We start from the raw sequence: 144,179 nt of genomic DNA on the forward strand, positions 1-144,179 counted from the left end.
GAAGGGCACTTTGCAGTCTTGCTGTGTTGTCCAAGGCTAGCCTCAGACTTCTAAGCTCAAGTGAGCCGCAAGCCTCAACCTCTCAAGTACATAGTATTGGCCCATGCCACCATGCTTAGCCTGACAGTGTATCAAGTACTTATGTCTATTGGCCCATGCCTCCATGCCTAGGCTGACAGTGTAAGACCCTTGCCCTGCTTTGTTGAAGGCCTGTGCAACTACCCAACATTCTCTCCGTCCATCTGTCCCTGCCTTTCCACCTTCCCTTCCTTTTTTTTTGGCAGGAGGGTAGGTAGACAGACAAGACCTCATTATGTTGCCAAAGCCACCCTTCAATTTGCGGGGTTGGCCGGGCAGTGGTGGCGCACGCCTTTAATCCCAGCACTCGGGAGTAGGAGGCAGGCGGATCTCTGTGAATTCGAGGCCAGGCTGGACCGGTAGCCTCCAAAACAATACAGAGAAACCCTGTCTCGTAAAAACCAAAAAAAAAAAAAAAAAAAAAAAAAAGATGCCCAATTTGCGGGGTCTCCGCCTCCCTAGTTACTGGGATTATATGTTGTGCCACCACCCCAAGGCTCCCTATGCTTTTTGAATTATCAGATTTTTTCCCTCAAGAAGGAAATAATTACAGGAAAAAAAGACCAGAATGAGAGCATTTTAGGACCATAGAAAACCATCCATTGTTTCTCCTGTCTTTGAATTTGTTAGGATAAAGGGGGCTCTTGAAATAATAATCTGAGGGGCTGGAAAGGTGTTTAGCACTTAAGAGCACCTGGGTACAGTTTCTAGCACCCACAGACATAGGTTCAGCTCCCAGAACCCACATGACAACATACAACTATCAATAGCTCCCATTACAGGAGACCTAATGCTATCTTCTGGCCTCCTTGGGCACCAGCACGAAACGAACACACACACACACACACACAAAACAATAAAATCTAAACAAACAAACAAAAAACCCAAATGCCAAAAACAGAAGAGGCTTTTCCCCCAAACACTCTTAACTATTTTTCATCTCTCTAAACAATGATGCAAGGGAGAAATTTCCATTCAGTACAACAAGCTAATCTTTACCGTCACCTAGCAACCAGGTTAACAGTGGAGGAGGTCAAAGCTGGACTGGGCAGCATTCCTTCTTAATGGGATGGTGGGGTATTAACAAGTCAGAACCAACAACTCTGAGGTTTGCAGGGACCACAAAAGTCGGGGCGACAGTGCTGTTGGCTTGGTGGGTTTCTTTTTATTTTCTTTTGATGCAAACCAAGTTTTCTTTGTTCATTCAGTTTATGGAACTCCTATGATCATTGAAGGGGCACTGTGTAGTCTGTAGGAGGCCCCACTTGCCCAGTCCTTGAATCGAATTCAGCTTCTACACGTGCTTGTTCTTCAACGATGCAGAAAGCTACACCAGCCCTAGATAAAGAAATGTCTGTGAAATGCTTTGTAGTCTAAGAAAAGAATATTGTCAAGGTTCCAAAGAGCTGAAGCAAGCTGAGAAGGTACCCCAGTCAGAAAGTACCATCAACATGCACTGCTGTAGGAGGAAGACCCCTACTGCCCTTGACAATCCACTCTTCAAGTTCTTAGCTTCTGAGAAGGCAATTCTCCTTGAAGTCTCACTGGAATCCCACTTGCTTCTGTTCAGACTAATTCCTTCTTGAACTCTCCATGAAGGAGTCGCAGCTTGACATGTCACTTGTCTTTTCCATACTTGGCATGTGTAATCAATTCACCTTGGCTTCTAGCCTCTGGATGCAAGGTTTAAATCACCTCTTAGAAATATATCTGTTAAGCCTGGCATTAAGAACCTGTGTTCTCAGGGCGTGAGTGAGTATTTAAAGAGATAGTGGCACCATGAGGGTCTATGGGCTCCCACATTTCTTGACTTCCACTAGTGTGGTAGGATTGGGTACAGCAATGGGTAAATGATCACGCCAACTAGAGGGATGGCAAGACCAGAATAAACACCAAGTGGTGCTGTACCTTCACACCCACCCAGGGACGGATGGGGCACTTCCTATGTCAGTTCTGAGGACAAAGGGGCCAAGACTGGGGGCCCAAACAATAATGTATGCACCACATAGATTAGAGACCCAAGTAAACGGGTCATCTTTGGTCTATGCTGGGATTGAGTTTCAACCGCTTCTCTTACTGGCACCTGGTAACTAATGCTATCTGGCAAGTGCAGTTAATGATGATAATCACGGTGCACCAGATCCCTGTTCCTGACTGATGCCATTTATACCCACTGCCAGGGAAAAGTAAGGCTCAGGAAAGGATTTACCGTTGGCATCAGACCCAGAGTTTGAGCTCATGAGGTTCACTCACAAGGTTCACAGTTGTTCTGCTCTCTTGAGCTTCCTCCAGGTTTGCCCCAAGCTCCGGGGGTTCCCCCTGTAGACTCTCTTTAAGTACCCCAGCCACACTGACATGATGTACTGGTGCCTATATCCAGCGTGTTCATGCACCCTATTTTCCTTCTCCACTCTGGGGAACACTGGGAGCCTCTCCACTCCTGAAATCATTCTCCCTCAGACGTATCGGTTTTAAATCCCCATTCCCCCATGGCATGGCTCCATTCCCATCACTCTAGATGGCAATGCTCTGGTAGATCTAAAAACCCTTTCCTCCATGTCCGTTGATTCCTGGTTCCCAGGTGGCCCTGGTGCAGAATTCAAAAAGCTACAAGTGTCCCCACAGTATGGTGTAGAGATTCAAACAGGACAAGGCAGCCATCAGAAATGGAGTCAAGAAACAAGGTGAAGAGAGCATGACCACCTCCCCTAAACAGAAAAATCTCAGAAGTCTTGGGAGTCAGCATCAGGTCCCAGCTCACTGACCCAGAGTTAGAAACCTCTCTAGCCAGGGAGTGAAGGTCACAGAGGATGGATGGAGTAGGAGAGGCCTGCCTCACCAGCAGTTGGGGTGGATATGTTCACCCTGCACTCACAGGCATCTTAGGAATATCAGAGGGATGTGTACAAGAGATGGCGAGCCGGAGATGGTGAGCCAGAAATGACTACTTAGAGCATGAGATCATGTCTTTGCAAGTTTTCTGTGTAAATTTAATAGTCTCTCATTTCATCTCTGCTCTTGGTTGAAAGAAAACAAGTAAACGCCTATTTTCCCTACATGGGAGCAGCAGTAGTGATTGTTTGGGTTTCATTCAGTGTAAACACAAATTCCCAGAAAAACATAAGGCCACGCCTGTGTTGAAGGCTCTACAATGCTGAATGATTGGTTAGGAATTCCTGACTGTGGACAATTAGAAATGCTGAATGTTAGAACCACAGTATATTGTCCTATTTTTAGTACCTTAAGAGTCATTCGTTGCCTAACCCTGTGTCTGACACAGCATCCTTGTGACTATCAGGTAAAAAAAGTTTAAAAATATATTCCTTTGTAGAGATTTATTTTATTTTCAGAATTATGTGCATGTGTGTGTATTTGTGTGGGAATATGTGGAAATGAGTGTAGATAACCACAGAGGCTTTGGATCTCCTGGGACTGGAGTTACAGGCCATGGTGAGCTATCTGATGAGGGTTCTGGAAGCTGAATCTAGGTCCTCTGGAAGAGCAGTAAGCTCTCTTAACTACCGAGCCACTAAATGTATTCTCTCCATTAAAATGTATTCCTAGGGGGCTGGAGAGATTGCTCAGTGGAAAGAGCACTAACGGCTCTTCCAGAGTAGGATTTGTTTCCCAGAACCCTAAGAAAGCTCCCATCATCCATAACTCCAGTTCCAGAGCATTCAATGCCCTCTTCTGGGCTCTTCAGGTACCAGACATGCTTGCGGTCCACATACATATATGAAAGCAAAACACCTATACACAAAATAAATCTTTAAGAAACATTTAAAATGTATTCTTAGCAAACCACTTGCTCCCATCAACCCAAAAGCTAAGAATGTCATGGGGCAGATAGCCCCTGAGGCCTATTGTTACGAGAGGTTCTTTGTCCTGGCTGCTCCCCGCCACACCCTTCAGCCCCAAATGAACACACAGAGATTTATATTAATTATCAAACTGTTGACCAGTGGCTTGGGCTTCTTATTGGCTAACTCTGTCTTAATTATTAACCCATTTCTATCAATCTATGTATTTCCACATGGTCGTGGCTTACCAGAGAATACCTGGACTTGTTACTCCTTTGGTGGTCTACATGGCAACTTTTCTGGCAGGCCCTCTCTGACTACCTTTCCCAGAATTCTCCTTGTCTCCTAGTCCCGCCTATCTTCCTGTCTCATTAACCATTAAGAAAAGCATATATACAGAAGGACAGCCCCCATCAACCTATAGTAGAATTTCCCCCTTAATTGTAACCCATGTACCTGTGTTCTCCAGCAATATGTTTGGAAAGTGAGAGGATGACTTTCTTTGTTCTACAAGTAATAAAATCTCATGTAATAGCTTCCATAATGGAATATATCTATTGAGGCAACCTGCTTTTATGTCATAGACACTCTTATTTATCTCAGAACAATCTTACTCCCTTTAAGGTGAGAAATGTTTCCTCAACATTGTGAAAGTAGAGTTCTACTCTGGGAAGTATGGTAAGAAATTAGAGCTGACCCAGTAGAGGGAGAAGTTGAGGAAATAGAAATCTGGACGGGATGCCTGAGGAAACTCACTGTCCTGGGTCCTCCTAAAGCACAAGCCAGGTCTGAGCAGAGCTTGCCAGGATATAGCAGAATCATACATACATCATCAACCACGGGAGGACAACAAGGTGCTGGTGACTTTCCCCATCACTGTGACAAAATACCTGACAGAGCAACCTAAGGAAAAAATGGATTTATTTTGGCTCACATTTCAGAGGACACAGTGCTCCACAGTGGGGAAGGAATGGCTCGGGGCAGTTTTGAGTACAGCCATGGGAGTGTGCGGAAGGAGTGTCCATTGGACAATGAAGCAGAGAACTGCGTCTGGAAATGAGGCTGAATTTAACCTTCAAGACGATGGCCAACAGCAGCTGCCTATGTCCTGACATCACAAAGGTTCCACGACATCCCCCAAACCACTAATTGTGTCCACGTGCATGAGACATTTCAACAGAAACAGACAGCGATAGGGAAACGTGTGTTTGTGGACGGGAAACGGCAGGCACTTCGCATGCACAGCCAGGCGCTGGCCCGCATTCTGAACTGGCAGTCAGAAAGAGGAGCTGTTCAGTGGAAAGACGGCAGCAAGGACAGCCCGGGACACCCAGAGGCACCCCTGACTATCCCCCACCGAGTGAACCTGCAAAGCACTCCAGGGGAAAACAGCTGTCACCTCCCTTCGGCGCCTCTCATTTCTTGCACATCTAACAAGCGTAGTTTCTGGTGTGGCCACAGCTGGAGTGTGGGACATCCCTGCACAGTGCTCATACACTTCAGGCCAGCTGCAGAACAGTCATGGAGCCAAAATCAAAAAATATTGGCTGGACTCAGAGAAAGCCATCAAAAGGTGGACTTTGAGAATGGACTCAGCACACTTTCTGTCTAAAGATCATTGCATAGCCAGAACATTCACCACACGGTAGCTGTGACACATGTGCCACATCACATGGCATGTGACAGATTGTCCACTGAGCAGGCATGGCCCACGATGTCTGTATGTTCTATGACTGATATCAACATTTCCCCCAAAATTTCTCCCGCAAAATTCTTGCTCCATAGCAGAGAGTTCTCTACTAGGTCCCAGCAGCTCCAATTACTTTACAAGTGGAGACAGGAAACAGGAAATAATGGGGAATTGAAAAAGAAACAACTTCCTGTTTGTCTCCCATTTAGGATTTTCAGCAATAGTTGTGGTGCAATGATAACATTTGCTGTCTCCACCAAGACGGACAGCATCCGCAGATCACATGCACTACTGTGTAAAACCTTACTGTTGATGGACTTAAGGTTTCCCAACAAGACCTCAGTGTCCAGAGCATGAAAGCACTGAGGCCCATCTCTCACAGATGCCAGTGACTTGGAGTTTCTTCCTTTCTCACTGATGAAGGTTGAGAACGTCAGACACCAGACTGACAGTTGGAGAACCAGCATAAGACCAAACAAGGCCCCCTGAACATGGGTGTCAGTTGCAAAGTTTGGACAGTCTTTATGGTCTGTGGCAGTGGAACCAGTATTTATCCCTAGTGCACCAATGGGTTTTGGGAACCCATTCCCTATGGAGGGATTCTCTCTCAGTCTAGATACATGCGTCCTGCCCCAAATGATGGGACAGACTTTGATGATCCCTCATGGGAGGCCTCACCCTCCCTGAGGAGTGGATGGGAGATGGGATGGGGGGTTGGTGGGGGAAATGGGAGGACAGGAGGGAGAGGGAACTGGAATTGGTATATAAAAATGAAATTGTTTTTAATTTAAGTAAAAATTAAAAAAAAAGAAAATGTCAGACATGTACTTTCCTATTTCATCAGAACCTGCTTGGAATCTCATTCCTACTCAGAATAGGACTATGGAAGAGTGGAGAGTTAGCCTGTATGCTCTTGACTGTGGATATAATGTGACCAGCTCCCTCACTATGGGAGAGTGGCGGTTGCGTAGGGATTAACATGCATGCTGTCTCAAGTTCCTACATCTGTGGCTTCACCAGAGTGATAAAGACGGTTACCAGAAATTGTGAGTGGAAATGAACCCTTTCTCCACAAGTTGCTTTTTATTGGGCACGTTATCCTAGCAACAGAAATGAAACTAAAACATCTCTATTTGCCAAAGGGGAAGATGTTTGAAAAAGCAGATGTGTCAAGAAGAAACCAATGCCTAGAGAAGAGCAGTGTCAAGTTTGTCATCATCCTAGGAATGGCATCCTCTATGACAGTCCTAGCTATATTTTTTTTACCTGTAGATCATCTTCAGTTAGTACAGTGGTGTTGATACCTGACCACAGATAATGTACCTGATGATTTTTTTTAATCAAACTGCATTTTTTCCATGGCCTCTGCTTCAGTTCTTACCTTTAGGCTCTTGCCTGGAGTTCCTGCCCTGAATTCCCTCAGTGACGGCTGTGACCTGGGGCTTGTAATATGAGGTAAACCTTTTCCTTGGTTCTAGTCAGTATTTATAACAGCAGCAGGGAATGTTAACAGAGATAGAACTATGGGGTTGAAAGTCATTAAGAAAATTCCTGGTGGCCAAAGGGTCATTAATGACTAACAGTGTTCCACAGATCTCTCTCTGGGCTGAGGCCTCATGGCAGCTTATCATTGAATGTGATGAGCTCATCAGGGCTAATGGAGTCTGAGAATTCCTAGTGCTTCTGCATAAATGTAGCCACAAAGAGGTTTCCTAGGTGTCTTAGTTAGGGTTTCTATGGCTGAAACAAAATACCATGACCAAAAAGCAATTTGAGGAGGAAAGGGTGTTTTTGGTTTACACTTCAGTATTGTTATTCATCACTGAAGGGAGTCAGGACAGGAACTCAAACAGGGCAGGATCCCAGAGGCAGAAACTGATGCAAAGAGGGGAGCTACTAATCTGCTTGCTTCCCTTGACTTGCTCAACTCACCTTTTTATAGATCCCAGGCCCAGTAGTCCAGGGATGACATCATCCACCAATGGGCCCTCCTGCATTGGTGACTAAATGAGAAAATGCCTTACAGCTGGATCTCAAGGCTGAATGTCCTCAACAGAGGCTCCTTCTTCTGATGACTCCAGCTTGTGTCAAGTTGACCACAAAACCAGCCAGAACACCAAGCCCCAAAGTTCTGCAGTTCATACAATACAGGATGTTCCTTTGTAAATGAGGACGGTCATCTCAAAGGTGTGGAAAATCAGGTACAACTAAAAAGGGAGTTGGAGAAGTTGAGAATATTCTGAAAGTGTGGTTGGTCATCCAAAAAAATTCCTTCTCTACCGAAAGCCTACATATTTATAGTAGGCTTGTTCATAATGTGACATAATTGATGTCAAAAGTTGCAAGAAAGGAAGATGTCCTTTGTTAGGTAAATGGATAAAACAAGCTGTGAGACATCTATACAACGGAACATTATACAGTGATAAAAAGAAATGGGGTATTGGGCCATAGGAAGATGTATGGGAATCATAAGGGCAAACTGTTAAATGTAAGGAGCCGTTCTGAAGAGGCAGATAATGTGCGATTTCATCAATGCGATAATCAGGGAAAGACAAAATATGGCGTCAGAAAAATAGTTAGTGGTTGCCATGGATTAGGGGAGATAGACATGCTCACACACACTCACACACACACACACACACACACACACACACACACACACACACACACGGGGTAGGGGGGAGAGAAAGGGAACAGGAACAGGAGAGACAGACAGAAAGGAGGGGGTACTGGAGTAGAGCATGGCTGACTTGGAGAACAGTAGAACCACTCTGTACCAGACTGTAATGCTGACTCTGGAGCAATGGTCATCAACCTTGCCTCCCCTGGCTTCAGAGTCACCATGGAAACACACTCTATTGTCTGTTTCCAGAACAGCTTAAGTGAGGAGGAGAGACAAACCCTACATGTGGGTGGCAGCACCTCTTGGCCTAGGCTCCAGAACTGAATAGAAGGAGAAAATGAACTAAGCACCAGCATTTATCTCTCTGTGTTCTGACTGGATGAGGACCGACCAGCTGCCTCATGCTCCTGCCTCTAAGCCTCCTCCACCATGATGGACTATACCACAAACTGTGAGCCAAAATAATCCCTCCCCCTCTCTCTCTTCCTCCCTCCCTTCCTTCCCTCCTCCCTCCCTTCCTTCCTTCCATAAATTGCCTTTGTCACAGCTCACAAAAAGAAATTAACACAACACATCAAAATGAATCTGTCGAAAACCTATACCATACAGGGAATTCTCAGATAACACATGGACTGCAGTTAAAGATGAATCCCTGCTGCATTGTCACCTGTATCAGACACACCACACAAACACCAGGTGTTGATGACATGGGATGCTATGGACACCTGGGCCAGTGGGATCAATGCTACAGGAGATTAAGGAGGGGACCTAGCTGAAGAGAGCCGGTACGATAAAACAGGTTGTGAAAAGTCATTCAAGGTGAACAAAGGGACAGTGTGAGTTGGTTCTTTATTAAGCCAGAGATTTCTATACTTTGTTTCTTCTATCTGCACTTATAGCCCAGTCATTTCTGGTGTTTTGTGCTTTTTGTTTGTTTGTTTGTTTTCTTGAGGAAGAATCTCACTATGTAGCCCTGACTGGACCAAAACTCACTAGTAGATCAGGCTAACCTCAAACTCACTGCCTCCTGAGTGCTGGGATTAGAAATGTAGGCCACCATGCCCAATCGAACTAACAATAATGGGTGGGGGTGTGATTTTGATTTTGAATACATTTTAAAATGTACAGTGGCATGCACGTGGAGGTCAGAGGGGAGCTTGCAGAAGTTGGTTTTCTCCTTCTACCATGTAGGTGGGTCCTGGGGACCAAATTCAGGTCACCACACTTAGCAGCAAGTACTTTAACATGCCCACCAGTCCTCTATTAGTGTTTCAACTGGCTGGTATTATGTCAACTTGACACAAGCTGCAGTCATCGGAGAGGAGGGAGCCTCAACTAGAAAACATCTCCATAAAATCCAGCTATAGGCAAGCCTGCAGTGAGAGCCCTTCTCACTGTGGGCGGCGCCTCTCCTGGGTAGGTGGTACTGGGTGCTGTAAGGGAGCAGGCTGAGCAAGCCACAAGGAGCAATCCAGTAGTCAGCATCCTCCATGGCCTCCGCATCAGCTCCTCCCTCTAGGTTCCTGCCCAGTTTGAGTTCCTGCCTTGGTTTCTCTCAATGGACTGTGATTCGGGATACACATATGCCAAATAAATCCTTTCTTCCCCAAGTTGCTTTTGGTCATAGCATTTTATCACTGCAATAGCATCCCTAACTAAGTTGGTGTTTTTTAATAAAAAAAAAATCTAAAATTTCTCCATAGATGGCGTCCCCGTGGGTTTAGTTAAAGACTTCTATAGACAGCAATGAAAGAGCAATGACCTTGGAGTAGACTGCGGGGAAGATACTCTAAATATAAAGAAAAGATAAACCGAGGGAATGTGTGAGACTTGGAGAGGTTGATTGCTCAAGCCCTGGCTCTATTTCCAAGCTGTAAAATGGGTGCCAGGGGTTATATGGGCAATAACTAACACATGGTAAAGCCCTCAAGCCTGCCAGCTATCAGTCTGTGCAAGACAACGCACATCTCTGAACCTCAATTTTCAATCAGTAAAATGGGGAGGTTGGCCTTGTGTTTCCAGGCTCAAATATCCAAATTTCTACAGTTCTTCAAAATAAGCACAGTCTGGCTGACAGAGGCAACAAAATGAGGTCTCAGACAAAGAGGCTCAGGTACAAGGAGAGAAGGGCCCACTCAGAGCTGAATTTCTGTTAAGCCCATGCTTCACCCAGACATATTGTGTCTGCCCCTTAATCACCCTCACTGATACAAAAGAGAAGCAGGAAATTCTGAGAAATGGGATTTTCTTCCACAAACTTGGAAGGTGATAAGAGCAGAATTTCAATGTATCTCTCTGTGTATCTGTTTGTCTGTCTGTCTCTGTATCTCTCTGTCTTTCTCTCTCTCTCTTCCCTCCCTCCCTCCCTCCCTCTCTCCCTTCCTTCCTTCCTCAAATCATGATCTCAATAAAATATTCCATTCGGTCTCTGTCTACACAGCTGAAAAGAACCCTCCAGCCTCTACCTCCAAAGTCCAAAGTGAGAATAAATATGTCTGGTTTTATGCGATTCTATGGATTGGACCCAGGACTTCCTACATGCTAGGCAGGTACTCTACCAACTGAACTGTGTCTCCAGCCCCTAGACCATCATAGTAGGAGACTCCAGCTTGTCTTCCAGTTGGAACAGAGGGTGGTAAGAACATACTAGAACCAACAATGTGAGATGGCTAAAGAGATTTCTGTACAAGAAAACAGCATGATGATTCTGCCAGTGAGTGAGAGAAATCCCAGAGACAGAGACGCAAGTGTGCACAGTGACAGTGGAGACAGAGACGCAAGATGTGCACAGTGACAGCGGAGACAGAGACGCAAGTGTGCACAGTGACAGCGGAGACAGAGACGCAAGTGTGCACAGTGACAGCGGAGACAGAGACGCAAGTGTGCACAGTGACAGCGGAGACAGAGACGCAAGTGTGCACAGTGACAGCGGAGACAGAGACGCAAGTGTGCACAGTGACAGTGGCCCCCGGTGAGATGGTCCCCAGGGAAGGACGTGCTCCTATCTGAGAGGAGTGGTTTCTGAGAGCTTCTCACGAGGCTTGCTTTCTTGAATGCCACAACAGCCCTAGAGCTCAGAGGGAGTCATGATGGAAAGACCGTGTTCTGCTTCTGTTCCTCTTGCTGTCCTAAAACACCTTCAAAAAGCAACTTGGGCAGGACAAGGTTTATCTTAGCTTGTGAGTTCCAGTCCATTCTCGAGGGAAGTCCAGGCAGGAGCTCATGGTGGGAACCCAAAAGCAGGGAATGAAGCAGAGACCATGGAGGATGCTGCTTACAGACTTGCTCTCTGTGGCTCGTTCAGCTTTCTCTTGCAATCCAAGATCACCTGCCCAGGGATCATCAACAAGAAAATGCCCACACAGACTTGTCTACACGCCAGTCTGATAGAGGCAATTCCCTAGCTGAGAATCCCTCTTCCCAAGTGACTTTAGTTGTTGTCAAGTCAACAAAGATTAACAGGTGAAAACCAATTTGTAGGAACATTAATAGACAGATGTATGTCCTCCTGATGAGGTACAGCTTGGATGCCTCCATGGTTTGTACCTTAATCTCCGAGTCTGCTCCCAGGGTAACATAGGGCTGGACAAAACCAGGAAGTACCTTCCTGCGGGAGCCAGAGCAGTCTGCCAGAAAAGCTATGTGCACCCAGGGAGCTAAAGGTGAGCAGTGAATCTAAAGACATGCGTGTGGACAGTCTGAAGGACTCAGGAGCACGTGTTGGCCTATCCTCCTAGCAAGCAGGGACATACCATGTCTAACTTGATGTTCGCTTGTAGCAGAGCAAACTTCCCACTCTCTGCCCACAGGTAGTACGCAAGTCAAAAAAGAGAGGTGAGGTTTCAGGATTGACCCCTAGGAGTTGTGAGAGGGAAGGACATACATACATGCGTGTGGTGCAACCAGGCTTTCGAAAGGAAAAGAACCAGGAAATTTTCCAGGTTGGCACGCCTTTCTTCCTTCTCCTTTCTGGATCTTTGACTACATCAAAGCCCCCACGAACAACTCCTTCATAAGATCTTCAGCAATGTTTCGACCCTGCTTTGACATCTCTGTTTCCCAAGAGCACTGGGCAGCTTCCGTCTGAGCCACCAGTCATGCTTTTTATGACACGCCTCAGGTTACAAGCCTGTGAGCTCAGTCCCTGACACACACTCAGTAGGTTTCAGTTGCTTAAAGACAGGTTACAATAAAACTCCCTTGGCAGTTGGGATCTGATGCTGTGTTTCACCCTCAAGACGAGCTTTGACTCATTGCTTGAACTCTCTACCCACAACACGCTCTTCAAGATGGAGGCATCAGGGGAAAAATCTACCAAAAAAATCTCCCATCAGGACCAAGACAGCATCAAGGGAGTAGACACATAGGTGTGGCGAAGGACCTTTTGGTGCTTGACCATTTAAACAGTTAAGAACATTCACTCACTGGCTGCTCTTCCAGAGGACCTGGTTTCAATTCCCAACACCTACAGGGAGGCTTAAAACTGTCTATAACTCTAGTCCTGGGGATACAGGGATCTGAAGATGCAACTAGCCTAGAAATGGGTCACAGCCTTTCAAACACACAGGTGTCCATGCATGCATATACACACCTGGACACAGGCTCGTGTGATTTATAAAGTACAAATCCATTTCAAGTCACTGCTGACTGTAATTTCTTGCCATAAACTTATTTCTATTTATTATTTGTGTGTGTGTGTTGTGGGGGCAAGCACATGTGTGGAGGTCAGAGGACAACTTTTGAGGACCCATTTTCTGCTTCCACCATGAGTTCCAGGGGTGAAATTGAAGTCATCAGACTTGTGCAGCAAGCACCCTTACACAGACACAAACACACACACACACACACACGCACACACACACCACATGCACACACACACAGAGGTCAGAAGGTAACAGCAGGTGTCTCCCTCATTCTTGTCCTGTCTAGTTTCGTCAATTTAATGCAAGCTACAATCATTTGGGAAAAGGCTCTCTCAGTTGAGACAATGCCTTCAGAAGATTGGCCTGCAGACAGGTCTGTAGTACATTTTCTTCATTACTGATTGACTTGGTCAGACCCAGCCCACTGTAGAGGGCGCCACCCCGGGCAGGTGGCCCTGGGGTGTGTAAGAAAGCAGACTGAGCAATCCTGAGGAGCAAGCCAGGAAGCAGCCCTCCTCCATGCCTTCTGCTTCAGTTCCTACCTTGTTTGAATCACTGTCCTGATTTCCTTCAATGACTGTAATGAGAAAGTGTGAGTGACATAAATCCCCTCCCCACCCTGATGCCTTCAGTCCTGGTGTTTTGTTATTGCAAAAGAAACCCTAACTAAGACAGCTCTGCATCTTACTTTTTGAGACAGATCCTTTTGCTGAACCTAGGGCTCACTCATCCTACTAGGCCAGCTGGCCAGCAAGCCCTAGGGATCCTCCTGTCTCTGCTCCCCAGCTTTTTAGTGGGTGCTAGAAATCTGACTTAGCTCTTCACACTTGTGTGTGGTGAGCATTTTGCTAAGTGAACCACTTCCCCAGGCCGCAGAAAACTCTTGACACTGAAAAACCATTCCATCCTATCAAAAAAGGGTTGGAACCATTGACCCATCATCCAAGTGCTGGTCTCCTCTCTGTTCGTTTAATCACAGGACTTGCTGATCCCACACCAGAGTCCAGCTCCCTGTTTACAGACATTTACCTAGTCTGCCCAAATGTTTCTGAATTCATCAAAGCTCAGGGCTTGGGTCAAAGTTTAAATGTTGCTGATGCAACTACCACCCTCAGCCAATTCACCAGAAGCTGCACGCACACCCACTGGAAACATGATTTAATGAGTTCTTTTTCTTTTTTTTTTTTTTTTTTGCCTGATCATAAACAGAAAGACCCAGTTCCAACTGGGCAAATTATCCAGAATTCTCTTTTTACATGGCTGGTAATTAGGAAAAAGTCACCATATGACATAGCATGAATAGACACCCCAAAACTCCTTTCTCCCCTTGACCTAATTTGTTACCTTAGTTCCACAAATTATCTGCTTTGTAGACATAGCTCACCAAAGTAAAAGGGTATATCATTTGAGTGCCGCAATCATTTCTTAGATTTCTATGTGCTTCAGAAACTAAGCAGTAGCTACTAGACAAGTAAAAAACGTAAGTGTGCAAACCCTAATGAGCTTATGTAATCTATTTTGATAAGATCTGCATTCAGAGCAGAAATGAAATAGGCCTTACATCAAGTGCTGATAGCTGCTGCCCAAAGAGCCCGAGACCTGGCACTAGGCTGTCAGGGAGCTTCAGCTTTCTCTGTAAAAGATCCACCAAGAAACAATGGAGAAGGGCACGCATTCTTCTCATCTCATCTGATGTTCTCGTTCTCCGTTGTTTACCAAGAGTACTCTAAGTCGTGTGGGTTGTGTAAGACACCCCAGGTAAAGAGTTACTACAAGACAAACTTGGAGTTAAACCAAGATTTTCCAAAGGTCGACAGTCCATGTGCTTTCCTCTGGTCAACATTGCCTTTTCAGGAAAGGCATTGTTCTGTTGCCTAGCAGCCCTTCCTTCAGTCAGGGTAGGATGGGACAGATTCGGCTATGGCCCTCAGGTAAGAAAGTGGGGAGATGTTTAAAAGGCTTAAAAGGTGCCACCAAATAGTAGTCAAACTGCCATTACACAAGACTCCCAGCCCAGTTTGTACATCAGGATTGCTCAATCACCTCTGCCAAACAAATCAAATCCGTCCATATATGTTCCACTGTTCATATAATGACCTCATTAAAATGTGTCACGAGGAGCAGGCAAGACAGCTCAGCTGCCAAACCCAACCACTCAGGTTAAGAGTCCCAGGATGTAGGTGGTGTGGGTCCTCTGATCGCCATACACATGACATGACATGTGTGCACACACACAAACAATATAAATAAATTAATTAAACCTCTAATATACCACTGAAACTGGGTATGGTGGCATATGCCTACAATCACAGTACTCTGGAGGAAGAGGATCAGGAGTTCAAAGTCATCCTTGGGTACATTGTGATTTTGAGGCCAGTCTGGGCTACATGAGATCCTGTCTCAGGAAAAAAGAAGTTGTGCCACTGGGCTGAGGAGATGGCTTAATGACTCAAGCACTCACTGCTCAAATGTGTGAACCGGATTTCAGATCCTCAGAACCCACACAAGAGTCAGGCAGGCATGGCAGCAGCCTGTAATCCTGGGACTTGGGAAGCAGAGACATGGGATCCCAAGGGCAAACTTGTTAGCAAAAATGGCCAAGATTGGCAAGCTCCCAGGTTCAGCAGGAGACTCATAAATAAAGTGGGCAATAAAGTCACTCGACATCAAATTTGGTCCTCTACACACAGATAAACGCAAGTACACACACACACACACACACACACACACACCTATAAACAAGCAAATGCACGTATGCATGTGCACATCAGAAACATCAAAAAACTAGGCCACGAGTCTACACATGAAGCTCTAGCTACAGGCACAAGAGCCTCTGCGTGCTTCTCCAAGGGCAGATGCACTCTGCTTCTCCTGCTCTTGAGGTCTCCAGATGGAAACGAAGTCAGCTAAGGACTCCAGGGGGTGACATGACGCAAGAAAAGCAGCTTACCTATCCCGGGAGCTGGCCTCAGCCCTCAGCCCTCAGCCCTCTGAGTATGGAGGTTAAGAGACGGCAAAGCCGTGGCCTGACTGAGCCTGTGCCAATAGGAAAGCCAAAAATAATACTCATCATGATGACTTCAAAGCGGTTCTCTGAACTAAATTAAGTGGGGAGGAAGCCAAGTGCGGCTATTTGTGAATCAAATAAGGAGATAAATTAATTTTATTCTTATGCAAACATTCATCTGGACTGAAGAATTAGAGTGCTGCCGTGAATGGGCATTAAAAGAACAGAAGCTAAATTGCGTTCCGAAGGAACTGTCTTGACGACACAGCAGTCGGTGGTGTGGCTGCCTTCTCAGAGGAAGCAGCCCTGGTTATGAAGTTATCTCATAGTTCAGACTCTTCCGTCTGGGAGCCCAGCAAGCAGCCACTCTACTGGAGTCAACAGTAACAAGACACTATGGCAGGCAGCCTCTTCTTGGGTAACTCTCTCCCGGGGATATCTGGTTGACTCTTCTACTTGCTCACCAGCCTCTCTAGGCTGCTGGTATCTGCAGGCAATTCTTGAGTGCAGGTCAAACTGCATCAGATTCAAACAAACCCACATGGTCATGAATCGTTTGCTTTGTCTGCCTCAACTCAGAAGCCTGCCACCTGACTCACATAGGCAAGGATGTTCTGTATTTGCTTCTTCAATACCTAACCAGATACATTTGTTTTTGAGAGGTGGGGGAGGCTAGAGAGATGGCTTAGCAGGTAAAGACTCTTGTGGCCAAGCCTGAAGACTTGAGTTGGAATCCTCAGAGCCCACACAGAGGAAGGAGAGAACTGACTCCTAAACCTTGTCTTCTAACATCCCACAAGTATTCCATGATACACATGCACACACACAAGCTAAATAAATAAATAAATAAATAAATAGTAAGCTTTAAAAAGAGAAAGGTTGGAGAAAACTAAAGATAAGTAACTGTTCATGGCTACCAGTTAGTCCAACCTTTATAAAGTTCCCGGTTGACCCTGAAACACTGCCCTGCTAACACTATGGAAAGCTACCACTGGTATCTTTAACACTGTTTACAGACATAGAGAATAGAAGACATTTTGGCTTTCTTCTGATACAGCCTCTATGTGACGTAAGATCCTTATCATCTTGCCTCCACCTTCTAAGTGTTGGAATTACAAGCATTTATTTAATGAGTGGATGGCAACATTTGCAAAGGATCCTGACTTCCAATTTCATGGCCCAGTCTTACTCTGGAGCTGTCTGAACCATGGTTAACAAACCTAGATATGAGCATTCCCTAGAGAGTTTATGAAGCAAGGATCTCTAAGCCACTGAGATTCAATGTATCTAGGGCAGGGTCCTAGATTTTAATTTCAAGCAAGTTCCCAGAGAACAGGGATATTGTTGGTCTTGGGCTCCCACTTGGAGAATTGATATGTGATGTGTGGTCATGAAATAGATAGAAAAAACTAACTGACTTCAAAGACACAAAAGAGTTACCTAGAATGTTCTCCTCCATATTCCAAATGTGTTCTGGGCTTCATAAGTTAGATGAATTTACCTTCAAATCTAATGAAGTGTGTCTGGCGGGGGAGGGAGGTCCATGCTGTTGAACCATGTTAAAGGAAAGTGTTTAACCAAAGGTAAAGAAATGGATCCTTACACCCAATGGGAGATAAGTGCAGGTGAGCAGGCAGGAATATGAGGCGGGGGGCTACCACAAGGGGAACGAGGAAAACTGGGACTCAGAAGCAGTGTGACTTTGGCCAGACTATACTGGAAAAGGGCAGCTGCATCATCAGGCTGCCTGTGATGGGCAGACATGTCCAGTGCTAGGCCCGGAGTCATCGCCACCCATCCATGGTATTTATTGATGAGTGAGCTTGTGCAATGTACATACTGGGGCTAGACCCTGGACCAGGGAACATGGAGATGCAGAGGTGAGGAGGCAGAACATGCCCAAGATGAAGATGAGGTGTGAGAACAACTCTCACGAATGGCCCAACTGCTTAGGGAAGACTCACAGGCAGCTAACCTCTGTCTGGGCAAACCTTCCTCCAGACACCTCTTGATTTCGTCAGTGGATGTCACTGAAGGTCCTCTTACTGGGAGCATGCACAGGTGACCTCCGGATGTTGGCATCCAGGACACATGCTCTGGACACTGAATGTGAATCTGAATCATGGTTTCTGACAGGCCCTGTCTCCAGCTGCTGTCTAGACACAAATGTGTAACATCAGCGTTTCCAAAACTGGATTCATCTTTAATGTATTTCTAACTACAAGCTAATGGCTTTACTATCTGACCAGCCCTCCCCCAAACTAAATAAAACATCATCTTTCCTCTTCCCTCTCATGTTTTTGGTCCTGATGTCACTAGACATTTTTAAAAATGTGTTTGTATTTTTTTATTATGTGTACATCTGAGTGGGGGTATTTGCATATAAATTTATGTGCTCACAGAGACCAGAGGAACATCTTAGAACTCCCTGGAGCTAGAGTTACAGGTATGTGTGAGCCCTCTGAGGTGGGTGTTGAGGATCAGACTAGGGTCCTCTTCGAGACCCTTCCTTGCTCCTAACTGTTGAGACATTTCTCCAAACCCCACTTCACTTGTCTCTTCTCGGCAGTTCCCCCAGAGATCACTGTTTCTCAACGCTTCACCGCCGTTTTGTTTTGTTCCGGTGATTACTGTGTGGACGAAAGATGAATAAGAAAGGTATGTCCTGGGATAGCCAGTCGGTGTCTGCCAGAGTTCATTTATCGTTTATTTCCATTGCCCATCATGCTACATGTGTGTGTGCATCGCTGCAGTGCATATGTGCAGGTCAGAGGGCAACTATGGGAGTCTGTGCTCTCCTTCCATCCTGTGGGTATCAAGGATCAAACTGAGGTTATCAAGCTTGGTGGCAAGTGCCCACTGAGCCACCTCCCCAGTCCTTCCGTTGGTGTTTGAAGAACCATAGCAACAAACAAGGATGGAGCCCAATCAGGTCATGATGCTGTCTGAATGCCAAGCAAAGGACATTGGGCTGTATTTGGCTGGCCACGGGGGAGCGAGAAAAAGCCTTTGTAAAGAGATGTGATGTAATCAGAGGCATGCATTAAGAAGATTAATTTGGCAACAGCTTATAGGGAAAGATTATATGGAAAATAGATTCACAGTCAGGAGGTCAGTTGTGGCATACTTGTAAAAGGTTATATATTATTAGTAAGGAAGACTTGAAATCAACTGACAGCTATGGAAACAGAAGGCAAGGAACAGGAGGAATGCTTTGGAGGCGAAAAGCACTTTAGTTTGGAGACAAAGTCTCTCTATATACATAATCTGGGCTTACTTTGAACTCCTGGTCTCCCTGCATCTGACGCCCAAGTTCTGAGATCACAGGCATGCACCACCATACCTAACTTTTCACTATGTTTTAAAGTCTGGTGATAGAAGAATAAATAGAATAGAGTTCCAACCCAAGGCCTAAGGGTCTAAGTCCTTACTACCCAGGGCAATGATGATCCCGTTTGAAGAGCGATGGAACAAGAGAAGGAACCTGTGGAATGGGGAATTGCCAAGGTCCCACTGAGACACGTGGAGTCTGGGGATATCATAATGACAACAGCACGGGGAGAGTCACAGGGCAAAGCGGAGCCGGGAGGAGCAGAGGGACTCGTCCCTAAAAGAGGTGGCAACAGCTCTGGGAATACATAAATGGTCAAGGTGAGGAGCTGACAGAATACTCCGGAACTGGTCATGAGACGAGTAACGTACTAAAGCAAAAGGGGGCGGTGTGGGCAGGAAGCTGTTATGAGCACGAGACAGGAGAGCGGCAGGAGAGTGAGTGATGGGCTCATCGGCGAAGGCTGCAGAGAGATTGAGTGGGACAGATGACTTTGGAGTGGCGCTGCGTAAGTCCTGGGCGCAGGGGAAAGGAAGATGGAGGGAGGAGGCTGAAGCTTCAGTAGACAGCAAATGATCCATCTCAGATGACCGCCCTCTGCTGATATGAGAACCATGCTTCTTAGCTACTTTTCCCGCAGCTGTGACAAAATGCTCAACAGAAGAAAGGGTTTAAACTTCTCTGGAAACACACCCAGACACACCTAGGGGGGCGTTTCCATGGTGATTCTAAATCCAGTTGTGATGGCAATGGCCCTTAACCATTACAGGGGGAACCTGGGAGAACTAATGAACTATCTTCTAAATGGAGAACAAAGCTAAAGGGAAATGCCAAGGAAGACTCCACAAAAGAAATGAAGGCTGACTTATAAGCCTTAAGGACAGACTGTAGGAGCAGGGGGCAGTAAGCTCAGGACACATAGAGATATATAAATTGCCCAGCTGTACTGAGGCTACAAAACGTGTAAGCCAATTATTTCAGGCCTGGACTGAGATGATTTTGTCATTTTTTCCCTTAGGTGAGCTTTGCACATTGGCTCCGCTCATGAATACTCTCTAATGAGATAGTAGAACAGCCAGCCAGGATAGAGAAAGGCAGAGAGTAAAGACTGCCAACTGAGAGACAGTGTCACTAAAACTCCCAACAGTGGGGCGCAGGGTGGAAGGCCAGCACCAGGAACACGGAAAGTTCTGACCAGGGAACCAGTACCGCTGGAGCTTGGTTCAGAGAACAGCACTACGGGCAGGAATCATGTTCCCCTTGAGAGGGAGTAGTAGCAGAAGGACTCAGCATACCGTTCCCACACTGTGGCATTGAAGTTGTCTGGAACTCATTGAGAAGAACAGGGAGAGGGACGGTGTAGGTACGCACAGCTGAGTGGAAATGCCCGAAATCCAAGACAAGGGCCAGTTGTAGCCACAGAGGTGAAGGGACACACCTGGCTGGCAGATCGATCCCATTGGGTCACGCTGTGTTAGCATCCAGACAACTGGAAACATCAGACTTGCTTCTTCGTGTCTAACTGACCATCCAGGCCAACTTAAAAACTACATTTTTCACCCTTTTGTTCAAAGCTACCTCTTTAAGGACACTCAGGGACACTGCAGGGACATCTAACTAGCGTGAAACTTGCACCCCAATCACTTCTGCTTTAATTTCTGGGGTTGGAGAGATGGCTCAGGAGCTAAGAGCACTGGCTGCTTCTCCCGGAGGACCTGTGTTCCATCTCCAGCACCCACATGGCAGCCACAACCATCCGTAACTCCAGTTCCAGGGGATTTGACACCCTTCCCTGACCTCTGTAGGCACGAGGCATGCACGATGTGCACTAACACACAGGGAGGCAAAATATCCATAAACATAAATTTTAATTTAAGAATTGAATATCTAGTTGCTACCCTCTCAATAAACAGCTTACACAAGGGCGGATTGACGCACTGTTTCATGGCTTTCCTTCAGGGACACTCTAATCCTTGTAGTTTCTGAGCTGAGCAGTTATACTCAGTGCTTCCTCACTGCCTTGTCCCTCAGGCACTGGCCTTTGCCTAACATTGTCTGTTGGCATCTTCCTTCCTGTTACAGCCAAAGGCTCCAGCTCAGGTCACTGCTGTCGACCTTGGAAGAGCGAGGATCACTAAAGGCGAGGTGTCTCCCGGTGCAGCCCACTGCCCAGCAGTGTCCCCTGGGTGAATTTACTACGCCGCTTAGGTCGAGCAATGTCCAAGGTCCACTGTGAAGGCTCAGAAGCAGTTTCATCAGAAACCTGAGAGATGAACTCACAGGCTCACGAGTCCTAAAGCCCACAGAAGAATTTCAAGACGGTGACGTTCCCTAGGAATTACCCAACCACACGAATCAGAATGTCCAGTGGACTCACTTCCTGCCATATCGGTAGGAAGACTTTCCACCACTTTTTCCTGTCCCAGAGATGGTCCTGGCCATGCAACAACTATCAGTTGGGTCCTGGGATGGCTGTGCTCCTTGTGCTCATCGCCAAGTGAGCAGGATTCTCACACGCCCCAGTGTACGTGCTTGTTCTTATGTGTGTGCAAAGTCAGATGCGGAAACCACTTGTATCTGGAGTCCATCAGGTTCCAGGCTCTAGAATGGCTCCCACGTCCCCCTTTCTGCTTGTTCTATTGCTACTTCCGCTGCCTCCCACCTCCTCTAAATCTCTCCCTAACCCTTTAAAACAGATGGTGCTGGCACTGGTGAAACATGGTCAGTTATGTGCTTGCCATGCAAGCCCAAGGACCTGAGTTCGATGCCCAGGACCCAGGTGAAAAGTTTGTCACGGTGGGAAACACTTGGGGAGGGGGAGGGGGCAGAGGATCCCTGGGGCTCAGGAGCCAGTCCATTCAGCCTAATTGATGAGTTTGGGGTCCCAGCAAGAAACTGCCTGAGGAACAACGCTGGAGGCTGACCTCTGGCCTCCACCTGAGCAAAGGCACAGGAACAAAATAGCAAGGGAGGTTAAAAACTAACCTGATGATTTTGTCAGAGTCTGTGCTTGGTTCCTAGTCCTAGATTTTCAGTTTTCCTCCTTTCCACGCTTGCAGGACTTAGACCATTAATTTCCCCCTCCCCTTCATAGCTGGAGCCTCACACACTTCTCCTCTTAAATGAGAAAAGAATTACAAGCACAATTTCTTCTTACCCACTTAGATACTGTTATCTTTGATAGTAAAAGTAAAATCATGTCCCTTTATGAACCTGAAGCCACTTCTGTCTGTGAATTCTAGCCCATTCATCAATGGTTTCCAGCTCAATGAGCACGTCTTTTTTCCTTTAGAGTTAAATTATGAGCAACCTGAAGGTTTCACACTGACTTATGCCCAGAAGCATTTCTTTTCAATTAACTGAGCTTACAGTGTCTCTTTATCAGGCATACCTCCCAGGTCAGAAGATACCAGCAGTGGCCAAAACCAAAACCTGAATCCTTGATGATGGATTAAGGCCACAGACCAGCTCAGGATTATGTGCGTGCAGACAAAAGATCAATCAAGTATTTAGTCCTAGGTGGTACTGTTGCCCCAAGCCCAATACAGTCTCCTTGGAAACCGGACGAAACTGTGAGATAGCCAATGACATGTTTAGACTGGAAAGTTGTCCGGTCCTTACCACCTCTCCTCCATTGGACTGTACCGTAGCTCCTGCTAACCCATCACAGATGACAGCCAGATGGCTCTAAATGCCAATCAATCTCAAGTCTGTTGGAACTCACTAACAGCCTGGAAACCACAAGGAATGGCAAAGAGAAACCAAAGAAACCCATCTACTTGACAAAGGGGCCTTGAACCTTCCCTTCTGTCAATATAGACTAGGAAGAGGTTCTTTAGAGCCTTCTAAAATCCAGAACTCTCACCACATCCAATGTCTATGTGAGGATGGATAAAGTAATTAAACATGTGTGAACACAGCAACCAATACTGTATATGGCAGCATGCATGATATGACATGGGGAACATTCTTACACGAGGGTTTTCTCAATTGTTGCTCCCAGCTAGGCTGGCCACCATAGTTCAATGAAGAGACTGAAACCACAATGAAGCAAAACTAAAATGTGATATAATGACCGTGGCCTGGGTAACGGTAGTCTTCAGTTGGATGGTTAGAAGACAGAGGAATGAAGAGGAGAAGAGAAAGTCCTTTTCAATGTGTACTCACCTTTCAGGAGGAAAGACACACTAGACGAGGCAGGTACAAGTATGTTCAATACAAAAAAAAAATGTTGAGCAATGAAGAAAGCGAGCTTAGCTGGGTTCTCCCACCTAGAAAACATTTTCACAAAGCATGCAAAGACTCTTGCTCCAAATCCTTGATTATCAGAAGAGCACCTGACTTTTAATCAAATCAGTATTATCGTTTTAAAATGAGACTTTATGATTCGAGCAGCATTAATCAAACCTCTGGGACTCGCCACCCCTCTCAAGGTGAGCTAATAAAATTGAATTCCTTGATCTGCGAAGACCCAGAGCCCCAAGCGCTGTTATTTCTTTCCTTTTAACACCCTCACCATGAGGTGCAGCCCAAGAACTTGGCCCTCCAACGCCCTTCTTGCTAATCAGCTTACAGCAATAGTATTAGCGGCATTCCAGGGCCTATGGACTACTGGCTTGGTGTTGGCTGTGGACCTTCAGAAAACAAATGAAGAAATTATTCAGGAGATGAAATATGTGTCAAATAAGGCTGTGCACTTTAAGGGCGAATTCAGAAGAATCTCAAACCAATGGCCTGCCAAAGTTGTTCATTAACTACCACATATTTGGTAGGAGGGAGAGGGATGTTGTCACTAAACTAGTCTGTCACCTTGGTTAAGCATGTGGGCTGCAGCACCAAAGCCAGAATGTAAAGAAAAACAGGTAGGGGCTAAGGAAAGACACCACCTTGCAACCTAAACCCTGCACCAATGATTCTTGTGTTCTCCAGGTGCCGGCCTTGTTTGCTATTAGTTTATCGCAGAACAGGCAGCATCTACAGCAGAGGCTCCAGGAAGGGGGTGACCTTTGACATGAATTCATCCCTCTTGATGGATCCCTGCAACTATCCTCCATGAAGAGCTTTGACAAATTCAACTGAACACAAAAAGGTGTTACCTTCCTGTCTTTTGAGAATTACATGTATCCATGCAGCCCAGTTACAGCACAAACTCACTCTCCGGAAAAAAAAAAAAGCACTGGATGGGCTTCTGTGAGGGAACAACTGCCCTTTGTCCCACACACATGCCTTGGACAAAGAATGTATTCTTATTTTGTCCATTTTCCATTCTGTCCTTCGCCGTCACATAAAATACAGCTTGACCTTTGACTCGGAGCCCAGACAGTCTACCTGTTGCTCTCCCAGCCTCTGTTCAAACATGCTCTCACAATCTTCCTGTGAGTTAGGTCGTCACTGGCTTTTCCTGTCACACTCAAGAGCCTCCCTGCAGCTCCCTTTCTCTTCACATCCTTCTCTCTTTCAAATGAAACTTTACAAAAAGATGGTTTCTAGGCCAACGTTGGCTCAAAAAGCTAAGAAATGAAAGCCCCTCGGGGCTTTCTAATTCGCTGGTCAATAGAATCAGTTATCAAATGTCAACAAGATGGGGTGGTGGCTCCGAACTACCATATGCAATGGTCAGAGATAAATTGGGGATCCTATACTTAGATTAACATTTATAAATGACAGAGTTTGGGGTTATCTTTGTGAGTTCAAGTTCAGCCCAGTCTACATAGTGAGCTTCAGGCCAGCCAAAGCTACACAGTGAGATACTGTCCCTAAAACTCAAATCAAGCCAAGAAAAATTGATAAACGAGTGTATCTCATTATGATGAATACTCTATGGCTATATTAGATGCAGAGTAGGGATTGCCACAGTGAATAAAAAGTTATGAATGCACTCCAGGCACAACCCTGTCTGCAGGGCACCCTTGTCAAGGAAGACTGAAGCCTTATCACCATGTCCCCAGGGTTGACATGATCTTATCTGGAGTGTGTGTCCCGTTCAGCATGTCACAGTGGAAGAGAATGACCAGTGGGAGGAAGCCAGAGGACAAAGTCCTGGGTCAGGAGCATTCCAGGTCCTGTGTCTGAAGGGGAATCTCTCAAAGAAGCAGCCATACTCGTTTGCCAAAAGAAAATATTTTGTCAGAAGACCAGCCATCACAACAAATGTATAAAGAGACTGGGCATTATCGTGGATCAGGAACCCAGAATGTGCACTCCAATCAAAGCAAATACTGAAGCATGACAGCACCAGTAGCAATGTCACCAGCCTCAGAGTTGGAGGGAACTCAGGAAACTGAGATGTCCCAATATGGGACCCCCACGGATTATTTTCATGGGATGTAAGCCAACTGTCGCCATCCTCCAGTTTCTCAAGATGAGCCAAAAGTCTAGCTTTTAAGGCAACATGGCTCAATTTGTAATTTTTGCAAACATTTCAACGTTGTAGAGAAACGGTGGTGCCTGTGGGCAGGTGGCAGCCCAGCTTTGTCAGTGTATAAGATCCCAGGGAGGCAATTCTTGGTTTCAACAGCCTGTGGAGTTAACATGCATGGTGGGAAATTTTCCTGGGTAGTGAAAGAACTTTCAAACGTTTGGGATTCCTGTATAGAGAAGGGTTTTCCAGCACATGCTGAGCAATGGAAAATAGTGAAGCCACTCCCGGTGACAGTGCATGAGATTCTAGAGAAACGACATTTTCTAGTTTATAAAATGCGTTTATATCACCTCATATTTAAAGTTCATAGAACAGCCCCTGTAAGGACAAGCACAGATGCTTCTGATTTACAAATGTGTCAACTGATGTCTGAACTAGGAAATCACTGCCAGAAGCAAGCAGGCCACTGAGTAGCAGATCTAGGTCTGGGTGAATTCAGACCTCCAACCCCAGCAGACTCTAAGCTGTAGGTCTGTAAGAGATCCTCATCTCGCTGTATCTGATCACTGTTGCTTTCCTATAGTTGCCTTCTTGCCCAGAGACTCTGCATGTGTTTTTACTCCGGGATACCCTCCTGTCCCTTCCACATTCCCTGGCAGCTGGGATTCTTCATGATTTCTTGATGACCCTCTCCTAATCTGGTTCTATCAGCCGTGTAAATTTCTCTCCAATTCTAGGTGTTCCAAGCTACACTTACCTTTGACATATGTCCAAGACACACATCTTCTGTATATCTCTTGCATATCGTCCCTATAAGGATAAAATCCTGCCTTAATTTACTCTGTCTCCCTGTTTCTGTCTCTGTCTCTGTCTCTGTCTCTCTCTCTCTCTCTCTCTCTCTCTCTCTCACACACACACACACACACACACACACACACACACACACAGTGTCTCAACAGCGAATCATGGAATCTCTGAATTTCTGGACCTGTCAGTGAGGATGATGATGTCTGCAGGCACAGCATCTCCTTCTCACAGCCATCTCTACTTCCTTCCAGAAATTACAGTTCTGACAAAAACCAGCCAGTGTCTTGTTTCCTTCATTCCCAGTGAGGAGGCTCAGTAAAGATTTCTGTATTTTAGTCTCAAAAACAGCAATCTGAAACTCACCATTATTCTTGGGGTTGGGATGAACCTCATCTAAGAATGGAAAAACATTGTCACACATGCACACAGGTACAAAAAAGCAAAGCTTCCAAATGACTTAGTTTGAGTACCAGATAATCTTTTTAACTGCCAAGGGGTCTTCCATGTTGACTCATAGCCTAATGCAGTGATATTTGCTAATGTACTGTGTCTAAACCTGTGAAGTCAGATGTTAACCAGTATGAAGTAAATCAATACAACATGTCTATCACATAAAATCAAAGATAAAAATGTATGCAAACTGAACTGGGAAAGATGCATAGAAATCAATAAAGAAAAAATTCCCAAGAATTCAAGTCTACTCATCCAGCATAGCAGGTTGTTTTCCTTTGGTTTAGATCTCTTTGTTGTGTGGATCTGGCTGGTCAAATGACCAGTTAAGATTATTTCATAGGGAGAGTGTTCCGTTGCTCTAATCTCACCAGACAAGGTTCATATTTGTGTAGGTTACTTATTCTCCCTTTGTTGACTAAGTCAATAATCAGAATCAGCAGGTTTGGAGTCAGATTGGCAGGGATCAGCAGCTTGGCTTGCAAAGAGGGGGTATAAAAACCCCTCCACTTGGGAGCAGCCTTCACAGAGGTCCCTTGGCTCCTAGCACGATGGCGTCCCCTCATCTGTTCCTCCTTTGCCTCGCTGGACTGGCATTTATGTCTGAGGCTAGCCCTGCGGTAAGTGATCCCGTGGAAGTCTTTCCAGACATGGTGGGTGCACCTTAGGTAAAGGAGAGGCGGCTTCCTCCAGCTTTGGCAACCAGCTGGTGTTATCAGGACAAGGGTGCCTAGAGACTTTGTTTCCCATTCAACTCCAAAGAGAAGATCTGGAGTTTAGACCCTTGGCTCTTTCTCCTGTTGCGTTGGTTCAGTGAGTCAGTAATGTGCAGTATCTTGATGTCCTTAGATAATAAAAATATGAAATGAACATAGGAATAAAGATGCAAAAGTCCTGTATATGTGGGTTAGTGGTTCAGTGGAAAGTCCTTTGTTCAAGCTCCATCATCAGTGGGGCTATTAACATTGAATTCTCATAAAATCTGTTTAGCATATTGAGTAGACATTATATATAGTATACCTATTGTGTAAGGTTATATTTTGATTCTTTTAGCTAATCAAAATGTATTATTGATCATTATTTGGGGGGAGCAATACTCTATTCTAGTATCTGATGAAGTCCTCCAGAAGAGTGAATTCGTACAATTAAGTGGGTCAGGAAACATATGGGTGTTATGTTACCACTAGAGAGAATTGCTATAGCAACAGCTGATTAAAATGTTCTCAAGGAAAAGACCATTCTGGCCTTTTGTACCATGCACCTTCCCAGGGCTCCGCTCTGATGGAAAGGTGAACAAATCAAGCTGCGGCTCTCAGAGGACCTGTTTCTCCCTCTGCAAATTCATTAAGCGCATCCCTGGTGCAGGCAGTGTGTCTGGAGGCAGAGACTGCTCTTGCTTAGGAAGCAGTGCCGCCTGTGTGACACTGAGTAAAGGAGCTCATTAATTGGCAACACCTGCGTTATCCTAATGGGATCAGCATGTGCTTTTGGTTTTGTTCCAGATCCACACACCAGAAAGAAGAAGCCTCTCACTCCAATCAGTTTCACTGACGCCTCTCTTGTCTTCTCTATGCCCAGGGCACTGGAGAATCCAAGTGTCCTCTGATGGTCAAAGTCCTGGATGCTGTCCGAGGCAGCCCTGCTGTGGACGTGGCTGTTCAAGTGTTCAAAAAGACTGCTGAGGGGACCTGGGAGCCATTCGCCTCCGGGTAAGCGTGCAGAGCACCCTGCCACGGGACTGGGTCTATCTTTCCATTCAGCCTTCTGCTACTTGGAGACTGGCACACACCGAGTACCAGCTCTAGGGCTGAGAGACATGTCTTGGTGGCTAAGAGCACTTACTGCTCTTGTAGGGGACACAGGTTTGGCTCCCAGCACCAAAGTGGCAGCTCAGAACCATCTGTAACTCCAGTTTCTGGGGGAACCAGCACCCTCTTCTGATCACCATGCCTGTGGTGTCCAGATGCACACATGGGCAAAATATCATACACATAAGATAAAAGGAAACATTACAGGGTTAAAGGTGCAGGCAGAGAGACCTTTCTTTTTTTTCTCTCTCTGTATTGTTTTGGAGGCTGTCCTGCAACTCACTCTGTAGACCAGGCTGGCCTCGAACTCACAGAGATCCTCCTGCCTCTGCCTCCCGAGTGCTGGGATTAAAGGCGTAAGCCACCACCACCCAGCAGGAGAGAGACCTTTCTTAAGACAGCTGTTCTCCTGCTCTGCTTAGCTGAGCCTGGCCAGGAAGCAGACCACAGTCTAGGACTGAAGGGAGGAAAAAGGAGAGTCAGTAATTCCTCTGCTTCAGGAGGCCTTCCCCTTTTCCATCACAGGCCTCTTGAAGAAGGTGGTGGACATTATAGTCTCTAGGGACAGGAGATGGCTCAGTCAGTGAAATATCTGCTCCAAAGACTGGGAGCTTGAGTGTGAATCCACACACTCTGTGTAAGACCCCAGCATGGTACTACATGCTCGCAACACCAGTCTGGTGATGAGGGCTTAGAAACAGGATGACCTTGGAGTTCACTGGTCAACCAGCCTCGCTGAATGGGTAGGTTCACGTGTGGTGAGAGACCCTGTCTCAGAAAACAGTGTGTAGAAAAACTGAGGAAGACATCCAGCTTGGAGTTGAGATGGATGGGACAGACGCGTACACACATACACACTACAAAAAACAATACACACAATCGCACAATACACATGCATGAATGCAGAGAGTGAGTGTGTGTGAGACTGTGGTGTGTGTGTGTGTGTGTGTGTGTGTGTGTATAAATTATAGACTCCGTGGCCATAATGAGGCATGTCACAACACGTATAAAATCACATGTGCAATTTCAGGAGTTTTGAGATTCCCTGGCACCCATGGGCGATGCTCAAGAGTTGAGTCCTTGTCTTGGGATTTAGGAAGGATGCACATGTGTGCTGATTTATTATTGAAAGGAAAGAAACTGGAGAAGCACCCTCCTGGAGCTCACTGACGTTAACCAGAAGCAGGCACTTTTGAATGTACACTCAACAGCTCTCTGCAAGGCTAGCAGCCACATGCTTAAGAAGAAACACATCAGCAGAGATCTGCAAGGCAAAACCCAGGGGCTGGTCAATCTCATAATCACCCACGGGCTTGTTAAAATGACTTCCCGCCTGTGCTGGCCAAGTAACAATTGGTGTGTGTGTGTGTGTGTGTATATTTTGTTTTGTTCTGTTTTAACATTAGTAAGAATCTCAAAGAAATTACTAATGAGCCTGAACAAAGGAACCAAAAGAAAAAGCAGCTAAGACACCCTTAGCACCTAGCAGAACGGCTAAGCACTTACGTCTCCTGGGTGAAGACTTCATATTAAGTTTTAAATGAGCAGCAAGAACCACTAATGTTCGTCAGCAATCATTGGGAAGACCATTTTTCTTTGGTGCGGTTTTAACTGTGTTTCTACTTGTTAATTTCATAGTGATTATGTAAGTGTCGAACACAGCATGACACTTAGTGGAACCTAAGTTGCAGTACAATGGATGCCCAAATAGTCAGACTTTCTTGTGATTCTTCTTTCTTGTACACACACCAAAAGAGAGGTGGAGAGATGGGGACAGGCATGGCCAGAGTCACTAAAAACAACTGCCACTTTATCTGTCTTGGTTGTAATTAAGTGAGGCGCAGTTTCTGACATTTCCATTAGGAACTGGTGCCTGTGTGGACGCAGAAGCCGCTGGGTATTCTTGTTGGCAAAGAATTGCCAAGCAGATTAACTTTATAAAAGGAGAAAGTTGGTTAAGCTCTTCTTTATTTATTAGGATCTCTACTATGACAAACGGCACTACCTCCAGAAGGTACCCTTGTGCCATAGGACACCAGCCTGTCACTCTGCAACTTTCAGGGACTGTCATGAATTTTCATCAAGCCATTAACTCTGAATGTGTGTGTGTGTGTGTGTGTGTGTGTATTGATTCCAGGGTATACAAATGTCAGGACAGAACTCTACCACTGAGCAACACCCCTGGGTCTTAAGGCTTTTCTTTCTTTTCAAAAATCCAATTAATGGACAATTCCTATTTGGTCCAGAACTCATTATGTAAAGCAAATTGCCCTCAAACCTGCCGCAATCCTCGTGCCTCTATCCCCCGAGCACTAAGATAATAGGTGGCCCCATGTGCCCAAATTAAGACTTTAAGGTAAGCATTTTACTGTATTTTATTCTCATAAGACAGACTAGACTCTACAACAAGTTGTACATAAAGTTTTATGAATTCCTTGCCATTTTATCACAAACATAAGAATTTCTCCCCTCTTGATTCAGTTGCTGGAGAAAATACACAAATACATATATGTACATACATACACACATACGCACACATGTGTATATATCACAACCACGTGTACACACATGTCTGCGTGTGGTAGCCCCTCTTTCCCCCTAACTCCACCCGGACTCTTGTGCCTTCCAGGAAGACAGCTGAATCTGGAGAGCTGCATGGGCTCACCACAGACGAGAAGTTTGTAGAAGGGGTATACAGAGTAGAGCTGGACACCAAATCCTACTGGAAGGTCCTCGGCATTTCCCCGTTCCACGAATATGCAGAGGTGAGTGGACACACGGAGTAGTTTAGGTTTGTTTGTTCTCAGGGTCAGGAAATGTACTTTGCTCTAGGGCACGAAAAGAAATCAGGGCCCCTTTCCCATTCTACGGCCAAAAAGAAGCTAACCTTTGGAGTTTGTCAAAAACTCTTTGAGCAACAAGACCCAGACCCACTCACACTACTTATGGTCAGCTAGTTCCATTTACATGAATATTCATTTCTCTGTTGAAGGAATATTAATGTTTGCCTGTGAGGCAGCCTTCGGATACCACCGACATTTTATAGCCAAAAAGAGGGTTCCCTGTGTGGTTTCTCTAAATTCTGGCATTTTCTTTATTTCAGAATGCATGTAGTGTCCCAGAGGTTTGGGTAAACAGTTCCTGACAATGCACAGAATGACAACACATTCAAAATTGTAACAGCTGAAGAGCTAAATCTCCAAGCACACACCACATGGCAAAGGGGTTTCTGCATCAAAACTGTTACATCCTTAGACCAGTCTTTGGAGGGCTAGCCTTGCCTTATGTCCACTTTACCAAGGAAGAAGCTGAGGGAAGTTAAGTACCTCGTCAAGGTCACATGACTAGCACGTGTGAGAAAGTGAAGGCGCAGGGACACCTGCGGGAGCCCAGGCTGCAGTTGGGCTCTGTGCTGGCTGATGTGCCTTCCATGCCTCAGCCAACTTCTCTAAGAAACTGAGCTAAATCAAAACACAAAGCCAATGAGCAAAAGCCTGTTAGTGACCTTCGTTTCTCACTGGGCTCAGTCTCCCTGGCTCCTCTGTCACTTCACACAGGTGGCTGTCACGGAAATAGAATCCAGGCCTCTTGGTCAGAACTGGAGATAATGAATTCCATCAAAAATAGCTCTGCGTGTGACCTGGTTTTGCTGTCTGTTGCTATGATGAATCCCAGCACTGAAAGCGACTTGGGGAGGGAAGGGTTTGTTTCATCTTACAGTTTGCAGTCCATTGTGGAGCGAAGCAGGGAGGAACCCGGAAGTAGGGACTGAAGCGGAGACTAGAGAGGAAACCTGCTTCCTGGTGTGGTTTCTTATACAGCCCAGGTCTGTGTGCCCACTGCCCACAGCAGGCTGGGCCCTCCTACATCAGTCATTAATCAAAATAAATGCTCCACAGACTAGCCTACAGGCCAATCTGATGGAGGTAATTCCTCAACGGAGGGACCCTCTTCCCAGGTTATTCTAGTTGGTGTCGAGTTGACAAAATGTGAAGTGTGACAGGGAACCATTCTCTGTGGCCTGGCCATGGATGAGTCCTTAAGTTTTTTCAGCAGACTCTGTTACCAGACAAACCAGAGGGACCTGTTGGATTCTTGGGGTTCACAGTTGCCAAAAGTCTTCCTTCTACCGAGATGTAATCTAACTACTACTCACTGGTCACCAACACTCTAGCAGGATGGGGCAATGTGCAGGGTTAGCCTGCAGCACAGGCCACTGGCTCTGCTCACTGGATTAGCATCACGGACTGACGTCTTTGGGGCTGCGATCGGAACCAGCTGAACAACCCTGAGTGGGGGAGTGTGGATGAGGAAAGGCTAGCTATCCAATGACGTTAAAGAAAAGACAGACATCTGATCATTACAGGAGGGCAGGGCCCGTCAGTACTGAATGCTCCCAGTTTATTGATTCATCACCTTAAGTAACCATCCAAAGGTGGGGGCAATGGCAGAAGATATCATGTATAAAGGGCTGATAGCAATTTTCCCCTTAATCCTAAAGACACACCTTTGCAGCACGTACTCAAGCCTTCGGGAACCTTCTCCCCAGCAGTCTCACTAGCCTTCAGGGTGGGTGTAGACTCGTCTTTCCCCGGTCTATTGTTATTTAGAATAAGAGCCATTCTCCACTGAGGCCAGGATATCCAGCAGCTATTGGCTGACATCTAAAAGACAATAGAAAATCTGGGCTCTCCTGAACTCATGGCAGCGTGGACTAGATTCCCAAAATAATATGGCCCCAACAGATTAGTTGCCCTTACACCCTTGTCTGCTCCAGGTCTCAGACCGCTGGGACTACTTGTAAGGTTCACCCATAACATGTTACTCCTGTTTGGATACTTGGTATCCTTGCAGAATTCAATCAACAAACATTTTTATTTTGTCTTGGTTTTTTTGAGACAAGGTCTCTTTCAGGCCAGACTGGCCTCAAACTAGCTACATAGCTGAGGATGACTTTGAACTGCTAGTCTTTCTATCTCTACCCCCCAACTGCTAGGATAGCAGGGATGTCTGTGTCACTCTGTGCTGGAGCTCTGAACCCAGAGCTCAATGATGTCAAGCAATCACTCTATCAACCAAATCGTTCTCCCAGTCAACAAATGTTTCAAACACGAAAAACTGCCTTGAGCAAAATGCTAGGGATGCAGAGGTAACACCACACATCCACGCTCACACCGCTGGTTGATGTGAGCGCCTCAGTGGATCAGGAGACGGCTTGGCACACTGGAGCCGGGGATTGTGACAAGTGGGCTGTGAGTCCCTCCCCCCTCCAGTGCAGGCAGGTGCACAGTGCTTGCTGCTGAGGTCTTCTTGCCTGTCTCCTCCTCTGATGAACTCCCCTAAAGAGCTACAGTCTTTCAGTGCTGGCCATTGCCTCCCAGCCAGGGCCCCAGAGGATCCCATCACACACGCTAAGGAAAATTAGGAAATGTTCTTTGAAACTGCTAGGTCTTTCTGCTTTGTGGATGCTTTATGCATGTTCCTGTGCATATGTGTGTCGGGGGGATACACATGCGTGTGTGTGTGTGTGTGTGTGTGTGTGTGTGTGTGTGTGCATGTTGAAGCTGCAGGACAACCTCAGATGTCATTCTCAGGAACCCTGTCTATACTCTGCCACACACATAAACTTTGGGACAAAATCTCTCATTAGCCCTCTGACTCTGTCTCAGCTGAGTCTGGCCAGGACTGGTCATAACCTTACACAGAAAGGCCCCGTGCAATTCTCCAGGAGTTGTACAAGGCTCCCAAGACACAACAAGGCACCATATTTGATTTTCTTCCAATTATTCATCCCCCCTCAAAACCAGATAATAAAATGAGTATTATCAATTCAGCATTTAACTTCCAGGAAATGCATTGGCTATGGCTCCTGCCTCTGGGCTCCGTTTGAAGCAACTCTCTCTCCTTCATCCAGGTGGTTTTCACAGCCAACGACTCTGGCCATCGCCACTACACCATCGCGGCCCTGCTCAGCCCTTACTCCTACAGCACCACTGCCGTTGTCAGCAACCCCAAGGAGTGAGGTACCTGGCCCAGGAGGATCTTGTCAAGCAGTAGCAGCCCATTTGCACTGAAACAGTGTTCTTGTTTGATAAACTGTGTTAGCAACTTGGAAAGATGCCCTCAAACAGTCCTATTAAATAAACCACTTGTCATTTCATTCAAACTTTGTTTCTTTTTTATTCCCTCATTTTCCCCCACTGTCCCTGAACCCCGAATCATATAGAGTTATGAAAGAATTCTAGAAAATTTTTGACCAGAACTTTTTTTTAAGGAAGGAAAGATCTTTTTGACTCATGGTTTAAAGGGACCCTGTTCATCATGGGGAGCTCATGGTTGCCCGTGGAAACAGATCAGGAGGCACTCACATGTGAGGGATGGGCTGCAGACATTAAGAGCACACAGTCTGGAGGTCTGGAGACACGCAGTATGTTTCCAGAGCACTCAAAGCCCTGGGTTCTATCCCAACGCTGAAAAGCAAGCCAAAAGATGGAAAATAAACTGTTTTCCTTTTCCATGAGCTTTAGTGAGCAGACAGACAAACTCTAAAGGACTAGTTCTTCAGGCATTTTTGTTAAGTGCTCTATTCATTTGGGGTCTGTCACAGTTCCTGTGCACAAGAATGGGTCTATCAGGAGTCAGGCATGACGGAGGTGGGGTTCAGGGTTCTACCCCTTGCTGGTGAACTATTTACTACTGACAGATTCGGAGAGAGGGGAGTCATGTCTTCAATCATGTATCCCCACAGGCTCCAATGGACATTAAGCCAAGGGGAATAAACAAAACCAAACCAAAAGTCATGAATCTGGGAAGAGGGCTGGTGGCAGTGTGGGGAGCTTTGACAGGGGTGGGGAGATGAGAGAGGGCAGGGAAGAGAGCATCAGATCACATTGTGTACCTGTGTGAAACTGGAGAAAACAAAATTAACCACTGAAACATTTTTAGAGGATAGTAAGTACCAAAGGGACAAACCCGTAGTAACTCAGCCCCTCTAACCCACATTAGACCACGTCTACCTGGCAATCAGGTAAGAAACAGAACCCAGCTCTCAGGAGACAGGAGGAGGCAGGAGAATTTCTGTGAGTTGAAACCAGTCTGCTCAAGCAAGTGTGTTCTAGGCCATCCAGGACAACACAGTGAGAAGCTGTCTGACAACAACAATGCCGTCTATCCCAAGCCCTTGTGTAACATACATGCCAAGGGATGGACACAGTAATATAGGCAAAAAAAACCAAGCAAACAAACAAACAAACAAAACCACAACCAGATTTGTCATCAAAGAAAATAAATTCAATTTTAACCACAGATTTTAATGTAATTAGACCAGTTTTTAAACTCTAAAGGGGTAGGGGCATCTCTCTCTAAAAAAAAAAGTCATAAATATTCAAGTCCTACCTGCAACATATGATAGCACCTGTCAAGCAAGAAGACCAAGGGCATTGTGGCCTCAAGCAGTATTTTATCCACCAAAATTATGTCTCCCCACACCTTCATCTAACAGGCAATTCCTTCCTTTACTTCACAGTTCAGAGAACACACGCCTCCCTAAACTCCATTAGTTTTCCTGCCTGCCTTTCAAAATGGAAATAAGCTTAGAATCAATTCTGTTTCCCCAGGTCTCCATCCTCTCTGGTTGGAGCTGTCCCAGCTAATTTTAAGCCAAAGCAGATGGTAATTTGTCTTTGGCAAACCCAAGGAAATACTGAAGGTCCATTCCGGAACCTCTGCGTGCAAGGAGATGGGTTGTATACAGGCTTCCTTAAATAAAACCTAGGTATGAGCTCCCTGGCCCAGGGTCCGCAGTCAATCGCTTGCTGTTGCTGGAGATTATAGACATGGGTGCAAGGAATGATGGGAGAGAAGGCCAAGGCTGAGACTAGGAGGTGAACCCAGAACAGCTGTGTGCATGGGAACTTGTGCTGGGTTGAAGGACACACAGTTCACTTTCTCAGGAAAGTACATTTGGAAAGCACATTAGATATGTTTCCCAATCTCTGGAAAATAACACCTTCCACATAGGTGTAATAACTGCTTGAGCATCACGGAGTAGCATCCCTTCCAAATATGTGGGATGAATTAATGAACAAACGAATGAATGAAAGAATTGGTTCTTGTGACCGATCAGTTTGGTTCTCTCTCCAACATACACCTGGAAGAGTTGGTACCACGGAAGCATGAGAAATCTTTACCTCTTCTGAGTAACCTGTTTTTATGTACCAGAGTCAGTTTCTACATTCCTAGAGTGACTTCAAGTACTTAAAATATGTGTAGAAACTACCTATGGAAAATGTCCTTCTGACTAGAGCCAGGACAAAAGAGTAGGAGTTTCTTCTTTCAAAAGGACAACAACAGGCCATGGAAAGGTTTTGAGCCAGGGTCTTCAAAAACAGGGTCCTTCTGCTGCCCCGAGCCTGACTAAATAGAGAAGAACCGTGAAAAGGGAGCCCAGAGAGTGGAGCCTGGACACTGCTTGGGCCAGAGTCCCACCGAGGTCATTGGAACCCACCCAGCGAGTAGGGAGTTCAACAGAAGAACTCAGATGGAATTGCTATAGAAAAAGGAAAGGAAGGAGAGCGCTCAACTAGTAAGGTTCTCGCTATGCAATCGTAAGGACCCGAGACTGGACGCCAAGACTTCACATAAAAAGCAGCAATGTATGCCTATAATCCTGATGTTGGAGAGGTGGAGACAGCAGAATGCCAGGAACTCCTTAGCTAGTCAGTCTTGTCAAATCCATGAGCTTCTCTTCCTGGAGAGAGCCTGTCTCAAAAAATAAGGGGCTAGTGAGAGAGGAAGACACTCGTCACAGACCTCTGACACATATGAAGACATATGCATGTATACACCTGTGTACACAATACACACACATACTTAGGGGTGGGCACGGGGCTGGGAAAGTGGAAGAAAGGCCGGAAGATGAGAAGATAGGCCATCTGGAAGGCCAGTCATCATTGTCACAAAAAATATTTTAAATCTTAGGGTAGCAAAATAGAAAGCCGTGTTCTGTTCTCCTGGGGACTGAGGACCTCATGGAGATAGGCAAATTGCTGATCCTTAGAAGCTACAAGGAGCAACTAAGCAAGTAAACACAAAACCCAGCAATGAAAAGGTTAAACAGTGAAGTGCCAAGGACTTGAGACAGAGATTGACAATATACACAGAAAGGTGGCACTTTGGCTGCTAGAACCGGGGGCATGTCCTACTGAGGAAAGGAGTCTGGAGAAATTTGGTAAGAAAGTAAGAATCCAGGGCAATGGGGAAGCCGGTGAAGGTAAGGAGAGTGGTGACTAATCAGGACCTTCTGAAGTCTGAGGGGCTGCATCAGGCGCTGAAAGCCTGGTGTCACTGCCCAGTGGGCAGACAGCAACTCTGTTGATGTTGAGCAGGTGTGGGGAAGACAGGAGCACTGTGAGTTCCAGTCCAGCCTGGGTTATATAACAAGACAAAGAATGGAAGGGAGGGGAGGAAGGGGAGGAAGGGGATTTTCTATTTCTTATCTAATAAAAAGTAAAGGAAGTGAATTGAACGGCTTGAAAGTGTCCTCCCTGTTTCCACGATTCCTGTTCAATTTGTTCCTCAGTGGGATTGTAATTACAATGCTTTAGCTTCAGGGCATAGAGTGAAATTACATCCACTTCTAGTAATGACTTTTAAAAGAATCTTTTAGATTAGTAGCTACTAAAAACTCATTATTAACAAATAATTACTTATTTCCTCCCGTTTTTCCTAATAGTCCTTTGGATAGTTTTTATTTCCTTATAAAAATTCTCTGTACAGACAATGCCCTGTTGTTGTGTTTTTTTGCTTAGAAGCATTGAAACCCTTCACATTGTACACAGCATGTGCGCACACTCATGGATGGGTAGAAACTTTTAAATTGCTGAATTTCCTTGAACTTCAAGTCTAAAGTTATAACCTGGGTTGACGTATTATCCTCTGAGCCAAACTGCCACCATCTTCTTGAGATAGGCTGTGCCTACACTCTCCAGAGAGCAACGTGACAGTGACAAGACTGTTAACATTCCCTCCTAGGAGGGTGGGTGGGTCCCAGAACCCCTAACCTGAGTATCTGCCCAGTCTTTCCATTCATTTGTATGCAATTCTTCCTTAATTGCCCATAGCTCTTGTATAAGTTGGGAAAAACTAGGTGTAAGGGACCCATCTATGGGGTTACAATGAGGCCACCATCCTTGTCGGGTGGAGATTTGCCAGTGTGGCTGCTTTGCTGGGGTCACTCATGCTCCTGTCAGTAACCCATCACCCCCTGCTTTGTAAGTAACCCTAATAAGCTCATTGGCTCCCAGGGTAAACTGAGGCAGAATGTCCTTTGGTTTGTGGTTAGAACCTTTAGAGGAGGGAGTGGATGTTGTTCACATCTTCCCTGGGGGTGGAGAGAAAATCTTGTGACAAATGCTCTTCTAGAAAGGATTTTGTAGGTTAAGTCCTGGGATGTATGGATTTCTACAAATCCTCAAAATCCCTTCAACGAAGTCTTTTTCTGGTACCTTTTGATTAAGACACGTGCCTAGCACAGAGTCTTCCCTCTCCTCTGCCTGGGACCCTCTCTTGGAACTGCAAAATGAATCTACTTTCACTCCCAAACCTACTCTTACTGACAAACAGATGTGAGTCAAAAGAGGAATTAAATTGAGAAAGTTTAAAATGTACCTGAATGTAATAAGTGAAGTAATATTCTCCTCATTAACCATTTTGCAAGCTGGCCCTGTGATCCTACAAAATATTCAAAACACATTAAAATAAGGAAAACATTGAGGCCAGGTGTGAGAGGGATCACCACAAAAAGAACTCATGAACATTTTGCCTTCTCACCATAAGTGTGTGTGTGTGCGTGTGTGTGTGTGTGTGTGTGTGTGTGTGTGCGCGCGTGTGATGCAATGATATTCACTTGACATGGTTACGATGTAAGATGGTCTTTCTCTTTCTTCTTACATGGCCCTTTTACATTAGCTGGTGATCAGATAACTGAATGTACCTGTTACTTGCCACATTTCTTCTATGATTACTACACATGTTGATCATGGGCCTTTGCCAGTTTTACTAATTGTTGGCATAATTATGCATAACCACTGTCAACATTTCTGAGAATAAAAGAACACCCTGCCAAATATTTCTTAAACATAACTCGGGGCCATTGGCATGGAAGAAAAGTTTTTTTTTAAACATAAAACCAGAAGCTAGCTTCAGACAAATGAAGTTCTTGTTGAGCATGTCAGGCATGTTCCAAGTGTTAGTTTACTGAATAATCCCCACAACCCTCCAGTGGCTCATGAAACCAAGAACCACCCAACTTTAAAAGCTTACTGTTTGCTAGCTAATGACAGGTGATCCCCAAATTCAAACCTTTGTCAATCAAACCCTCTCAAGAGTTTACTACCATTTGTCAAGGTCTACTGAAGAAGAGCAATCATTTCAACTGCCCTTTCAGAGTTCACGTTTATGGCTGGGAGGTGGTCTACCACTGGAAGGGTCACCTCAACAGTGATGCTCAGAAACACGCATCTGGTCAAAGAGCAGCCTCATTGATGGCATGTGCTCTTCAGATCTACCCACTCTACATCAGTTGTACATTCAGAAGACAGACACTTTTTGAAGGTCAGAGAGTGTCTCCTCCCCCTTCAAGAACATCTGGAACACCAGTTGAAACACTGAAGATTTCATTAATAATATACCTCAAGGACATCAAAATATATTTTAAGACTGTCTGAAGGCTGGGCATGTTAGTCCACACCTGTTATATGGTATGTGTCAACTGAACTCTAGACCTCTGGAAGGGCAGTGTGTGCCGTTGCCTGGGTCATCTCCCCAGTCAAATCCCAGCACTTGGGAGGTGGATGCAGGAGCATAGCACATTCTAAGCTGTTTTAGCCACACAGTGAGTTCAAGGCCAACCTGGGATATGTAAGACCCTGCAGGTGGAAGCCAGAGGATGGTCTCAAATATCCATCCTTGCCTTCTACTGTGTTTAATTCAGGGTCCTTTTTATTGCTCATTGTTGTAAACATCAGGCCAGCTGGCTCATAAGCCTCCAGGAATCTCTTGTCTCTATCTCCCATCTCACCATGGAATTTGAGATATGTTACATCAGGCATTACATATGTTCTGGAGACAAACTCAGATCCTCACATCTGTGGGGAAAACACATGACCCATCTCAACCAAGGCTAGGTAATTTTTGGTACTATGGGTTACCGAGTACATGGACGAGTATTAAATTATAGTGTGGTTGGGGGGTTACAATGAGCACTAAGTAAGGGCATTTAAGCTTTGAGTTCCATATCTTTACAGTGCACCCTCAACATCAACTAAGTCATCCGTAGTGCACCCAAAACTGAGGGGACCAACAAAAGACATCCCAAAGACATCCTGAGAGAAAACAATGACATCATCACACAAAGTCTTTAGAACATTATATTTCATAAAAGACAATGATAAAAAAAGTACAAACATTTCCATGAGAAGCAAAACAGGACCAAAAAAAAAAGACCGCAAGGAATCACTAGCATTTACATCAATGCACTTACATAGAAGTATTTCATATTGTAATAAATAATCTTAAGTACACTTCCACCTCCTGAAAAACAACACTGTGACAGTTTGCTTCTCAAATGACAAATCTGCAAACCCAAGGCAAGAAATCTCCAGTGCTATTTATCTGACAGGTATATAAAGGAACAGGACAAGGCCAAATATGACTTAATGTCTGCTTTGAATCTCAGAGTCTCCAAAGGGAGAATCTGTATTGGCTTTGCTTCCATTTTGTTCTAAGATGGTTATCAGTACCTTGGCTGGGACAGGAATGTAGCTTTTTAATAGATAATTTTTTACTTAACTTTTATAAATAAGATTTTCTTGGTGAAAACCATTTCATAAAATATAAATTTAATTTTAATTACCTTTTGATCTACTTTTGTGTGCTCTTGTATGCACATGTGTGTACCTGTGTGTGCATTTGTGTGTGAGTGCACCAGTGTGTATGTACACACCGGTATGCGTATACAGATAGAAGTCATAGAACAACTTGCAGGAGTAGGTTCTCTTCTACAGTGTGGGTCCCAGGGTTCAAACTCAGGTTGCTGGACTTGGTGCAGGCACCTTTACCCCGTGAGCCATCTCAAAGGTCTACAACAGGTAATACTTTTATAAAAAAGGAAAAAATTACCTATTCAAACCCTAGTTTTGGCAAAGAATTAAACAACATCTTCACTAAGAACCAGAAAGAATGCTACAACGAATGGGTGTACTTTCTCCCTTTCTTTGATAAGCAGCCCATCAGTCATGATTTCTTTCTCTAGTTCAAAGGCATCATATGATGTCCCCAGGGCCATGAGGACCTCCCAGCATCTCTGTGTCCACACTGGATTTGTGACTAAGACAACTGACAGATAAGTTATCAGAAAGTGCCTTCCCTATTTCGGAGAAGTTTCAACTTTCTTCATTTGACTTGTTTAGGGGAGAAGAAACACTCCACAACACTTTTAAGCAGCCACAGTTAGAAAGGCAGCCGACAGAGAGTAGACCCTTGATGTAAAACCACTGGGTACTTAAACCAGACTGTCTGTTTCTGCTAATATGTAAGGAAGAGATTTATTGTCATAGGACCATGATAACTGGGGAAAACTGTCATACATGGGAACATATATAGGTCACTGTTCATAACTGAAAATAATTCTGTGTCTGAATTTAAAAGGCAAAATAGAAAACAAAGTAGTGAGGTGGTTCTTACAGGTTGACATTCCAGATTCAACACCAAAATACAGCAAAAATATTTACATCCCATTCCTGATGCCATATTAATGCCAGATTTAACCCAAGAGAGTAAGGCGGATTACCTGGGGTCCTGAATTTTCCTGAAACAGTGAGCTATGTATCCATGTGAAAAGGCATCCCCCAATGTAGACAGCCCCATGTTACAAAATGTATTTCCTGCATAAGATTCAGCAGGGTGTCAATTTCCCCACCACTGTGAGGAGGGACCAGCTCTGGGATCATCACCCACCTATATCCCTGTTTCAGAAGCCATCAGCAACAGTAACATTACATTCCGCTGTCCTTCCATCAAATTATCAATACATTAGCCACAAGAGACAGAAAATAGGTGGATAACATACAAATATCTTCATCTGCAAAAGTTCTGATTTTTCACTCTTTTGAGTAGCAAAAAAATTAGAAGGTAACTTTTTTAGAATGACTTCTAAGAAATAAACATGGAAAGATTGGTTTCATGGCAGATAAGAGTAAGGATTTTAGTTACTCTATGATTTGGTTTGTGGCCATTGGCATTACCAAAACTATGACAGAAGATGACAACTGCAAGTAAGCTCTCAACACTAGATAGATAAGGGAAGCAAACTTTCTCACACCCAGAATTCTCTCCTCTTCACTCTTGGGGAAGGCTCACTTTACAGACAGACGGTGTTCTGTTCCGAATTTGTGAAAGTATGGGAAATAAGATCTAACATATGAGATACTTTCGAAGAATCTTTGTAAATGATAATTCTAGAGTAAGACAGTGATTGGGTTTTGTTGTTTTGACGTGGAAAACCACATCCAAACTGAGGACGAGTGGACTTGCCATTAGGTAGTGAGATGTATTTCAGACGTTACAGTATCCACATTCAATTAACTGACTTTAAGTCCAAAGGCCCTAGGTTCAATCCTCAACACTACAGAAAGGAGAGGGGGCTTACTAAATTACATTTTTAGTGAGAAAATTTAACACCAGAGATTTCTTGAAGGTGAAAAGAAGGTATTTTGAATGACTGGCTGATGTCTAAGGGAATTGTGTACATCTGAGAATTAAAGTTGGAGTTTACTTTAATCTAAGCATTTATCTTCATAAAAATAGAGCATCTAATTTCTCATCTAATAGTGTAATCCATCTGTATAAGCACTACTGCATTTTCCATAAGTTCATTCTTTAAAAAATGTTTTCAAAAGAAGACACTTTATTTTGGTTCTTCTTAATTGGAAATTATAATGCTATTCATTATGAAACTGAAAAAAGAATACAGTATATAAACACGACCTTGGGAACTTTTTTTTTGAGGCACAAGATCCCTGACACTTACGTCGGAGGTACATAGAGACATTTAATGTGAAGAGGTCCTGTAGAGCATATCACTTCACAACTTTGAAGGTTTTCTTGGTAATACTCATGCAGTATGCATAAACAATATGGCTGTTGACTTGGCAAAATCTGATGATATTGCAAGCAAGGAAAAACAGAACCAAACCAAACCAAACCAAAACAAAACCAGGTCATTCTGGCAGGGAGAAAAGCTCTTTCCTCCCAAGCCCTCAGAGGGCTGAGCCTTCTCCCACATGGGGTTGAAGGTCTAAAGCTGAACGCCAGTACAACAGTTATTGTAGCGTCTGTTCATCGCTGACACTCCCTTCAGTCCATACAAGGCTTAATCTTTGTTTCAAGACAGAGATTTACATAGTTTTTTCCCCCATGCAAATAAAAAAAAAGTCTATAAAAGTCCAACGAAGGCATAACCAATTACATGCAAAATTGTGACATCTTATTTTTCAACAATTTGAACACATTTAATTTACATCACATATGTACAAAATATGTTTTGAACGGAAATAAAAGCATTCTCTTGAATTAAATTATAGATTTCAGTATAAAAATCTTCTCTTTGTAGGGAGCTCTCTTTACTTCCAATCCCAAGCCATGGGTTCAGGTCTCTTACAACGCTTGCCATGGAGGCTGCCCCAAAGCAGGGAGGAGAGGGGAGTGTGATGGTATGGAGTCCCGAGCTGTAAACATAAAGACTGCTGGCTCTTTTCACAGACTGGGACACTGAGACATGTCGCTCTCTAACCTCCATGGAGAGTGTACTCCAAGCCAAGTTCGCGATCCAGCACTGTGGTCCATCCCACCACGAGATACTTCTTTTAATAGTCTTCAATTGGAGCTAACTCTGGCATGAGGTTTACAGATATGTTTGTATACAACCTATCAACCAGTATTTTGGGCGTATATAATAAATTGTTCAATCCATCGATGTACTGACGCTCCTTGGAATACCTTAGTAATTTATACCTAAAAAAAGGCAGTAAACTAGATATGAATATAGACATGTATTGTCTACATTTGTCTTCGTTTCTACATATACACATATCACACACACACACACACACACACACACACACACACACACTGTAGCTGCAATTCAAAAACATTTGCCAAAAAGGCCTTTGATCATGGAAGTAACTTCCTTCTATTTTTCTTTTTGTAACATGCAATATATTGATTTTGAAGCCCTAAAGTCCCAAGATGACCAATGAACTTACCGCCCTAAAAACTGTACTTCCCCCCGATGGTGATGAGGAATAGATGTGTACTTTCCCAAGTCCCCCTCTGGCCGGGTTACATTATACCCAGCGTAGTGAACTCTGCAAGGCAACATAAAATGGATTGAATGAATTTCAGAAGAAAATAAAAAAGGAAAACAAAAGCAGATTTAGGAACTCCAAACTTCCCAGCCCAAAGTCTCCTTTCTTAGAAGAGGCAAATGTGATTTACAAAATACAGACGGAACCTAGAACCTTAGTTACCAAGCAACTTCTGCCTCCACACACCTGTTCCAAAGGTCATCGTCCTCTCCTCCCCAGCCCCAGAAGGCATTGGGAAAGCCGTTGATCTTCCTAAACTGCTCCACTGTCAGGCCGCTCACCCCACCAAAGAACTCGTTATATGGAAGACTACAAAAGAGAGAACGATATAGGGTTCCACATCAATCAGGACAGCCAGTCACCCGTGCTCCATCCCTCACACACGGGCTCCACCCCTCACGCAGGACTCCATCCTCACGCATGGGCTCCACCCCGCAAGTGCTTTGACATACTCTTCCATTTTCATAAGGGCAAGCTGATTTAGGCAGAAAAAGCATTGTGGACAATGTGAATGGAGAAATGAAATATTCTCCTGAAGAGCAAAGCAAGTACTTACATTCAATGTAAAATAAAAACATGTGTAGCAACTAAAATCTAATGGTTTTTTTTTTTTTTTGGTTTTACGAGACAGGGTTTCTCTGTATTGTTTTGGAGGCTGTCGGTCCAGCCTGGCCTCGAACTCACAGAGATCCGCCTGCCTCTGCCTCCCGAGTGCTGGGATTAAAGGCATGCGCCACCACCGCCCGGCTATGTATTTTTATCTTATGACTCAAAACCCAGTGTTCAAAAATCACATAATATTCTCCACAAAAACACATTTAGACATGTTAGTAACTGCCAGTGCAATGCTAGATTTTCCAAACTAAAAGCAATTTAAAATATTAACTGACTTTACTTATTATAAGCATATTATTTGTTACATAGAAAAGGATAAATTTAAATCAGGGAGAAATACATGTTTAATTTACAAATGAACTCTGTCTATTTCTAAAATTATTTTACCTTTTTGGATTAAACTCATAAAATACACATGGGTATTTATATAAATGTTAAAAAACATTTTCACAGATATTCATTATGGGGGGATGCCATGCTGCACCTGTAGAGGGTCACAGTTTTTGTAGGAGTCCTTGTATGAGGACAATTTGTAGGAGTTGGTTTTTCTCCTCTACCATGTGGGTCCTAGAGATCAAACTCAGATTCTCACGGTTACCACCTTGTCATGTCACCAGCCCCAAATATGTTTATTGTTTAATGGGCTAGTATTTAGGGGAAAAAAACCTTATTTTGTTTTATTTTCCCTACTTTCTCTAGCTCAGATTCCAAGGAGTTGGTCAAACTCTGAAACATTTCGAATGTCTATTACATGTATTTACTTGTGTGTGTGCCTACGGAGGGGGCACTATCAGAGGACAGCTTTTGGGAGTTGTATTCTGTACACAACAGAAATAAGTCTAAGTTAAAGGAAAGTATCCCAAGTGCATTAAAGAATATCAATATTTTTAAAAAAATCTTAATAGTGCTTATCTTACACTGTCTACATAGGAGAAAGTCGGGAGTGGAGGGAGGAAGGAAGGAGAACAGAATCCTCGGTGTGCTACATCTGTACAAGAATATCTTCATGTCACTGTGTGTGTGCAATGGATATTTGCCAATCGAAATTACACTTTAGCCAAGCGTTGGTGGCACACGCCTTGAGTCCCAGCACTCGGGAGGCAGAGGCAGGCAGATCTCCATGAGTTCGAGGCCAGCCTGGTCTACAGAGCAAGTTCCAGGACAGCCTCCAAAAACAATTCAGAGAAACCCTGTCTTAATCCCCCTCAAAACTGCACTTTGAGAAAAGCAGGTATTTGGTTACAATGAGGTGGCATTATCCACGGTAAGGCCTAAGACGTTCCTATCTGAGTCATCTGCTTGTGTTTCCCTCAAGCCTTCTGTCACTACTGGATCAGCAACTTTGACTTGGCTGCTGTAGATTTCATACTTAGATTAACAATTATTTACATAATAAAGAGATCCACAGGAGGCTGGGGAGATGATGTAGTATGCAAAATGCTGGCCATGAAAGTATGAGACACTGAGTTTGAGTCCCCAGCACCCACATAAAAAGCTGGGCACAGAGGTGTGTGCCAGTGGTCCCAGGTCTGGGGATAGGCAATCCACTTAAACCACATGGCAAACCCCAGGTTCAAAACTCAGATGTAAAAAGACTGATGAAGACAGGGTTATTTACTTCATATGATTACAGAGCATGTGGTCTTCAGAAAGGTAGGTCTGGGCCCTACCCTAAGGGGGCAGGGTTGGGGTGGAGGTGGGGGGCTGCATAGGTCACACAGCTAGCATACTTCAGGATTAGGGTATGTGATCCCAGAGAGCAACCCCACAAACGGGCTCTATTGTCCAAGGAAGAGGAAAACAAGCTTGAGAAGGGACATGTGACTAAGCAAGCCCTGAAGAGTCGGTGAGAACCCAACTTAAAAATCTATGTGCATTCTACAGGAGCCGGGTGCCCCCCCCCAACGCCCTGCCACACCACACTCAACCCAATTGGACAAACTAGTCCTTGTCCTGGCCACCTAGAGCATGCTGGAATGAGGGATGACAGTCAGGCTTCCAAGCAGTCTCAGATCGAGGCCACAAGCACACTGTACAGCATCCAAAGCCGACAATCGACTCACATGTACATGTACTTGTCCAGCTTCGCTGCAAAGTGACGCGGCATCTCTCCGCATCCGTAATAGTTGCGGTCATTCTCAGGCAGATGGTCCACATCGTGGAAGATGACACAGTCCCAGGCGCCGTCTTTCATGGCCTCTTTGAAACCCACGTTAAATAGCATCGCGCGGTTGAATGGCTGTGTGCCGGTCTCCACAACAGAGAAAACCAGAAATGCACTCAGACTTGGTCATGGGATATTTGCCATCACTTATTAATTTCTTACAACATGGTCAGGTAATAATTATATTTTGGTAATGAAATAAACAAGTCAGAAGCATGGGTCAGGCTTTCCAAACACGGCCAGGCACCACTTACCAAGGGAGGGCTCGTTCTGAGGTGCCATTGAGTGACCAACAGTGAACACACATTACAGAGTCCTATACACAAATTATGGCTGCTACACCTTGAGGACCACCACTGACTGATGATATCACCACAGGGCACATGACTGCATACTGTTTAAATTTACTTATGGCAAAGAAGAAAACCGGATAGCTGTTACTATCTACTCTACTGGTACAATAGGTATGTATGTATGTATGTATGTATGTATGTATGAATGTATTCCTGCTTTACTTCAAATATGCCAGATCACAGACTGTATATGACCAAAATAAATAAATAAAGATAAAACAATAAAAAAATTACACATTACAACTAAAAGAAATCGTGTGCTGCACTTTCTGCCGCTGCTCTATATTAGAAATGAAGGCAGGAGGGGTCTAGGGAGATGGTTCCAGACGTCAGGAGCCCCGTCTGCTCGAGCAGAGGAACCAAGTGTGATCCCAGCACCCACGCCATGCGGTTCACAACCATCTGTGACTCCCGCTCCATGGAGTCTGGTATCTCTGACCTCCTCGGGAACCTGTACTCAATTGCACACACCCACTTACAGTAATAAAAGTAAATAATTTTTATTGAGACAGGAGGCAGAGGGTGTGGTCTGATGAAAAGAAAGCTTGCCTGGTGTGCCTGGAATCCTGGGTTTGCTGCCTAATGTGGGGATGGGAGAAGATTAAGGCAGGAAACTGAGGGGGACTCCCAAGCAGACCCTCCTTTTACACTAACAAGACAGACGTGCATCCTCCCGGAAGGACAGATGGACTCTGATGACTGTGAAGTCTTGGTGTTTACAGTACACTGAGAGCATTTGGACAACACACACCCTGCTTCCTTCCTATTGTAGCCATCCTACATTACAGTGCACTGGCAACAGTTTCCTTTTTTACCCTGCATTCCTGTTTATGGTAAGACAAGAACATTTCAACGGACACAATACAGGAACATATTACATAAAATCCAAGTTCCTATATTGCAACCGCTTTCCTTTATTCACAATGAGGATACAAGTCTGCTGCACGCGGCACAGCTTGCTTCGGCATCTAAAGATTAAGAACATTTACAAGGGCCTTAGCACATTTCACAAATTTATTCCCCAACACCTAAGGGAAAGGACTTGGCATGAGAAGCAGCCACGCAGGGCACCCAGCATCAGGATGCAGCTTCAGGAGAGACATCCGTCAGTGTGGGGCATAGGTCCGCATGGACCTGAGGTCACAGAAAGCACATGGCTTTTATAAGGCAGGGAAGGTAAATTATAACATTATAATTGGTTCATCAATATCGGCTTTGATACACTGTTTTTTCCAAGGTTTTAAAATCCGCTTCTATTAAATGTGGACACGACACGTCGAGGCTTAGGCAGGAGTTTCCATTTCTAACCTATCTTCACTGGCCAACAGTGTGCTGATGCTTCTTCAGCTCTTCAGCATGTTTAGTTGGGCATCCGTGTCCACACTTGGATGCTATCTCTTGCTTTGTTAACTTCAGACATTTTCTAGACTTCTTCCTCTGGAGGCAGAGGAGTTAAAGCACACCCTGACCTTCCCTCCCAACTCCCAACATGGCTGCCTTCATTTTGGATTGAATTAATGATGCGTAAGTCACTAGCACTGTGCAAATATTTCTTCAGTGTTGAGAGCATTGATTTTTTTTCTTTGTGGAGGAGATTAATTGGCTTTCTGTATAACTAGAAAGGGCAGTTGATAGAACCTACACCTTTAGTAACTGATGTAATTACAGAAATTTCATATCCTCTCCTGGTTCCCTATTTCCTCAGCTCAATTCTCACTGTCCTTGAGGGACAGCCATGATCACCCATGTCTTTTATGTGGCTACTTAATTTGCTGAGGTTTGTCTTTCAGATGTGTGCATGCATGCACACGCGTGCGTGCGTGTTTGTGTGTGTGTGCGTGTGTGTGAGTGTATTTCATCAACAAATGACTGAAAATGCCACACCCTTGAATTGACATTCTGGGTTGAAAGTTCCAGGGCAAAGTACCTTTCTTTCTCTAGAATCTGTAAATCAGGCTTCTAGTCACCTGCAATGGCAGAATAATTCATGCATTCCTGATTCCCACCTATCATTTTTTTTTCGTGAGTCTTCTTAATATCTCTTCTTTTGCAATTTTATTCTAAAATTGGAAAATATTATGCTTTATTGTGAGGAGCCGCCCTCGCTATCGCTATTGCCGTTAGAAGATGGCGCTGACATCTGCTGTCAGTTGGAGTTAACCGTTAGAAGATGGCGCTGACATCTGCTGTCAGTTGGAGTTAACCGTTTAAGCTGTGCCTCTCCCGTGGCGTCATCTGGGGTGATGTGCAAACCACCAATCCCGGCTCTACACGTCTCACTCGGAGCTCCTAGGCTTATATAAGGGGCTGGGTTTCTTAGCTTGGGGTCTCCCTCTAAGAAGCTGATCATTTATCTCTCAAGATGCATTAAAGCTTTACTGCAGAAGGATCCGAGTGTTCTGCGTCGTTCTTGCTGGCGAGACGGTAGCGCGGGACATCTGGTGCCGAAACCCGGGAACTCTTCAACATCGCCGGCGCCGCGGGAGACCCCTCGGAAGACGGGGCGGATTCAGAACTGCAGGGACGTAAGTTCAGAGAGGTATGCTTTATCCTGAACACCCCTTTCTCGACTTTGGCCTTAGTTTGTCATCACCGTGGGACGGGTCAGTGGAGGCTTTGGTGCTAGTCCTGTTTGTCCTTCTCCTTCATCGTGGCTGGTGCTGACAGATCTGGTGCTGTCAGTCTGGTGCTGTCAGTCTGGTGCTGTCAGTCTGGTGCTGTCAGTCTGGTAACGGAGTTGAGCGCCGTTTTTTAGATAAGCCGCCAGCGCGATGGGGTTGTCACAGTCAGTGGTTACTGCCCTACAGACTGTGCTAAAACAAAGAGATCTTAAAATTGCACCACGAACACTTCAAAATTTTGTGAAGGAGGTAGATAGAGTGGCACCATGGTATGCTTGTTCCGGGTCCCTCACTGTGGCCTCATGGAACAAGCTAGGTAAAGAACTAGACAGGAAGCATGCAGAAGGAGATCTCCACTTAGGTACCAAAGCCATTTGGAAGCTAGTTAAAAACTGCTTGGAGGATGAGGCCTGTCACCCTGCTATAATAGAAAGTCAGGGAACCTTAGAGGAAGTTCAGGATAGCATGTCAGAAACTGAACAGAGTGAGAGAATGGGAGCTCGCAAAAGGAAAGACATGTCTAAGAAAAAAGGCCCTCCCCAAGAAGTTAAGAAAGGGGGAGAGAAAGAAGGGAGTGATCATTCACCCCCTAACAAATCTAAGAAAAAAAAAAGCCAGAATCTAGTCTATACCCTACAGTAGAGCTAGAAGCCTTGGAGCTAGATAATTCTGATTCTGACACTCTGTATTCTAGCGAAGAAGGTGGTCTAGAGGAGGAGGTGGCACGGTATGAGGAAGAAAGATATCACCCTGATAGACACCGGCCACTGAAAACAAAAATGAATGTGAGGCCACCGCCTATAAATCCGGCGGGCTCACGCCCCTCAGCGCCTCCGCAGTATGAGCTTCGGCTGAATACTGGTACTGACTCCTTTTTACCTTTAGAGGAACGGAGAAAAATACAAGTAGCTTTTCCAGTATTCGAGAATGTGGAAGGCGGAAGAGTACATACCCCTGTAGATTACAATCAAATCAAAGAATTGGCCGAATCCGTTCGTAATTATGGGGTCAATGCTAACTTTACCACATTACAGGTGGAAAGGCTTGCTAATTTTGCCATGACTCCCACTGACTGGCAGACGACAGTGAAAGCAGTGCTTCCCAACATGGGACAATACATGGAATGGAAGGCTCTCTGGTATGATGCAGCCCAGGCACAAGCTAGAGTTAATGCCACGGCTGAAGATGAGAATCAGAGGCAGTGGACATTTGAAATGCTGACAGGTCAGGGTCAACATGCCCTTAATCAAACCAACTACATCTGGGGTGTCTATGGTCAGGTGTCGGCCGCCGCTATTAAAGCATGGAAGGCCCTCACAAAAAGGGGAGAGTCCAGTGGACACCTTACAAAGATTGTCCAAGGACCCCAAGAGCCATTTTCAGACTTTGTGGCCAGAATGACAGAGGCCGCCAGTCGCATCTTTGGTGATTCAGAACAAGCTATGCCCCTGATTGAGCAACTTGTCTATGAACAAGCAACCCAGGAATGTCGAGCGGCTATCGCCCTCGCAAAAGCAAAGGTTTACAAGATTGGCTCAGAGTGTGCAGGGAGCTGGGGGACCCCTAACCAATGCAGGACTAGCTGCCGCCATTTTACAAACGCACAGGCGTAGAGATTTATCTAGTCGAAAAGCTTGTTTTAATTGTGGGAGAATGGGGCACCTTAAGAAAGATTGTCAAGCCCCTGAAAGAACAAGAGAATCGAAGCTTTGCCATCGTTGTGGTAAAGGTTATCATAGGGCTAGCGAATGCAGGTCAGTCCGGGATGTAAAAGGGAGGCTTCTGCCCCCTATTGAAGAACCCAAGGTACCCCAATCAAAAAACGGGTCACGGGGCCCATGGTCCCAGGGCCCTCAGAAATATGGGAACCAATTTCAGAAAAGCAATCAAGAGGAAGTAGAGGTTTCCGAGGAACCCCCGGAATGGACTTGCGTGCCGCCTCCGACTTCTTACTCATGCCCCAAATGAATGTTCAACCGGTCCCAGTCCATTCCCCTGGACCTTTGCCCCCTGCCACCATTGGGCTTATTCTGGGCCGTGGCTCCTTAACTTTACAGGGACTCATTATATATCCTGGAATTGTTGACCCGTATCATAAAGAGGAGATTCAAGTTCTCTGTTCTAGCCCTCGGGGTGTATTTTCTATAAAGCAGGGAGATAGAATTGCACAACTGGTGTTGCTGCCCTCCCTCGGGGATGGAGAAACCTACACTTTACAAAAAAGGGCTATGGGATCTTCTGGAAGTGATTCAGCCTATCTGGCTATACCCCTAAATGAGAGACCTACAATAAAATTGTTAATTAATGGAAAAGAATTTGAAGGGATAATGGATACGGGAGCAGACAAAAGCATTATTTCACTCCATTGGTGGCCGAAGTCTTGGCCCACTGTTGTTTCATCTCATTCTCTACAAGGTCTTGGATACCAGTCCTCTCCTGCCATCAGTGCCTCAGCCTTAACCTGGCGGAATGCTGAGGGCAAACAGGGATGTTTTACCCCCTATGTGTTGCCACTCCCTGTAAATTTATGGGGACGGGATGTGTTACAAGCCATGGGCATGACCCTAACTAATGAATACTCCCCCAGGCATCAGCCATTATGGCAAAGATGGGGTATACAAAGGGTAGAGGCTTGGGTAGGCAAGAACAAGGCAGAATAAAACCCATTACGCAACACGGAAATCGGGGTAGAAAAGGACTGGGTTTTATTTAGGGGCCGTTGAGGCTTCACGACCCATACCATGGAAAACAGAGGAGCCGTTATGGGTCTCTCAATGGCCTCTATCCTCTGAAAAATTAGAGGCTGTCACAAGATTAGTGCAAGAAGAACAGGAACGGCTGGGGCATCTAGAGCCTTCTACCTCCCCATGGAATACACCAATTTTTGTTATTAAGAAGAAATCTGGGAAGTGGAGATTACTCCATGACCTGCGGGCCATTAACAATCAGATGCATCTTTTTGGCCCTGTTCAAAGAGGCCTTCCTTTGCTTTCTGCACTTCCTCAAGATTGGAAGCTTATTATTATAGATATTAAGGATTGTTTCTTCTCTATTCCACTTTACCCACGGGATAGACCAAGGTTTGCCTTCACTATCCCTTCTCTTAATCATATGGAACCAGACAAGAGATTTCAGTGGAAGGTACTGCCGCAAGGCATGGCCAATAGCCCAACAATATGTCAGCTGTATGTGCAGGAGGCTTTGGAGCCAATTAGGAAGCAATTTACATCTTTAATCGTTATCCATTATATGGACGATATTCTTATTTGTCACAAAGAGTTAGATGTTTTACAAAAGGCTTTCCCATGCTGGTGGCTGAATTAAAACAGTGGGGATTAGAGATTGCCTCAGAAAAGGTTCAAATTGCAGATACAGGCCTCTTTTTGGGCTCAATGATTACTCCCAAAAATATAGTTCCTCAGAAAATAGAAATTCGCAAAGACCACTTACAAACATTAAATGATTTTCAGAAACTTCTGGGAGATATAAATTGGTTGAGGCCCTTTTTAAAAATTCCATCTGCTGATCTAAAACCCCTCTTCGATCTCCTGGAGGGTGAGCCTCATATCTCCTCACCCAGAAAATTTACCCCTGCCGCCCACCGAGCCTTACAGATGGTGGAAGAGGCCTTACAGGAAGCACAATTACAACGTATTGAGGAGTCACTACCTTTTAATCTGTGTGTTTTTAAGACAGCTCAATTGCCAACTGCAGTCCTGTGGCAACATGGACCATTACTTTGGATTCATCCAAATGCTTCCCCTGCTAAGATTATTGACTGGTACCCTGATGCTGTTGCACAGCTCGCGCTTCGCGGAATAAAAGCAGCTGTTACACATTTTGGCAGGGATCCTGATTCCTTGATTGTGCCTTATACTGCTGCACAAGTTCAGACCTTGGCAGCCACATCTAGTGATTGGGCAGTTTTAGTTACTTCCTTTTCAGGACAAATTGATAATCATTTTCCAAAGCATCCAATTTTACAGTTTGCCCTAAACCAGGCTATAGTGTTTCCACAAGTGACAGCTAAAGACCCACTCCCAGATGGGACTGTGGTGTACACTGATGGATCAAAAACTGGTATGGGAGCTTATGTGGTCAAGGATAGGGTTATATCTAAACAATATAATGAAACTTCACCTCAAGTTGTAGAATGTCTGATAGTACTGGAGGTTCTTGAGGCTTTTCCAGGACCCCTCAATATTGTATCAGATTCCTCTTATGTGGTTAATGCAGTTAATCTCCTTGAGATAGCTGGAATAATAAGATCCTCCAGCAGAGTTGCTAACATCTTTCAAAAGATACAAGCTGCCTTGTTAAATAGGAGATTTCCTGTTTTCATTACCCATGTCCGAGCACATTCTGGACTCCCAGGTCCCATGTCCTTAGGGAATGACTTAGCGGACAAGGCTACAAAGCTGGTGGCCGCTGCCTTGTCTACCCATGCACAAGCAGCAAAAGAATTCCATAAGCGCTTTCATGTGACGGCTGAGACCTTGCGCCGTCGTTTTGCTCTATCCAGGAAAGAGGCTAGGGAAATTGTTACTCAATGCCAGAATTGCTGCGAATTCTTACCTACTCCCCACATGGGAATAAACCCACGTGGCATTAGACCATTGCAGATGTGGCAGATGGATGTTACTCATATTCCCTCTTTTGGAAGGCTTCAATATGTTCATGTTTCTGTTGACACCTGTTCTGGCGTAATGTTCGCCACACCCCTAACAGGGGAAAAGGCCTCATATGTGATTCAACATTGCCTTGAGGCCTGGAGTGCTTGGGGAAAACCCAGAATTTTAAAAACAGACAATGGACCAGCATATACCTCTCAAAAATTCCGACAGTTTTGTCGGCAAATGGATGTTACCCATCTAACTGGCCTACCTTATAACCCTCAAGGACAGGGCATTGTGGAACGTGCCCATCGTACACTCAAATCATATCTGATTAAACAAAAGGGGAGTATTGAGGATGTTCTACCCTCGGTACCAAGAGTTGCTGTATCCATGGCACTTTTTACCCTTAATTTCTTGAACTCTGATGCCCAAGGCCACACTGCGGCCGATCGCCACAGTTTAGAGCCTGATAGGCCAACAGAAATGGTAAAATGGAAAGATGTCTTGACTGATCTCTGGAAAGGCCCGGATCCTATTCTTATAAGATCCAGGGGAGCTGTGTGTGTTTTTCCACAGGAGGAAGAAAACCCCCTGTGGATCCCTGAAAGACTCACTCGAAGAGCTCCTTCACAACTCCAGAATAAGAAGGATGGAGGCCAAGTGGGTGATGAAGACTCTCCTACTCGGGATGATGGTTCCTAGTATGATGGGAGAGTTACGGTGGGCCATCATGTCTACCTTCCCCTACCGATGCCAGTGATGCAGAATGCCCAGGTGTTCCCTAGATTTTTCACAACTAATAGAGAGTTGGGGCTTGCCTTTTTGCCTTTAGATCCTCAGATACAGAGTTTTCAGGATGAGAGAACCTTGTCATTAGTAGGAAGCTTGTGCTTTACTGTGATTTCTTCATTAAAGGATAATTTTATTCATATGGATCCAGAAAGATCTAATGCTAATCCTTTTGAATTAATGGAAGCTGTACTGATCTTTCTCCTATGATAGTGAGGAGGGACAGATTACTTTTGATTGGAAAGGGGCATTAGGCAACAGTCTGAGTGAGGGACAGAGCTATGGATCATCTGATTGGTCCTCCTCCAATGTTAAGTATACCCCTTTTAAGAGAACTAATTATTCAGCTGCCCTTTATTTGGGTTGTGAGTAATGATACCTTAGGTAAGAATCAGAAAGAAATAAATTGCTCTGCTTAGAATTGTTTTTATGCATTATGCTGGGATGCTATTAAGCACCCTTTTGCTTTGGTAATGCGCATGCCTCGATTTGTTCCAGTTCCTGTTGAGACGCCAAGTAATTTGAGTTTGTTTAGGGAAAAGCGAGATTTTTGGGATCTCTGCTATTATTGTGGGCCTGATAGCCACCGCCGCGGTTCCTGCTTCGGTTACCGCCTCGGCCCTTGCACTTTCTGCCACTGTGCAGACAACTCAAACCATTAATGAACTATAGGCCACTGTGACCATGGTCCTAGATAAACAGGCCACTGCCAATTCTCAGATACAAGGAGGCCTGATGTTGGTAAACCAACAGATTAATTTGGTTCAGGAACAATTGGATATATTGTGGCAGATGGCCCAATTGGGATGTGAACAAAAGTTGCCTGGCCTTTGTGTCACTTCAGTACAATATGAGAATTTTACAAGAGCAGCTAACCTGTCACAAGCTCTGTCTCAACATTTATTACAGAATTGGACTTTTGAGTTTGAGCAGACACTCCGTGAGTTGAGAATGGCGATCCTGCAAGTGAATTCGACGCATCTGGATCTTTCTCTGATGGAAGGCCTCTCCTCCTGGATTTCATCTGCATTTTCTTATTTTAAGGAATGGGTGGGGGTAGGATCATTTAGCCTAGTTCTCTGCTGTGGAATAGTGTTGATGCTTTGGATGGTGTGTAAGCTCAGAGCCCAAACAAAAGAGACAAAGTGGTGGTGGCACAAGCACTTGCTGCCTTAGAACACGGAGCCTCCCTTGACATTTGGTTAACCATGTTAAAGCAATAGGTCGCTGGCCTCCCAGCTCTTGCACCCCACGAGGCTAGTCTCATTGCACGGGATAGAGTGGGTAGGCTTCAGCAGCCCAAGGAGTTGCAAGGCTAAGCACTGTACAGGAGAGGTCTGCGGTATAACGACTTTCTCCTGGGAGATAAGTCATCTTGCATGAAGGTTCTATGTCATGATCTCCTTCCCCCAGAAAAACGACATCGGACTGGTCAGGGCTCTCTCTGGGGATAAGACCCTGGAGAGGAGCTTTGTACATGTTCCGAATTTGCACATGGGGATTTGACCTCTATCTCCACTCCAAAGTTGTGGGTGTCCTATTGCTTCAAAAATAAATGAATAGGGGGAGATGTGAGGAGCCGCCCTCGCTATCGCTATTGCCGTTAGAAGATGGCGCTGACATCTGCTGTCAGCTGGAGTTAACCGTTAGAAGATGGTGCTGACATCTGCTGTCAGTTGGAGTTAACCGTTTAAGCTGTGCCTCTCCCGTGGCGTCATCTGGGGTGATGTGCAAACCACCAATCCCGGCTCTACACGTCTCACTCGGAGCTCCTAGGCTTATATAAGGGGCTGGGTTTCTTAGCTTGGGGTCTCCCTCTAAGAAGCTGATCATCTATCTCTCAAGATGCATTAAAGCTTTACTGCAGAAGGATCCGAGTGTTCTGCGTCGTTCTTGCTGGCGAGACGGTAGCGCGGGACACTTTATAATGGATGTGTGTTTATTCACATGTGCATGTGGGGGGTCTCTCACCTAAAGCCATGAGCTTTTTGCTTCAGGAAATCTGTGTGTGTGTGTGTGTGTGTGTGTGTGTGTGTGTGTGTGTGTGTGTGTGTCTGAGGTAGGGCCTCTCTATGTAGCTCTGGCTATTCTGAAACTCTCTCTGTAGACTAGGCTGGCCTGGAACTCACAAAGATCTCTCTGCCACTGCCTCTCAAGTGCTGGGATTAGAAGTGTGTAGTGCCATGCCAAGCTTTGGAAATTTGTCTTCCTTTTTTTTTTTTTTCTTTAGCCATTTCCTTCCACACTCCTAATTTTTTTTTTTTTTTTTTTGCTGCTGTGGTTTTTCCAGAATTCTGATGAGTAAGTGTATTAGTCATACATTAATATGTTAAAAGTCATAGCAAGCCGGGCATTGGTGGTGCACGCTTTTAATCTCAGCACTCAGGAGGCAGAGGCAGGCGGATCTCTGTAAGTTCGAGGCCAGCCTGGTCTACAAAGCAAGTTCCAGGACAGCCTCCAAAACAATACAGAGAAACCCTGTCTCGAAAAACAAAACAAAACAAAACAAAAGTCATAGCAACACTTGGTAACTTAAGAAAAGTCATAGGTGGGGGATATAACTCGCTGACAGTGCTGGATCCCTAGTACTAGGGAAAACGAACAGAAATAAAACAGGCCGTGGTCATTTACGATGCTGCACATGTCATCTACAGAATTGGGATTCTGAGCAGAGCAGCGAGACCTTCCCTCCAAGGCTGCGGCTGGAGGCCTGGTCAGGGTGGGTGAGAGATGCACTCTCAAAGTTGCTCATTCACATGACAGGCAAGATGATGCCAGGAAGTCATTCATTCTCCACAGGCCATACCAGACAACCTCAAGACATAGCAGCTAGCCTTCCAAGACCGGCAGGCTGAGGCAGTTATATGCCGGCGGCCTACTCTCAAACCAAGACTGCCTCTTTTGTGGTAGTGGTTCCCCAGGGAACTCATCTTGTATGTCATGGGCCTCTCGGAGGGTGGTTATCCTCACACAACAGTGGTTCTCGTAGACTCTACTTTCTTTTTGGTCCTGCTGTAGGAGTTATTTTGCCTCCCAGCCATTCTTTCAAAGGCTGTCACCTACCACATTTCAGTCCCACTGACACTCTACTCCCAGGGCTCTTCCTCTGTGGCAAACATTCTCATTTCAGAAATGGTTTCATTTTCCCTCAGCTCCACGGGTCCCGACTGTGAGTCTTTGTTGATTCTGTCTTTGGGTTTCTTTGTTCTCTCCTTACCTTGCTTGACTGTGTCTCCTTTGTGGACACTTTCTTTACAACCTGGAGCTCTGTGGCTGCCTATTAATGTGTGGATAAAATACTAAAAGTCAAGGAGATCTCCCTAGTGCTCATGCTCTGCACATCACTGTATCAGTGAATGATTCTACTCTAAGTAAAACCCTGCCCAACCACTGTTGGCAATGTCCTGTGCCACCAGAGCCCAAGTTGCCATCATATCCTTTTCGATGACTGCAGAAGTGTTCTAACTGGTCTCTCTGTTTCCTTCCTATGGCTCACTCTCTACATTGAATCCATTGTGGTTTTTAAAGTTGTCTACATATCACATGATAATTTACTGTCTCTCCCTTCCAGAACAGTAAGGGGCTTTGGCTAGTGTGATGGAGTCTCAATGAGAAGTTGTCTACAGAACAGGCTGACCTGTGGGCATGGCTGTGAGAGATGTACCTCGACTGCACTGATTAGCATGGTAAGACGAAGCCCACTGAGGGCGGTATCATTCCCTAGCTCTGGGTCCTGAACTACATGCGAACAGAGAAGATGAAAGGAGACGCAGGCATGAGTGTATTCATTTGTCTCTGCTCTTGACTGTGGGTGAGATATTTCATCTCCATTTACAAAACAGCTATCTAATCTTTTCCTCACTAACCTTTTGTTGAAGTGAGTTCTGGTCTTTCTGTCCTGTTCCCTTAAAAGTGCTTTCCTGTTTCTGTAAGAAGCCCTTTTGTAATTTTTCCTCCATTCTCAGAATATATAACAAAATTAATAATGGACAAAGTGTGTCCTAACTTGTATTACTAAAGGCTGCTATTTTTTTGTGGCAATTAATCAGATTTTTACTGAAGACTATTTTTTACTAAGGATTGAAGAATATCTGATTAAAAGTTTTTCTTTTTTGTGGTTTATTCCGAATTAAAACAAAAAAACAAAACCATTTCTTGGCTTTTACTATGTGGTTAATGTGACCTTTCTTCAAGTTTTATTCCTGGTGCACATGTTGACATGTCTCTAGCTTTTGTATTCTCCTCACTCATCCTCTCATGATCTCACTGTGTAGCTCTGCCTGGTCTGGTTGGTGCTTCCTGCGTAAACTGGGCTGGCCTTTTCACAGAGATTCAACTGTCTCTGCCTCCCAAGTGCTGAGATTAAAAGCATGTGAGGTGATGCCTGGTCGAAGCGTGTGTGCCTTTCAAGATGGCAACTTACATTATAAAAATTGACCTTCTTAAAAAATGTTAACAAGTCAGAATGCTAAGCGGCTTTCCCGATAGCTGTAGCTGTGGATCTACATTGCAATCAGAAACTGCTAGCTTTTTTTTTAACATCAGCCACCCACAGTATGCAGGGGGTGATCTCTCTCTGGAGTCTGGCACTGTTGAATGACTCTGAGTATGTGATGAGAACATTGAACATTGACCAGAGCAGCTGAGGTCTGCATTTTAACGTTCAAGTCTGCTGGGTCTGAATCTCAGCCTTGACCAGCATAACTCAGGAGCACACATTTGATAGTACAGGGCAACAGAAGCGCACCCCAGAAAGCCAGAGGACTGAGGGGTGTGCGTGGCTTTGCCTCCTCTCCGAAGATGAAGTGAGATATAAAGCCATTAACCCACAAGGATGAACTCACTTCCAACAAAGGGGCTAACGAGGAAAAGATTAGCTGATTTATAAGTGGTGATGAAATAACTGGAAACCCACATGTCAAAAGAGAAATGCCCAGCCCTCCATCCCTGCCTCACACCACATATAGAGATTAACTCAGAGTAATGGGTTAGCCCAAATGAGAGAGTTAAAACCACGAATGTTCTGCAGGAAAACATTCTGAAAGTACCCAAGAACCATTCTCAACTGCTAAACAAGAATCAGGAACTATGAAAAAAATCAAGTAACTAGACTGTACTAAAACTAAAACCTTTACTTTTCAATAGAACCCTGTCCGTGGTTGGGGATGTATCTCGGGGGTAGAGTCCTTAAATAGCAGGTGCAGGGCCCTGGGTTTAATCCCAGCACTGAAGGGGGAAAAACAAATACTATCAAGACATTAAAGGGCAGACCATGGTCTGAAGATAAATAAATACTCGCCAAGCAAGACACACAAAATACCTACAACTAGACTACACAAAGAATTCTGCAGACCAACAAAAAAGACACTTCAATTAAAATAACAGAAAAAGACGAAACAGAGCCTTCCTAATCTATACGAAGAGCAAAGGCATAAAAAAGGACCCCCATAAATCAGTAAGAAACTAGACTCTACATACTCAATAGCCATGATAAGCGTGGGAAAGAATGCAATGTGATTGGAAACGCCAGTGTCATGGCGAGCTTTAATTGTCAACTTGACACAACCTAGGATCACCCCAGAACTGAGCCTCAATGAGGGCCTGTCTATATTGGGCTGGCCCATGGGCGTGTCCGTGGGGACCATAATTAAGTTAACTGGTGTGGGCAGGGCCAGTCCACTGTAGGTGGCACTGTTTCCTGCCTGTCTGGAACTGTGCGAGTGGAGAAAGGGGTCTGAGCTAAGCCAGCACGCAGGTGAGCACACTTATTCTCAGCTGCTGGCTGTTCGAGTGGTGGTTATTACAAGTCCCTGCCATGATGGACTGTGACATGGAGTTGTCGGCTCAAATAAGTCCTTACCCCTGAGCTGCCTTTTATCAGGGTATTTTATCACAGCAATAGAGATGAAACAGCCAATATGTTTGAGTACAGAATACACTGCGGACCGCTGAGGCTACAGAAAGAGAGGCCTCTCTTCAAAGGTTAGTACACTATTTTAGGTTTCTGAGACAGAGCTTCACAGATGAATAGAAATGAAATAACTGCACTTCTAGTCTTTAAACAAAGGCACAGACTGCCACAGCAAAGCAAAACCACTTCATTTCTATGTAGACTATGCCGGTTTGCATAAATGGAACGGAGTTTTTGTTTGCTTGTTTTGCCAGTACTTGTTTATGAATTCTATTCTCCTCCTGTTTATCTCTTGTTCAGAAAGAACTCTAGACTCCCATCTGGAAGGGATCCTGGGCATCACAGATTTGATTCTCTATGTAATTTCTTTGACCTGTCAGACATTGGCTCATTGGATGGGCATTTCCTTACTGAGCTGGTCTCTGCCATGAAAGGGATAGTGTCCTATGCTCACATCATCCTAAGTGTAGCTGACAAGCTGTGTGTGTGTGTGTGTAACAGAAACAACTAAGGCTCTGCTACCAAGACATGTAATTGTAAACATGGGAAACTACAAAGACCGAACAGAAAATGCCCATTACATACCACTTCTCTCTTTAAGGATTCCTACCTGGCTCTCCTTAGGTATCCCTAGTTACCTAATATGGTTGAGGCAACATTAGCTTTCAAGGCTAGGCAGGAGTAGTCACCCCAGACAAAGGAATCCCCCATCAAACGTTATCAATGCTTCACTTCGAAAAACAATATGAAACCTTTATCCTTCACTTCATGTATCAAAACTCATAGGGCAGAAACGGAAAGCACTTTCTAAGTAGAACACAGTGGATGTGTCTAAGGACACTCGCAATTCAGAATAGGATAGGACATTGATGACACTCCAACATGCACCGTCATGAACCCCAGAGAGCTGCACAGGACTAAATATCCCAAGTATCCTGTGTTACAAAAGAAGCAGTGTCCCCAAGGAAATTGCCTTTAGTAGAGGTTTGTTAGGACAAAGCACACTCATAAGAAAAGCACAAGGGGAACAATGTTACAAGTCCAGCATTCAACCCCGCAAATGAGCATCAACCAGTTACTTATAAACCAGGTTGACAATCCAGTAGGCAGTATAAAGCCATAAAGTATACGGAAGCCATCATCTCAAAGTCAACCATGGCATCTGCTCAATTCACCAATTGCAATTATTACAAGAAAAAAATACAGGTTCAATCCCAAACATGATTTCATTCAATTGTAAATCTAAGGATGAGTCACCGCTGGACTTTGGCTGAGGATTCTTAATCAAACTCCATCTGAAATTGAAGTTCTAGAGTATTTGGTGGCATTCTGAAAATTGTCCTCACCTGTTCGATGACATAAAAGGCAAATTCCAGCCGCTGTTTCTGGAGCATCGGAACCAGGTGCAGGAAGAAAATGGGAAGATGTTCATGGCGGTTACGGAAGGGGATGAGAACTGCCACCTTCAAAACAGAGCAACAGAACACCTGCAGCATGAGCAAGACAGGGTTGCAGCAAGCTGGGCAAGTGCATGCAACAGCTGAGCCTTGGAAACTTCCAGTGCCTTCAAGTCATAGCCCTGCGAACATTCTCATCAGACTTACACCGTGTGTTCACACAGGTGCGGTCCTTGCTTCACAGCCACTGAGGTCACGTGGGGGTAGGAGGGACAGATGTACTCTGAACAATTCTTAAGTATCACTCACCCCCTACACACACACACACACACACACACACACACACACACACACACACTTCTAGGATTCAAACTTTGCTGAAGAAACAAAATCTTATAGGTCAGATTCTGGCCTTCACAAAGCTAAAGTGTCTTCTAATTCATTTTCCTTAATTTCGGAGTTATACTGGCTTTGTTGCAGCTGTTAACTTGCTGATAAAACTCAAAACTGACACAGTAAATTTTCTATACATGATGAATTTCAAGACTCACAGAATTTTCAAGCAACTTAACAAATGAAAAGATTACTAAAACATGTCTATACCACTCTATATTACAGATTTTCAAAGAGCCATAAACCTGGAGTTCATTGAAATTTTTATCTAGACCAAATATACTGACCCAAATGAATAAAATAACTACAAATAATTGAGAATGCTAAGTTCTGGGACTCATTTTACTTCTAAAATCGGGACAGGACCTTACGTGTTGTCAACAACAACAACAACAAAATCAACAATGGAGCTGGGGGTTCAGTCAAAGGTGAAACACGTGCTTAGCAAGCATGAGTCCTGGATTTGAGTCCCAACACCCGGAAAAACAAAAACTGACCTCGAGCCTTACATACCGCCAGAACTGCAAAGGAGCAAGACTGAATCAAGGGTATGCTTAGAAGGAGAAGATCCAGCTCAGAAAACTGAGGCATCTAGACAAGAAGGGCCAGGCTTCTCTGTCTTTTACTGGTGTGACAGCTAGCACAGAGCCAATCTCTGAGGCTGGTATCGCCATGGTCCCATAGGCGGCTTCACATTTGCTAAGTCATAGGAATGACCGATGCCCTGTGGAGCCCACTCCCATTTGATTTGCTCCAAAAAGGTATCTCTGAGCTCAGGAAAATTATAGATACTTAAGTAAAGAAGCCACCAAATGGGTGAGAGTCTGTATTACAGATAGTCCACATGAATTCAATATAATTAGGTGGAGGAGCTGAACATGTAAGGATCAGTAAATACCAAGTTATAGCCTTCCATATAGCGAGTTCTCCAGTGGGACATTTAAAACCCCAGGAGCTGGTTTGGGTTTGGAGGTTTGGTGGTGGTGGTTGTTTTTATATTAGTAAGAAACTGAGGATGTTATAAAAGAAGGTGTCCTGGCAAACAAGAGGAACTAAACATGACATTTTAATAGCATATGCATATACAAATTACAATCAGATGTTGCCACAATTTAAGTGACATGCCTAAGCGGTGTGTGTGTGTGTGTGTTAATAGCTTTAAAATTCACTTAGCATTCCTATCTGTGAAGCAATATTCTTAATAGTTTGTAATTTATTGCTGAGAAAAAGAGTTTGGTGTCCCATGGTCACTCATGCCGGGGGTCACCAGTCTTTCTCCCACACGTGTGGACTTGCAGAAGCCCCTCTCCGGTGGATGCACCAGAGGAGATGAGAGACGTCTGGTCACTGCCTTCTACACTTTATCTTTCCAAGTCCTTCCTCACCATCTCTTGTTCAAGAAAACTACCCCATTCAGTCACTTCCCACTTCAAAACCACTGGACGGACTGACTTATCTGTGTGCTTCTCCCCCTCTTACGTCCTCTTAGGCACACTATGAAGAAACAATCAAGAGAGCGTCTGCCACGGAGACTTCGCCCAGCAAGGCCCTGCACTGGCTCATACTCCGAGACACACCACACGCCCCAGCGTGGAACATGTTTACAGCAGGTTGGTTTAGAGCCCACCTAGCTGTTGCCACTGAATTAGATGGAAGCAAGTGTGAGTTACTGAGTTCTCATTCTCCTGGGGTGTTTCAGTTCTACCATTCCTGTCTCCCTCATTTCCGGTGCCTACAGGAACAAATGTCAGGCTGATAAAGAAGTTCTTGTCTGTTCCCTCTGCCAGAGTATGAAATCTGATGACTTTGTTCAAGAATTGCCTTGTGTCACTGGGCATCTCATGTAGGCTGAAGCAGGTGGCTAAGACCCATCCTCGAGGGACCTTGGGTGAGATGAGGAATATTGAGCCTGTAACTAGGACAGCAGCATCAAGCCTTACCCTGTAGGTATCAGACCTCAGGTGAACCCTGCACGGAAAAGCCAACATCACAGGAAATCAGCTGAAAAGCACCTATTTGTTCCTCTCCAATTCCCCTGTGGAAACATGCCCACCTCCATAGGATGCCTGACCTGTGAAGAATCTTCCTCTCCACCATGCAGCATCAGGAAAACCCATAGAGTTCTGGACTCTAATATTGGAAGACTGCGGTGCAAATGGACCTTGGTTTTTAAAGAAAGGGAGCCTCAAAGACTAAGACTCAAGCGGAGAGCAGACTTTAGCCTGTGTCTAGTAACTGCTCTCTTCCTTCTCTCAGAATCCAGCTGTCCCAGAAAGTAAAAGAAAATATGCTAGAAAATTTAAGACCCATCACAAACCACAGTAAGCAGAATGAACACTTTTTATGATCCCTGACATCCCAGCAGTATGATACACATGTCACGCCTCCATGGCATCCCTCAGTCGCCATGATTATAGTTTTTTTTTTTTTACATAGCATTCAGCATATGCACTCACCACTCAAGTAATAAAAGTAACCCACTTTTCAAAAACATTTTCTAAAGTAGACTGTCTCATATATAGATATAACTGTTCAAAGAGGATCTAGCAAGAAATATGAAAATAATTTATGCAATTATAAAAGAGTATTTCCCAGCCGGGTGGTGGTGGTACACGCCTTTAAACCCAGCATTCGGGAGGCAGAGGCAGGCAGATCTCTGTGAGTTCGAGGCCGGGCTGGACCGACAGCCTCCAAAACAGAGAAACCCTGTCGCGTAAAAACCAAAAAAAAAAAAAAAAGAGTTATTTCCCAAATTCATACTGAAATCCATCCATTGAAACAGCTTTGTAACATGCTTGAGGTCGTGAGAAAACTGATTTAGTCAGGCCACAAAGGCATTTACTATTCTCAAAAGGCCAACTCCACGAAACTGTGTCATTTATTCCTGCAAAGTGTTCTGCTGCACACGAGAGATGCACAGAGAAATGCATGCATCCCTGAACAGAGGGAGCTCAAGGCCAGGTCAATGATGTCACATGATCTTTATCAGATGATGAACAGCATATAATTCTCCTCCCTACTTGGGATTTCTTTTGTGTGTGATACAAATTATGTTAGAACACTGGTATTTTTTTAAAGAACTATTTCCAGGTTAAAGTAACACCAAAATCCTTGAGGGCACAACACCTGTCTGATGACGTCTGCCTTCCTTTCAGATGCGCAGTACCACCTGGACTCACAGCACCACTACACACATTTACATTCAGGGTCAGTGTCACAGTACTGAGAGCAACTTCCAGCCAGTCCTCTTTGTGTTTGCTTGGTTTCTGCTTGCTTTTCGTTTTAGTGCACAAGAGGCTGACATACTCCCTTACGGTTTTTCAAACAAAATATTAAATAGAATTCTGACCCGTCAGACGCCTGTCTTCTGTCTTTTCAAGTTTGAGCATGACCTCTGAGAGGCCTCTGGTGACTGACTGAGACACAGCGAGGCAGGCCCAAGCTGGACGCAACTGAAAATAAGGACGTTAGCATCCTGCCTGTGAGTTCTCAGTTCCAGAAACTGGTGGGAAATGCCTGCAGGTATCAGCAGTCTTTGGCAGCGGCCTCTCCCCTGAACAAGGTAGTACCAAGGAGAAATCCATCCTCCGAGTTAAACTGGTCTCACTTCTTCCCCGGAAACCCCGAACACCTGAACTGAACACACCCTGTGCATACACAGGTGCACTTGCAGTCTTCAAAGTAACAGCACTGATCATGAGCAAACTGTAAAGGGCTGTGCATTAAATATACAAATGCTTTCATTTCATCAAAACTGAAAACTTATTTTGCTCCCTGTTTTGAACCAAGCACATTCTTGTCTCCAAATGCTTAGTTACTGTCATGTAGCTTTTGAGGAAAACTGCCTCACCTTCCATCTGGGCTTACAGTCTTTGGGCCTCCAGTGGCCTCCTGGCCCAATCTCTGTGTCCTTGGAGAAGAGCTGATGGACTTCATCAAAACTGATCTCACTCACATTGACATTGAGGAATCCCCCTGCAAGTCAAAACATGAAAGACAGACATCAGTCACAGATGATGGACGGTATGGGCACATACTTACTGAATAACAAACACATCCTTTCGCTTTTAGACGGCAACGTGTATGGCCACCCCACTGGCTGAAATTCTTTAGTCCTTGGTTTTTCAGTAAAAACACTATACATATAATATATATATATATATATATTTTATTTGGAAAATGCTAAACCTCACACTAACATAGCACACTCAAGTATTTGTGTGTGTGACGTGTGTGTGCATACATGGGTGTACATATGAATGGTGTGTACGTAGAGGTCAGAGGATGATTTCCTCTGGTCTCAGTCTTCAAGCGCCTTCCACCTTGTGTTTGAGACAGGTTCTTTCCAGCCTGGAACTTTGCCAAATACGCTAGGTGAGCTACAAACCCACAGAATCCACCGTTTCTGCCTCCCATCTCCCCATCACAGGGATTACAAGTACGCACAAACGTGTCTGGCTTTTTGTGGGGATTCTGGGGATGTGAGACCAGGACCTTACGCGTGGGAGGCACAAACCATCCAGATCATCTGTCTCCTGAGCCCTTGAAACTACACAACCGTTTGAAGAGTTAAACGAGTGAGCAGCAGGGATCTGAATCCTAGAGCCTACTCCAGGACACTGTTCTTTCTCTGCCTAAGCTTCCTTGTCTGTGGGAAAGTTAATGATGCCTGCCCTCCAAGGTGGTCATAGCCATTGGATTCAAAAGCCTGAAGCATCAGCAGGCTCCACAGATACAACGGGCCTCACATCAAAATGTGTGGGACGGAAAAACGTCTGTCGTGCATTTCTTGTCACTGTTCCCTAAACACACAACACATATGATCCCTACAGTTGTTAGATATGATAACCAATCTAGAGGTGACTGAAAGCATGCATAATGACATGCACAGGTTACATGTAAATACGACATTCTATGTAAGGGACTGAGGTGTCCCTGGACTTGAGCACTCTGGGCAGACAGTCCTGAAATCAATCCCCCACAGACCCTGAGAGAGGACTGTCACCTGTAGGAAGGACAGGGGACAGGAGAGATACTAGATATACTCAGTAAATACTGGCTGTTATCACTATTGTTTCCTGATCTTCTCCCCCACCCTGCAGCCCCCACATAAGTTACTGAGGCAGGAGAGAAAGATGGAAAAATTAAAGACACGTATGTAGGAAAATAAACGTTTCCTCATAGCTATTTTGAATTTCTCACTGGCTGACAGTCAAGAATCTACAGTACAACTGGAAAAATTAAGCTTGCTACAAAGGCAGTGCTTAGTCTCCCAAAGGGTTTCAAAAACAGCAAATGATGCTTTCTTGGCTCCGGAATGCTTGTGGGCTTGCGCTGCTCCCTGTTAGCATTATAGACCCCAAATATAAACACTTCACCTCAGGAGACCACCGTACAATTTTATTTACAAAAGAAAAAAAGAGTCCTTAGGATAAATATGCAAAGCAGCTCACATATTTTTTTAAACTTTACTTAACTTGTAACTCTGTTTAAACCTTATTATAAACTACATTCTTTGAACAATGTAACTTACAAAGACACATAATCGTGTATACAGGATGTCACCTAAAGGCACCGATGGGGGCTCTTGCTCCTGAGAAGCCCACACCCATGCCTTTGGTGTGTGGTCTCCTTTTCCTGCATGCCTCATTGTCTAAATATCTGTTCTTCACTCTGGTTGGTCCTGAAATGTTTTTCTGCACTATAGTCAAGGGCCAGGCTTTACCTGAGAAGAGGTCTCATGTTGATACCACTACTGAGCTAAATCCCCAGTTACTGATTTGTCTGTTGTTGAAGATAGAGATGGAGTCTCATTGAGTAGTAGCCTAGGCTAGCCTTGAACTCCTCCTGTGTGGGTTGGTTGGTTGATTGGGTTTGGTAGTGCTTGTGATTGAACCTAGGACACGTTAGGCACATTTTCTGTCACAGAGCTATATCTTATCCACCCTGTTGTTTGTTTTAATTGTGAAACAAAGTCTTGTTAAGCTGACCAAGCCAGTCTTGTAGTTGCAATCGTTCTGTCTTGGTCTCCTGAGGAGCTGGGATTATAGACCCACACCACCAGCTCTAGCCTTCAACTCGCATTCCCTGCTTCAGCTTCCTGGCTAGCCCTTGGAGGCCAGAGGCATCAAATCCCCAGTCGTGCTCCATGAAGTGGGTGCTGGGAACCAAACTTGGGTCCTCTGGAAGAGTAGTAATGTAACTGCTAAGCTATCCTTCTAACCCCGTGTCCCCAGAAGTTCTTAAGAAAGAAAATTCGCATATATAAGCCAACATATTTATTCTGAGTGCCTGCCCCTGGTTATACAAAGCTGAAAAGCCTGAGATTTCTAAGATGTTCTTGGTCTAGCAAGCGCTGACTCTCCAACGTGAGTCGATTGACGGAACCACAGGTCATCTTTTAGCAGTTAACTAACCTGACACCTGCTAAAGTCCAAAATAGGTACAAATCGATCTAAAATGCCCTCCAGTCCATTCCCCCTTCTAACTTCCTCATCTCATAAGGGATACACTAACAGACCTAGATGTTTCTGAGTCTTCGGAGCCTCTCACAGCTACAACTGCACACAGGAAGCACTTGGTTCCTCCCCAGACACCCCTGCCTTTCCTCCTCTGTATGCTCAGGTCTACGGCCTCCCCCTCATCTCACCTCATTGATGAAACAGGCCATCAGAGGCTGCAGGCAGCACTCACACATGCTACATAGCGGCATTTGTGGATGTAAGTGCCTATGCTCCCCAGGTGAACTAAGGAGGAAAATCTATCTTCTAATGCCGCCTGCTCTACTGATGAACTTATAAGCAAATACCCACCCTTTGATGAGAAAAGTTGAAAAGTGGCTGATCTTAAAAAGGTCACATTTAAGTATGTAAAACAGGATGGGGCTGATGGACTTAAGAAAACAAGTCAAATATAAGAGTAACAGTAACAGTAGACATCAGGTCTAAAAATCCAAGACTTGTTCACACACACACAAAAAAAACCCTCATCAAATAAAAATCACAAATAGCCAGCCAGTAGCCAGTGGTACCACACGCCTTTATTCCCAGTACTTGGGAGACACAGGCAGGCAAATCTCTGAGTTTGAGGCCAGCCTGCTCTACAAAGCGAGTTCCAGGACAGCCAGAGCTATACATAGAAGCCCTGCATCAGAAAAAAAAAAAAAAAACCAAACAAAACAAACAAACAAAAACAAACCAAAAGGAGAAAAGAAAAATCTCAAATAAATGAGATGCATTTTAAAGTAAGCACGTTACTAAATTATAAGCAGCTTGCATAAATAATTGAAGTTTGAGTTCTTACACTGTTAAACAACTTTTTGTCTTTTCTCCAGCTTTCTTGGCTCAGCATCTGTAGTTGTCATTATCAGTGTTCCCCCAGCATCCTTTGCAGTTTAATCTCTACCTCCAACGCATACACACGTTCCACTAACTTAGGAGTCAGGCCTTCTGGGTTCCTGCTGGCCCCTGGAGGATGAGACGTGAGATGCCTAGTTTTCATCCTCCTTTGACGGCCTCCTCATGGGTGACCTGCATTGTCTGCGATCTGCGCTCCTGTGTTCCCACTGCTTTGCTCCGGAATCCTGACACCTCGCTGGCTGAAGGGCAGAGATGACCCAGTGGCTTGAAGCCACCCAGCCAGCAACAGCAGCAGCACCACCACTGGGGGGGTGTGGGTTCTCCGGTCCCTAAGGAGGGCCACGTCCACGACTGGCGTAACAGCAGGTCCCCACAACAGTGGCAGCACTTTACAAATGCACTGGAGCCACCTGCAGTGAAGGAGCCAGGCGTGTGTACACACCCTCACCTTACTAACAGCACAGTGAGCCAGCAGCCAGGCCGCCAGCACTTGAGTCTATTTGCCGTGCGTGCACAGAGCTCCCCAGAGGCTGGCACTTCACCCTTCTACTGCCAATAAGTGAATTCTGCCTCCCGTTAAAGATCCAAAGGTCAAAAGAATAAATACATTCGCTGAAATCCACCTACCCTCACACAGAAGTGGAACCAATCCGCAAACAATACAAATAATACAATTTATCACAGTGAATTTCTCTCTTTGGAGGGTGGGGCTAGAGTCAGTAAGTACAGGCCAGGGGACAAAGCACCTGCTTTGTTCAGTTACACGGGGTGGGGGGGGCAAAGGGGAAGGGTGGGAATCCCAGCGGGGGTAAGCCACCTGTCAGTCAAGCCCAAGGACGGCTGTCGTGAATGAGAATAATGTAGCTTCACCACTGCTGAAGTAAGCAAGACCCCAGCCTCCTGTGCAGAAGCTGGACCGGATGGGCCTGGAGCCTCTTAGCTCTCGAGGACCAAAAAAGACGGCTTACGGTGATATGAATTTAATATATCCCCAGTCTTGATTCAGTCTTTCTTTTTTTCTATTAAATCGATTCTCAGACTAACAAACATCCAACCCACGTGAATCACTCGAGCTTACATCCTTCTTACAGCTCAAGTGAAATGTAAGGTTTGTAATCTATGGACAGAGGCCCCTATAAATCAACCCTGTGAAATGATTTCATCACTCACTTGGGGGCCTCCATTAGGTTTTCGTATTAAAAGGCTAATTCCTGATTCTTTGCCTTTGTGACTGTTTTAAATATGCTGTCCAGGGCTCTAGGGACAGTGTGGAAGACTCCCAGGATCGTTACTTTCTGGTGAGAAGGCCGTTCTCTCCCCCACCCTCCTGTGCCTCTGTGACTTAATGACCATCAGTGACTCACCCTGCCATTGTCCACCTGTGTCCTCTCAGGCCAACACCAGACACTCCTTCATATGCCTTCCATAGACTTCTAGAATTTCCATAAGTGCTGTTTTAACAAGTGTTCTTACTTAGCTATTCTTGAAGTGACCAAACCAGAGCTTTCTAAGCATAAAAGCTTTCCGTTACAAATCCCAGTGCTAAGTGCGGGGCCTTTGGCATGCATAAATGGATGTGTAGATGGGCGGGTGGCTGGGTGGGCAGGTGAAGGGGTATATGGGTGGGTGGATGGATGTGGGTAGATGATGGGGTAGGTGAACAGATAGACGGTGTCCGTAAAGCTGCTGCATCCATGTCCCTTTGTATGTGCTTTTGTGTTCTCTGACTTGACCAGATGCTACAACACACCTTTAAAAACACCTGTGCCAGAAATATTCCACATGTAAAATGACCCAACACTAACAGACCCTTAACTGGCCAGGCTCTTGTCTCCTAATCTAAACAGTACAGAGTTCCTAACGCCCATTTCCCCCACTTGCTTGTGTTTTCCTTGACTTGTTCTGAACAACTAACAATTGACTGAGCCTCCAGTCCACCTTTATCGCTTCTGTTCCCAGCTCTGCCTTGCAGTCTCCCCTGTGAACTCTGGGGATTCCTAGGAGGCCTCACACCTTTCATCAGATGCTGCCAAATTGTCTTCCTCTTCCCCAGCAATAAAAAAAAATCTGAAAACCCCCTAGGAAGACATAACCTGCCACGGCTGCTTCTCTCTTTCCTTGCTTCCGAGATCCACTCCCCTCATTCAGCTTTCCTTTGGCACAAGGTTCAACATGCGCATTAAATGCTATGCTTCTTCCTCATCCCCAAAAAGCCATTACTAATGCAAATGAAGTCAAGAAAATCCAGCTTGCCGTCTGCCCTTTCCAGTGTGTTTCCCAGAGATACACACATACCAAGAAATCCCCATGTATTGTGTCTCAATGGTCTATATAAATTATCACTATTTCTAGCTCCTCATCTCACAGAAACCCTTCTCTCGCTTGCAAATTGTGCAGAACACAAGGTGCTCGCTCACACTGTCAAATCCATGACCCTGAAGCCCAGCACAAAGAAGGTGTCCCCACATACTTCCTCCTGCTCTCTCCAAACCGTCTACTTTCCCGCAACTCAAACTCAACACCTTCCAGTGTATGTATGCCCTTAGCCACACCAGCTTCCAGTTCACAGCTCCATTTCCTGACAAGCCACCCTCTGGTATCCACCGCCCCCTTCCGTGCAGCTTCCTTTTTTTCTCAGCCCACCCCTTCCCTTCCGGTAAGTTCCTTCTTTTTTCTGTTTCAATATCACCTCTGTATCCATAAAAAGGGTTGCCAGCCAAGGGCATGTTTGTGTTTAAAATATGTTTTGGGCCCCCGCTGCCAGCACCCCTGTGTCAAGAGACGCCTGTGGGTCATGTCTGTGGCTACCGGCTCTACTTAGGTATATTTTCAGCTTTCCTCTCAGGGAGGCTTTAGAATCCAACCTTCAGCATCTCGAGCAGGAAAGGACAGTCACATGACCACAACAGATTGAAAAGCAACAAACAGAATAAAGACAGGGTGCTCTGCAAAACACCTTGCAGTAAACATGGGGGCACCAGCACCAAGCAATCCCAATTCTGTCTCCAGACTGAGTGTGGCCAAAGGGAATTGTGAGTTCTGCTGAGCAGCACCAAGAGGTACTTCACAGTGTGGGCTGGGCCTTGTTTGGGCTGCTCAGTCTCTCAACCTCCCCGGCCACCCAGGTTTCCCGGAGTCTCAAGTATTTTTCTGAATCTGTCACACCTGGAATCTAATCTGACCTTGAAGCAATGGCTGTGTGTACCCAAATTCTCCACCTACCACAAAGCACTGAAGAAAACCACAGATTAATCCCATCGTGAGGTGACAATACCTCATCTACTGCGTCCAATATACTCAGCTTTGGACAAAACAAGGGTCATGCTGTGAGTGCATTGGCAAGCTTTCTCGGCTATCTGGTGAGTCACCCTTTAATTAGTGATTAGCTGCCTGCTTTCCATTCTGTTCCTGCCTTTTATGGCACTTGGTCCTTCTCTGTGTTCTCTGTGTTCTCCCCAGCCCTCTCCTACTTTCTCTGTCCCTCCCTTCCTGCCTTCTCTTCCTACTACCCCACTCTCTCTGTCTCCAACATAGACAAACCTCTTAATTGTATCAAACACCATGGAAGCAAGGCCTTAGATGTCCAGACTCATCTCCACAGGGACCGCATGGCGATGTGGCCTGTGGGGACCTGCCTTCCTGTTCTCCACAGCTGGCTCATGCACCTGAAGCTATCCCTGCTTCCCTTCTCTTTCTCTACAGACTCCATACACCACTCTCTCCAGCATCTCCCGGCGCTCTTCTCCCTTCCTCTTAGGTAATGCTCAAACCACATTCTGTGGCCATCTCCCATGACTGTCTCTCTCAAAGCCCACTGGTCAGATTCTGGACCCTCGTCTCCTTCACCATCCCACCAAATTTTGATCTTTTAAAATCATCCAGGTAGTAGCGCACATCTTTAATCCCAGCACTCAGGAGGCAGAGGCAGGAAGATCTCTGCGAGTCCAAGGCCAGTGTGATCTATAGAGGGAGTTCCAGGACAGTGAAGGCTACACAGAGAAACCCTGTCTCAAAAACACTAAGTCTGGAGATCATCCAGGTTTATAGCCATGACTCACTTTTCAGGGTGACTGTCTTGTAGTCGCTGGCACAGATCTTCCATTCATCGAGATCAACGGGCTTTGCACGGTTCCTTCCTCCACCTGCTCTCTCTGGAACAGTTGATCCCTGGGACTCTGCTGACTTCCCTGAGTCCTCCCAGTTCCCTTTAGCGACCAGCTCTTACCCCATAATTGCAGGCCTCTCAGAACCCTGTCTTAAACCTTCTTTCTGTCCCACTTCCTCTTATTTCCAGTCACGTTCTTCTCACAAAATTCAGAGGCCAAGCTAAGTCTCCTGAACTCCCAATAAAACATGCCCAACTAAACTCCTGAATTCCCCCATTCTCCACCTGTGATTTTTATCTGAGTTGTTTGCTTTGGTAAAGAATCACCAAGTCACACGACCTTCAGACAGCAGTGACATCTGGCCAAGGCATGCCTCACCAGAGACCCTGACTCCACCCTCTCCCTAATCTCAAGGTTGCCGGAGGACTCGCCAGCACTACACACGGACCCTTGTCCTCCAGCCTCACCTTCAGTGTGGTAGGCTTCTCCAGCTAAAGCTGCCCTCCCCGCTGCCCTCCCCACTGCCCAAACACATGAGCTCCTCCTCAGCCCAGGGCTGTTTTCCTTCCTTCTGGACTGGCCTGAAGACCTAGCTCCGAAGTGCCTCAGTGACTGTCCTTTCTGCCTCATGCCTCACCTTGAGGACAGAACGCCGCATTTCCCTGGGTGCTGCCTGCTCCGCCAGTTCGGCTGGCTCGCACTAGCTGTGCTCCTCTGAGAGGCCCCGTGGCCACTCAGGCCAGCAGCCAGATGCTGACTCCTCTCACTCACTCCCAATGGCCGCTGTCTCTCTTTGCAGCAGACATCCACATGATACGACAGTTTGTTGCGTTAAGCATTGTGTGAGCTCTTCCGGCATTTACATGCTTTTCCCCTTGGATGAATTTCAATCCACTCGTTAAAATTCATCTTAGCAAGTTCCTGCATTCATGAGGTTTGCGACTACGGGGGCTATCAGCGCAAGCATAGGATAAGGAAAAGTCACTGCCAGGGGATTCTATTTGAGTGACAAGCAGGCAGAAGGTAAGTCCACCTCCATTGTTATTCGGAGTACACAACTGGCATTTTCCATCTCTACTCCACACAGAAAAATCAAAACCAAAGCACCTCTGCTAAAGCCCTCGTGTTATGCTCTGGGAGGACAGGGTTCTATTTCACTTGGCTATCTCCAAGAGTCTTACACAGATTTAAGAGAACTGAGAATTGATCTGCCCTCTGGAGAGCCTGTAAATATTATATAGCAATGAAATAATCACTCACCCTCTTCATACAAATAACCTGAATACCAAACACTGCTGAAATTCAAACTCCTCAGTAGGGAAATCTGGGGCTGGCCATCCTACAGCTACACTAGGGGAGACTCCAGAAGAGCGTGTACTTCTATAATCAAGCACACCGATATTAGTTCACACCACAGCTGGCAGGCAGGAGTAAATAGCAGCCATACTTGAGTCCTTTGCATCCAACTACATCTTGGAAAGGGTAGTATAGCCAACAATTGTGCATGCTACAAGATTTTACACTCAGATGTCACATAATGCTGCTCTCTGTGGTCACAGGGAATTGTTCTAAGGCTGCACAGCTAGGTAAGCTACAGGATCACACACATGTCTCATCCCCTTGATTATTACAAAGTCGGGCTCCATCAAAACAAATGGGAGAAAGAAGGAAGGAATCCAATTAACACTGGTCCAGTTTCACACGCTATACTGTGATTCATCTTCATTCACGCTTAAGGGGGCACTGGCAATCCGTGTGTTACAGATGGATACAGAGATGCTCTGGGCAGTCATGTGACTAGCGTGTGTGTGTGTGTGTGTGTGTGTGTGTGTGTGTGTGTGTGCGCGAGCGCGCGAGCGCGCACGCGTGTGCCCGTCCTCTCTGTGTCTCTGTCTCCACCCCTCCACCCCTGCCCCGTTCACACAGGACCCTCTCTGCAGGAGCCTCATTATTCTGGTTATGTTCATAGTCCCCTTCTGAAATATCACCTGTACATAGTCACATTTTCTGTGAAGCAACCCACTTGCCCTGGCTCCCTGGGTATGAGATTGGTGCTCATTCTTAGGCTAGAAATCATGGAGCAACCTGCTGTGGACAGGTAGCTGTCAGTTCAGGGGAACGGCAGCCCCAGAGCCTACGGCAGCCAAGCTGAACTCTCCCAAGCACCAGGCCAGAGAAGCCGCCCCACAGGAGCTGTAGGATTGTACAGCATGAGGGCTTGGCAGGCAGACACTTTCAACTGTTTAATTAGTCTCCACAAACCAATAATGAAGAAAACGGTCACTAAACCAAAGACAAAGATGTCCTGCAACTATAATTCCCTGAATATACAAATTATGAAGAGGAAATTACTGTAATCAATACTCCAATGGAACATTTCCCAGTGATTTCAGTATTGCACAGACAAAAACACTTATTTTGGGAAAACAAGTCTGTCATAACCAATGATGGATGAGGAGGCCACAGGAGTCACTTCTCATCATTCTTCATTGTGGGACACACAGAGCTAGCATGATCAGAATCACTTGCTCATTTGTTTGTTTTACTAATACTGCAGCACAGATCAATAAAACCAAGAGCCTTATGGGCTGTGCCCAAACAGGATAGAGGCTCCCCAGGCAATTCTTCTGTACAGCCTGAGGCAAAGTCTAGAACTCTAGGTCAGGCTCTTGGCGATCCCAAATGTGGTAAGCACCAGCAGCGCCCTGGAACTTTAAGATGAAAACTCCCAGTGCCACTGTAGCCTCACTGAAAGGAAAACTCAGAGGGTATAGGGACATTGTGCTCTATAGAACCTTCTGGGTCATTCTGATGCACCCGCCATGGAGAAAACCATACATTAAGCCATGTGGTTGGTCTTCCTTTGTATCACAGTTATAACATCTACCAACAATTAACCAAAAAGCCAGCCTACAACCATGGTAGGCAGAGAGTAATTCCTCCATAAAGACATAAGAAGAAGCACACTTAGACACTAAGGACAATAGAGCATGGAGGTAAATAAACAATCAAAAGAAGATTACTTAAATCTTCAAGTATATAAAAACCAAGATACAAACTATCACATGGAAACTCTTCCTAAAAGAGTGGCAAGTAACAGAGGAGGAGCTTCTGATAGCTGGAGGATAACGGTTTATCTTTGCAAGCAGGAAAAATAGATGTTTGAAAACATACATTTAAATGATAGTACCTGGGTCACTACTACACACTGGATGCAAAACATAAGAAGAAAATCAAAAAGTTAATGGGAAATAAAGGTATTTGTATGGCGTCGAGGCAAGAAAAGCTTTCTTTAATTAAAAAAAAAGCAAAGTCTTACAGATGGATCCATTTGAAAAACTGTAATTTGAACTTCATAAAAGACTTCATAAAGACACTTAGAGCACACACAACTGACAATTTTGACTACAGGAATATCAATGCCTGACACAGGTGTTGAATAGGATCCAACAGCCATCCAGGGTGAAGCCATGAGGGGCAGAGAGGTAACCGTTAGTAGTAAGGAGGTTAGTAAAAACTTGAATAATGGGACACTGTTTTTACTGTTTGATCAGCTTAAAACTCACAAAGAGGAGAGGCAGCCCAGAGGCTAACAACGCTTCCCACTCTGACTGGGGGTTCCTAACACCTATATCCGGGGAAACTCCCGAGTACCCTTGTAACTCCAGCTCCAAGGGATCCAACACCCTCTTCTGGACTCCATGAACACAAGCAAGGATGGGTACATAGTTAAAACTAGTAGATAATTTTTAGAAAGACTACAAAGCCCACCAACATCAAAGTGATATAAATCAGCCCTGTTTATGACAATAACTTGGAAGAACCTGGGAAGCCTGAGGGCAGCTGGGACAGCAGCCACTGGAGTTATCAGAGCCCGAGTGCGCAGGCACACGGGAGCAGGAAGGGCGGGGCTACACCGTTCCTAAGGAAAGGAAGATAGAGGATTATTTTTCCCAATTGTGTGAATAAAAGAAAGAAAGAGTGGAAACCACCTAACTTCCCATCAGGTGAGAACTGGAAAATAAAACAATAATTCAGAAAAACAACTCAAATCCACATGGAAGACCATCGGTCATTCTAAAAAATAAGCTAAAATTCAGGTCACAGAGTAATATGTAATTTAGACAACCATCTAATTTTGGTTGTTTCCTTCCTTTACTCTTTTTTTTAATTGAAAATAGATTTTTTTCTTCACTCAATATAATGTGGCCATGATTTCTCCTCAATTCCTCCCAGATCCCCCCCCCCCCCCGACCCAGCCAAATCCATACCCTTTCTTTTTCTCTCTCATTAAACAAATATAACTTATAAATGAAAACAAAAGCCAACAACCAGAACTGGACAAAGCAAAGAAACAAACAGGAGAAAAAAGAAATAAATTAAAAAGCCAAAAGCACAAGAAACACACACAGACACAGAGACACATAACACTTGCACACCCAGAAATTCCATAAAAAATCCTGTAAAGCAAATAAGTAAATAAATAATTATTTTAAAAGCCCAGACAAATCATTGTAAGACAAAAATACCACTGAGTTCATTTTCGCGTTGGCCATTTACTGCTGGGCATGGGCCGTGCCCTTACGAATGAGTGGTTTTCATACCCAGTGAGGCTCCACTGGAGAGAACTCATTTTTCTTTAGTGGTGACTGTCAATTGCAGAGAGATTCTTGGGTAGGAAAATTCTTAAGGCTTTTGAAACTGTATTTTCTCTCTCCATTTATCTATGTAAAACTAAGTTTACAGTACTCTATATATGCACACGTCAAACAGACACCAGGTCATTTCTGAGGGAGAGAAGGGGAACTCACACGGGGAAGAGGAAGAGAATACCATGACTTAGTCTATAATGTTCTGACACCCAAAGAGAGAAATCACATTAGTTACTCTTTTTTAATCTGCTTTAAGAGAATTGAAAAGTTAAAGCTGGACATGGTGGCACCTACCTTTAATCTCAGCACTCCAGAGGCAGACACAGGCAAACCTCTGTGAGTTCTAAGCTAGCCTGGTCTACAAAGCAAGTTCCAGGACAGCCAGGGATACACAGAGGAACTGTGTCTTGAAATATCACAACAAACAAACAAAAAAGTTAAGTCAAAGTATTTTTTCAAATCTAGATGGGAGAAATACAGGTATTTCTCATAATCTTATTTTTTCTTCTGTATGTCTTCAGCTTTCAACCATCCACCATCAAAAACAGTGCTCACTCCCCCTCCAAAAATTAAATTAAAAGATGGAAATGGCAGCATTCAGAGTAACGATCCATCAGATGACATGCTCAAACCACGTGGCTTTTAATCACTTATAATGACAGAGTTTACACTTACGCATGTACGGCAGCTTCTCTGGGCAGGGGAGATGCGGTGAATACGTGAAGTTTTGTGGGAGATACGTTGTTGTTTGCACAAGGTAGTCACTTGAATTATTGCCTTCAGGGTAATCTTGGAGAGAGGGAGAGAGAGAGGAGAAATTTACAACCTTTTTCTTTGTCTCTCCCATGAAGTATGTCACCAGCTCGGAGAGGGCTGCAGCATGCCCTGCACAGAAACACAAGCAATGACCTGGAAAAAACCCAAGTCAAGCACACGGAAGCTGGGCCAGACACTGCAGGATTGCCAGGAGGGGTGCAGAGAGCCGCAGGCCCTCACTCTTACACGCAAACACAACAGGGCCCTTTGCTCCGTCACCTCCGTGGCTGGCCCTAACCTAAAGGAACAAGGAGTCCTTCCACCTTACAGCAGCCTGACCACCAGGGCACCTCTCTGCATAAGAACAGAGGGGGTAGGGATGGTTCCCTGACCTTACCAGGAGACTCACCGTCAATGTACTTCCGGAACAGCATACTCTAAGCCTTTAAGTCAGTCATGTTTTTTCATTTTTATTTATTTATTTGTTTTGTTTATTTATTTGCTTTTAGGTTTTTTTTTTTTCTGAGACAGTCCTGGCTGTCCTGGAACTGGCTTTGTAGACCAGGTGGGCCTCCAACTCACAGAGATCCTCCTGCCTCTGCCTTCTGCGTACTGGGATTAAGGCGTGCTCCACCAATGCCCTGCAGGTCAGTCACATTCTTACCCTGCAGGCTGCAGCTCCTGAAGATCCCGGAACTGTTAAATTTGGCCCATTTTTTTAGGGTCACCAAGTTCCACCACACCCAGAGCAATGGCCTGAAGTACCACCAAATGCTTGCCTTCAAATCCCACTCCAGCCTTGTGCTCGCTTTGAGAGTAGGACAATTGGGTTTCGCTACCTTGCTATTAGCATTTTCAGATTTGAAAAAGACGAAGAGGCTGAAGAAGGCTGGAGAGACGGGCCCCGTGGATAAAGTGTCTGCTGTGTGAGCATGAGAGCCTGAGTTCAGATCCCCAGCAACCGTGTAAACATCTGTAAACACAGCAATGGGATAGGCAGATGGAAACGGGTAGATCCCAGTCCAGCTGAAACAACCAGCTCCAGCTTCAGTGAGAAACCCCGTCTCAAAAACATTAATGTGGAGAGTGATGGAGGAAGACACCCAATTGACGTCAACCTCCACATGTGCACATGAATAAGTGAATATACACATGCATGTTAGACAAGCACACTCTGTCTCTTATACACACACACACACACACAAGTGCGCTCAAGAGTCTAGAGTGAATAATCTCATGAAACTATTCAGTAATTTGAGTTGCGAGTGACTGCGTACCTGACCCAACATGTGACAGTCACAGGCATAGGGGTTTTGAACATGGAATCCAGGATCACAATTTAGTGCATAGATGCAAAATGCAAATCTGAGGGACAGGACATGCCCATTTCCTGCTGTATGGAGGGAGCTGGCCTAGAGCGGTTAACAGAGATTAGAGACAGAAACAACTGGAGAACTGCTGAGCCTGCTACATTGAGCCATGGACACAGAAAATGTAAGCATGCTCCTACAGCCATGGGCAATTATCTCCACTGCAAGGACTGTAAAAACTAAGCCCTCTGGTCCGTGAAGACCGCATGAGGATGGTTACAGGTGTGTGAGAAGAGCCATTGTAGCTAAGCACCACTGCTGTGAACAGAAATTGTCACCACCAAACAGAGCCCGGGAACCAGGGGCACATTTCTAAGCAGAGCTTCAGTCCACCTCCAGGCCCACTGTGGAAGAAGACCCTGTGAGTCTCCTAACAGGCAGATGAGACGGGAGAAGGCTCTGGATCCAAAACCAAGGAAGAGACAGAAGCCCAAAGAAGGTTCGCTCCCAGAGGCCTGCATGGAAACCCACACTGTGAACCAAAGAGTGCATTCGTGTGGCGTTAGCTGAACGGCCAGGAATGCCTGACATGATAAACAGACAAGCTAAGGCATACGGCAGCACCAGGATATGGGAAGCCCCTGGGAGAGATTCCCCAAGCTGCTCTGAGGAGCGATTCCCCCAAGCTGCTTGCAGGGAAGTGTTCCAAGCAAGGGGGCAGGAGAGACAGAGCAGCCATCATTTCACGTGCCCAAGCAAGGGCAGACCAAGATGACAGAAATCCCTCTTAGGGCCACACACTGTACTTCCATCTAAGGCATCTGAAACTGATACCATACGCCACATACACCAAGACTATGAGGTCCAGCGAGGCCCATCCCTTTGATGAGCTTTATATACATGTATCTGGATGTATCAAATGCAGATCCTATTTTTAAAACAGTCTCTTCTTTCCTAAGGAATTCTGCTCTGCCGATGGGAGGGATTGGTGCTCCAAGCATGAATTAAGAGCCTGCACGTGGCTGGGGGAAGGGTTCAGTATTTAAGAGTGCACACTGCTCTTGCCAAGAACCCAAGCTCAGTTCCCAGCACCCACACTAGGCAACTCAACATCCACTTGTAATTCCACCTACACACACACACACACACACACACACACACACACACACACACACACACACACACACACACACTTTATGTCCCCTGTAGCCACTGGGAGCAAACGCCCTGCACTTCGTGTGGGTAAAACTGTAGAGCTGGCCTGGTGGTGAGTGTGGGTGAGCCAGACCCTAGAGCCCAAGAGCAGAACTGGTCCTGCCCTTGCTGCAGGCTGCACTGGGTGGGCCAGCTGGGGCAGTACTGGAGAGCTAGTGATAATGAGGGAAAGCTGGGCAGCTGAACAACTCCACTACCACCCAGACCCAGAACCAGGACTATGAGTTGGCCCACCCCAGCATCCACCACATCTGTGAACCGCTGGAGCATGTGAAAGGAGAAGCCTACAGATCCAAAGCTGCAGGATCGCCACGACACAGGACAACAACAGGATATGCAAGAGGAGCCCCAGTGAGGGCCCATCGTCAGTGGTGTAGCCGAAACCCGAGGCCGGGAGCCAGATCAGTGGCCGCTGACAATGAACACTTGCCAAGTAAAGATGAATGGACTAAAGGGGAAACTGAGACTCAATGGGCCACACTACAGCTTCCACAATGAGATTCTTCTCCTTTTTTTTTTTTTTTGTCTTTTTTTTCTGCTATGTTTGGTCTTTGGTTTTCCTTTTAAGTTTTGTTTTGCTTTTGGGGGGGTAGTTTGCAAGTGCAGAGGGAGGATGAGAAAGGACTAGGAGATCAGTGGGATCGGAATGCATAATATGAAATCCACAAAGAATCGATAAAAGTTAAAAGAATTTTTTTTAAGTTTCTCCATCTCCACTAAAAAACTTGATGAGCACTACTGGTCTGGATTTCAGCAGATCTTTGTCAAACTCTTGGATGTATACCTCAGAGTGTCTTAGCTAATCAACAAATAGATTTCCTGCTTATTGAAATATAATGTTAAGGTTTTTTTTTTCATTTGACGGAAAGAGATTCTTATTTCTTATACATGGTTAAGAAAAACAAACAAGCTGGGCATACTGGCATAAACCCTTAATTCCATCACTCAGGGGGCAGTGGCAAGGGGACCCCAATGAGTTTGAGGCCAGCCTGGTTTACGTAGTGAATTAATAGACAGCCAGAATTTATATACAGAGACACTACCTCAAGAAAAACCAAATAACAATGATAGCACCAACAACAATAAAAATAAAGGAAAGAAAACAAAAGGAGTTCTTAAGAATTGCAGATAGGTTTAGAAAAAAGTTTAAGATCCTATCAAAGGTTTGTAACCGATCAAAGAAATCTCCTATAAAGTAAAAAAAAAAAAAAAAAAAAAGAGCTAGAAGTGGGGGAGCACGAATGACCCAAGAAATCAGCACAAAGAACCGAGGACAAAGCCCCATGGCCCCAGCTTCAGTCACACCGGAAGGGACAAAGTGAAGAAATCCGACAGTACAAAAATAGATTAAGAGGAGGAAGGTGAAGAGGAAGAGAAAAGGGTTCCAAAGGCTTCAGAAAGGGGGAAAAACACACAAAAATGCTGATCTACGTACAATAATTGTCATCAGAATGCCAGTCATATTCTCGGAGGTAACACTGGGGGGCAGAAACCGACGCAGGGGAGGCTAGAACCCATGATGCGCTGTGTGTCTAGGCAGCCCGGGGAACCCTGTGATACTCAGCAGAAAAGCTTAGTGACAGCGGGGTGGGGTGGGAAGGCTGGGAGCATGGACGAACAATGCCACTGAAACAGTTTACCCTAGGAACACAGAAACCACTATGTACGCCCGGAACTCCGCACATTTGACTGGGTCCTGATGTTCCATCTAGGGTGGACGCTGAGAGAGCAGAGTGAGCTCTAAGTGCATTCCTTCCCTCCACGCCGGACAGCTATGGGCAATGACAAGCAGCAGTTCATTAGCTCGGGGGTGCAGCTCAGTGTCAAAGCCCACACCCAGTTTTCTGAAGCTCTGGGTTCAAACGGAGGGAGGAGGAGGAGGCATCGCCGTAAATACAGAAGAAACTGTAAGGCTCTAGATGGTTCTCTCTGAGTATGGGAACTGAAGGAGAGGCGCGACAGAAACTTTCACCGTAGCCCTCCTCTACCTTAAAATGAGAATTAAACTGAAGAAAGCATTTTATGTAGATTGCTTTTTGATATGAGATCAATACATCTCACAGCTTTCTTCTGCATACACCCTGGAAAGGACACAGTCCAGCTCTGTGTCAATGGCCGCTCTTGATCTCGTCCATTTTCTTAAACACCTGTTGCCCGGGCACAGTAGCTGGGGATGGAGAGCCAGGCTGTGCTGGATCCACTGCCGCTGTGTGCTCCCCAAACTCATTTCTAAGAATAATACCAAGGTGGGAAACTACGAGGCTTCTCATACGGCTCTCAGGTAATATTTCTGTCTGTGTTTAGGGTAGTTGGTAGCTCATGGTAAAGTCTTAATCTAGCTCAGGATGGTTTGGAACTCAAATCCCTAGCCCAGGCTGGCCTCGGAATTGCATCAATTCTCCTGCCTCAGCTTCTTAAGCGTTGGGATGACAAGCATGGCTGCCATGTCGAGTGCTCCAGTGACCTCATCTTTCATAAAATTCTTTATTTGTATGTGAGACAGACACACACACACACACAGAGAGAGAGAGAGAGAGAGAGAGAGAGAGAGAGAGAGAGAGAGAGAGAGAGAGAGAGAGAGAGAATACAGAGCATGTCAGTATCTGCAGAGGTCAGAAGAGGGTATTAGATCCCCTGGAGCTGGAGTTACAGGAGGTTATGAGATGCCCTATGTGGGTGCTGGAAACTGACCTGGGGTCCTCTACTAGAGCAGTAAAGTGCTCTCGATAACCACTGAGCCACTTCTCCAGCCCCACCAAGTAACTCCTCCATGTTAAGTATTAACTCGCACTGAAATACTTTCTTGCTCTGCATAGCTGATTAATTTCCATCACTAATACCTAGGCCAGACCCAAGTCCAACTCCCTTACATTTCAAATTCTGGTTATGTCTATAAAACAAATATAACAGTCAGAGGGAGTCTGAGGACAAAAAAATAAAAAGAAGTCCAGAGTGGGTAATCTAGGGCTAAACTGATTACACATTTCATAAAAGAACACAAGCATTACTTTCACCAGTTCTAATAAAGCCAAACAACAGTTTCAGAGCCTGAAACACATGCAATACTGGCTAATCCCTTGAGTTTCCAGCCCACAGCACTGTAAACGACCAGACACGACAGAAATCACTAAGAGACTGGCAGAAATGCTTCCAGCTGCCCAAGCCCTTCATCCGCTGCCCCCAGCCAGACCACAGCTGGGACCACTAGCCTAAGCTTGTTCAAACGGAAATCCAGCTGTCTTTAACCTCCCGCATAAGTAAGGCACCTAAGGCACCGGAGGAGCAGACAGCAAATAAACACGCCGTGGCTGATAAAGCAGCCGGAGTGATTTAAGGTTAGGAAACAATGCTGGAAACCCCACACAAGCACCCTTCCCGCGAAGGCAGTGAGTGAGCATTGTCCGCAGTGCAACCACTGCTTTGAAAGCCCTGAACAGATTTCAGAGGTTACGTGGGATAAACATACTTGACACTCACCGCAGCTTCTGTGAAAGGCAGACATTATTTCATCTAATGAATGGATGGGAATGAAAAACGAGCTCCAGACCACCTGCCTGCCTCCCCCTCCCAGAACCACAACCAGAAGCACACCCAGTGCCAGGCAGCTCCCAACTCCGCCGTCAAATGGAAAGAGCAGAGACAAGAAGGATACCGAAGGACCCCTCTCCACAGTTTCACTTCTGCAAGAGAGAACCTCGGAAGGTGCACGGGAACTCCATTAGAGCTCTGATGTGCTTGTCATTAACAGGGGTAGATGGCCATGGCCGACGCCCTCACTTGAAGCACCCATCAAGTAAGGAAGCATCCCCGCATTCTAACGAATCCATCATCTCTACCCAGCCCTGGCCATCGTAAATCCACTTTCAGTAACTGCGTCTTGTTTTGTCAATCACACAGGCTGCTCAGAAAGGCATCGTTTGATTCTGAGACCTTAGGATCTCTACACAATAGTATTCCCAGTCTGTTTGCGCTGGGTGGCGCCGTCAGGCACAGCACTGAAACCAACCCTGCACACAAATGCCACGGCCGAGTTACCTTCTCGAGGTACATTATAAATGTACTAACCAGGCCTCCTGTGGTGCTCACTTGCAGCTCTGTACATTTTATTGGCCTCTTTTTTTTAATTTTGACAAATTTATCTAAGTCTTTGCAGAAATAATTAGATGCACTTAAGTAATCATGCCTCCATCTCTCCCAGAAGCCTGGAAGGCTCCGCATTTAAAGGTTTTTTTTTTCCCTAACACAGCACCTCCCATATCTACTCATGCATGACATGTACTAATTGCTCAATAAACGCTGCTTAAATGAGCCTGGCAGAGCCTCAGTGCTGCCAACACGGACTCCATTTCCCGTCTCCTTGGGTGACCATCCCAGCTTCACTCGGAACGTTTCCTATCTCCGTTCCCATCACCCTGCAGCCGTGTAATTAGCTCTGGCCAGTGGGCAGGTGAAGGGACACAGGGGGACTTCTGTGAAGTCTCCTTAAAGGAGGACATCTTTTGTGCCCCCAACCCACCCCACCCCCCACTGAACCACGAACAAGCAGAAAGGTGGCTGACTGGAGTCTTAGCAGCCACTTTGGGCTGTAAGTCAACCAAGAATAAGGTTGCAGGGCAGGTAGGACTAAAAGGAAAATGAAAAATACACTGTGGGTTGTGTTCAGGACCCCCCACAACAACCACAGGTTACCAGCTTGCTAGACTCACAGGACAGGAATGCCTCCTGTGTCTTCCAGAATACATTCCCCATCAGCGAGGGAATCCTGTGGAAGGTTCTAAGAGGTTCACAAAAGTAAACAGCTCTTTGTCAGAGTACCTCCCAGTCGCTTCATCTTTATTAAAATCATGACTGGGAGAGGGGAAGAATTTCCTTGTTTTTTGCAGGAACATCTGCTTGCTCAAGTCATCACTGCTCCCAGCCAAACTCAACACCCACACATAGAACTTATTCATATCCCAGAGAGGGAAAAAAAGATACATGAAATGCTTAGTATTCACACAGACAAATACAGCAACCTAAACATACTTTACACTCCAGCTCAATCGACTTTTCAGTGAAAATCCTCACCATCAACTTCTTCAACTAGCATGGCCCAAAGAAGCTCCTCGAATGTTTAAACTTAATATGACCAGCCAGTGCAGGAGACTGAGACAGCCTGTACTATCGAAAGGCCAGTTACCTCGAGACAGTCTTTCTAAGTGAGACTAAGCTTCGAAGCTTAAAGGAAAGTAAGAGTACTCAGATTTGGGAATCATAAATAACCCAGGCAAATGAGTAGGATGGATTCTCTACAAGTGCATATATCATCTGCAAATTTAGGTGTAAAACTCCCACCCACCTGACATAAATTTAAAATCCCACTATGGGGGGAGATAGAGGCTTTCTGGTGGGGAGGGCAGAGGTAGTGAGAACTGAGTGTGTTTTCAGTGACACAAAGAGTTTTTAACCATTTAAAACAAAAACCTAAAGAGTGTCTCAAGGGGCAGTCACAGATCTTGTCAATGTGACATCCCATAATATACTGGGAGACACTTCGTTTCCACAACAGGGAAATAAAGCCATTGCCACCAACTTCTTGCCATCAGAAGATCCCTAGTTGAGTCAGATTGATATTAGCCTTGTGCAGGGCTAAAGGAGAGCACACTTTCAGTTAACACTGCATACAGCAAAGAGCGGGTGCTGATTTCTAGTATCCTAAAATGCATCCTTCCACTTCTTTAAAAGGCCCTACAATTACTAAGAAGTACATCCAACACTAAATTACAGTCCTACTAATCTAGCAGAACACTGTGTTCTAGGGGATGCCAACCCAGGATACATCGTGTAGGGGATGCCAACCTAGCAGTACACTTAGAAGACATCCTCTTAGTAGGGGACAATAATCATCTAGTGGGGCATTTAGTAGGAGGCAGCTCCCTCTGTCTGACAGTGAATGATGAGCAGGAAAAGGAACTAAAATTTAAAAGGTTTGTTTACTGATCGGCAACTCCCAGGATAAGCAAAGGAGGACACAACCTTACCTGTCCCATTGAGTGTGGTGTTTTTATTTGTGTATAGCCTGATCATATGTCCAATAGTCTTCACATTCTCTCTCAGCATGATACCTCGAGCTTGTACCATAAAGAGGTATGTGTTGGCTATAAAAGAAAAACAAACAAGAGAAAGAAGGTCATGAAATGATAAGATTTTCTTAGTAAGATTATATTCAGACTTAGCAAAGTAACCAAAAAGTGGACACTCGATTATCTACCATGCCAAAGGGAAAAACAAAATACAAAATGACTATTTTCTGCTTCAAAAACTTAGGAACACCGGGCATGGTGATGCACACCTTTAATCCCAGCGCTAGGGAGGCAGAGGCAGGAGGCTCAGAGGGTAAATGCATCCACCACCAAGCCTGACTACCTGAATTCGATCCTCAGGACCCACGAAGAGGAAAAAAAACCCGACTCCTTCAAGTTGTCCTCTGACCTCCGCATGTACACACACACACACACTAAAACAAACGTAAACAGTGTCTTCACACTTTCTAGAAAACGGTCTTATAATTGAACTTAACTTATTTAGATTTCATCTATCACGTACGGTTAGAAACACCACACGATTTTACTACATTTTTGTCTTTGAGTGGATGCTGAGAGGCTAAGACACAGGGACATGATCCTGGGTCTTAGAGACATAAACTTTAAAATCTACATACATTCAGCTACAGGTAACAAAACTGTTTGGGGGAAAAATAGATTATCATGACACAGACGAATTTTTTATCAATGGAATGCATTTTCTATTCACTGCATAGACGGAGAAACAGACATAAGGAGAAGCTGGGGAGCATGCTCAACAATGGGAAGAAATTTATTAGTTTTCTTTAAATCGTTTACAGATAAGACAATTCCATTCCTGAGGCAAGCGGCCCCGTGGGTTTGGTCCCCAGGAACCCTCTTGGGAATGAAGATGTGCTTAAACGCAGAGCAGCTGACAAGGACTCCGTGCCGTGCCGACAAGTCACACTAAAGGAACCATCAGGACAGAGTCCCCAACATCACACAGTGACCGGCACTCAGCTACATCCTAGCTCATTATCGATAATCGGAAACGCAATCTCTCCCTGGTGACACTTCAAGAAAAAAATCCTTATCTAAATTTTTTATTCCAATTTGTAAGAAACTATAACTCAGAAAATAAATAAGGTTCTCTTTCTCAGCTTTGCCCCTATGTCTCGAGACAAGTCGGAAATGTACTAAAAAAACACCACTACTTAATTAAAACCATGCTGTGTGTTCTTTAATTAGCTCATTTTCTACTTCCCTCTGTATAATGAGACATAAATCCAACTTGTTTGCCAGTTATCCTTTTAAAAGGAAGAAAAACACCATAAAAACAGCTTGGGGAAAGAGGAGAAAAAGGAGAAACTTCGAAAGGCAATTGTTTACAAAATCATCTAAGTGTTCTATCCAGGGCTTATGACAGGGGCGTCATGAGCGTGCCTCCCTCTCTGCCACACAAAAATTAAGAGATTTGTTAAAAAAAAAACTTTTGTCACCCATCCTCCCCACATCCAGCTCTGCTCACTGGAAGTGTTGAGCACTGAGGAGGAGGAGGCTATACCCTGCGCAAGGACATCAGAGCATCGCTGGACAGGAAGACAGATCTGCAGCACTGATGTCCAGGTTCCTGACTGCTGAGACACACCTGGGCCCTACCTGCTTTACTGTCAAGGGAACACATGTTTCCAACGGGACCTGAGTGAGGGCTAGGCAATCTGGCAACAGTTATAATGGAACTAGACTTGTGAATTACCATAAAGATGACCTAGAATGGACATAAGAAGATAATGTGTCCATGTGAGTAGGTGACACATGGGTGGACTAAGGCTAAATGACCCCCAAATTAATTAACCTCAGAAGAACCCACAGCCTAAAAATAAGTCAACTAGGTTAAATGCTGCAAGGGCTACTGAGAAAAAAAGCCATGATGGTGGAGAGATAGCTCAGTGGTTAAGAGCACTTTGCTGTTCTTGAAGAGCACTAGGGCTCTGTTCCCATCACCCATGTTAGATGTCTCACAACGGCCTGAAACACCAACTCCAGGGGATCTGAATCTGACAGCATCCTCTGGTCTCTGTGGGCACCTAAGTAAGAATAAGTCTTAAATAACAACAGCAAAGTCTTAAAACAACAACAAAATAAAAAAGATAATTTAGGAGAAAATACCTAACACATGACATACAACATATTTTTTGCATGGCATCCCTACATATGCCTTACGTGTGCCACCTTAATTAATTCTCTCAAGCAGCTCCGTGGGTACTAATATATTCCCATTTACAAGTAAAGAGATTGGCCGGGCGGTGGTGGCGCACGCCTTTAATTAATCCCAGCACTCGGGAGGCAGAGGCAGGCGGATCTCTGTGAGTTCGAGGCTGGGCTGGACCAACAGCCTCCAAAACAATACAGAGAAACCCTGTCTCGTAAAAACCAAAAAAAAAAACAAGAGATTGTGGTGGGGAAACCACATCTTATCGCAGGTGATGAGGCTGTCACCATCACACATCTCCACCTCTTGACAATGTTGGGAGGAGGTCCCTGCCAACCTTTGAAAACAGTGTCCTTCAGAAATGAAAGAAACATATTCAATAGTTCAGTGGACAAGTACAGTCCACAAAAGGAAAGTGGGCAGCCAGCAAGGTGAAGAAAAAAATTCCTTAGAAGGGGAGGGTCTGAGCATGTCTGTGGCCCAAGTGGATGAGGCCAGCAGAAGCATTTGCAGCCCTCAGAGAATAAGGAAAAAGGAGGGAGAGGCATTTCCATCCACGGCCTTGGGAGCAGGGTTCGGGGTGTGACATTCAGCCACTGGAAGAGTTTAGCAGCAATGGAAGATGAGATGGACAGTGTGTGGACGCCTGAAACAGACGAAGACAAGTGAGGAGACTGGGGTGGGGTGCAATGTGAAGACAAGTGAGAACAGCTGTCAGCCCTGGAAGACAGCCCTGGGAGGCTGGGTAGCTGTGGTCTGTAGACGGATGGGAAGGGCAAGCCACACAGGGGCCGCCTGACACCCAGCCTTCAGCAGAGCAGAGCAAAGGATCTCAGGATGATGATGCCATTCTGGATCACTGGGATTATCAAGTGGCAGTGACTTTTACACCAGAAAGTGAAAAGGGGCGTGAATTCACAGAAAGCGCATGAAGACAGAGGCAGAAACTCATGTGATCCCAGGCCAGGAGCCAAGCAGGTACCTGCAACCTCAGGACCAAGCATCCTGCCAAGGCCTTCATTTCGGGTATCAAGCCTCTGAAGAAATGATTCCACCATGGGTGGCAGAAGGTGTGCAGAAAGATAATTCCCACCATGGGTGGCAGAAGGTGTGCAGAAAGATAATACCCAGGGTTTTAAGCCATGGGTGTTGGAAGGTGTGCAGATGTATTAACGTACTCGCTGAGAGCGGGGTCAGCTCTCTTCAGTATGTCAGAAAGAGAAAAACAAAAGAGAACAAAACCCAGAGGTAACTTATAAGTAGATCTGAAGGGCCTGGGGGACAGCAATTTAGAAAAAACGCAGCAGAGATACAGGAGGCCAAGTGAGGAAGAAGAGAAATCTTCAAAACAAAAGGTTACAGGGTGAGGGTGTTTCTAAGCCGGACAACCTGGGTTTGAACCCCAAAACCTAGGGTAGAAGAGAGACAGCTCTAGAGGACTATCCTCTGACCTCCACACACATGCCATACACACATATTCTCTCTCTCTCTCTCTCTCTCTCTCTCTCTCTCTCTCTCTCTCTCTCTCTCTCTCTCTCTCTCTCTCTCTCTCTCTCTCTCTCTCTCTCTCTCTCACACACACACACACACACACACACACACGGGCGCGCGCAAACGAAGACAATCATGAAGAAAGCAGCACCATAAACCAGACCACAACTAACATCAGAAGCCAGAAGGGACACAAAATGACAGGAGGGAAGCTGCCTCTGCCCCTCACATCACCTAAGAACGCACAAGGAGACTCTATCTCAGAACTTACCTGCTGTTACCCACTGAGCCAAGAATCTAAGAGTTGCTAGGAACTACCATAATCTTCCAAATAGCTGCTTCAGGTGCTGGAAATTTAGCTTCTTTCCATGTTCAGTGCCATGCTCAATAAGCCTCCAGAAATTGCTCACCCATGTTCACAAAAGAAAATACTCTTATAACAATCATGGTCTAACACAAGGTTAGGTCAGATCAAGCATGAAACATGGCTCGTACTTTGCATGGGTTCTCAGTCTGTGGGGTTCTCAACCCTTTGGGTGTCAAACAGCCCTTTCACAGAGGTCGGTTAATGCCATCGGAAAACATAGGTATTTATATTATGAATCATAACGTTAGCAAAATTATAGTTATGAAATAGTAATGAAAATAAGTGTGTGGTTGGGGGTCACCACAACATGAGGAACTGTATTAATGGGTTGAAGCATTAGGGAAGTTGAGAACCACTGTGTAAGAGGAAGGATTAAAAGTAAAAACTAAATGTTGAGACTGTGCCAGGCTGATAAACAATTTCCAAGAGGACAAGGTATTACAGAGTGTCATAACACAAAAACAGTGATTCAGACAAGGCCTCAAGGCAATCTACTGTGAAAACCATTAGCCCGCAGCATCAACTCCATCTTCCAAGTCAGTCATGGAAGAGAGCAAGAGTATTGGGTTCAGAGTCCCACTTCAACAACTGATAAGCGTGATAACAGGCCGAACATGACTGTTTCCAGTCCCATCCAACAGTGCCTGTTTTGATGACATAGGCACTAAAAATTAACAGGTGTGCCTTCACAGCATGGCCATCATTTCCATGCTGCTGTCAATGGCTGCAATTTTGCTTGGAGGGCATGTGTGTTAGGACTGGTCATAACTCATTTTTCAACAAAACTGACCTTTCCAACATCTTTATATGAAAGCTAGTTGGGATGGCGGAAGTTAACCAAGCAGACATTTACTGCCTACTATTTATCAAGCACTGCTGGAAAGTGTAGATTCAGAATCAAGATCCTGGGCCATGGGTTAACTGCGGGGATCACGTGCCTAGCATTCGCAAAGTTCTCATACACAGTACTGCAGAAAACCAGAGCCTACATCTGAAAGGCACAGGCAGGAGGCTTAGCAGTATAAGGTCATCTTTGGCTATGTAACAGTCTCAAGGCCAGCTGGGGCTGCATGAGACCCCATCTCAAAAACAAAACAGGGCTGAGAGATGGCTTAGCAATTAAGAACACACGGTGCTCATGCAGAGAAGCCCAAATTCAACCCCCATCACCCGTGCTGGATGACTGACAACTGCCTGTAACTCTAGATCTGATGAACGCCCCTGTTCTCCAAGGGCATCCACACTTGCATGCACACACACACACAGAGACACACACATACACATAACTAAAAATAAAATAAACTGCAAGGTGTAGCGACGCACCTGTTTAATCCCAGTACCCAGGAGGCAAAGGCTGGCAGATCTCTCTGAGTTAGCTCAAGGCCATCCTGAGCTACATGGTGACCCTGCCTCAAAAATCAGGAAGACAGGAAGGAAAGAAACAGGATCTCAAAGAAAGACAAACTGCCAAGTATGGGTTCAGCCTTGTTTAAATTTAACATATTTCAACAGGTACACTTGGAACCTAGTGGCATGAAAAAACTAACAAAGGACAAAGGACAGCCACATGTCCTGCATTTATTAATTCACAGTGGTAGTCAGCTAGAATACATGCAGTTTCTTCCAAGTACTGCAGGGACCCTCACAAAGCTAATGGGGAAATGAAACCAGGAGGAAGTGAGGGACTCAGGAAAGAAAGATGGGCGATGGCACAGATTTGCAAAATCTATTCAGGAAACTCAACAGTGTTACAGATGAAAGACAAAGTCACAAATAAACATGCCTGGAAAACACTACAGAATTAGTGTTTCCAGCATCCATAAGCTGAACGTGAACCAAATCTCTACCCACTTGAGATTACATTAAACAGAAAGACAAAGTCAGCATGGTATACATAAGCTATGTTTTCTGTCTCCAACCACTTTGTGTTTTCATGATTAAAACTTCAGAATCTCAGCTTCAGAATCTCACTCACAAGAAGAGTGAAGCTCTGAAGCAAGAAGCAAGAGGACACTTGGTGGGGGGGATTTTGGCAACTTCCAAGCCCAAAGGATATTTTTAGATCAGGAAACAGGGCACTATTTAGTTCTGTCTCTTCAGCCTGTTGACTCAAATGAAGACAGCCCAATCCTTCCTCCTTCCTATGAGTCAAATTGGAAATTACACTAGATTGAGAAGTTACACTTTCTTTTCTCCTTTTTTCTTTTCTTTTCCTGGCCATAAGCAATCCTCCTGGCTCAGGCTGCCGGACAGTTAGTACTTCAGGCATTTACCAGCTCTTCGGTTATCAAAGACAATCTATGTGACTTTAAGCAATGTCATCAAATATATAAAGCCAACAGGGTGGAATATTTCAGCCAAGACACCGTGCTTCAGTGATGAACTTTAGACGACCACTTAAAGATACTATCGTAAAGCCGTTTTACATTTTCCTGCAGACTCAGCTCTTGTATTTTATGTGTGCATGAATGTTTTGCCTGCATGCATGTATATACCACATGGTGCCTGGAGTTTCCGGAAGTTAAGAGGAGGGGACCAGGTCCCCTGGAACTGGAGTTATGGATGCTTGTGAGCCACCATGTAGGTGGTGGGAACTGAACCTGTGTCCTCTGAAAGAACAGTCAGCGTTCTTAGTCATCGAACCATCTCTAGCTCCATTATAAAGATATTTTAAGTAGATTTTTCTACCCAAATGGAAATCCTATCTTAAAAACTGCAATGCTATGTGTTTTAATAACTTTTATTAATTTTGCTAAAGAATTGTTGCATATTCCTAATAATTAAAAATGATAAATAACATATTTAGGATCAACTTATGACCAAATTCCCTAGTCACTGCTAACCTACAAATGAACATATGATGTCACTCTTTCATGCAATTTATCCACTTCTCTCAATGAAAGAAATTATTCATCATTATAGTCAGCCACTAAAACAAGTTAGTCTGGTTTTTAAAATCTAGGATTTAGTTCTGTGAAAGAACAAATGGCATCAGATGATCAATTCAGGAAAGTAAACATAGGAGTAGGAAATGCAGCTCAACTGGTAGCGCACTTGCCCAACAGACACAAGATCTGGGGCGGGGGGTTCAAACCCCAGCACTGCATAAACCAACTTGATAGTACACATGCATAACCCCAGCACTCAGGAGTTAGAGGCAGGAGTATCAGCATTCCAAGGTCATCCTTGACTAACAAAAGTCAACCTTGCCAGTACTTAATTCCCCAACAACAACAACACTACAGCAACCAACACCACCACCACCATCATCACCACAGCTACCACAACCGCCATAGTCACCAACACCACCATAGCCACCAACACCACAGCTACCAACAACACCACCACAGCCACCACTACCACCACCACCACCACCACCACCACAGCTACCAACAACAACACAACCACCACCACAGCCACCAACAACAACACTACCACCAAAGCCATCACCACCACCACCACCACCATTGCCACTTAGGTGTTTTCAGAAGCACAGCTACCAGGTTGCAGAATTACATGAGCACATGTTTTAAATTAATGGCAGCAGCTCTACTGAGAGATGTGGGTAGAAGGGAACTATCAGTGGAAGTGCTCCAGAAAGGCTATCAGATCGAGGTACATAATATGCATAGATAATGCAAACAACTACTACAAAGGGGCCCGTTATCTTGAACAACAAACACAAGCTAATGAAAAAAAAAAAGTACAGCCAGGCATTGTGGCTACACCTTTAATCCCAGTGTTAGGGAGGCAGAGGTAGGAGCCAGCCTTTCTGTATTGTGAGTTTGAGAAAAGCCAAGGCTACAGAATGTGATCCTGTCTCAATAAAGCCAAAAAGAAGGAAAGGGTATGAAAGAAAAAAAGTATATCTGGAGATAATCCTGGGAAATAAGCTCACTAAAACAGGCCACCCTAAATAAGGCTTAAGCATCCATATCTGAAAGCTACTTTTAATAGTATCAGAACACAAGTCGTAATGAGTGAGGGTTGGAGGAGGGACCTGCAGAGGGTATTTTAGGGCTTGGGTTCCTGGGGTCATATTTGGAAGTCCTTCAGGCCTTGCGTTCCCAGTATCCAATTTCTGGTGCTTTGTCATGGCTGCTTTTGCTGCACAGGCTGACCTTACACCGTGCCTGGCTAACCAGGGCAGCCTGTCTTCACGTCTACTTCCTTGCCCCTCGGATGTTTTTTAAGTCCTGCAGGATACAATGAAATATATTTAAGAGATCTTTTGTCAGGACGGTAACAAAGAATGTTGTGTGTGAGTGATCCTGAGACCCATGTGAGGATCAGGTTAGTCCAGGAAGGAAGGAGCCACTGCAGGGTGATGAAATCCCTCTGAACATGCCTTTGGAAAGTGTGTGCCCCTCCTCTGGGAGCTCCATGTGTTCTGTCTGTCCATTGCGTATTGTGAGCAGGTTCGATTTGCTGTTTTATTGCAGACTCCCGTGGGCATATCTGCTTTTTGGTCATAGCAGAGTTTGGCAGCATTGGATTTGAGCCACTGCAGAAAGCCTGCTTAGGCGAACTAGGAGTTAGCAAAAGGGATGTCTGTCAGCCATTTATGCTTTCGGTGTGACACAGCCATAAGTCGATGAAGCTATGCCTAGTAATGTTAAACCTTAAGTTTGTGATTGCCCTAGACAGCGTTAACTGTCAACCTGAGAGCCTCGAACAGGGGTTCTCCACCTGCGGGTCACGACCCCTTTGGAGTCACATATCAGATATCCTGCATACCAGATGTTTACATTGTGATTCATAACAGTAACAAAGTTACAGTTATAAGTAGCTCGAAATAATTTGATGGTTGGGGTCACCGCACCATGCGGAACTGTATTAAAGGGTCACAGCATTGGGAAGGTCTACAGTCACCTGAAAAAAAGGCAAAGGTCTCTTGAATAATTGTATTTATCAGATTAGCCTGTGGGCATATCTGTAAAGGATTGCCTTGATTATTAATTGGTGCAGAACAGACCAACTCGGAATGGGTAGTACCACTCCTGAGCAAGGGGGCCTGGGCTCTGCAAAAAAAAGTCAGCGATGGAGCCAGCAAGCTGTGTTCCTCTGTGGTTCCTGCCTCGAGTTCCTGCCTCTGGGTTCCTACTTTGAGTTCCTGCTCTGACTGCCTTCAGTGAGGTACCGTGACCTGGACACCTCTCCAATATACCCTTTCCTCTCCAAGTTGCTTTGGTCAGAATGGTTTCTAACAGCAGTAGAAAAGCTAAACAGGACAGTAACCAACCTCTTCCCCCTTCTCAGGTAACTAATACAGATTTTTGACCTATTTTTTTAAGTTAATTGAATGAGGTGTAGTAAGTCTGGGGCTCTACTAAATTATCAGGCTGTGTGTTCACTATATATTGCTTGAGTTGTACATATATGAGAAATCTGTGTAAAAGAACACCTTTGATATAAGTTAAGCTGACAGGGAGGGAAGAGTCTGCTTCAGCTTGTTATGGATGTACATGTTTACTGAAGGCTTTGAAGGTGGCTGGGGAGGAGAGGAGATGCACAAGCTGTGTGTGTGTGTGTGTGTGTGTGTGTGTGTGTGTGTGTGTGTGTATGTAAGGCAGGTGTGAGAACAGATCAGCCCGAGGATAGGGGAGCCAGAGTGCACCAGGTCAACCCAGTACAGAGCTTCCAAAGTTCTAGGCAGTGTCAGGGGGCTGCTCCTCTTCCATGTCCTCTCCAGTCCTACAAGGATAGTCATCTACCCTCACTTGAACTGTGTAAGGAATCCACATACGTTAATTGAACAAAAAAAGAACATGGAGTGTTTATGAAGCCACTTATGGATTTCAGGCCTTCTAGTACACTGAGGGTGTGTGTACATGTGTGCAATATGTTTCTCTATAGGCCTAAAATCAGTCCTGTAATCACACCCTCACTGCTGAGGCTATCCAAAAGTGTTTTGTTTTTCATGCACACAGAAGCTATTCAAACTGGTTTAAGGGGAGGGAGGGAGGGAGGGTGGGAAGGAGAGAGAGAGAGAGAGAGAGAGAGAGAGAGAGAGAGAGAGAGAGAGAGAGAGAGAGAGAGATCCTTTCTCCCCCATCTTCAGCTTCACCAGGTAAAACTGGAAATTTCCTTTCACACAGACCCAAGAGTCAGACATCCTAACATACATACTGCATCTCTTTCAGAAACGCTGAATGAGACTTGGAGTGGGAGATGATGTTTGTGGGAGCCTGTCCTTGCCCCTTTCTGCAAACAGCCACACTGACTGTGGCACTCCGGGATGGACAAAGTGACAGGCCACTTTTGGGATTTTACTCCTGACATCTCTGACATCAAGTGTGGCATCCAAGACACCTCTGCATCTATGCTCAGGGCTCTCATGGCCCACATCCTTGCATGGAGAAAGGAACATGGGAACTGTGTTGAGGATTGCCACAGCCACAGCCACAGCCACAGCCACAGCCACAGCCACAGCCACACCTGGAACCACCAGAACATGAGGTCAAAGGATTAATAAGCTATGTAGTCATTTAAGCGGCATGAATTATGTTTTTAAAATGATCAGAACCAAGATCTTCAGAGGTAAGACATAGGAAATGGGTTATCGAAACAGCACATCTTATACAGATGTTGCTCAGTTGATGCAACATTTGCCTACCATGCACAATGTCCTCAACGCTACAGATGCTGGGCACAAAAGCCCACACTTGTAGTCCCAGCAACTCAGGAGGGGGAGCCAGATATTCAAAGTCATTCTTAGCTACATGGATTCTATCTAGTATGAACTAGAGACCTTGTCTTTCAAAAACAAAACAAAACAAAAACCTACATTCAGTATCGCTTGGGTGGGTTCAAAAATTAGGTACCATGCTTACCATATTTATACAACTTCCCAACATACACCTCTTCCCACAGTTCTGAATAGTGTTTGAAATATCTATCAAACACAGACACCTACCAGCCCAGGCAAGGACTTCTCCTTCACTAATGTTCACAGGCATGGCTATTTTTTATCTTTAATAAATACTAGAAGACAGAAATGAAAAGCAAGGCTGTAGAATGCACACATCACCTGTTCATCCTGCTATGAAGGTCTACCAGCTCTCAAATTCACTCACCACCAAATAAGGCAGAGAATAGCACTTGGCTGAGCCAGATCACTATGAATCAATGAATCACCTAGTTCCCCACAAGGCCATATGATTGATGTTAATTTTCATTGACACTAAGGGCAGAGTTACAAATACTGCTCGTGAGTGGCCATCCCACTGCTGGAACCATCCTTCAGAGGGGCTGCTTGTGTGTGAGCAAGGAAGGGGCCTACATTCTGTTAGGATCTGAACCAGACTGCTGCTCAGGCCACACCAACCTGCAGCAGCCTCCATGGAAAGGGAAAAGCCAAGCCTCCTACCAAGAGCGCGTGGGTAAATCCCTGACCCCTCAATAGATTCTCCAGGTGCCCAAACTCCAAGACAATGACAGATCATATTGCCACTTCCCCAGCAAAGAAGCAAGGTGCTAAGACATCAGTCAGAAAGCTACTAGTGAGGGTACATTCCCCCTCCATAATGGGCACACCTCAACTAGATGTGCCCCTCCTTCCCTCTCCAAACATCTCATAGTTGAAATTTTCTTACTGCTAGCAATGCAAGGCCACCCTCCACTCCCTCTCCCTATTGGAGAATCAGACACAGCCTGACTCCATTCCTACATTAAACCACTCCCTTCCTATAAGAGCTTTAAGAAGGGATCTCCACTCTGACTCCTGGCCTGAATATCCTCAAAGCCCCTGCCATGCTGCTGTTTTTATGTCCTTGGTGGTAATAACTTTTTATTCAATAAATCCTACCCACATTGTGACAATCTGTTAGTGTCCTCCCCCCCCACTTCAGGCCCAAATCTGAAACCTTTCACTCAATCCTGTGGGGAATTCCAGGTGGGAAGAAATCCAAACTACCCTTCTTGGTATTCTCCTGCCATCACTGGGGCGCAATGCCTAAGAGTCATTAACTTAGTGTGTAACTCAAGAGACGAGATGACTTCCCAAATGTGATGGCCAAGCTGGAGACAAACACTACCCTCCTGGACGATGGTGACACCCAAGCCTGCCCTTTAGGCTCCAAGCCCTTATTTCTACCTACCTAGCCAGTGACAAATTCTTCCTGGATCGTCCAGAAACATCCAACTCCCATACCCAAAACGTCTCCCTCAGTCCCTGTGCCTGAGCGTCGTCTGTGACTGGTCACCTGGGGTCAGAGTTAGAAGCTGAGCATCACGGGAAAACTGTCCCCTTGTCAGCCCCGCAGCTGACCTGGATCTAACCTCCTACTGCTGAACCCTCTTCTGCTTCTTCCCTGGCCTCTCTGTCTCTTGTGTCTGCCCTACATTAACCATCCTTCACGGTAGGATTACTCTAAAACAAAGCGATGCCTCACTACCCTCAGAGAAACTCCTGCTGAGTCCTGCTACTCACAGAACAAAAATAGCCTGAGACAGCAAGGGAGGCCTAGAGGCAAAATGTGACCAACACCTGGTCAGAACAGCAGGCAAGGGCCACAGAGAACAGGGAACTTGAAGAGGGGAAAAACAACAACAACAAAACAACACAAAGGCCTTTTCAACACAAAGCAGGCTAACTGGACTCCAAAGGCACAGAAGGTCAGGTAGAAAGGCCCCAGAAAGGTACCTGAGGCTAGGAGGCTGAAGGACAGACGCATTAGCAACTAGCTACCTGCTGAGGTAGCCCAGAGCAAACCAAACAAGACACTGTGCTAGCCTTTGAGCAAACACATATGTCTCCTTAGATGCCCCATACCACCTGCTCCACCATTTCCAGCAGGCCTCTCCTAGAGGCCCAAGTAGCCAAGAGACCCACAGGATTTCAGACAAAGTGGCCAACCAGATTATACTCCCAAAGACCAAGGAAGGCTGTCCAGGAAAAGGACTTTGGTGTCTAAAGGACAGTAAACTCCCCACTCCCAAGGAAGCTATGCAGTCTCCCTCTGGTACTGCCCTACTGGAGGCAGGAACATCTGTTTCTTTCTTATCATCCTTTAGATAAAGCTATGTGGGCCAGATCAGTTCATTCTGCTGTGAACATTGGTGACCTCCAGCACTCCCCTGGGCTGGATATAGAGTACCAAAGACCTTTTTGCAATCTGCCTCTCCACGCCCTAAGGAACAGCCAAAGGGAACCAGAGGAGTGACATTTTCTAGAAGCTTTTTCTGTGCTCAGTATAGACCAATCCTATTCTACCCATCCAAGGAACCTATAGCCAGCCCTCTCTCCCTCCCTCCCTCCCTCCCTCCCTCCCTCCCTCCCTCTCTCTCTCTCTCTCTTTCTCCTCCTGCTTTCTATCATGTACACTGAAGCTCCTTCAAATGACTGTGTTGCCATCCTCTTTCAAGACTTCCAGACCCCATTGTCCATCTTCTCTTGGGTGCGCCAGTCAAACCAATTGCTCCCCTGATACAACAGGATATGACTGTATTGCAGGGGAAGTTATATTGGAAATGGCTTCCTAATAAATGGAAGTCTATTCTCAACACAGCCAGCTCAATGTCCTGGAAGGACACAGCACTCATCTCTTGGCAACCACACACAGAGGCGGGCACAAAACAGAGAGCCTGACTCCTACCTCTGCTGGGAAGAAGGCCCGGGCAAAGTATCCACAGACTTCCTGTGGGATGGCCCCAGAGACTTATCAACAGCCTGGTTCCCTCAGCACTGAAGGTAGGTAGTATAAAGACACTGTCTTGTGCGTCCCAAACAAAGTATCAGGGAAAATGTTTCAACTGACTCTTAAAATAATGAGCTTTGAGTTCTGTTGAACTCACTATAGACAAGGATCCACAGAGCCAGAGCAGCATCAAGAAAACAGAAACCAGGCTGGCTGTCCACAGTGCGTGGCCTGTCGGCTCAGAAGGGAGAGTGGCAGGAGGAGACAGGCACAGGTAAAGAGACACATGGCAGTAGACTAAATGGTGGGAGAACTGTCTGGGCGAAGGCACCTGATGGACCGTGTCTGGACCCAAAAAGGCAGAGAAATGCAGTGATACCCAGGAAACAAGTTGATACGATATGCCTCATCGATAATGTAACAGATATGAAACATCGTTTTTTTGAAACCAATGAAAGGAGGGGCTGGAGCTGAGTGGTAGTGGTGCACCCATTTAATCCCAGCACCCGGGAGAGAGAAGCAGGCAGATGTTGGTGAGTTCGAGGCCAGTCTGGTCTACAGAGCGAGTTCCAGGACAGGCAAGGGCTGTCTTGGTGAGGAAAAGAAAGAAAGGAAAGAAGGAAAGAAAAGAGCGGCTGGAGAGATGGCCCAGCAGGTAAGAGCACTGGCTGCTCTTCCGAAAGACCTAGTTTCACTTTCCAGCAGGGACACTACAGCTAATAACCATCAGTGACTTCAGCTTCGCAGCATCCAATGTCTTTTAGCTTCTGCATGCATATGGTGCACACATACATGCAGGCAAATACTCATACACACAACATAAGAAGGAATTATTTTACAAACAGCAAGAGGAACTTGTGTGTAGCATAATTCAGTCAAAGTGAAATTTTCTATTAAGCATTGCAGGATGTTTATCGGTATATCCAATAAAAACTATAAAGCAGTGAGAGCACAGAACACTGCTCTGCTGGCCTCGAGGAAAAGCACTTACGCAATTGGCTGCTGCACTGGGAACTCAACTGACCACATTTTCCACATCATTTTCACTTCAGAAAACAGCTGACACACTGCGGTTAGACCTGTGTGTCTGACCTGCATTTTCTCAGACACGAAGTGACCTGATACATACACAAGAAAGAAGGAGAGAGAGAGAGAGAGAGAGAGAGAGAGAGAGAGAGAGAGAGAGAGAGAGAGAGAGAGGCAGAAAGAAAGAAATAAAACAGCCTTTGTCACCAAACACAAAATTTGAATTTTCTAGCAAAACTTTGAAATCTAGAAAACTTCTTCCCAGCCAGAGAGTGGTGGTGCATGCCTCTAATACCAGCACTCAGGAGGATCTCTGTGAGCTCTAGGCCAACCAGGTCTACAGAGTGAGTTCCAGGACAGCTAGGGCTACCCAGAGAAATCCTGTCTTGAAAAACCGAAAGGAAAAAAAAAGAAAAGAAAAGAAATCTTCCCAAACTCAAAGAAAGATGAGAAAAGCAGCCCTTCAAACCCCCACAAATAGCACAAGGATGGTATAGATATGGGCCCTCTCCAAATAACAGAAGGTGAGTGCAGATACTGGTTTCCATCCCCCCATAACACAAGGGGGAGCAGAATCTGGTTTCCACACCTCCCAGCACAAGGGGGAGGCAAACACTGGTTTCTACCTCCCCTCATAAACAAAGGAGGGGAAGACACTGGTTTAACAAATTCGTAGGATTTATGTTTGATTAACTTACTTTTCTTCCTGACTTCACTGTTAACATTTTTAATTACAAGGTTCTCAAAATAGAGTAATTTAAATTATTACTTCTGTCTTAGGGTTTTTTTTTTGTTGTTGTTGTTGCATGGTGAAAAGACACCATGGCCACGGTGGCATCTCTTAAAGGAAAACATTTAATTGAGGGGGCTAGCTTACAGTTTCAGAGGTTCAGTCCAGTATCATCACGGCAGGGAGCATGTGGGTAAAGGTGGTGTTGGAGGGACAGTCCTACATCTTTCAGGGAACAGGAAGTCAACCTAAAGTCACACTGAGGGAAGCTTGAGCAAAAGAGACCTCAAAGCCCCACAGTGACACACTTCCTCCAAAAAAGCCACACCTCCTAACAGTGCCACTCCCTTTGGGGGCCTTTTTCTTTCCAGACACCGCAATGATCTACTTGGCTTGAGAGACAATTGTTACAGGTGTTCTATGGCAACATTACACACTCAAATAAGAAAAATGTACAGGCTTTCATATCAACCGAATTTGAGCTCTCTACGGACACTGTACGAACACTAGGAAGCTGGGATACAGATTTCCTTTGCTTAACTTTTTATCATGTTACCCAATATATGAAGAAATGGGATCCAGGATTAGCTTGTTCATGTAGTGCTTTCTTAGCGTGCACACACAGTCCTGAGTGCCACTCACCCCCGCCATCACAAAGGGAACAAGAAAGCAAAGTCAGAGCTTTCAAAGTTGTAAATTCAGCCATAAATTCAAAAAAAAAAAGACTCACTGGGTATGGTGGTGCATGCCTTTAATCTCAGCATTTATGTCTACATACAGACAGAGTCCCCAGCCAGCCAGGGCTACATAGAGCAATCCAGTCTAAAACAGAAATCCTGTCAGGGACCAGCAAAATGGCTAAACAGGTAAGGCTGCATGCTGCCATGCCTGACAACCTGTACTTGATCTGCAGAACCCACATGGTGGAAGGAGAGACGACTACAAGTTGTACTCTGACCTTCACACACACACACACACACAGCACCTGCACGCTCACACCTGTATACACATACACAACACAATAAAGAAAGGTATTTTTAAAATTATTCTTGTGGCAAGTGAGTATGACCTGGGTGCATTATGTGACATTCCCAAATAATCAGTAAAAAGATTACATTGGAGAAATTTTTCTTGTGCAGAATCTCTCACAGCTAAGTGTCTGGTAAAATAACACTCTTCAAAGAGGTTCAAGTTTTGAGCAGTTACATGAAAAAGTAAAATATTTCTATTAATTAGATGATTTATATGATGTCTAAAATGGAAAGAAAGAATTTTGTTTGTAACCTTTTCCTAAATGTCGTAAATAATATCCAATAGACTAAATGGCAGAAAAGATAGTAAAATACATTTGACATCTACAAACTAGTTGGTGTGGCAGAATTAATAAAGACTTCTTAATGAAAGAGATTCAAAACATCCAACATAAGGCCAAAAAAAAAATTCTTACACATCCTGTATCCTGGCTGTATGAAAATGTTGCCCTAATTCAGGTGAAAATGTGAACTGCTGTCATAAGTATCAAAAGCTTGAAGAGAATAGATTTTGTTGCCTACAGAAAAACACTAACTAAAACACCAAATTGTTAAAATGTTCATACTCCTTCAAACTTTACCCTAAACTTCTAGTTGGCAATGATACATCAAGGTTTTTCCAAGCATCATTACCTCACTGTATATCTTTTAATTAAATCCAATAAAGAAAAGATTATATAGTATTTTTTTCATGAGAAATCAGTCTGGATGAGGCTTCAGTCTCTCTCCTGCAATTCATTACCATCATATCTCTCTCTCTCTCTCACACACACACACACACACACACACACCACATACACATATGTTCACACACATACACACCCCCAAACACACACACATGTCCACATACACATGAACACATATTCACACACACACACACCACATACAAATATGTTCACACACACATACACACCCCCAAACACACACACATGTCCACATACACATGAACACATATTCACACACATACACACCCCCAAACACACACACATGTCCACATACACATGAACACATATTCACACACACACACAAATATTCCCCACACTCACGCACACATACATACACACACATTCACACATACTCTCTCTCTCACACACATACACACACATTCACACATACCCTCTCTCTCTCTCTCACACACACACACACACACACAAATATCTGTGGGGATAAGAATCTCACCTCAAATTTCTACAGATGTTTTCCCTCTCTGAAAGACATGACATTTTTATCTAACTCAGGGGAGAAACACTGACTCAAAAAAAGACAGGTGAATATCTAATAAGAAATGACAGAATATGCACTGTTACTAAGTCACTCAGCATTAAACACTGAGTGACAAGAAAACTCAGCCGGGTTCAGAGAACAGGGTGTATTTTAACAGCCATATAAATTCATAGAAATTTTCATTCCCTAAAACAAGGCCATGTGGACCCCCTGTCAACAGCAGGAGAAATAAGAAATTGGGATATTTCGATAAAGAAGCCAGGATCATGCAAAAGTGTATTTGGGACCAAAAGCCAAAGGCAACTAACAGAAAGTTAACAATTTAAGCCCACAAATTGCTTTACATAATTATTTTAATCATCATTTTGTCCGAGCAGGAATCCTAACAGGTTAAGCAAAGGCTGACTTTGACAAAAAGACCCAAGCTGACTAAATAACAGAGCTGTGTTTCAACAATGTAGCCCCTAGAACGCCTCAAGGATCCTGCAAATGTCTGTTGACCTACAACAGTAGCAAGCTTACACTTGACCTTCCTACAGTTCCTGTTTTCCCATTAGATTGTCACAACCTGTTATTATATCGGGACATAAAGATGTCTAAATAAAACTGCAATCAGACACTGAACTTATCTGATAAAGTTGTCATGAATACTGAAGAAAATGGCAAGAGGCACCCCATCCCACCCCCACCCCTACCCCCCAGTCACTAGGCCCTCATTTCCCTGCATCCACAGAATGCGACCTTTTAAGCTCTCTTAAACATTTATTAGCCAAGCTAACGTGGTCAAGCAGTTTCTTCGACAGTTTTGAAAGCAAGTCAAATCAGATTCTGGTTCAGCTTCCAAACTGCTCAACCCCCCAGTTACCTTCTTTCTAACCATAGGAGGTGAGGGTGTGTCCCGGTGCTTACCGATGCCTGGAGCTACATAGATGAAGTAGAGACAGGACGTGGAGAGGGAGAAGAGGAAGATGAAGGCGATCAGGGAGCGATTGGAGACCCGCATCATCAGCTTGAGCGCAGACATCTTCCTCTGCCCTGCCAGCAGCGCGGGCTGCGCTCTCAGGTCTGACTCGGGGCTACTGTCCAGGCCCTAAACTTCCATGAATGTACGGAGAACCCCAAGAGGGTAGCGGGGTCCAGCCGGGGAGGCTTTGAGCGGGAGGGCCGAGCCAGGAAGGGGAAACGGATGCAATGAATGAGAGGCAGCGGAGCAGCGGGAAGGGTGGAGGGAGGATGCGGGGAAAGGTGGAGGGAGGCCGGGGGACCAGGCACCGTGGAGGCCAAAGCCACGGGCCAGGTTAGTTAGAGCGCTGAGATGCGGAGCTCGGCCCGCCGGCTGCAGCGTGCCGGGGTCCCCGCACCCCGGGCGGCGTCCAAGAGGAGAGTCCCGACGATCGGGACCCGGGCCGGGTAGCGTGCGTTCTGCGGGCCTGCGCCCCGGCTGAGTGCGGCCAGTGCGGAGCTCTAGCGTGGGCTCCGGGACACGCGAGGCACGGGCGGCCGCGGGGAACCTGGGGGCTGCGGAGCCGGGCGCTCGCCGGAGCGCGGCCTGCACCTCATTCCGCGCCAAGCCCCGCAGCGCAGCGGCGGCCTCTGGAGCCTAGCGCAGGCCCGGGCGGCGTCCCGGGCAGCGGCGAATGCGCCCGGGCTACACTTGCTGCCGCCGCCCGCTGCCCAGCCGGCCACGGCAGCCGCATTCCCGCCGCGGAGCCCGAGGGAGAGGCGGCGCCGCCCCCGCACAGACCCCCCGGACTACCCGGCGGATGCGCGCTCCCGGGGTCCGGAGGGTGAAGGCAAGAAGGTGACAGACGCGAGGCGATCGCGGACACCCACGAGGACAATCCCGACAGCCCTGTGCTCCCCGAGACCCCTGCAGGCTCCGCCCGCCGATGCACAACTCGACAGGCGGCGCTGCGCCCGGAGCAGGGGAACCAAGAGCCCTCGCCCCTGGAGCGCCGCGCGTCCTGATTGGTCCTGGCACAGGGTGACAGCGTCCCCACCCATCCCCGCCCTCCCGGGTCACTCGCAGTCCCTGCTGGACTCTGAACTAGGCAAGGACCGCGTCCCCAGCGTGGGATGCGCTCTGCACCAAGAATGATGTTTGTGAGAAACAAGGACCTTTTGGAGAAGGACGAAGGAGACACATTTCCCTCCCGGATTTATGGACTGTGGGCCTATGTGTATCCGTTATGCCTTGACCGGACTTCCCATTGAAGGTGAACACAGCCTATAGGCCCACGAACATCACAGCCCAATCCTTAACGGCAAGCCGTCCACTGAATTGATACACCTTCTAGGCGCAGGGCTACCCTTTGTTCCAATGTTTCTTGCCTCTAACTACAGGGTTCCTCACATCACACATTAGCAGCATACTGTGTGCAGGTGTTTCTTTTCAGCTGATCAGCTAATTGTGACTATATAAACCATCCTGACAGGACTGAAGGCAGATTCCAAAGAGATATATGTTCCTTCTTTTAGCCATCAAACTATTAAAAAGAATGGTCTTCAAGAAACTGAAATGTCTCTATAATCTCATGCTGGGGAAGGAAAAGGCTGAAGCCTGGTGCTAGCCAAAGGAGGAACTTACTTCTCCAAAAGAGGTTTCACATAGTTCGAGCAGCTTGTCAGACCACCTTGTAGGAAAGAGGGGGCTAGGTCAGCGATGGAAGGGACCATGCTCTGCCCAGGACTTCATAGTTTGTGTATCCTTTGCCCCGCATTTAAACCTAACCCCCATGTCAGGACTCTGAAGGTGAGCTTGGGGTGAGGAGGTCTCTGGATCTCGTTTTTGTTTCTTTTCCCAGTGCGGCCACATTGAAAACATCACCTTTCTTTGTCAGTGGTTCTTATCGTTTAACTGTTCGATTGAGGGCAGGTGCTTGGTCCCGGTTTGTTAGGACTGCCAGGGCCCAGACTCTGATTTAACAATGGTAGCAACAGTTGTGTGTGCTCTTATCGTCTGCTTTAATTCCATCACTGGGAGGTTAGACATGGTTTTAAGCAATTGGTGAGCTATGGATTCAGTGAAAGACTACCCCTTCCCCAAACACCTCAAAAACCGAAGTGGAGTGGGGGAAGATGTCCAATGGCAGTCTCTACCCTCCATTTAAACACACACACACACACACACACACACACACACACACACACACACACGGAACTTAGGGTTTTTAAAAAACCACCTGACTCTTCTGGAATAAACTACATCTCTACAATTGCACCAGAAAACAAGTTCGTGTGGTGATTTTTATTAAATAAGTTGATACCTTTAAAGGGCAGAGGGCAACGGGAGGCTGGTATGTGGTGAGCACTAGTGGAATCTTCATTTAACTCTCTTTAAAAATCTCTCCTTTGGATTAGTCTCCCAGGGGACAAGGATGCTTATCTCTCTAAACACCAAGTTTCCTGAAGTAAGTTTCTCATCTCTAGTGATCTTAAGAGATGCCTGAAGATCTCAGTTTTCCCCTTCCTTACTCCCTACCCAACTCCCATGGCAAAGATTGTGCCTAGAGACTTGCTTGTAGACAGGTAATACCACTGAGTTGAACCTTAAACTTTGTACTCAGCTCTTTTCTAAAACAGAGAGAATTCTTGGAGCCTAGGAAATGCAAACTGAGCCTCTTTGAGCTTACGTTAGCAATGGATACTTCCTGGGAGGGGGACAGGTAAACTCCACAGCAAAGTACACTGCAGAGATATGAGATGTTTGTTTTTTATTAGTGGTAAAAGGACCTTAAACTTATGAGAGTACACTGTAATTTACAATGGCAAGACTTTAATGACTTCCTTCTAGCTGAATTACTACTAGGCATGTAGTAATTTGTATTATCTTCCGTTTATTGGAGCCCCCACACTTGACATTTTAGATAAATAAGTGAATAAACTAAGTCATAATTGATGGTGTTTACAATGTCTGTAATCTCAGAACTTGGGAGGCTAAGACAGGTGTATAGAGTTTGAGGCCACTGTGGATTACAGAACAAGGCTGTTACAAAAAGAAAAGGAAGGATGGAGGAGACAATGAGGGAAGGACAGAGAAATTGTTGCTGGAGATAAAAGGCATTTTATTTGGTATATGCTGAGTAAGAAGGAGTACTATCCACAAAGTGTTTCAGATTCCTTTGGGAGGGTTCGAGACTTCTTTTTGTGGGGGGGTGTTGAGACACTGTTTCTCTGTATAACAGTCCTGGTTGTCCTAGAATTCAGTCTGTAGAGCAGGATGGTCTCAAACTCTCAGAGATCTGCCTGCCTTTGCAGGGACTAAAGGCGTGTGCCACCCCTTCCCAGCCAGATTTCTTTATAAGCTTTGTTTTTAAAAAAAAAAGTATTTTATGTGATAGAAGAGGAAAATGGAAATAATAAGATTAGCATCTTGAGTCTCACTTTGACCAGGTGCAGCTAGTGGTACACATCTGTAATCCTGGCACTTAGAAGGAAATACTGCAGGCTTGAGACCAGCTGTGGCTGCGTAGCAAATATCCAGCCAGCCAAGCTAAACTAGCAAGATCCTGTCTCCACAAACAAAGAAGACATAATCCCATTTTTAAATCATTGCTAAGACTTCAAACCTCCATATTGCAATCACTAGTTAAATAGGGTCGTTATGGGGCGAGGGCTACAGTTGACTTGTTATAGATTTTGCTCAGCATAAGGACCCAAGTTCTGATCCTCAGAGCTCACAGGTGAAGAGCTGCACACAGTAGAACTCACCTGTAATCTTAATCCTGAGGAAATGAGGCCGGGAGGACCCCTGGAGCTTACTGGACATGGAGTCTAACTGAATCAGGGGAAGCTCCAGGTTCAGAGGGAAACCCTGCCTCAAGAAATAAGGTGGGGAGGTAGACAGGAAAACACTTAGCCTTCACATGGAGCAAAGGATTACCAGCCTACAATCGACACTGCCAGAGAATCTAGGAAACAAGGAGGACCCTAAGAGAGACATACATGGCCCCCCAGAGAAGGGGAAAGGGACAAGATCTCCTGAGCAAATTGGGAGCATGAATGGAGGGCAGAGGGAGCAAGGAGAAAGAGAAGGGGAGAAGAGGAGGGGAGAGGAGGACATGAGGGAGCAGGAAGATTGAGTCAGGGGAATAGAGGAGAGCAAGAAAAGAGATCCATAATAGAGGGAGCCATTATAGGTTTAAAGAGAAATCTGGCACTAGGGAAATGTCCAGAGATATACAAGGATGACAACTAACAATCTAAGCAATAGTGAAGAGACTGCCTTAAATGTCCTTCTCCAATAATGAGAGTGAAAACTACCTTATATGCCATCCTAGAGCCTTCATCCAGTGACTAATGGAAGCAGAAGCAGACACCCACAGCTAAATACTGAACTGAAATCCTGGAAGCCAGTTGCAGAGAGGGAGGAGTGATGAGCAAAGGGATCAAGACCACACTGGTGAAAGCCACAGAAACAACTGACCTGAACAAGGGGAAGCTCATGGAACCCAGACTGATAGCTGGGAAACCAACGTAGTACTGTTCCAGATTCCCTGAACGTGAGTGTCAGTGAGGAGGCCTCGGCAATCTATGCGTCCTCTGGTAGTAGATCAGTATTTATCCCTAGCATGCGAATGAACTTTAGGAGCCCACTCCACATAAAAGGATACTCTCTCAGCCTGGACACATGGGGGAAGGGCCTAGGCCCTTCTCCAAATGATATGACAGACTTTGAAGATCCCCATGGAAGGCCTCACCCTCCCTGGGGAGCAGAAAGGGAATAGGATAAGGAGCTAGTGGGGTGTAGGGGAGGAGGGGAGGGAGAAGGAACTGTGATTGACATTGTTTCTAATTTAAATAAAAAATAGAAAGAATAAATAAATAAATTAGCAGAAAGAAAAAACAGACACTTTGACTTCACATACAAGTGTTCACCTGCACATAACATACCAACAGACACACATGCTTATACCATATGTAAAAATTAATTTTAATTTTAATTTTATAATCGTAGTATTATACCTTTTTCAATACAAGGTCTTCCTATCTGAGACTCAGCTCAGGAATATTATTGGGATGATAAATTATGCTTTAGACAGCTGAATGCTTTTATGATTTTTATATGATTACATGTAAATTATATGAAAGTTAGATGCTAGCATGAGTCATAAAATTATTTATGCATATGTTGTAGTATAGAACCTTCTCTTAAATAAACTTTGCCTTATAAATGTGGTCAGAATTCTGCTGAGTTAAAAAATATTGATTTCATCAATGTTTAGGTTATATTGACGAAATTTAAAACAAATATTACATTGACAAGCAAACATCACTTTAAAGCCATACCTATATATTTTATAGTGTCTATAAAATAATATGTCTAATAAAATTTAAAGAAAACCCCTAGTTCAGCATCTGACCCGGATTTTGTACTGATCTCACATGCTTTCTGTCATTCATCTCCCATGAAGACCATCCTTTCATATGACTGGAACTCCTTGTTGTATTTTCAAGTATTCAAACCACTTGCAAATCATTTTCACAACACCTGTCGGGTGAGCATCATAGGTCATTTGGGGATGAGGAAACAGGAGCCAGCCAGATGAGCCAAAATAACTGGCCTCGGGTCAAGAGGAATAAGGAACTGGGAGCCCAGCCAAGACATTATCAACCGAGTCGATCTCATGCCCTTCCTGCCAGCCGCACTGGCATCCATCTTCACGTGGGTTCCTTCACTTTCCAGGGCAAACCTTTCTAGCTAGCATGCTTTTGTCATCTTTGTTGAAACTGATACAGACGATCTCCGATTTGTCATAAGCATCTGTGTCGGGGTTCTATTTAAATGATACCACGTGGAGTAAATGCTAGGAGGGAAAAGCAGGACGTCAAGGCCCCTTGTCTGAGTCAGGTCACCTCCATGTAGCCCTGACTTGTCACTAGTTTACACACGGAAATGGGAAAACTAGTGGATTGTGCTTGCTTTATCCGTTCCTTTTCCCGGCTTGATTTATGCTAGGTTTATTCAGCAGTTTGCCCTACAGAGAATTTGAACAGCCTAATAGACACCAACTGGCCCCACTGAGTCAGCAATCCAAGGCTGACTGGAAGGAGACGCCTGCCTGGCGGAGATTAGGCGTGGTTCTCTGGAACTGAGCAGTGTGAGCAAATACACCCGGAGGGGTGCCAGAGGGATTTCGGGTTTCATGGTCAGTCTTAGTTTTTACTTTGCAGGAGGATCTCAAGTAGCCCAGTCAGACTTCAGACTCTCTGTGTAGCCGAGGATGACCTTGAATTCTGACCATCCTGTCTCCACCTCTTAGAAATGACTGCCATTCGCCACCACACCCAGCTGAAGAATGAAGATAGAAGAATTGAAGGGCAGCCAAGTCACACAGAAAGCAAAGCCCATCCAGTCATTGTCCTCCACAGGAAGCCGTGATGTGATCTTAATCACCCAGGTTGACCAGAACAGGTCGCCTTTGCTTGTTTGAGGCTACAGACACATGGTGCCTGTGCAACCCCAAAACAGCTGAGGGAAGTCACCCCATTGACACATATGTACCCAGTGAATGAAGATGAGTTCATGGGGCTGGAGAGATGGCTCAGAGGTTAAGAGCACTGACTGCTCTTCTAGGGGTCCTGAGTTCAATTCCCAGCAACCACATGGTGGCTCACAACCATCTACAATTCAATCTGGTGTCCTCTTCTGGCATGTAGGCAGAACACTGTATATGTAATAAATAAATCTTTAAAAAAGAAAGAAAGAAAATGAGTTCATGAAGGTATGGTCGAGGAGAAGGGTTTTATTGTTATCTATTAGCATGGAAGCACATGGTTACTTCCATGCTAATGATGTCATCGTTTGCAATGGTTGCTATTTAAAAGCATCTGTTTTCCTAAACAGCAAGAGTTGAATTTAAATTGCATACATAGTAAGGTAGATCTGTTCTTCTAAAGAAGAGCTGAAGCATCAAGTAGGCGAGGAGAGACAGAGACAGGTTAGAGCAAGGAGAGGGGAGACGTGGATGAAGAGGTAAACTCTAGAATTTGGAATCAAGTATGGAGGGTAGCAGGAGCCCGCAGAAACAAGTGATCCGCACTTACCTTAGGAGACCCAAATCATCGGCTTGACTCAGAGAGCCGCGTCCCTTGAAAGGGCGCTCATATATGCCACTCCTGGGTTTTAGCATCAGACGGCTGCTCCAAGGTATCGATTCGTTGAGAAGTCACAGGTCCTGAACGAGAACTCACTCTGTAGACCAGGCTGGCCTCAAACTCAGAGATCCTGCTGCCTCTGTCTCCAAGTGCTGGGAATAAAGGTGTGTGCCATCATCACCCCGCCCATCATTTACTTTTTTAAAAGATGGCTTCCTCTGAATTTGGATGATGTGTGCAGTGGTATCTGAGTATGTAGCACAAAAGCAGGAGTTGGTCAATGCACTACCCCTACACATGCACACACACACACACACACACACACACACACACACACACACACACCCCTAATCCATCTAACTAGAGCACGTTAACAACAGAAGTTTTATATTCACAGGTGAGTGACTCAGATCAAATACCTTGGTGAATGGTTTTCAACCTTCCCAATGCCTTATTTCTAATTCCTTAATACTGTTCCTTACATTATTGGGACCCCAACCATAAAATTATTTTCATTGCTGCTTCATAACTATAATTTTGATAGTAATGAATTGTAGTGTAAACATCTGATGTACAGTGGTCTTGGGCAACCCTTGTGAAAGGGACATTTAACATCCAAAGGTGTCACAATCCACAGGTTGAGAACTTCTGATCTGGATGAAAGATAATGTATTATGAAAGTGTCCTTTTCTGTCAACAAGAACTTTAAAGCCCTGAATTCCAGCACTCAGGAGGTAGAGGCAGGCAGATCTCTCAGTTTCAAGCCAACCTAGTCTACAGAATAAGTTCCAGGATAGCCAAGGTTATACAGAGAGACACAATCTAAAAATATTTATTATTATTTATACAGTGCAGCCTTCCCTCCAGCCTGGTTCCAGAGCTGCATCAGTCCCAAATAAACACACAGGAGGCTATATTAATTATGAAGCTGTTGGCCAATTCCTTGGTTTCTAACTGGCTATCTCTGACTTAAGTATTTACCCCATAAATATTTCTAAGTATTTCTCTTACCAGAGAAAGGGTCCGGACCTTTTACTCCTCTGGAGGCTACATTGTGGCTCCCTGTGTTTCTCTTTCCCAGAATCCTCCCAGTCCCACCTATCTTGCTTCCCTATTGGCCAACAGTGCTTTATTCAACAACCAATGAGAGACAGATTTCAGAATGATATCTTCCATCAATTATTATTATTTATTATTACTATTTTATAGCTACAGCTATGAAAACAAGCCAAGAAGTACAATTATGATACAGAATAACTGTTAATGAGGGAATTTTCCAGACCATTTTCTATCCATTTATTAGCACATTTAGCATCCTAACAAAGCAGTGGGATTTTGCCAGGCTATTCTTTTAGTGACTTAAGGAAAAAATACTTTCAGAAGTTTAATGCATTCATAATTTATGTCAATTTTCTTAACTCTTGAGAATTTCATATATGTATACAATGAAGCATGATCTATTCCCATTTCCTCCCTCAACTCCTCTCAAACCCACCCCAGCATGCCACATGGGTTCCTACCAACTTCCTGTCTTTTTTTTTTCCTTTTGATAACCTACAAAGTCCAATTAGAGCCTCCCTGGTGTGAAAAGGCATGTGTGAGTATGAGAACGGGGAGGGATGAGCAGCCGGGAGTTAGACAGATCCCCAGTAGGAGTCACAAACAGATAATAAAGATGGGAAACATGGCCTCAAACTCAGAGAGATCCACCTGCCACTGCCTCCCAAGTGCTGGGATTAAAGGCGTGCCCAGTTCAGTTTGGGGGCTTTTTAAGACAGGATCTCACTCTGTAGCTCTGTCTGTCCTAGAACTCACTATGTAGACAAGGCTGGCTTTAAACTCACAGAGACCTTCCTGCTTCTTCTTCCTGAGTGCTGTAATATCCCAAGCAAGCACGGTGACCGCAGATGTAGCTCAGTTGGTAGAGCGCTTGCCTGCCCAGGCGGCCTGGTGATACAAGCTGTGATCCCAGCGCTCTGGAGGTGAAGAAAGGAGGTCAGAGGTCCCAGCTCATCCTCAGCCTCAGGATGAGTCTGAGGCCAGCCTGGGCTGCGTGAGACTCTGACTGGGAAAGGGGAATACAGACAGGCCGGGAATATTTCCTCACAGGCAGGGAGAATTCCGGGAAAGGATTCCTGCCCCTGTTGACTACATGGAAGGGAAGGGCTGTTCAGTTAGCCATGAACATGCAGCATTTCTGCAAGAAGCAAGCTGTGGGTGTGGAGGAAACCTTGGAGGACATGAAATTCTGAAGTGCTGATTTTTTTTCCAGTCTGGAAAGTATTGAAGCTGGGTCAAAGGCAGCCAAACTTAGTCCACTACAAAACTGTGTCCCGTGGAGATTCAGGAAAAACAAGTGCAACTTTTAACCTGGACTGGAACCATATCACAGAGCCAGTACTAATAAGAAAGCGCTAAAGGCAACATTTTGTAGGCTTCCTGCATCTGAAGTGCTACCTCAGCCCATACCCATGACCTGACCTGGAAAACTCCATCCTAATCAAAACTAGTTAAGGCAGATCCAGGAGAAGGCCCAGAAAGACTAGAAAGAAAAAGTGGCGTGGCGTATGAAGGGTTAATATCCAAAATCAGAAAGATGGTATCAGTGATAAGACTGAAATTGGTTTTTAAAATTGTGAAAGCAGAGATTTGCAGGCACACACATACTTTTGGGGAACAGAGCATGGGTGAAGGGCTCTGTTTCTTGTTTGGTTTTAGGACTGTTTGGTAAGCACTAATAAGAAATTTCATCAAGTGAGACTAAAACTTTTTTGTTAAGTGAAGTAACCCAGACTTAGAAAGACAAATGCCAAGTATATGGATCCACGAATTTTGTTTATAAGTCTGTACATTATGTGTGGGGGGTTTTAGGTCATGAAACCAGAAAGGGGACAATGAGAAGAGAAAAGGTAGTCTTATAAGGGGGGGATTGAGAGACGAAAGCAGCAGAGACTTCTGGGGGCAGAAGAGGTGCCAGCGGGGAAAGGGGTCCAGGAGGACGTGCCGGCGAGGAGAGGGGTGTCAACAAAACCAGAGTGAGACTGAAAACGCCATAATGAAACCCAGTATTTGGGATTCTGGTTTTTAAAAACTAACTTGGCTGCTTCCTACCAAGGACCCTGTAGTCAACACACACGGCAAAGACCCAGGTAATTGGCTTCTCACTCTTTGTCAATGACGCTTCTTTTTGCAACAGATAGAGACCATCCGTCGGAGAAAGCCACAGCTGTTCAAAGGCAGGCAAGAACTGAGCTCCAAGTACTGTGACAAACACCACGACTTGTCCGTAAGGCCCTGGAAAGGTCTTTGCAACGTGGGAGAGGTATTGATTTTCATACACTTTGAAGATGGCATCAAGCAAATGTTAAGAAAAGATTAAACCTCAGACTGGGGAGGTGGTTTGCTCAGGAAAGAGCCTGTCACACAAGCACAAGGGCCCTAGTTCCTGTCCCCAGCAACCATATAAAAATGCTGGTGCTATGCTATGCGCCTGCCATGCCGGCACTGCGTAGGCTGAGCAGGGAAGATGATTCCTGGGGCTTGCCGGTCAACCAGGGCAGCAGCATGGTGAACTTCAGGTTCAGTAAGACATTCTGTCTCAAAAAAAGAAGGTGAAGTGCTGGGCATGGTGACACACGCCTGTATTCCCAACACCTGGGAAGCAAAAGCAGACAGATCTCTGTGAGTTCAAGACCAGCCTGGTCTACTTAGCAAGTTCCAGGCCAGCCAGGGCTACATAGTGAGAGCCTGTCTCCAAAAAGCTAACAAACAAAAGCTAAAGTGAGGAGAAATTGAGGAAAACACCCAACCATAATAAATCATGCATCCAGCCCTGAGTTTAATCCTGTTACCTATATCTCCCATTAACAATGTTAGCGCCAACAGAAGCTGAATGTATTAAAATGGTCCTGTACGTTCTGCAGAAAGTGGTAAGTCAGACTATCGCTAGCAAGCATTAGCTACTCTTAATAGTCTTACAATGTACCTGTCGTCTGAAGAATTAGATTGCAAGATACTGAGGAATAACAGAATTGACAGCCAAGCCCAACCTTCCCTAGAGGAGCCAAGAGGTCCTCTCACATCAGAAATGGTCCACATCTAGCTTAGTACATTTTGTTGTGCCTTATTGGGAATAGTTAAAATCCGATACAGCTGGTGTTGGTCTCAGTTTTCTAAGAGTGGTGATGGGTTTTGTCTTTACAAGATATGTTTGTGTAGGCTGTTGCTCCCTCCTAAGTGTGAGTACATTTGGTGAATTAAGAGTTTGGATCAGGGTTACCAGGAGGAATCAAAGGCTTTTGTTGTTGTTGTTGTTGTTTTACCACAATGTTGAGCAACTTCTTGTGCCCTCTTTTGTGTAATGCACAAATAGTCAGCAGCATGTGGTGACCCAAGTCTTGGAGAAGCATCATATGACTAACCAGCTTCACCCTGAGAAAGATGGGTAGAGGAAGCATACATAGTCATGCAAAGTTAAGTCCTCATCAGTATAACTCTACATTAACTTTGTTCCCTTTGCCTAAAGAATTTGGCAGAGCCTGTAGTTAGGGGACAGAGAGGTGGCTTGCAGTGGAGAATGCTGGCTGTGCAAGCTTGAGGACTTGAGTTCAGTTCCTAGCGTGGCAGTGTGACTGCAACCCCAGTGCTGTAGAGGGGAAAACAAGAGACTTCCTTGACTTTCTGGCTGACAGCCTCGCTCTAGTATCAAGGAGGGGCCCTGACACAAGGGAATAGGGGGAGAGTATCAGAGCAAGGCGCACAGCATCCTCTGGCCTTCATGTGCCCACCTCAAACACATATACTACATCCATGCACACACGGGTACACACACCACATTCACACACACACACGCACACAAACGCATCACTACAACCACAAGCACACACATAAACAATAGGCCCAATACAATGAAAATCAGTCAAGTAAGACAAATAAGGCAAAAGCCAGGTAGCTACTTAAATGTAGCCATTTTTCATTTACAGATGAGAATTACAATAGAGAAAAATAATGCAGACTTAGGTCTTTTATTACCTACTGTATGATTTAATATGTCTGAGTCTTATTTTCTTAACTATGACATTAATGAGGACAAAATATGCATTTGTATGCTGTGATGATTAATCCTTTATTGATGTTTTAGGTTAGCAAACAAAATGATGGGGTTCATTTTGGCATGTGGGGGGGCATTATGCTTTGTTCTTTTTGTTTGTTTTGTTTGAGACAGAACCTCTCAATTATGTAGCTCTGACTCTCCTGGCAGGCCTTGAACTCAGAGACCCGCCTGTCTCTGCCTCCCAGGAAAAGGGCATGTACCACCAAATCCGGGTCTTACACTTTGTTCTTATTCACCACTTCAGAATGGATAGCCCTGATGATCATCTTGGTTGGCTTTAGAGACACACAGGAAATGGGTAGGCACGTTTCTCAACCTGTCTATGGAGCATTCCTGGAGATAGCAACTGAGGATGCAGGCCTGCTCTGAACACAACAAGCACCATCCGATAGCCCAGGTAGCATCAAAGCACAAAGAAGCCGGCAGATAAATGATCTCAGTTTTCCTACAGCAGTGTGGTTATTGCTGCTGCATTGTCCATGGATGTCAGACTCCAGCGTCCTCAGCCTTTTAACTCAGACTCACATCAGCCACTCTTCAGGGACCCCAGCCTTCAGCCTGCATCTGGGACTGTGTCCTTGATCCCTGCCTGTTGGGTTTGAATGATAACGGCCTTCATAGACTCATATATCTGAATACTTGTTTCCCAGTTGGTGGGAGCATTTGGGAAGGATTAGGAGGTGTGGCCTTGTTGTAGGAGGTGTGTCACTGGGGGTTTGAGGTTTCAAAAGCCCATACCACTACCCATTATCTCTCTTTTCTCTACTCTTTCTTGTCGATCATATGTAAGTTTTCAGCTGCTGCTCCAGCTTCATGCCTGCCTATCTGTTGCCACGCTCCCTGCTATATGATCATGGACTCCAACCCTCTGGAACTACGACCAGCAATAAACATTGTCTTTTATAAGTTGCCTTGGTCATGGTATTTTGTCTTGAAAAATAACTAAAACGCTGCCTTTTTGAGGCTTCCAGTTTGGGTTAAACAGCTGATGGTTGTTTTGCTTGGCTCTCCAGCATGCATGCAAGCATCATGGAACTATCTAGCCTCAGACTGCACAAACCAGTCTAGCCAATCCCCCGTACAATGAGATATTCTATGGAATCCATTCCTGTAAGAATGCCGGTGTAACCCTTAAGAGATACGTAAAACTTTGATCTAAGGCAAAGAGAACTCAGGGTGTGCCTTTGGTGACACACTGGGATATTATTTAACCCTGCTCATTCATGAATCACTAAACTATTAGGGTAAAATTCCTTTGACTTTTGTACAGAGCTTTTTTGTATGACTCATGCAGGAACTAAGAGTTTAGACTTAGTGGAATTATATATTAACTTGCAGGTAGATCAGTAGGGCTAAAGCAATTTCAATAGCATGGAAAAGATGAACTCAGAAGTTTTGTTATCTTATGACTACAAACACAATCTTATTCTAGTACCCTTATTAAATACCTACATGTGCATTTTTTTTCAAAACGCAATTCAAACAACTTTATCATCTTAATTGATGCATTCATTCCATATCAGAATGAGAATATGTTTGGGGGTTTTTATAAATTATACTCAGAAAAGTAGTGATGAGATAATGTGCTTAGAACATAGTAAATCCTCAGCAAATATTAAGTTTTATTCAATTCGGCCAAAGCTTTCCAAACGGAGAGTCCACATAACACACTGGGGTCTACCAAGCATGAGGTAACTCTAGGAACACACCATTTGTTCCCTCTGGGAATTGTACTATACTTTCAAACCCTAATGTTGGAGGTATTAGATCATGAAACTGAATAAAACTTAATATCTTACCGTCTGAGGACAACCAATAAAATGTTAGAAACAGAGAGTGAAGACTAGAATACAGGAAAGAAGAATAAGCTAAAACTTGATTGCTCAAATACAAGATTTGATAGATATAAAAGAACCAGCAAAATCTGTACTGATAGAGATGCTTGTTCTGATTTTAGCTCAGTTACATTTTTTTACTTCTCCCAGTATTCACTCTGTTTCTACTTCAGCAATATCAAATGATGTGTATTTTTTAAATTGTGTTACCTGTCTCTGTATTTTCTCTATTCTTCTACTTTGACATACTGAGCTCCTAGTTAATCTGGGTGACAAAGTAAAACACTGTCTCAAAAAATAAGTAAATTAAATAAAATAATCATTTTAAATTCTATTTGATAATAACCTTTAAAAGCAGAGTCCCAAGTTCCTACTGCTCTGCATTTACAGCTTACTCAAATGCTTTTGTTTTTATAATCAAACGTGCTAGAAGGATTGTAGTTACTAAGTTAAAACTTAATAATATTATTAAATATTATTACTATTAATGTTAAAATCTTAATAGCATTGAAATCTGAGAAATTCTGGTGACTCCCCTTTCCGAACGACTTTCAACCAGGCTGTAGTCAACGTTCTTTTCTTATTTACCGTGGGTTTCAGCAACAGGTACCATTGACTCTTACACTTCCATCGGTTCACCTTCCTACAAACGTCACTGATGAGGAAAAGTGACAGTACACGGAACAAGGGTATTGCTGGTTATTTATTGTGAGAATATACTTACACAAGAAACCGAAAACCCAGGTCAGTCTCTGCAGCCTTTCGAGACCGGACCAGAACCCTGAAAAGAGGGAGAGAGCCCCTATCCTCAGCCCTTTATCCCACATGCTCGTTCGCACTTGTAGCCACGCCCAAATCGGGCGTGGCCAGCGGCACAGAAAGACACCTCTGTGTTTTTCTCCATAAGCCTTCTTGTTGTCTTTACTTTGATATACACTGCGCTGTTTTCTTTTTTTATGGCATTATGCTCCGTCTAAATTTGATTTCTTTTTTTAATTTGGTTCCTTTCCAGTTCCAGATTAAGAATGCCACTAAACAAGGAATGGAATTAGTAGGCTCAATATACAGTTATTTTCACATATGGCTTACTAACTTATCACCAATGAGTGTAACCAAGAAAGCGTATGAAAACAGTTGTTTCCTCTACTTTACTTTTTACTAACAAGAAAGGCCCTTTATTGTTTACACCTTTTAATTTCCACCAATTTATTTCCAGAATTGATATTCTGTATTAAAAAATGTAAGTCAGCCAGTTGTGGTGGCACACTCAGACAGAATCCTGAGTTTGAAGCCAGCCTGGGCTACATAGCAAGTTCTAGGTCAGCCAGGGCTCTAGTGAGATCCTGTCTCAAAATCAAAAACCATAAAGTTACAATAAGCTAAAATAACCTGCTTCCTGAATTTTACATGTATTACCAATCACAGATTTTCAGGGCCTTTTCATCGCATAAAAGCCTTGTAACAACACTGTAAAGTATGAACCATTATTAATGTAATGTTACAGATAGAAAAGCCAAGTTCCTGAGAGGTGATCAGTCTTGCCCAAAGCGGCCCATGAAGACTGGGAGGGATGTAGCATGCAGTTCTGAGTCCGGAGTTTGGAGCAGCATGCAGCTATTTGAAGTTTAATTTTAATGAAATGTAAGTAAAACGAAAAATCCAACTCTTCCTGTTTGGTTGCTGCACATGACTTGTGCCTACTGCAGGAGACAGTGCAAGACATTTCCGCTGTTGTGATTTGATGGCTAACATTATGTTTTGAGCTTAAATTGCCATGCTTAAGAGATCTAGAAAAAAAATACCTCTGACCTGTAAACCCCACTTACCAAAGGGCAGATAACTTCCTGGAATTCTGGCAGGTGTTGCTCATGTAAGATAACAAGACACATGTTTTTGCTTCTGTAAACAATCTTGGCTGACCCAGGATGTGCTTGGTCACACATAGGTGGGAGGTATGGAGGCAGGAAGTACTTCAGGATGTGTGTTGTCTTGATTGGACAGTGGGAAGGACACAGTCTTGTGGTTTTTGTCTTTAAAAAACACCTGACTAACATAATTTGGCTCCATACTCTGGGAATCACAAATATAGACCTGACCAGTATACATGGTCCTTGATAGTATTTAATAAACCCGGTTTCAAATGTGGCTCAAAAACTGAGATAGTGATCTTATTCCCACCCAGTAGAATTAATATTTTTCTGGAGGCCCCAGTGAGATCAGACCACCACCCAAATTCTAAAGCAGAATCTTCATGCTGGGGGTCTAGGGCTGAAGGACCACCTGAGGAGGTATAGACCTTGAGATGTTTCAAGACTCCAAGGTGTGCCTTGATTTTATGGACTATCAAAGTGAACTGCCTTGCTGACAGAAACAGCAAGCAACTACACAGGCCTCCCCGTGGCGAGTCATAGGAATTTTCTGTTCTGGTTCTGTTGGGATCCTAACCTGAGATGTGGAGGGGTTCGTGGGAGCCAATAACGCTCCTATCCAGGGCAAAAAGAGAGATTGTTGAACCTCCCACCTGAGGTTCTTGGTCTGCTTTTGTGTCATGTTTGTCTGGTCTTTGGTTTCATTTTTGCTGTCTCTGTATCTTGTACTTCCTGTGTTCTATGTTTATTGGTTTTGTTTTTAATGTCTATGCCACCGCTGGCCGCTGGCCACCGCAACTGCAGCATCCCACGGCTGCTGTGATGGCCAGAGCTCAGAAAATCTTATCTCTGAGCTTTCTGGTCACTGGATTAAGTTTAGCAGGGATTCAAATGTCATTTGGGTGTGGATAATATTAAAGAAAGTTGTTTAATGCAGTTCTACTTTATTGAAAAGCCGGCTATGGAGTGGGTTGTGGCTCTCCCTTCTCTAGACCCAGGCATGCTTATTTAAAAGTTTCTTCTAAGTCCTCTGTCAAAAGGTCAACATGAATCTGTGCCACGTAGAAGACAGCAAAGCAAAAGAGACCATTCCAAAAAAAAAAGGGGGTGTGGGAGGGGGGTTTAATTGGTTTCATTTAACTGCCTAAAACTTTTTTCGCTAAGTGTCCTAGTTAGGGTTTCTATTGCTGTAAGGAGAAACATGACCACAGCAACTCTTATGAGGAAAACATTTAACTGAGGTAGCTTGGTTACAGTTTTGGAGGTTTGGTCCATTGTCGTTGTGACAAGAAGCACAGTGGCACACAGGCAGACATTATGCTAACTACATCTCGATCAAAAAGAAGGCAACAGGAAGTCAACTGAGACACTGCAATATCCTGAGCACAGGAAACCTCAAAGCCCACCTCTACAGTGACACACTTCCTCCAACAGGAAGTCAACTGAGACACTGCAATATCCTGAGCACAGGAAACCTCAAAGCCCGCCTCTACAGTGACACACTTCCTCCAACAAAGGCACACCTCCTAATCATACCACTCCCAATGAGATTATGGGGGCCAATTACATTCAAGCTACCACACTAAGATTTAAACCTTATTTCAAGCTCTTTAAGACTATTTTGTGAAATTTCTGTACCTCCAGATTTATAAATTTGTTGGATATGGTCAAAAATCTATAGAATCTAAAAAGGTTAATTTAAAACTCTTAACACACAGGGGGGTTGATAGGTGAAAATCTATGTATAGGTAATCTTAAAGCAACCATGTGGCGTGATGCCATATTGGGCTGTAAGCAACATATGACTTGGTGTCATCTTAGCTGATGACACACATTGGAATGGAGATGACCATGTGACTGGCAGCCATCTTTGCTGGGGTTGGGAAAGGGTGAATGTCATGTGACTTCACTGTCGTCTTGATTAAAGGTGGCCACATGACATAAACCAACTAAGAAGGCAATAACAGGTCTCCAAGATATTCTAGATCAGGATGGATTTTTGTATGATAATCTTTGTTCTGAAAACAAAATAATAATAAAAACAAGGTTTGTCTTAGCTTGGGTATTTTGGTCGCTGTGAAGAGGTACAACAACTCTTACAAAGAAAAACGTTTTAATGTGGCTGGCTTACAATTTCAGAGGCTTAGTCTATTATCATCATAGCAGGACATGGCAGCATGCCCGCAGACATGGTAGTGGAAAAGGCGCTAAAAAATCTACATCTTTACCTGCAGGCAGCAGGAGAGACTGTATCATATGGGGTGTAGCTTCAGCATATATGAAACATCAAAGCCCGCCTCCACAGTGACACTCTTCCTCCAAGGAGACCACACCTACTCCAACAAGGCCACACCTCCTAATAGTGCCACTTCCTATGGGCCAAGCATTCAGACACATGAGTCTATGGGGATCATACTTTCTCAGACCACTGCAAATGTAATAAGGTATTAAAGTGTCACCTCCCTGTGTTTATATGACAAGAATGTACCTTGTGCTGGCAGTCAAACTTTGAAATGTTGGAGTCACCCAGGAGGTGTTGGTTTTAAAGGCATGAAGGGGTCATGGAGTGCAGCTGAGACTTGGTACTGGGTAGCAGGGCTGGAGATGCTAAAGGGAGACCAGAGAGGAGACTCCAGCAGGTTTGGAGATGCTGGTGTCGTGTGATAGCAGTCACCAGAAACAACAACTACAACGAAATGGACCTGGCTGGAGCCCAGAGGACAGGCTGTGTGTGCTGCAGAGGACAGATGTGGAGGGGTGACCCAGGCCATTTGGAGGAGCACAGAGGATGGTGAGTGAGTCCTAGATGGTGAGCACTGAGTTCTTCACACTGTTGGAGTTTGGCCTTGTTGTGTCCAGACTGTGACTGTGCCCTGTTTCTTCCCTCTTAAAGTAGAAAAGGTACTCAATTTATCTTTTGCTATTGTAGGATTCCATAATTGAGATATTTTAAAACTTTTCTTTTAATCGTACACGCATTGGTGTCTTGCCTGCATGTATCTCTGTGTAGGGATGTTGGAACCCCATGGAGCTGGAGTTGCAGAGATGGCTCAGTGGTTAAGAAGAGATTTCCACCCAGCTGACAGACCCCATCCAGAAATCAGTCTTGGACTACAAACTGTTCCAAAGGACTGCAAGTCCTGGGCTTGCTGAAAGCCGATGTGGACCAGTCCAGCCAATATGATTACTCCCTGTCTCTTCACTGAGTCAGCTATGATGCTTCTCATGAATGCCCCTTGCCTGAATCCCCTCCTGGCCCAACTAGCATCCCAGTCCTCCTGGGCCCTGACAACGATGTCCTTGTTTCAGCAGGAAGCACTTACAGAGGAGATTATATTACCCTTATCCTAAACAAAGCCTGGAATGTTAGGTTCAAAGGAAACTCCCTGGCAAAGGTGACAAAATGGCTACCTATAGGGACTCTTGGAATGCCAGGAAAAGTGCCTGTTTAAAACAAATGACCAAGAGCTATCAACAGGTAGATTCATTAACTAAAATTCATTAACTACAATATGATAGGGCTCTTGACCTGCTCTGTGTAAAACAAGGAGGTTATTGTGTGGCTTTAAGAAAATTCTTGTTTCTATATAAACCACTAGGAACCATTGGAGATAATTTGACTGTACTTTAAAAAAGAAGAACTGTGAAAAGGGGACCCGAGATAAAATAAATGACTGGTTCCTGTTGTAGTTTTCAGGCTCCTTCTGACTAGTAACTCTGATATCAGCCATCCCAGTGCCTCCGCCCGCCTGTTTCCATTAATCAGGGTTTTCTCTCGCACCATTAATGCTTAATTTGCATACATAAATTTCCATCCGGGTGTCATTAAGCCGATGGTTATTAGATCCAAATATGAACAGATACCCGCCACAGAGTCGAAGACTTAACTCAGAATACAATTCAAGGGAGACCACGAGACCAAGGTTATCTTTTAACCTGTGAGCTCCACTTGTCCAAGGTCAGATGACTTCCTGGAATGCTGGGGGCTGTTGTTTATATAACAAGGCACATGTTTCTGCTTCTCTACACAAGCTTTGCACACACATAGGTGGGAGGCACATAGCCAGGAAGTATATCAGGATGTATGCTTGCGCCCGATTGGATGAATGTGCCGAGCACATAGACTTGTGAGCTACGTCTTCATAAGACCCTGACTAATGTAATTCGTAGCCATACTCTGGGAGTCCTGGGTATGAATCTGGTCAGTATTTAATAAAGCTTGCTTCTAATTTGGCTCAAAAATTATGGTAGAGGTCTTATTCTCACCTGATGGGATAAACATTAGAAAGTTCTGTCAGGCAGTACCAAACAGAAGAATTCCCGCAGCAAGGGAACCCGAACTGCTTTGGCATCTTCAGGAAGATCTACCAACTTTCACTACTGTGTGAATGCTGCTGCCCTTGAGGCTGTTGCTGACATTTCTCTTCCTCTGAAACATAGAGAGTAACACAAATAACTGGCTGGACCGGGCTGTCACTGAGAACAACAGACAGAGATAGGACTAGGAAATAGGCAATGTATGTGGTTAGCATCCCCAAGCCCTGCTTCCGGTCCCCATCCTCCCCTTTTTCCAGCAGCTTCTCTCTCTCTCTCTCTCTCTCTCCTCTCTTTCTTTCTGTATTCTACAGTATAAATGATGCATATTCTAGGTATTCTAAAGTATAAACAATGGGTACTATATTGAAGGCAGGGTTTAAATGAGTCCACAAGACCCAAGATGTAAATGATAAACAGGTATTCATTAGGGAAGCACTTACACAAGTAAGTGAATAACAGCGCAATCTCCCTGCTCCTAGAGATACAGTCTCTGCCTATCTGATGCTCTGACCAAAATCCAAGAGAGCCAGCCAGCCCCTCCTCTTCCTTATAAGGGGTCACATCTGCACACCTGAAGCCACACCCCTAGGATGTGGCCACCATCACAAGGTCATTGGCAAAGCAAGATGCCACTACATTTCCCCTTTTTCTCTAAATAAGAGGGTTTTAAGTCTGATGCAAAAACTATATACAATGATAACAAATATCAAGTATAGTCCAGGAGAAAGAAAAGTAAAAATATATACAAATTTAGACCTACAACCAGCAAGAGCAACATTAAGCAAGAGACACATACTAAATGTCCAGTCACAGGGTAATGGCATATAATATTACTTTTACTATTACTATTATTCCGATAGCTGTCCTATTCTGGAAAGTCTAAGTCTTGTACCTAATATGCTCTAGCTAAGATAAGAGGATATTAGCTGTTATTTGGGGGTTCAGACAGCTTGGCAAGGCCCAGGCAACTGGCCAGAAGAATACACGTTGCATATGATTGTCAGGAGTGGGACCATGAATTTCCATGTAAATCTAACAAAAGCTTAAAAGGGATTTTAGAAACAAAAGAACAGACAGAAGCCCGACTTCTTGGTAGCAGCATTTTCTCAGGTGGGCTCTGTTTTGCTAGAGACAAGCAGAGACTTCCACGGCCAGTGTGATAAACTTACGCCCGCCATCTTGGAAAACCACAGTTTAAACAGCTGCGGTTTTTAGCAGGTAAGACACGTGGCCAGAAAAACATAAAGATTTACAGTAAAGTCAGATGCAGATGAAGAGAAATCTCTAAAGGTTTACAGTGTATTTAAAAATTACATAGGCTTGAGAAAGAAAAAGAAACAGGATACTGGTAAAAGAAATAGAGAAGCTGGTTGTGGTGGTGGCGCACTCCGGTGGGATTTGCTACAGAGGCAGAAGCAGGCAGATTTCCAGAGAAACCCTGTCTCAGATAAATAAATAAATAAATAAATAAATAAATGTAAAAGATATAGAGTAAAAAAGCCATGCAAAGATGGAAAATACACAGAAAGTCTGGATACAGTATGCTGTTATGTTTTTCAGTCATTCAATGGCTAAGGAAGGAACAACTGCTGAAATATACTTGATTATAAATGCTGCTAAATTAATCCAACTTATATATTTTAAAAATGCTTTGACTTCTAAATTTAAATATAAGGACAGGATACTTGGGAAAAAAAGTTTTTATTTCTGTTTCCACAGAAAATGGAAAGATGTGGATTCCTTCCAGGCTTCTGTGATTTGATGAAGTAAGACCTCCTGAAGCAATGTCCCGGGCAATCCGGCATCTGAAACAGCTGGGATGATACAGACGCACAGACTACGAAAACAAGGCCTTGACCAGGTTTCTAAGTTTTGTCATGATCCCCATGGTATGGACAGTGCCCCCTATCAGCAGGAAGCAGTTTGGAATGAACAATGCCCAAATTCCCAAATATTGTTTATAAATCTTTCTTTTCATTTTCACAACCAACCTTTTTTAAAGGTAAAATGTAGTTATGGTATGGAAATGAATACTTTGTATTGGTATGGTTTTTCATTTATTGACACAAATTTAAGGTCAATTTTGTGTTGTGTATGTTTCTCCTCTTGATTAAGTATTGTGTTTATACTGATCTTTTAAAAATGTAATACATAGTTAAATACAGATTACAGATAGTTACCTATAATAGTCAGAACTTATAGTTAGGTTAGTTAGGTTTTCTAGATATAGAGATTATTTGAGATAGATAGTCTTCAAACCTTTCAAAGACCTTCAGAAAATGGCATTTAAAATGTTTTAGGGTTTTTCTTAACAATGAGAAATGTCTGCTTCTGACACACTAATTACGTCTGAGATGGACATTGAAGAACTCGTTATGGAGTTTGATTTCAACATGGCAAGATTAGTCATTTGGGCAATTAGCTGCCCTTGCCTGGACTGCTTGACTGTTGCTGTATAAACTGGACATACAGGACCCACGGGAAGGTGACTGCTGAACTCGAACAGTCCTTCAGGGTTCCAGCTTCATGGAAGAGTCTGCCAAACTTCCTGCAGGACACAGAAAAATGACTGACAGACTGCTAATGCAGATGGACAGTTTGAAATTTCCTGCTTTGCTGAGAAGTCTTCCAGACACACTGTGGTCTATGGGCTGAAGATGTATGCCCCAATGTTACAGAGGAACTTCAGGTGACTGTCCAGGCAGCGAGATGTCTCTGTCAATTCTAGTGTTTACATATTATCCTTCTGTGGTCTTTGATGGAGTTGAAGACAGATAGTTTTAATCATAGTTTTCTTTAGTTATGATAAAAAATAAGCTACATATAATGTGACTATAGTTCTTTCTTGATAACTGTTCTGTTATATATAATTTGATTATATTAAAGTTAAAACCTTTCTTTTCATTTAGACAGAAAAGAGGAGATGATGGAAAAGTCCTGTGTATATGTCAATAAAACATTGTTGGCCAATAGGGAAGCAAGATAGGTGGGACTACGAGTCTAGGAGGATTCTAGGAAATGTAGTGAGGGCAGCCGTCACCATGTGATTCCCAGGAAGAGGGGAGGCAAGTCTATGTTCTCGGAAAGATAAGTCCTTATAAAAATATATATTTGTGATTATAGGTCAATAATTAAGTCAGAGCTAGCCAATAAAAAACAATAACAAATGGCCAACAGCTTCATAATTAATACAGTGTCCTGTGTGTTATTTGGGGGTTCAGACAGCTCAGCAGGGCCCAGGCGGCTGGCTGGAAGAATGCATGTTACAATTAGCTGTGACTGTCTAGTCCTCACCTCATCAAAGACCTGAGAGGGAAAGCAACATTACTAGGGTAAGTAGGAATCACAAGCGGGTGACTTCCTAAGGGAGCATGAAATGACTGAACAGCAGACTACCTGGACAGTCACCCAAGCGCTCACAGTAACATGGGGCAACCAACTTTGGCTATGGCCTAGAGTGTCTGACAGGCCATCTCAGAAGCAGGAAAAATTGAAAGACTGTCCTACCCTGACTTGGCAAGTTTCATTAATCTCTTTATGTTTATCTCCTGCTTGCTCAGTTACAACAGCATGTCCAAGGCCAGGGATCAAGGTAGGGGAAGTTCTTTGTCCAAAAGGCTAGGAGCCTAGAAGAAGACGAACTCCAAATGGAGTGTCATTGGTGCCCATCATGCTCTCATTGCTGCCAAGAACAATTGTGCCTCATGTCAAGAGAGTTCTAAATTATTAAAACATTTAAATGTCATATTCTGTAGGTCTTTGAAGTATTTGAAGATCAAGTATCTATGTTGGGTACATCTTCATAGAGAACCTGAGTAACATCATTAGGTACAAGAAGCATGGGTAGCTATAATCTGTAATTATCAAAAAACATATGTTGCTTACTGATTGAAACTTCCCATATATAATTTAAACAATTTTTAAACAGATGTGCAGCATAAGAACCTCAAATATGCTGGGTGGTGGTGGCACACACCTTTAATTCCAGCACTCAGGAGGCAGAGGCAAATGGATCTCTGTGAGCTCAAGACCAGCCTGGTCTACAAGAGCTAGTTCCAGGACACCCACCAAAGCCACAGAGAAAACCTATCTTGAAAAACCAAAAAAAAAAAAGGACTTCAAATTTGTAACTATATACATATATAAGTAAATCTCTAGATCAGAGGTAGAACAGAAATATCTTGACCAGAGGTAGAACTGTATAGTGCAAAATGATAAAAATATCCTAAATTGTATCAATATGCAAAATATCTTAAGCATATGTAGAAACATACATTCATACAATATGATAAAGATAGTTTTACATTTGTGCGCAAAAACATCGTAAACAGAAAGAGGAACTACACAGCATGACAAATATAATTTGAAGGTAGACCATATCAGCTAGCTAATCTGTAATTGTCTAGAGCAGTTTTAGTCCAAGACTAATTCTTGAGTAGTGTTTACTATTCCAAAGACATAGTGTTGAATCAAGTGGAATCAATGTTGTGGGGTTCCACCTTTCTGAAGACTTCAAAGATTGCTATTAGGAAATTTTAATGTTCACTGTGGAAGACTTAAACATTAATATCAAAACAGAAAATTTAAATTTTATAGGTATGCATACAGGGAAAGGTATCAATAAGGAAAAAAATAAATATTGTAAAGGAGAAGCTTTTTCCTTGTGAGGATGCCTTCCCGCTCGCCTGGTTCTAGAGCTGCATCAGTCCCAAATAAACACACAGGAGGCTATATTAATTAGGAAGCTGTTGGCATTGCTTGTCTCTTACTGGCTAGCTCTGCTTTAAGTAATTACCCCATAATTGTTAATCTAAGTATGTCTCTTACCGGAGAATAGTTCCAGGCTCCTACCCCATGGCGGTTAACATGTCGACTCTCCTGTGTTTCTCCTTCCCAGAGTCCTCCTGGACTCCTAGTCCCACCTATCTAGATTCCTATTGGCCAGACAGTCTTTATTGACAAATGCACAGGACTTCCCTCCAACAAAATATGAAGAAAATTAGGGCAGTGTCTGCCCTTCCAGTGCTCTGTCCACAGCCCAAGAGAGTGAGCCAGCCCCTCCTCTTCCTTATAAGGGGTCACATCTGCACACCTGAAGCCACACCCCTAGGATGTGGCCACCACCGCAAGTTCACCAGCAAAGCAAGATGCCACTATACTATTTTAGTCAAGGTTCTCTAGACTAGCAGAACTTATAGAATGAATCTCTCTCTCTCCCTCTATATCTATATCTATATCTATATCTTTATATATATTCACCCCCGTTGCCTGGATCCCCAGGGTTTGACTAGCTTTCTAGCCTTCTTGGGCCCTGACAATGTTCTGTTATTATATATTTTTATTTAATTATATGTCTATAATATTTGTCCTATATTATATATATATATGTGTGTGTGTGTATGTGTGTGTGTGTCCTACATATATTATATAAAGGGGATTTATTAGAATCATTTACAGGCTATTGTCCAACTAATCCAACAATGATTGGCTATGAACAGAAAGTTCAAGAATTCAGAAACTTCTCTGTTCACAAGACTGCATATCTGCTGTTCTTCAGTGGAGACTGGAACTCCGAAGAAGTAGCCTCTGATACCAGTGAGGAGATGGACTTTCTGCAGGGCAAGAACAAGCAGGCAAAAAAGCAGAAGCTGCTGTCTTTCATGTCTTATGCAGACTCCCAGCAGCTGGTGTAGCCCATATTAAAGGTGTGTCTTCCAGCCTCAAGATCCAAATCAAAGACTTGTGTTTTCCTACCTCAAAGGTCCGGACCAGAAGTGGATTCACCCAACTTCAAACTAAGCAAAAAATTTCTCACAGTTGTGCCCTCCATTTCTGGATTGTAATTCTTTCCAGATGTAGTCAAACTGAACAGCCATCACAGATACAACTTACCTAAAGCATCTATGCCTTGGATGTTTGTACTTACAGTGTATGGAAATCTAAGAGTAAGAGGTCAAGCTCAGAAGAGATGATGTAGCAGGGAATTTTACTGGAAAAGGCCATACATACCATAAACTCACTTCTCTGATTTCATGCAGACCCTGTTAAAGGGCAGTGCCAGCAGCTGCAAAAGCAGGTTGCTCAAGAGAATTGGCTGTGTGAGATTGCCAGTTGTCATGAGTAAGATGAACAGTTAGTAGAATTTAATGTGTGTACTTTCTGTATACAACATAAAGTTATGCTAATGGCTCTTGCATAAAAATGTGGCCTTCAGGGTTGGAGACATGACCCAATAAAGTGCTTGCCTTGCAAGCTCAAAGACCTGAGTTCAGATTCCTAAAATCCACATAAAAGACAGATATGCCTACCATATCAGTGCCAGAGAAGTGGAGACAAGTGGGTCCCCTGGGGCCAGCTCGCCAAATCCCTGGACTCCAGATGCAGTGAAAAACCCTGTTACAGAAGGAAAGGTCAAGTAACCATCTGTGACTCCAGTTCCAGGGATCCAGTGCTCTCCGCTGACTTCCTTGGGCACTGAGTACCCATGGAGTATGCACACATGCTGCGTGCATACATACATACATACATACATACATACATGTAGGTTAAACACTCATACAAACAAAATACAATAAATAAACCTAAAAAACATGTTTAAAAAATAAGTTGAACAATGATGAAAGACATCTGACATCTTCCTCTGGTCTACCCTCCAAACTCCCCTCCTCCAAAATTCCACATACACATACCTCATGCATGCTTGTACATACATGAATACACACACATACATGTGTGCACACACAAACAAATACGGTTTTGATTTTATTTTTGGTTTTCACTTTTTTTTCCCTTCCACTAGTTCTACCTAACGCTCATACGGGTTTATGAAATGTGGTCATTTTGAATTTGCCTGTGTCTGGGCTGTGTTTAGCTTCTCAGCCAAATTTGCTCTGTTTTAAAAAGTTGTCAGTTTCTGAGGAACCACACAGCCTCCTGCGGGGACATCTGAGGCTGCCCATGACTGCCACCTTCATAACACTATTTGACTGTCCCAGCAAATGGAGTAAAGGCAGAGCTACTCCATTTTATCAACGAGAAAACTGACACTCAAAAGGCTCAAAGACATTTACTGTTTGTAAATGGGTAAGCCTAGGACCCCAAGGAGGGTCTTCTGGCTCCAATTTCAACTGCTATGTAAGTACTCATTCTAGTATGCAAATTAGAGATGGATAGGGAGGGAGGGAGGGAGAGAGAGAGGGAGAGAGGGAGGGAGGGAGGGAGGGAGGGAGGGAGGGAGGGAGGGAGGGAGGGAGGGAGGGAGGGAGGGAGGGGGAAACAGAGAATGAATTAACCACTCCCCTGGGCCACACCTCTGAACCACCAATTATGCAGCTGAAGGGAAAGACTTAAGGAAGAGAGGTCAAAAAGACGCCAGGTCTCCAAACAGCTAGGGATCCAAAACGCAGTTCATACCGACTAACAAAATCAAAATAATGTACAAATCAGCCTTTGGACTGGCAACAGCAGTGCAGGCCGACCACGTCTGAAAGAATGTTTTATGCTCAGAACTGTTGTTAAACGCAGTAATGAGATACTCAACCTGTCATTTACCTCAGGCACCTGGTTCAGACCCTGGAATTTCCTCACAGTCAGGTAATGAGTAGCCCTGGGCCTGTTCTGCCTCATGAGTAGCACTGCAGTGAGCAGGGTCAGGGAGGGGTTAGCCATGGAAAGGGGGAGGAGGTGGGGAGAAGCCATAGACCAGGCTCTCGGGCTCCAGAGGAGAGATGATTGCACCCCTGTGGGTGGCAGAAGAAGCAGAGGTACTCATCTCCCTCCTTAAGCTCTCTGTTCCGGAGAGGGACACCCTATCACCTGTCACCACTCGCCTTACAAGGAGCGTGGCTATGCTTCCAGGAGAAATGCAATTGACTCTAAAAATTACAAGCAGTAAGCTAAATCTCCCGAAGGATTAGTTGGAGCATTGTCTATTCATTGTAGCTCATCTGATGTCTTTTCCATGTGCTGTAAACACGCTGAACCTCGAGATAATCCTGCAGGAAGGATGCTTGCTTGAAAGGTCTTAGATACTCAGCACATGATGCCCCGTACATCGCCCCACAGAGCTTGGGCTGAGCACAGATACAGCACCAGGCTGTAGCTCAACAGGTTCTCCTAACCCTAAGCAATCTGTACTACACTGTATCGAAGTGAATGAGTAATTACAAATATGGACATTTGACTCTGCTAGAGCGTGTGAGCAGAACTATGTTGGACTTTATTAGCCTCTAAAATACTTGAAAAGTTGTGCCAAATAACAGAAAACTATTGTGTTGCATAGCAAAATATAGCAAGCACTCAGCTTTCTTCATTTTTGCACTTTCAGGGCAATACGATTAAAATGCATGTATTTATTTTTATTTTGTACGTGTGTGCATGTACATGCTACAGTACGTGCATCAGGGCATATGTTGGGTTTTGGGTGTGTCAGGTGGCTTGGGGGACACTGGGATGGATTACTGGGAGCTGAAGTGTTGGCTAGAAGAGTTATTAATGTCCTAGACGACGGAGAACATCAGCATGGTGGGGCCTCCAAGAAGAGCTCAGGCCCCATCAGAGACACAGACAGCATGGTGGGCTCTCTAAAGTGAACCAGGGCCCATGTGTCACAAGTGGAAGCCTCTTCTAGCTCCCCGAGGATCCGGAGATTTTATAGGAGGAGTCTGTAGCCAGGCTGTCTGCTTCCCAGAGGGACAGTAGGGAAGTGGGAACAGACCAAGTTGTGGTACCCCTTGATATAAACTCACTTCCCAGGTGTAGCGGTTTGAAAGAAAATGGTCCCCCAAAGGGAGTGGCGCTATTAGGAGGTGTGGCCTTGTTAGAGGAAGTGTGTCACTGTGGGGGCAGGCTTGGAGGTCTCTTTTCTCAAGCTTCACTCAGTGTGGAAAATCAGTCGACTTCCTACTGTGTCTGAGCCAAGACTTGGGACTCTCAGCTCCAGCACCACATCTGCCTGCACGCCGCCATGCTCCCCACCCTGACGGTAATGGACTGAAACTGTAAGCGAGCCACCCCGATTAAACGTTTTTATTGTTAAGAGCTGGCATCTCGCCAGGTGAGAGGTGGCGGTACCAGCAAGTCTGCTGGCTGGACAGTCTTCCCAGCAGGCTGCCTGTCTGCAGCTGTGAGAAGAGGCCTGAGCAGAGAGGTGGGTTCGAACATTCTTACAAGGGCAACTTTGGAGAGTGGGTTCTCATCTTCTAGCTTCCCGCCTCAGGGTCTTCCTCAGGGCGGCTATTGTTGCCCTACGCTGCACCCTGCAGGCTAACGGGTCCTTGAGCCTTCTTTCTTCGCTTCCTTTTTTTGTAGGAGTGCTGACACTGCTGGTGTGTTCTAGACAGCCGAATGTTTGTGGGAGTTCTAGGGATCGAAACTCAGGCTTGCACGACCGGTGCTTTCCCAGAAGAGCCGTCTCCCACACTTAACTCAAAAATTTTCAATAGAGCCATAGTTTGAAGCATATAAAGTCTAAATCATCATTTCCATCTTAGACCAGGAAAAAATCAATACTTTTTTTCCCCTCTCAGTGGTGCTGGAGATTGAATTCAGGGCTTGTGGGCGTGTTACACACTTACCTACTGAGCCGACATGGCTCAAAGCACCAAGAGTTGGCTTTACTCAGACAACATTGTTGGTAGAAATGGAGACATTGGTGTCCCTTTGGGGGTTCTTAGTTTCACTAACAGAAGAATTTAAGAACTGACTCGAACAGAAGCTCACAGACCACTTTATTCACGTTCAAAAGCTACACTGGCACAGCGGGCAAGCCATGAATCAGAGGAGGGGGAGTGGAAGAACGAAGGGACAAAAGCCAGCCGTGTGGTCAGACACAGGGAGCAAGTCACCACACCTCAGGGAGGAAGGCTTCAGAGATCACGAAACCCAAAGTAGCAGGGGGAAAAAAGGCAGAGGAAAGAAAAAGGAAAGCTGTGGCTTTGACTCAAGCCCCAGAAAGACGAGAAGACCCAGCCAAACCCCAAATGTTTTGGTATCTGGTGGGGACTCTGGAAGGAGGGTGTGATCAGGAATGCTGGGCGGAAAAGCAGAGTTTCTCATTGCCTTAGTTAGGTTTTTATTGCTGTGAAGAGACACCATGACCACAGCAACTATTTTCCTTATATATTTTTCTTTTTGTATTTTTAAAACAATCTTATTTCACATATCAATCCCAGTTCCCTCTCCCCCTGCTCCCCTCTGCACCCCCCTTCTCCCCACCCCCTCGTCCATCCACTCCCCAGGGAGGGGGAGGCCTCCCATGGGAGACCATTAAAGTCTGTCATATCACTTGAGGCAGGACCAAGGCTCTCCCCACTGTACCTAGGCCGAGCAAGGTGTCTCTCCATAGAGAATGGACTCCAAAAAGCGAGTTCATGCACTAGGGATAAATACTGGTCCCGCTGCCAGTGGCCCCACAGACTGCCCAGGCCTCTTAACTGACACTCACATTCAGCTGGCCTGGTTCAGTGTTATGCAGGTTCCCCAGCTGTCACTGGAGTCAGTGAGCTCCTACTCGTTCGGTCAACGGCTTCTGTGGGTTTCCTCATCGTGGTCTTGACGCCTTTGCTCATGTTATGGCTCCTCCCTCTCTCTGACTGGACTCCAGGAGATTGGCCCAGTGCTTAGTTGTGCATCTCTGCATCTGCTTCCATCAGTTGCTGGATGAAGGTTCTATGATGACAATTAAGGTAGTCCTCAATCTCATTACACAGAAAGGGCAGTTAAGGCACCCTCTCCACTATTGCTTAGATTCTTAGCTGAGGTCATCCTTGTGGATTCCTGGGAATTTCCCTAGGAAATTCTTCTAAGAGGTTCAATGTGGCTGGACTTATGTTGAGGTCTTTGATCCATTTGGACTTAAGTTTTGTGCATGAGGATAGATATGGATCTGTCTGCAGTCTTCTACACGTCAGCATTCAGTTATGCCAGCACCATTTGTTGAAGATTCTTTCTTTTTTCCATTGTATAATTTTAGCTTCTTTGTCAAAAATCAAGTGTTCATAGGTGTGGGGGTTAATATTAAGGTCTTTGATTCAATTGGTCCACCTGTCTGTTTTGTGCCAATACCAAGCTGTTTTCATTACTATAGCTCTACAGTTGAGCTTGAAGTCAGGGGTGGTGATGCCTCTGGAAGTTCCTTTATTGTACAGGATTTTTTGGCTATCCTGGGTTTTTTGTTTTTATATATGAAGTTGAGTGTTGTTCTTTCAAGGCCTGTGAAGAATTATGCTGGGATTTTGATGGGAATTGCACTGAATTTCTAGATTGTTTTTGGTAAGGTTGCCATTTTTACTTTTTGACCACACCTATCCAAAAGCATAGGAGACCTTTTTATTTTCTGATATCTCCTTCGATTTCTTTCTTTAAAACCTTATAATGCAGGTCTTTCACTTGTTTGGTTAGAGTTACCCCAAGATATTTTATGTTGGTTGTGGCTATTATAAAGGGCAATGTTTCTCAGATTTCTTTCTCAGCCCCTTTATCATCTGTATATAGGACAGCTACTGATTTTTTTTTTAATTAACCTTGTATCCGGCCACATTACTGAAGGTGTTTATCAGCTGTAGGAGTTCCCTGGTAGAATTTTTGGACTCACTTATGTAAACTATCATATCACCTGCAAATAGTGAAAGTCTGACTTCTTCCTTTGCAGTGTGTATCCCCTTGATCTCTCATCACAGCAGCTCTTATAAAGAAAACATTTAATTGGAATGACTCACTTCCCATTTCAGAGGTTCCATCCATTATCTTCTTGAAGGGGAGCATGGCCGCATGCAGTGAGACATGGTGCTGGAGGAATAGCCCAGAAAGCTATTGAAAGTCAATTGAAAGTCACACTGAGGGAAACTTGAGCAAAAGAGGCCTCAAAGCCCACCCCAACAGTGACACACTTCCTCTTATAAAGCCACACCTCCTAATAGTGCCACTTCCTTTGGGGGTCATTTTCTTTCAAACCACTTCACTCATTGAAATAAAAGTTATTCTGCCTACTTTTTGCCATGGCTTAAGGTGAGCCTGCTTTCCTAGTAGTAGTCCCTTGGCAATGTAATAGGCCCAGCCCAAGTGGAATGTTAGTCTCCACCCAGGCTAGAGATTCTATTCTCCTGCCCAGAAGTTTTCTTTAATGGTCTTTATTGGTACTTTGACAGAAATAGGGCCCATGAGCTCATATGTTTATCTAGAATAGTCATCTTTCACCGAAAGTAAAGGGCTGGTGACAAGGTGACCTCATGGGTGATTTCCAGACCAGTATTACAGCAGTAGTGCGTGAGTACGTCCTGAAATAAAACATTTAAATAGATATCTGTTCCAATCCCGGAGTCCATAAAGCCTATCACTGGAAGAACAGGAGTGTATTTTCCCTTCAGAGGTAAATGTCTCTCTGAAACTGTTTCCTGTCATTTTGCCAAGAATAACAACAAAGATGAAGCATGGTCAGCTGGTCTCAGGCTTGGCAGTTGCTAACTAGCAAACTGTGTGTGCAGAGTCAGGGAGAGGGTATTCGGGACTGCACAGGGAGTAGCCTGCCGTTTGAAGCAGGGCATCAGGAACTGTGGAAGAAGATATTGGATATGGAGCTCCTGGAATCGTGTTTGCCTGGTATGCACAAGCTCCTGAGATAAGTCTTGAGAAACACACACACACACACACACACACACACACACACACACACACACAGCCTGAGGCAGAAAGGCAAGGACAGGAGGGCTCTCTAGAAACCCCTAGGTAAGAGGTCCCCAGGACTTGCCAGAGATAAGCAATGGTCCTCACCAGGGTACAGCGTGGGCCTACTCACTGTCTCACATTTTCAGCATGTAATTCTCTTTTCATGACAATTGCTGCCCCAGGCGACCCCACATACTCTTGTGACTGTCCCTTGTGCCGGTGACTGGTTAGGTTTCTGCTTTCCAGACACCCTCTTGCTAGACATGAGAATCTGGGTTCAGTTAAGCTGACTGCCTAACACTTCAAATGACAGGTAAGTTCTTTACCGTTTGAAACAAGAATGGCAGACAGGCTTTTATCTCACATGTAAATTCCTGTGAGGATCCCTTGTTGAGATGCATCTGACATGAGTCAAGGAGGACAGGAGCCAGAATATAGCCCAGGTACTCACTGTCCTGATTTTAGAATGAATTGCTCAGGGGCCTCAAGATGGCTCACAGAAAACGCTGACACCAAGTCTAATGATCTGAGTTTGATCTTCTGGACTCACAGAGTTGGAGGAAAGAACTTTCTCCTGCAAACTGTTCCCCAACTTCCACACATATGTACACACATACATGCACACAAAATTAATTAATTAGTAAACAAAATGTAATTACGGCAACTCTTGCAAAGGAAAACATTTAACTGAGGCTCGTTCAGACATCTAGCTCGTTATTGTCATGGTGGAAAGTATGTGGGCTTGCAGGCAGGCACGGTGCTAGACAGATAGCTGAGAGTTCTGCATCTGGATCCATAGCCAGCAGGAAGAGACAGTGAGCCACTAGGCCTGCCTTGAGCTTCTGAAACCTCAAAGCCCGCCCCCAGTGACACACTTCCTCCAATGAGGCCACACTTCCTGACGGTGCCACTCCCTACGGAGGGGGGCTGTTTTTATTCAACCCACCCACAAATATTAACAAGGCAATGACTAAAACATCCTTAGTTTTAGGGGACATGCTGTCTGTAGTGGCTTGGCGAGCGTGTTTCCCGTAGGCTCAGCTATTTGAACATCTGGTCCTCAGTTGGTGATGCTGCTTGGGGAAGTTTAGGAGGCGTGGCCTTGCTGGAGAATTACGTCACTGGGGGCAGGCTTTGGGTGTTTACAGCCTCGCCCTACTTCCTGTTAATTATCTCTATTGCCTAGTTCCGGGGAAGGGTGTGAGCTCTTAGCTTCCTCCACCTGCCTGCTTGCCTGCTGCTATGGGTTCCTGTCATGACACCACTAACCCTCTGCAACCATAAGCCCAAACAAACTCCTCCTTCTGTAAGCTGCCTCAGTCATGGGTTTTATCACAGCAACAGAAAACTAGCTAATACACAGCCGTTCCAGAGGTACTGAGTGACAGATGTGTGTGGTGGGGGTACACATCTATGTGGAGGAGGATGTTGCTCACATGGGAGTCAAGGCAAGGGTGTCATTGTTCAGGTACCAGCCAGCCTGTTGGGTTTTTTGAGACAGAATCTCACTGTAGACCAGGCTGGTCTCCAACTCACAGAGATCCACCTGCCTCTGCCTCACAAGTGCTGGGATTAAAGGCGTGCGCTACCAACGCCCGGCTCTGCTTGCTTTCTTAAAGAACCCAGGACAATCAGCCCAGAGATGGCCCCACCCACAACAGGCTAGGCCCTCCCTCACCAATCACTAAGAAAATGCCTCTCAACCCAATCTTATAGAGGCATTTTCTTGAGTGAGGTTCCCTCCAATATGATCTAGCTTGTGCCAAGGTGACATAAAAGTGTCCAGCACAGTGTAGTATTTGTACCTATCCTGTGTACATTCTTCTGTAACCTTTAAGTCCTGTCCAGGTCACTCCTAACACCCAATGCAATGCAAGCACTCTTTAAGTAGTGGTTATCCTCCATTTTTTAAAGAAAACACTGACTCCACAGCTCAGAAGTTGCCAGATGTTCCGAATAACCATAAATCCCGGTGGCAGTCAGCCTCCTACTGGGCCTCACACAGCCATCCGCATATATCTGGGAAGATGGTGCCCGAGCCAGCTCTTTGGGACCACCAGGGGCCAACCCGAACTCCATGGTGGGGGGGGGGGACTGAAAAGGCAGTGGATTCGACAATGTACCCCTTTCTATCCTGCAATCCTAAGGATAAGCCCTACCGGGAAGGGTATCATTTACCGGGGAAAGGTTCCATCTTGTCACCCTCCTCCAGGGACTTATGACCAATGGATGCCTGAAGAAAAATACAGACTTTGATAACAAAAGGGGCTCTTTGTGAAGGCTGAGCACAGTATCACCAAGATATATTTTGTTCTGTTGGTTTTGTTTTGCGTTGTTGGAGAGAAACTATTTCCTACTTTTTTGTGTGTGGTGCACTTGCTAAGCAGAACAATGTTTGACCAATGAACTAGAAGCGACATTTTTTTCTTAAGTTCCAGTTAAAAATGGAGAATATCCCCCATAGGCTCCGCTGTTTTAACACTCTGCCCGCAGTTGGTGTCCCTGTATGGGGAGGTTTTGGGGGAGTGACCTTACTAGTGGAGACTTCTGCTAAGCTTGTTGTCTGCCATGAACCAGGGATGGGAGGAGGGGCAGGGTGACACTGTAAAGGAGGCCCCAGCATGCAGGAAAGGTAGAGACAACATTTCTCACTCAGCTGAAGTGGAAAGGAGAAGAGAGACAGTAAGAAAAGGAGATTCGCCTTTTGGCAGCAACTCCAGGTCCGATTTTCAGGAGGAAGAGTACAGGGCATACCTCCACAAACATGAGTGCTGCATGGAGCTAGTCATTCCCTTCCCCTTGTTCACAGCTGAAATACGGAATGTCCCTCACAGGCTCCTTAGGTGGTGGCACTCTTTTTGGAGGCTGTGGAGCCCTTAGAAGGCAAGGTCTAGCTGGAGGAACTGAGTCACAGAGGCGGGGACTTGAGGCATGTAACCCAGCCCTGTTTCTACCCTAACGCTCTGCCCCTGAGCACTGAGGAGGTGTACCCAGCCGCCTTACACTTCGGCAGCTGCTGCTGGGTACCACTCTCCCATCATGCCTTCCCCACCACGGTGGACTCTAGCCTCTCAATCTGGAACGAAAACAACCATTCTCCCCTTAAAATGCTTCTTGTGGGGTCATAGGAACCAACTGTAAGGAAACTAAGCAGATTAGCCTGAAACGCCACCCCGACTCCTCACGGCTGAGCAGAGTGCCCATGTGTGTAGACCTTGGTGTGTTACTGGCAGGAAAAGCGAGGC

General features: G+C 44.9%; 2 protein-coding genes across 3 annotated transcripts; one reads left to right on the plus strand and one right to left on the minus strand.

The window, feature by feature from the left end:
- Positions 1-27,254: 27,254 nt before the first annotated feature.
- Positions 27,255-34,764, plus strand: Ttr (transthyretin). Its single transcript, XM_005065349.4, has 4 exons — positions 27,255-27,410; positions 28,369-28,499; positions 31,228-31,363; positions 34,513-34,764. Exons 1-4 carry the CDS (start codon positions 27,342-27,344, stop codon positions 34,618-34,620), a joined length of 444 nt encoding a protein of 147 aa, XP_005065406.1. The 5' UTR covers positions 27,255-27,341; the 3' UTR covers positions 34,621-34,764.
- Positions 34,765-41,013: 6,249 nt separating this feature from the next.
- On the minus strand, positions 41,014-108,496 carry B4galt6 (beta-1,4-galactosyltransferase 6). 2 transcript variants are annotated; one of them, XM_040757874.1, is made up of 9 exons: positions 107,951-108,465; positions 89,299-89,415; positions 80,673-80,786; positions 67,732-67,856; positions 63,438-63,554; positions 47,701-47,888; positions 45,209-45,331; positions 44,921-45,022; positions 41,014-44,669 (listed from the first exon to the last, which is right to left on the minus strand). In XM_040757874.1, exons 1-9 carry the CDS (start codon positions 108,063-108,065, stop codon positions 44,522-44,524), a joined length of 1,149 nt encoding a protein of 382 aa, XP_040613808.1. In that variant the 5' UTR covers positions 108,066-108,465; the 3' UTR covers positions 41,014-44,521. The 2 variants fall into 2 exon arrangements, with proteins under 2 accessions (XP_040613808.1, XP_040613809.1); XM_040757875.1 differs by lacking the exon at positions 63,438-63,554 and having other exon boundaries at positions 107,951-108,496.
- Positions 108,497-144,179: the final 35,683 nt, after the last annotated feature.

The sequence above is a fragment of the Mesocricetus auratus genome, unplaced genomic scaffold (assembly GCF_017639785.1).
Source record: "Mesocricetus auratus isolate SY011 unplaced genomic scaffold, BCM_Maur_2.0 Super-Scaffold_100015, whole genome shotgun sequence".
NCBI classification, from domain to species: Eukaryota; Metazoa; Chordata; class Mammalia; order Rodentia; family Cricetidae; genus Mesocricetus; species Mesocricetus auratus.

Excerpts from the sequence above, each read along its gene's own strand:
- B4galt6 (XM_040757874.1), bottom strand. The coding sequence starts at position 108,065 with ATGTCTGCGCTCAAGCTGATGATGCGGGTCTCCAATCGCTCCCTGATC. Across the intron at positions 67,857-80,672 it reads AGAGAAGCTGCCGTACATGC|GGGGATTCCTCAATGTCAAT; the intron begins GTAAGTGTAAAC and ends TTTGACTTGCAG. Across the intron at positions 44,670-44,920 it reads GAAGTACAGTTTTTAGGGCG|GTATAAATTACTAAGGTATT; the intron begins GTAAGTTCATTG and ends GCCTTTTTTTAG.
- Ttr (XM_005065349.4), top strand. The coding sequence starts at position 27,342 with ATGGCGTCCCCTCATCTGTTCCTCCTTTGCCTCGCTGGACTGGCATTT. Across the intron at positions 27,411-28,368 it reads TGTCTGAGGCTAGCCCTGCG|GGCACTGGAGAATCCAAGTG; the intron begins GTAAGTGATCCC and ends CTCTATGCCCAG. Across the intron at positions 31,364-34,512 it reads CGTTCCACGAATATGCAGAG|GTGGTTTTCACAGCCAACGA; the intron begins GTGAGTGGACAC and ends TCCTTCATCCAG.